We start from the raw sequence: 144,179 nt of genomic DNA on the forward strand, positions 1-144,179 counted from the left end.
GGTTAAAATTACCAGCAGGGTTTGGGCCAGACTATGAAATCTGTTTTTGTAAAAGAAAGGAAATACTTAAATAATGTGAATTTCTAGGGGAAAAAATTAAAAACCTAACAAACTCAATAGACATGACCCTTCTCAGCTGAGCAAAAACAAATCCCTAGTGGGAACAACAGACAAGAAAGAGAAAGAGGGGGGCACCTGGGTGGCTCAGCGGGTTAAGCCTCTGCCTTCGGCTCAGGTCATGATCTCAGGGTCCTGGGATCGAGCCCCGCATGGGGCTCTCTGCTCAGCGGGGAGCCTTCTTCCTCTCTCTCTCTAATTGCCTCTCTGCCTACTTGTGATCTAACTCTCTCTGTCCAATAAATAAATAAAATTAAAAAAAAAAAAAAAAAAAAAAAAAAGAAAGAGAAAGAGGAGCATAAAACCAACAGCGTACCCACCGACGGTCCTTCTAACCAAGTCAGACACTTTGCCATCTCATCTGCTTGTCTTTAGGGAGAAGGACAATCTTCGGGGAAAATTAATATGATATATATAAATCAAGCAAGAAGGCTGTTGACAAGGAGACATTTCCTTTTCAGACTACGTTCAGGAAAGTGAGTTTTGTTAAGGATGCCGCCTGGGTGGTATTTCTGGACACTATGAGCTGACCTTGCATTATTGGAAGCGAACATTGCAATTGGCTTGAAATATTTTTCCCCACTAGTATGCCTCCTTAACCCTTGGTCCAGGTCCCGGCCACACAGGAGGCCAGGATTCACCTGGCTCCCTTCACCTTCACTTTCTCTCCCACTTCCCCTGTCTCCTTCCATGGACAGAAAAGCACTGGACATAAGACAAGACCCTTTGGAGTCTGTTCCTTGAGAGGCCCTGGAACACTCTCTGTGGACGACTGCCCTGCTGTGGGAGGAAATCATAATACATGAAAAGCACAGCTCTGTCCGTGTCCTTGGGGGTGGTGGGTCTCATCTCCTGGGGGGTGAAAGCTATAAAACAGCTTTTGTGTAGGTTTTTTCCATTTCCTGAAGCTCTGGGGGCCAGGCCACCCAAACCGTCCGTGTTGAATATGCAAAGCCAGCCCCGTGCTTTGCTAGCATACCTCTCAGAACAGGTGTCACTCCCTGTAGGCTGGTTGTCTCCGAAACAGTCTGAGGAGGATCATAAAGTTCTGCTGGCAATGAAGTATACAAATAAGGAGAAATGGGCTAAAAGGAAAATATTCAAGAAGAGGGGATGTGTAAAAGATTCCGGGAAGGCACTGGGAAACGGTACAAGTTTTTCCAGAGGGTTGATTTGAATTTTGGAAAAGTCTTCTAAGTGCCCCAGGTTCAGGCAAATCCAAGTTCTGAATGTTTTTAAGGTCTGCCCTATCCATCGTAATACATAAAGGAAAGAGCTAATTATCTTAGTACTGTGCAGCTGCGTGCTGCCTTCAGATTAATAGCGGAGTTCAAAGAGACAAGCAGATGTGTAAGGCAGAAGCAATGTCAGATATGTACTTTGGGGCATTAGGAAATATTTGGTTTGATGAAAGAGTCTTATTCAATAATAATTTTCCATCTCTCAACCATGACGATGGGATTACTATATATTAGTCTGTCAACTAGGTTGCTGTTTTTCATTGTATTTGTTATTTTTCCATTTGGGGTTTATTAGACAGGAAATTGCAGCTTTTTTGAAGCCTGTGTAGGTTTTGTAAATCACAAATGGGGACTCTCAGAAAAATAAATCCAAAATAAGGTGCCTCTGCTATTGTCACCTGCAATTCATTATTCTCCTTTTAGCAGAAGTGAGAGCGACGCTACATGATTCAATTTGCTGAAACCTGTCTCTTAATTTCTTCGCTAACTAGTTGAGGTTTGGACACAAATCTTGAAGACAACATGTATTTGTTGGCTTCTTGTTTAAGCAATCTTTCTAGATGCCTTGGAAGGCTGGCCCAGATATTTTGGGCTTCGAAAAGTCCAGAGCCAAAGACGCAAAACAGCCAGTGTGACTCTGGCAGAGGCCTAGCAAAAATATTCCACTTGGAAATGATTTAGGTAAAACTGTCCACAGCAAACATGATCAGGAGAAAATGCATCAAGACATCAATAGTAATCATTTGTGGGTAAACGAACTGTGGGACTTCATTTTTCTTCAACTTCTCTTTCCTTTTTCTCCTAAATTTTCTACAGTGGGAATAAATGAAATGGTGACTAGTATTGAATTGAGATAAAACTAAATATTTTATAATGTTATAACTGAATGTCAACCCGCCTCTAACAGAATGCCAGCTCCTTTCTAAAGTGAACACGTTAGCTTAGTAAGTGGCTAAAATTTAGAAGTGAATTTTTAAATCCTCTAATCCCCCTTGAAATGTTTATTTATTGATAGAGAACAAGAAAACCCGGGGCCACCTGATCTCCAATATTTGTGGAGTATGAGCTTTCTCTATTTTCATGCTACAATCAATAATACGATTTCTTTATCATACAAGCTGAAACCATGGACCAGAGTTAGTGATTTGTTTTCCTTAATACGAATCAACCGAAGCTCTGTCCTGGCACATTCCAGCTGCCACGTGTAGAGATACCAAATTGGGGGGTAATGAATGATGGTGCAGTTAGAGCTTACATAGTCATCAGGGTAGAGGCAAGGCTGATCCTCCTAGACTCAGTCTGATTCAGATGTTACTATGTAGGGTGAACCCCTGGAGGTTTGAACTGTTGGAAGAAAACAGGAGGGAAGAGCAGCTGGTGAAAACTCCAGTCCAGGAAGCAGTGTCCATCGTCAATAGCAGACGTCAGGGAAAAGGGGACAGGTCTTCTGCGACATTGCACCCAATAGCCCAGGATATCAGCTGTAGATTTCCGGACTTTCTCCCTGGTGCAGAGGATGGTGTGACAGCAGAGATTCAATGCCTGTACCCACCGCCGCTGAATCAATGAGTACTGAAAAGACAATGCATGGGACTTAAGCCACTTGCCATATTTTTGAGCCCCTACTCTATGCCCATCTGTGCGTTCTACGTTTCACATTCCCTATCTCCTTGAGCACTCACAAGTCTGAAATGCTACTACCCAACTTTTCCAGGGTTGCCTGAGGCTCAGGGTGGAGAAATCACTGGTTGAAGGTCACACATCTCAGAAATGGCAGCGTTGGAGTCTGAACCTGGGTCTGCATGATTTCACTGCCAGTGCCCTGTGAGGTTACAAACCTCTGCTTGCTAACATCTGTATCACACAGTCATGTAGATCTCGCTCTTTGCAGCTGTGGAGCCCCTTCACCTGGGTTCTCCCAGCATCACTGAGGTAGATGTAGGAGACAGCCCTTTTATCCTCTACATAACCGGAGGGATGGAGTGCTACACCCAAGGCCATGGGCCTAGAAAATAGTGGAAATGAGGCATGAAGTCAGGATTTCTGCCTTTCTTCTTCTTCTTTTTTTCCCCCATAACACGTTGTTTGCAATTTCTCGTTTCATCAGTGAAATGTCTTTGTGCGGTAGTGAAAGCTATATATTTTCTACCAACTGAACAGGAAGAATAATGAGCCATGCAGAACATAGTCAGGATGTTAATAACCCTGCCAGGACCTGGGATTAACCTCTCTCCCTCTCCAAAGGCACAAAATATGCAAACTCTGATCACTGTAAGAATTAGATTTGCATCTTATCCTAAGTATAGATTTCATTAGTTACTTCATCTATGGATTTCCTGTGGAAATCTTCATCATATATTTTATGAGCAACAAAGCCCTGTAGATGCCTGTGATGAATTCCTCTTTAGGATTAAGAGCAACCATCAGGATGATAGAAGCACTCTTCCATGATGTAGCTGCAATCTATTTTTCTACATGTTTGAACCCAAGTACTTTCGGATTGAATACTTTCTCCTTCAGACTTGCTTTAGAAGAAAAAAATGGAGTAGGGTGGGTTCAAGGTCTACGTTGATCAGTTATTGCCACAATAATGTAGAAGCCAGCCACTCCAAAACAAAGTGGCTTAAGACAACACACTTTTATTCCCATAGCATACTGGCTGTGGTTTGGTTGATCCGGGGTGGACTCAGTTGAGCAGCTCTTCTTTAGGCTGGGGCTTGGCTAGTGTTGGTCCCGGGTCAGTATTGGAGAGTTAGGGTCAGGTCTACACTGTGTAGATTTACTCTGGAGCCAAAGTGGGAGGGGTAGCCAGTCCCTAAGATCAGAAGGCTCTCCAGAAGGCAGTGAGGCTGTGTTTGCCAGGCTAGGTCCTCAAGGATTCCCAAAGGCTTGGGTTCCTTCAGCAAGGTTTTGAGGGATCAAAAGCCAATTAAAATAAAAATGCCTGAAACGGTAAACCTTGCCACCCTTCTGTTGGGCAGGACTGGGGAGCTGGAGGAGGAATAGAACATCCTATAGCCAGTAGATTGCTCCTCTCACCATTCTTAAGTTAAAGCAAGCTTTGGACTATGGGGTGGAATGGCTACATAGCACATGGTTTAAAAAAAAATGTATATATATATATATATATAAATCTCTATAGAGCTAGATATATATGGCACTTTATCCCCCAAATCTATCTATAGATAGATAAATATATAAAATATATATTACTTATTTATAAATTATATAAATTTATATATAAATATAAAGATATGGCTATACCAAACCCAGAGTTGAACTCAGACCTATGACAAATACCACAACAGTGAGAGCCAAGTCAAGGATGACTCTCTCTTTTTTTGCCCTGAAATTTCATTTTGCACAGAGGAAGTCATGAGCATCTGAACCACATATAACAGATAGAAAATATTAATGAATAAAATATTATCAACTTGGAACCCTATTTCCCAACTGATTGGAATGACAGAGACAAAAATGAATCTTAGGGATTTTATTCCATGCTGAAATACTCTGCTGTGATTACGTTTTGTTTTGCATAATGAAAGGACAGCAACCACTCTAGTGGTCTAAGTTTACATTTGCACGATTCGAATATCAGCATCCATAATTTATGACCCACTGATTTACAGAGCTTCATTTACGTAGACAGAAAATGCTCCTCATTAAAAATAAATCCCTAACATGAAAGTTTTATCTTTTCTTCTTCCACATTGAGTTCTTAATAGTCACTGGCTAAATATTGCTGCAATGTCTAATTTTGAATTCTGATACCTTTTAATGTCTTTTTACTAAACTCTAAATACGTATCCTATGTCTGGGAACATTATGACATGAAGCAAAAACCGAAATACAAAATGAAGCTTTCTCAGATGTCTGAAATGAAAACGTGGAAATCCAAATGCCATGGTAAATCTCAATACATTATAATTCAAGTTTGCTCCAGGTTCAAAAATCTTGCTTGCTAGTTTGAGCTGACCTGGTACCAACTCCCCCTCGCACTGTTCACCATCCACCAAACTCCTGGTGTCTGGGTGTTTTGACCCCTTTGGATCTGCAGCTGTGCTCAGACCTCTGTTCCAACTTTGTCCCCCTGAGACAATGTTTCCTTTTGTACTTGGCTAGTTTATCCCTTACATGTATGTATGTAACTCCAGGCTTTGCAACTTTACTCTGGCTTCCAGAGAGATAGAGAGGGACCTGGGTTTCAGGATCCAGGGAATGTCCATGCTTTCCACGAGTGAAGCTCTAGGAGCAGTGACATCTTCATGGAGACTGGCTGAGGAGAGAGCCAATTGTTGTCTTTAATTGTCAGCTTCAATCAGAGCATCTTTATTTCTATCTGTGTTTACATGAGAGTTCCATTTACGATCTCATTTGCAAATGGAGTTCGCCTCTTGAATTCCTTTTGAAAAACACTGCCTTATAACCGGTTCACAAAATAGGAGGCAAGGACAACATTCTCTGATGTGCATCTCATGAAATCTTTGGACAGCTCGTTTTCTAGAACCATCTGTGTGCATTTACCCACAACCTTCCATTTTTAACCCTGACTGTAATCGTCAAAGGGGGTACTCAGAGATCTATATGCCATCACTAAGTCTATGTCTCCCTCGAATCTAATTAATTAATTGCAGGCATTTTGTAGGAGGCAAACTGGTTTGCCTCTTGGCAATTGGGGCAATCACATTTCATCCTGCATTGGTGTCCGTTTGTAGACTCTGTCCTTGTTCTCTGTGTTCTTTTGGTAAAGACTAAGAGAACAACATTGCCTCCAAGGGGCACAGAAATCTCACATGGCAATAGGGAACAATTCTGAAGATGTCTTTTCTTCCTCTTATTTATACTTTCATGAGCCTCTGTATAATTTTAGTAGTCATTTATTTGTACACAATGATGTTATTTGAGGACATGCTTAATCATTACTCTTTAGTATATACTCTGTAAACAGAAAACCCCCTCTGTGTAGCACTCAGAGGAAGCCGTTTTATCCTTGGAGACCTTGAATTCTCAAAGAGCTTTTATGTTGATTAATTCATGTAATATTCACAAACACTTTGGGATGAAAGTAGATACTATTAAGGAGCGGATATGGTTAAACTGAAAAGAATTTGTATTTAAAGACAGAGACTCCAAGAAGCAAGTGTTCTTCCAACCATCAATTGGTTAGTTATCAGCATTGGAGATCAGCTTGGTTCCAACAGCCCCGACTGTGAGGTTGGCCATGGGATTCTTGGCCATTCGTCCATCGACTCGGATTTGTCTTTCCTTCTGCTTTAACTTCCTTACCCTATGACCTCAACTTCATTTCTTTGTCTAATTTCACTCAGGATTCCTATCCTGTTTCCAATTCTAGCAGAGAATAATTTATTTTTAAAAAATCTAAATTAAAAAAAAAACACACACACACAAAAATGTTTTTGTCTTCTTGAGGAAAATTTTAGAGAAATTGGGAGTCATATAAAGTGCCATTTCTTTGCCTAGTTGTCCTTCCCCTGCATTGAAGTTGCCATGACAATCGGTTGACTCTCCAAATCCCCCATGACCTTTTGTCTGCGCTGCAGAGTAAAGTCGGTTCTGTGGTTTAGTTATTAGAGAATATTATTGGTTATTAAGCCCTTACTGCTCACCTTTTGGGCTCAGCTTAAATATCACTTTCCCATAAAGCTTTCCTGGGCTACCCTGCCCAGGTTTGTCACCTGCTAATACACACAGTCACAGTGAAGCACTATAAACTCTTAATCCACATTCTGGCATTTTAATGATCTGTTTCTTCGTTCCTCAATAAACTATAACTTCCAGGAGGGCAGAGGGTGCTTTGGTCACTTCCTGTATCCTCAGACCCAGCCCACAGATACAATAAACATGTAGACAGATGTGAATAAATGCGGGGCAGTATACTCAGCACAGAGGACACCAGGCTCTAGAAGACCTCTGAGGGAGCTCATTGTCTAGTGGGGCACGCAGAACAAATAAATATAAATACAAATAAACAACATTAAAATAAAAAATAACCCAATGTGTAATTCAGTTTTAAAAGTTATCTTTTCAACGAAGTCTATAAGGACTTAAAGGAGTGAGAACTGGGCTTGGGATGGCTAAGCAAGGTTGAATAAACAAAGGTGAGAACCAGAAAAATGGAGTGATTTATTCACCTAAGTGGACAGGGTAGCCTCTTGGCAGGAAAGATGGCGTGAGCGGAGGTGAAGAGCCCATGCATAAGTGATTCTGGAAACATGTCCATGCATTTTCATTTCATTCCTTTGGATACCAATGGCAATGAGGCTCGCTCGCTCTCTTTCTGTTTTTAACCAGATGTAGTAAAAGCAACCTCTGGGAACATATAATGTGACAGTATGCAGAGGTAAAAAGTGTGAAGGAAAAGGGTAAATTTTCATAGTCATCCATGTGACATAATGAGGGTAACAATAACAGCACATATGGAAGGAAAAACTCCCTTCTACCCTCTTAGATTCTGTGACTGGGCTGGAGAATTAAACTGACATAAGATAGGTTGACAGGAGAAAATCATGCAGTCTTCAATATTTTTAGGTGCGTATATGAATCTTCATGAGGAAAATGAAGATCCAAAGAAGCAGGGAGGACTGAGAACTGACATACTTTTCAAACAAAGAATAAATTGTGGGGATTTGATAAGATAAAGGGGCTTGGGCAAGAGCAGTAAATTATGGGCCATTGAATAGGAAATCCATTAATGAACGAATGGGGAACCAATGAAAGGTAAGGTAGTTTCAGCAGGTTGGTTTGTGCAAGTTTATTTTGGCATCAGCTCTGAGTCTCCAGTGATAAGAATATTCTCTCCCTGGTGCAGGGAGGACACACTTCTCATGGGAAATCTCATGACCTGCTTTTAGGTAGAAAAGAGAAGGACGGAAAGCCCTTCTCCCATCTGTGGTTTTTCAAAGGCCTTCCACTCAAAATAATCAGTATGCCAAAGTGAAACCATTTGGGGCTGGCATGTTCTGGAGGGACAGGGACAGGAAGGGACAGGGAAGGGACAGGACCTGATGCCTGACTAGACAGAGAAAGTAGAGGCCAGGGGAAAGGTCTTAGAGGGCTCCCAGATTTTGAAGAGATATGAAGAGTAGTAGGGATATGAGAAAGAAAGGTCAAATACCTGAAGAAGGTCAAATACATTGAGTTTGAAGTGACATCTAGCACACATGTGATCTTGTGGCTCAGTTTGTGCTGAAATTTGGGTCAAAGGACAACTGCATATAAATGTTTTGCTGGCCTGGGGAACTTCTAGAAGAGAGTCTTCCATTGGAGAAAAACAATATTGATGTATAGGCCTTGCTTATAAATTTAAGAGACAAATAAGAAAACTATCCAGTTCTCTCACGGAAACCCAAAAAGTGAGAGTGATCTTCTCTGTGGTTCAAAGTTTGCACACCCCGTCCGTGATGTCCAGTTACAAAAAAATCTGAAATATGAATACAGTTTAATATTCTGACTTTACTAATTACTGTCAACCTGGGAGGTCACAAGCGAAACTTTAGTGAATAAACATGACTCTCATTTAAACTGAACAGATGGCCAAGGCCAGTATTATACAATAAATGCACAGGGTTCATACCCTCATTTACTATAAAAGAAAGGTTACTTACAAGACATGAACTTTTGCAGCATGAACTACTCTGTATGAAAGAAAAGTTGGCTTCGGCTTTGAGAACTGAAGATCTCAGTGTGTGGAAAGTGGGCCAAAATAACAGTGACGCATCAGCACTGTCAAACAGTTCTACAGCTTTTTTCAAGAGTGTAGCCTTCGAGTCATCCGGGTTGAACAGTGTTGTGGTTATTGGGTAGGTTTTTACTTGGATGCGTTGCAGATTCTTCAAGAAATTAACAGATAGTCAGCAACTATGGGGCCAGATCTTAAATGGCTCCAATTTTTATTGCTGAAATGTTGACCCTTCTGTGAATGTGCCAGAAGCAATGATGAGATGGCAGGTCGACACCGGTCTGCCAAGTCCCCCCTCATTAAGCTCCCATCTGATTTTAGCATATTGGCCCCAAACCTTGAAGGCCACCTTCATCCAACACAGGAAGCCCTCCTGACACTTGGCAATGTGTGGTGGGAGCCATGTTGAGAAAGCCAGGAGTCTGACCAGATGGTAGCTCTCTCTTGGACTTCTTCGGAGATTTATTTTCTCTATGAAGCAGAGGGAATCAGGCAAGTCGGCCAAGCACATGGCCTTTTTTGTACTTTCATTATACAAGGAAGCCCTGGCTAGTCTTTTGGCAGTTGAGAATTTGGCAGACTGGCAATCTTGGCAAAGCCACGCGGCTTGCAGACTCAGGAGCCCTTCGGACTACAAAGCAATTCTCACACTTTGCAAAGTTCTTAGATGAGGGAGGGAAAAAAAAGAAGATCTATCACAGGCACCTAAAGGCATTCTGGAACTATGAACAGCTCTGCCAAGATAGAGAGTGAAACAGAATGTATTTAACAAATCTTTCTAGTAGAAAACTTATTTTGAAAGTTTGAAAATGCATAAATGACGAGTGGGCATTCCAGAATGCCATTCGTGTATTGATTCCCACACATTTGTCAGAATCAGCCCAGACTCTGTGGATTTCATGGTGAGGTAGACTCTTTTCTTGTCATTTTATAATGATTATTATTCCCATCTTTTCTTTGAAGGACACTAAATGGTTGCTTTCATTCCTAATCTTTCATTACCTTTTTTTAAAATGGCTTTATTGAGATATAACTTCTATGCCATATAATTCACCCATTTAAAGTGTGCAGTGATGATTTTTATGATATTAAATGATTAATTTCTTTAAATTGTGGTAAGGTATATATAAAACATATTTGCCATTTTGATCATTTTAAAATGTGCTATTCAGTGTCATTAATTACATTCACAATATTATGCAAACATTACTGCTATCGACTCATCCTGAACAAATTCATCACCCCAAACAGAAACTCTGTAGCTATTAAGCATAACTTCCCCTTCCCTTCTCTCACAAACACCTTCATTCTACTTTCTCTAGTCTATGAATCTGCTTATTCTAGATAATTCAGGTAACTGGAATCAGACAATATTTTCCCTTTTCTGTATGGCTTATTTCATTTAGCCTAATGTATTTCAGGTTCATCTATGTTGTAGCATATGCCAGAGCCTCATTCCTTTTATGGCTGAAGAACATTCTGTTATGTTGTATATATGACATTTGTTTACCCATTCATCGAGTGATGGGCACTTGGGGTTTTTCCACCTTTTGGTTATTGTGTTCAATTGATTTTCGTCAACTGAATGACATTTCAAGGGGGAAATTACGTACCCAGATACACTTGGCTATCAGCAGCACATACATTATGAGTCCCTTGCGGTCAATGCTCTAAAAACAGGCATCCCATGACAGGTGTCCCAGTGGCCAGCATCAGTGAAGATTGGTTGGAATGAATTGCATATATATAAAACAGGGGCAGAAACACTGAACCCTTCCCTAACATAAGCTATTTGGAAAAAGGTAATGTGGTTTCCCAAGGCATAAATCATGCCTGACTAATCCAATAGACTTGTTGAGGTGATACATATTTATGTGGAAAAACAGACACTGCAAATCTGGCTTGTTTAAATTTTCAGAATGTCTTAGAGAAAGTTTTACACCAAGGCTATTATATTTTAATTAAATCACCATTCCATTGGAAATAGGAGCAAATTGTTTTGTCATTATAGAAAATTGACATTTAATTTGATGAATATTTATTATGGGCCTAGTTAGGAACTATGGAAAATACAAAGTAAGACGTATTCCCCCAAATCCACAACCCAACAGGAAAAGAAGCACAAAAAATAAAATAAAATGTGTAGAGCATAATGGGTAATACTTCTACAGGAAAAAAGTTAAGGAATGGAATTCCTTAGAAAAATCAGATCTAAGGTCTTATTTTAAATTTATTTTACATAAAATGGTAGAGAATATATATGAGGAAACCCCCAAGCTTACATATGCCAATGAATTCTTCCAGGAAGGAAAACCACAGATGAATTCATGCTTTGTGAATGAACAACAGTGACAAAAATGACTCCAACTGAATACAGTCCAACTGAACATTGCAAAAGCTAATGAACTTTTAATAAATAAAAATCCATCTTAAAAATTGATTTTAATTGGTCAGTTGTGCTCTATCAAATATGACTAAATATGTTTTCCCCACACCAAGATTATTATATTAGACACACACGATTTTTTTTAAAAGTTGGTGATAAAATAATAAGACTATCTGAAAATACGCCAGAAAACATCTGCTGACCTAATCACAATTTTTTAACAGTCATACCTAGTACTGAAATTGAAAGCTTGAAATGTGGAATTAGAGGAGCTATATAATCCTCTTGTCTCATAAGGTCCATTTCAATGAAAATAACAACTTTCTAAGGTAACAAAAATCTCACTACTAAAAGCATGGGAAATGACTTTTTTAAAAAGAAAAACAACCCCTTTACTCACATTTTAGGCTAGACATGAACAATACTGTGTGGTATGAACTATTAAAACATTTTGGTGAAAATATGTTCAAAAATTTTCAAGTGAAAAATCAGAAAAACATCAACATTAATAGAATGATCAGAAACAATTATTTAACTATCAGTGAATATTATTTTTGGTGTTAATGACATACATCTTATCACCAAGTGGTAAAGTCTGAGATATCTAATTGTAGAAATAGTACCATAAAATAATATTAAAAACATCATCAAACTAAAAGAGAATTTAAAATGTGTCAGAATACTAAAAAATGCCAAACATTAAAAGCTCACTATGTATTATAATCATTGATCTAAATTAACCATGGGGCTTATTATGTGCCAAGATCTCCCTTTTTTTTCTGCTCACTAACATGAAATTTAATATATTTGTAATGGGTAAAATAAAATTGACCTGGAAGAGATCCAGAAAAGATAAGAAAATGGTCAGAATGGCGGTGGTGGGTGTCAATGAAGACAAATGAAAAAGTTTAGAATCGTATTGGAAAGGGAAAGATTGAGTGAGGCTATTTTTGATGTTGAAAATTGCAAAAGACAAAGATAGAGGAGAGTAACTGCTAGTTCATCAAATCCTGGGATATTAGAGCAAAGAGGAAATCTCTTCCATCTTTAGTACAGAAAGCTTTAGGTTAATATTAGGGATATAACTCTTCATAGTGCAATGTAAACTAGCACTATAGAGTTTAACATGAAGAGGAAAATAAAATGATTTAAGTAAACTCAAAGTTCATAATAGAAGAGGACCTTTCATAGATCATAGGGTTTTTCTTACCTTTATAGGAGATGCTCATGGAGTCAAACACATTCATCTTCCAGAAACACATCTCTTGGGGTCCATATCTTGGCATGCTGGGTTGGATATGGATGGTAAGCCCAATCCACTCTTCTGATTCTTGTGCTCTTACGTGTAGGCAAGCTCTTAGAGGTGAGACCTGAGTGCGGTCCAAGAAGAAATTAAGTTAAATACATACGCTAAGAGGGCATGCTTTCTCCCTGAGAGTCTGACAATAGATTCTGGGTGACTTTACTGAAAGCTACTAAAATACATCCTCCTTAATCAATAACTTGAGGAGGTGAGGAAATCTGTGCATTTTAGAGAAACAGTGGGGAGAAGCTTCTGAAACCATACAGATTTGGAAAATATTTATATATGTGACATCATCACACTCTCAAAGTTGCTAGGAAAGAAATATTTCCAAGAGTACTTTTTCTCATCCAAGAAAACTACTAATGATTCTTACAATTTATATTTATTTTTAAAGTATCATTGTTACAATCACAACATTTATATAATTCTTTCATCACTTTGCTTCCCTGTGAGATGACGTGGATGGTCCATCTCACCATTTCTAAGTTCTTTGTTCAAAATTAAAGCTAAGTCTGAGGTGAAAACATGTGGCCTCCGTGCATATGGCTGATTTGCAGTGATCTTTCTCTTTGACAAAAACAGAGCTCAGTTCATACATAATTTGGATCAGAATTCACCTGGTTTCATGAAAGTTCCAATAACTGTATCTAAAGCAGGGGAAATAAGCCAGGGCTTTATCAGAACAACAAACAAATTAGATCAGTAAAATGAAGATAATTCTTTACTTTAACAGGAAGTCACCTCTAATCCTAAAATGTTCCAGCTGGAGCTAGAAAAATAAACAGACGACTCCAGTAATTTAGTGGTAAAATAATGGTTGACTTAATTCAATTCAGAAACTATTGCCCTTTATCTGCTTCGGAACAGATGCACTAGGTGCTTCCAATTATGGAACCGGGATCAGAACTTATTCTTCCCTCCAGGAAGAAAATTTGAAAGTAAAATCAATGTCTCTCTTCTCGAGGTGCAACTTTCAACTACTTCTGGAAAAAATGCCCTGGTGAAAAATGCGAAATATGCTTCAGTTGAAGTGCTATATTCGAAAGCACCACTGCAAGATCCATTATTCAATAGCTTAACACCTGGATCACACGGGGACCCTGTCTGCTCACGGGCCAGATACCACAGGGTCCGGAAATCTACAATGACTCAGGAAAACAGCCCCATGTTTTCCCCTATGCACAAACAGCAGCTGGTAAGTAAATGCTGTGTCTCTGGAGAATTCTGAAAAGGAGCTATGGACCTAGGCTGGCTGCATCCATAGGACGTCAAAAATGTTGATGAAAATGAAAATGAAAATTTGAAAATCAAGTCACCAGGATGTTCTCAAAGTAGACCAGATGTCCAGAACTGAGCACCTGTGTGTGACTCGTCAGTCCTTCCTTTCTCATCTGGATGTCCTGGCATTGGACAGACCAACATGTGTCTTAAATTGCACTTGCTTTGAGAATGCTTCTTATGCAAGATCAAACTTTCCTATCTTTTCTTACAAATGATTTGGTTATGTACACCGGCTTGATTTCACTAACAAATTTTGGCTTTCATTAATGCTTTTACCTGCCTGTTTTTAACCCTACATGCAGTCCACCATTTCATTTGCCTGAATTTTTATCTTTTGAAGGAGAAAGCGAATGAGGCTGGGGCTTCTCAAAGTTTAATGTGCAGATATAAACAACTTGAGAATGTTGGGAAAAAGTAGATTCTGATTCAGGAGCAGTTGTGTAAGTCTTAATTAAGCATCTGCACCTCTGACAAGCTCCCAAGACATGCGGGTGCTTGTGGCCTGAGGACCACACTTGGCATGGCAGGCAGAATGAAGTCACTATTGCTTAAGCCATCAAGTGGTGTGTGTTCTGAAGATGTTCTGTGAGTGCCACTGAAATTCTACATTCTTAGTCTGAAAATTGCCATTTTTCCACTCAGGAACTGTTTCTGGGTGAGACTGCCTGGATCATTCAGCATGCAGTCCTTATCTTGAATTCACAAAATCAGATCACACCTTGGAAGGGCTCGTAGGAAACAAGTAAGATCACCCAAATGTAGAGAAATGTCTTGGAGTAAACAAAAATCATTTCTGGCTTCAATAAACATTCCCTATGAAGAGTGAAAGTTGTTTTCTACTTTCAGAAACTTCTCATGAAATAGAAAGACAGTGACTACACTTTTAAAAGGTCAAGAGATTTGCCTTGGGTTTCCATAGCCGAAGGGTTTCATCACTTTTTCTGTGGAGTGTTGAGTTTCTGGGACTTTGAAATGAAATATCTATTGTTGCAGAGATTTTTCTCAAGCATCACTGTTACTTCAGGTAAGTTTCTAGTGGCAAAAGTTTGCCAAGTGCTGTCTCACTGGTTAAGGGACACTGTCACAGTCTAAAGAGGGGTTCAGACAAACCCTTGAGAAGCAAAGACAATGATACAGAATATGATTTATAAGAGAGTGTATTAACAAAGTTGAATTGAAAATATAGTTTAATAAATTAAACAAGTTGCTATGCTAAAGTAAATTATAGATTTCTCAAGACAAGATATATATTCATTTGATATTTTGATCAAATAAGTTTTAAGTAGAAAAATATATAGGAAATATATAGGAAACAGGTAATTGAGGATTAAAGAAATGTAGGTGAACCTCGTCAGGTATAATATGCAAGATTAAAGTAGATTAAATATTGAAAGAAACCTCATATCTTCTCTCCCAAAATTCTATGGATATGACTTCTTTTTTTTTTTTTAAGGTTTTATTTATCCATTTGAGAGAGACAGAGAAAGAGAGAGCATGGGGGGTGTGAAGGGGAAGGGCAGAGGGAGTGGGAGAAGCAGAAGTCCTGCTAAGCAGGGAGTGTACCAGAGATCTCGACCGGAGCCAGACACTTAACAAACTGAGCCAGACACTTAACAAACTGAGCCACCCAAGCGCCCCTGGATATGATTGCTGTTGTATTAAAATTCCAAAATTCTATACTTAGTGACTAGACTACAGAAAGATAGAAATTGATAAGCAAAACTAAAATAGTTGCAAATACATGTTATACTGATTTTATAGAATCTATTCAAAGTTGGAAACAGATGTATCAACCGTAGATATCTGACTGTACTTAAAGTGTTTCAAAAGTAGAAAAACATTAATTCGTATAATTTTATGGTACCATTCTTTTTATTTTATTGAGCTGTTTATTAATTTGCAAGGAAAATAGCATGATGTATTTGTTCCATTCATAATGAACCATATAGGTGAATGGATTCAGTAACTGATAGTGACAAATAATATTCAGTCGTAGAGAAATTTTAAAATAATGGAAAAATATCCGGACCGTCTCTGCTTTAGAGTTAGATTTTTAAAGTTAAAATAAATTGTCTCTGTATCCTGAGAAACTGCTGTCTCAACACAATGATACTGCTAATAGTATTATAGGTAGTGGAGTGATAAGAAAAAAAATATAATTTGGACAATTATAGAAAGGATTAAAGATGGTTGTAGGCATGATGGAATTAATCCCAAAGAGAGTATGACCTGGTTACAAACACACACAATGCCTCGTGGCTTATATCCCCCAGGAGACACTTACTTCTAATTAGATTTGGCAATGATGTACAAAGGAAATACCCTTACCACAATGAATCTTTAACAGGGTGACTTCCGCTATAAAAATTGAAATGATAGTCATATTAGATAACAGGTTATTGGCAATGTTGCCCTCTATACTTGAAGATATATTTCTTCAAAGGTTCACAGAACTTATTTTTGGTTGTTTTGGCCTTGGCTGATGCCTTAACTCAGGAGAGGATTTCCTTTGTGATGGCCAGATTCCATTTAGTGTAAATTTGGGATGCTGCTGAATGCTAGAACTGTTGCAAGGAAGAGGATTTGTTTAACTAATAATGATTTCACTAAGGTTAAAAGAGTTTGCAAAGCTCTATAATGAAATTCAACAAAGCACTGGGAATATTTGCAGAGGACTCTGTATTCAATAGTCACCTTGAAAGAATTGTTTAATCGTTTCAACCAGGTGGCGTTATCAGCTGTCACCGCTCTCCTCCTCATGGCCACTGACTGTGGCAAGCAGGCCTAACCTGATTTAAGTTTGTTTAGGTTAACTGGGCAAGGACTCCTGACTCCTCTGGGTTTCCTATTCTGTAGCCCTTTCTAGAATTGCATCTGTTTTAAAGACAACACCCTAAAAATGACTTTGTTGTGGTCTGATTTCAATATTTGTATCTTAATTGAATAAAGGTATCTGCTTGTTGATTCCATTCTCTTTTCTAACATCCTCTCTTTTCTTCCTCCATTGGCCTCTTTCGTACCCCAGATATCTCTGCCTCTGCTTCCCTTACTTCAGTTTCATAAAATATAAAACATAACAGAAGGCTTTCCCAACATTTTGTCCACATGGAGGGTAGGTGAAGCAAGAAATGCATGTGTGCCCACACACACACAAAGTGGCATGTGACTCTCTAGGAACATATCTCTGTTTCTGTTCTCAAGGCTTTCAATTTTTAGCTGCTAATTAGTTTTAGGTAGTCAGAGATAAATGAATTTCCCTTTGAGGCCCTCCAGGTTACTTATTTATTAATTTTAAAAAGATTCATTGTGTGCTATGTTCCAGACACTGTGCTAGAAACCACAGGCATAGAGGTTGGGACGACACAGTCTTTGCCTTCAAGAGATCCACAGAATAAAAGAGAAAACCAATATTTTCCCCCAAAGGACCTAATGACTAGTATTAAAATACAAAGTGTATAGAACTCTTCATTCATACACTTGTTCATTCACACATGAGCTGTTCATTCATTCATTCATGGATGGTCAACAGGAAGTATAAGTTGTCTGCCCTTGGGAGCTAGATGCTGAGCCAAAACTAACCACATGTGCCTTCATGCCTGGCATGCGTGCACACACACACACACACACACACACACAGGTTGTACAGGTACTGACTTAAAATGAGTTTTGTTTTTAAAGGATGTGTTTGTTTGATTTTGCCATCACACATACACAGCTGGTAAAATTTGTGAATTCTGCTTCCTGCTATGCTGTGAATGGGCCCCTGACATCAGGCTCAATATAAGCCCCCTATTTCCAATTTAAAATACTTTCCTGGTGAATATTTAGTGGTTACCACTCCACTCACACGTGATTATGCACAAGCAGGACACTCTTTGAAAACAAGTCCTGCAGTTTCAACTATTCCTGAGGGGGCTCCAAACCCCTGGATTTAGCAATGTTTATGTAGGCCAATGACCGTGCTCCATAGAGGGATATAGGCAACAGGCAAAGAGCTATCTCTGTATGTGAGAGTTCTCAACAGAAAGTTTAATGGGATGACATTATAAAGGAAATTTGTCAATATTTTATCACATTGATAAACAACTACTTTTGATTCCTGTCCAGTTTACATATTCCTTAGCTATTTAGAATAAATGAATCATTGATAGAGAATGAAGAGTAAGCCTGAAAAGAAGTCATGGTCTCTGTGAGCGAGGTGAGGGTAGCTTTCAAACTCATTTGTAGAACTCTGAAAAGCTCAAGCCTCTTCCAAACGAGTGGTAAATATCTTAGAAAAGGGTATGTGTGCTAATTTTCTGTTACAATGGAGCAATTAAAGAAAAAACAGTTAGAGGCTTATCATGACAGTAGGAGTGAAAGGAAGAGGAAAGTTGAATCACCAGGACCAGAAAATAGAGAGAGACCAAATCAGAATTCCAGCAAGTTATCTTGTGGATAGCAAGAAACTGATTCTACAGTTTATATGGAAGGCATAAGACTTAGAGTAGCCAACACAATACTGAAGAAGACCAAATTATAGGACTGACACTACCTAGTGTCAAGACTTACTATACAGCTACAGTAATCAAGACAGTGAGGTATTGACAAAAGAATAGACAAACAGATCAATGCAACAGATAGAGTGCCCAGAAATAGACTCACACAGATATAGCCAACTGGGTTTTGACACAGGAGCAAAGGCAATTCAATGGAGAAAGGATAGGTTCTTCAACAAATGGTGCTGGAACAACTAGAAATCTAAAAAAGTGAATCTAGATGCAGACTTTATGACCTTCATAAAAATTAACCCCCGATGGATCATAAACATACATGTAAAATGCAAGACTATAAAACTGTTAGAAAACATATGAGAAAACCTAGGTGACCTTGGGTTTAATGATGACTTTTTAGATATAACACCAAAAATAAGATCCATGAAAGAAAAAAATTGATAAGTTGAACTTCATTAGGATTGAACACTCCTGCCCCATGAAAGATACTGTTAAGAGAGTGAGAAGACACACCACAGACTTGGAGAACATATTTGCAAAACACATTTCCAATGAAGACCTTGTATCCAAAATATGCAAAGAGCTCTTGAAAGTCAACAATAGAAAAACAAAAAACCCAATTTAAAATGAGCTAAAGATCTGAGCAAACAGCTTGCCTCAAACATATAGTTGGCAAATAAGCATATGAAATGATGTTCAACATCATATGTCATTAGGGAATTGTGAATTGAGATACTATCATACACCTATTAGAATGGTCAAAATTTAAAACACCAAAAGACCCAAATATTGTGAGAACAGGAGCTCTCATTCATTGTTGATAGGAAAGCAAAATGTCATTGCCACTTTGGAAGACAGCCTGCAGCTGGGAGGAGGCATATAGGAAATCTCCATAATTTCTATTCAATTTTTCTGTAAACCTAAAACTGAAAAATAAAGTGTATTTTTTTTCAAAAAGGGAGAGAGAACAAGACTATTCCTGAAACAAAAATCACATAAAAATACAAAAAGAATGAAAGAAAAAGAATAGAAAAGCCTTCCTTTTAAAAGAAATTGTATGATGGGGGGGCCCCATGGGTGTAGGATGGGTGGCTCAGTGAGTTAAGCCTCTGCCTTCAGCTCAGGTCATGATCTCAGGGTCCTGGGATCAATCCCCACATTGGGCTCTCTGCTCAGCAGGGAGCCTGCTTCCCCTCCCCCCTCCGCCTGCCTCTCTGCCTACTTGGGATCGCTCTCTCTTTCTCTCTGTCAAATAAATAAATAAACAATCTTTGAAAAATTAAATAAAAGAAATTGTAGGACAAGAAACTAAGCACAAAGTAAAATTGTCAATAGAATTAAAGTGTCTTGCAATAGGACTATGATTTATAAATACAGAAACAGAAACAACAAACCTGAGATAAAAAGTTCAGAGGATTCAATCTCACATTACTTTCATAGCCATCAGGAACTCAAAATTACATGTTTATGCTCTATATTCCAAAAATTCATTTGTCTATTTTGGCATACACAGTATTCATATTCAACTATAGGTGATATTATAGTAATTAACAGTCTAGGAGATGGGCCAACCTAATTTAATTAAAGTCTCTCAGAGAATCATTATCATGAATTAATATTTGATGTATTATATACTGCAAAAGTAAAACAACAGAATCCCAATTCCAGGTTATAATGATTCCTGACATCTTCGTGAAATTTGAAGAAATGTTATTTTTCTGCTACATGGCATTTTGGGAAATAAAAAGAGGAAGGGGTGCCTGTGTGGCTCAGTCATTAAACATCTGCCTTCAGCTCAGGTAGTGATCCCAGGGTCCTTGGATCGAGCCCCATATGGGGTTCCCTGCTCGGCGGGAAGCCTGCTTCTCCCTCTCCTACTTCCCCTGCTTGTATTCCCTCTCTCATCGTCTCTTTGTCAAATAAATAAATAAATAATATTTTTTTTAAAAAGGGGAAATGATGTGAATTGCGGATAGTGAAGGAAACCCAATAATGAATAGCTATTTATAGATATTGGCAAATGGCATAGTATTTAAGCAGTCAAATATACCCCTGTGAATGAGTATAACACCACAGAGACAAATTGGGTTGACCCTGAATGCCAAGAAAAACTGTAGTTACTGTTTTGTTTTTGGAAGCTTTCTGGGACATTTGTTACTATAATTTAGGTAGAATTAGGTTTGGGCAATTAAAATCTTTTTATTTTTATTTATTTATTTTTTTTAAAAGATTATATTTATTTGACAGAGAGACACACAGTGAGAGAGGAATACAAGCAGGAGGAGTGGGAGAGGGAGAAGCAGGTTTCTCGCGGAGCAGGGAGTCTGATGGGGGTTTGATCCCAGGACCCTGGGCTTATGACCCAAGCCAAAGACAGACACTTAATGACTGGGCCAGCCAGGCGCCCCTAACATCTCTTTTTAAAGACCTGACCACTGCTTGATTACTATTTATGATGAAGTCTTCTGTGTGTGTGTGAAGATGGATTTTTTTCCTTCAAGAAAAACTCTGGGTGATAGATATTGACTCTCAAGTAAGACTGTAGGATCCAGTTTGCCCTCCATGTTAGGGACCAGAAATACCTCATGTTTTCAAAAGGCAGTAGTAGCTACGAAGTTCAGTAGATGCACCTGACGGCAGCCATTTTACTTCCAGTCTGAGGAGCTTCCCTTCTACCATGACATAGGAAAACAAAATGTCACCATGTTCCTAAGTCTATAGGACACAGACATTCTGTCATAGTTTCACTAAATAATCAATGTCATTTGTAGTGGACATCTTAATCTGCTCATGGCACATGACAGAAAGATAGCCAGCTACCTCTCTAACCTCTTTTATAAGCACAATAATCTCCTCATGATGGCTCCACCCTCATGACCTAGTCACCTCCCAAAGGCCTCACCTCAAAATACCATCACATTGGAGATTAAATTTTAACATATGAATTTCAGGGGGGGGACTCCAACATTCAGTTCTTATTATCTTCTTTACCTGCTCTCTTTCTCTCCCAGTTTTTGAGGAAAAGTATATATATTCCTTTCTTAACTCAGTAAAAATTAGTTGAATACAAAGGAGAACACTAATGAGATGTGCTGTTTCAGTATAGGATTGGCAAACATATTTTGCCAATACCGAGTGTTGGGGGAGATGTTGATGGGATTAAGAGTTGGTACATAACTGTGACAGATGGGGCTAGCTATTGACCAAACTGCTCGGGCTTCCCCAGAACATGTGAGTTTAGCTGGGAGGTGGTTGGCAAACTAGCCACTGACTGCATTTCCAGCCTTTCTAACAGCTGGATGTGGCCTGGAGAAGAGCTTTCACAGCTGAAGTAGAAAGTACCACTTCCAAGACAGATCTCTTAAGAGCCAGATGTGCCTTCTGTACTCTCAGATTCCCTGTCCACTAGCTGGAGGCAGTGGTAGCAGAACCATGCATTGTCGAGAGTCCAGATTTCTGATTTACTGCATGGAGAAGTATGAACCACAGGCTGGGAACAATTGGGATGCACTCTTGTCTTTGAGTCTAATCAGCGTAGCCTCCCAGCCTAAGAGTTACTGTGGAGAACAATGCAACCCAATATAGAAAAACTGAAAGATATATATTATCATCCAGCAATTTCACTTCTTGATATTTCCTGGACAACACTGGTGCCAACCGTGAGATGCTGCCCCCTGCAGCCTTGTTTGTAGCAGCCAAATATTAGGACTACCAACATGTGGGTTGTAATGGGATGAATAAAAGAAAACATAACACTTTCATAGGATGGAATAGCAGACAACAGTTTAAAAAAAAAAATATATATATATACACACACACACACATATATATATTACATTGTGTGTATCTGTAGTTTATTCTTTCTTAATGTGAATTCACTGTATAGGTGTATCCCATTGTTTATCTGTTCATCTGTAAGTGAATGTTTTATCCATTTGGAGATATTATAACTAATGCTGCATATAAATCTTTGTGGAGATGTACGTCTTCATTTCTGTTGGGTAGTGTAGTGGGTTGAATGGTAGCCCCCCCTCCCCAAAAAAGATATGTCATTTAGAACCTGTGAATATGACCATATTAGGGGAAAAGATGTTTGCAGATATAATTCAGGTAAAGATCTTGAGGTAAGATCATCTTGGATTACAAAGGTGGGCCTTAAATCTGATAACTGTGTCCTTCTAAGACAAAGAAGATGAGAAGACAGACAAAAAGGAGAGGACATATGAAGACAGAAACAGAGACTGGAGTTATGCTGCCCACCAGAATGAGGCACCAGAAGCAGGAAAAAGCATAGAAGGATCGTCTCCTAGACTCTAGAGTGGAAGCATTGTCCTACCAACACCTAGATTTTGGAGTTCTGGATTTCAGAATTGTAAAAGAATAAATTTCTATTATTTTAAGCCACAAAGTTTGTAGCAATTAATTATGGCAGCCCCAATAAACTAACGCAGGTAGAGATCTAAGAATGTAGGTCACATAGTAAGTGATCATTTAACCTAAAAAAAATTGCCAAACTATTTTCCAAAGTGACTGTACCATTTTATACTTCCCAGCAGCACTGTAGGAGAGCCTTAATTCCTCCACACCATTGTCAACCCTTGGTATTGTCAGTATTTGTTTTAGCCATGCTAATGGTGCAATATACTGTCTCATTTCCCTGAGGACTAATGATGTTAAATATCTTTTCAAGTGTTTATTTCCTATCTTTGATCAGGGAGAGGGAGAGAAAGAATCCTCAAGCAGACTCCCTGCTGAGCAAGGAGCCTGACTGAGGGCTCCATCCCAAGATCCTGAGATCATGACCTGAGCTGAAATAAGAGTCAACTGCTTAACTGACTGAGCCACATAGACACTTCTGTGATATCTTCCATATATCAATGCACATCAGTTCATAGGTATCAAATTCTGCCAAGATTCCAGAAGGTAACTGATATTCAGTGACATGGAGTGAAAATTTTGAGAGAAGTAGAGATCATTTGGAAAAAAAAAAAATGCATTCTTCACAATCTAAGTACTGAAATCTAGGAATGGCCATAGCCATCCCTATCTTTTGACATTCTACTTTAAATATAAGAGCACCTGAATGTAGCTCATGGTCTTTGATGTATGAAAGATCTGGTTTTATGTTTTTTAAAAGATTCCATTTATTTATTTATTTATTTGATAGAAAGAGTTTGAGTGGGGCAGGGGTGGGAGGGAAGGGCAGTGGGAGAAGGAGACTCCCTGCTGAACAAAGGAGCCTGATGCAGGGCTCAGTCCCAGGACTCTAGGATCATGACCTGAGCTGAAAGCAGATGCTTAACTGACTGAGCCACATGGTGCCCCTGGGTTTACATTTTACTCTGTCAGTTTCTATGACAGACGATATTTTAATCTCACTGAACTTCAGATCCATTACCTTTAAAATGGCAAGCATAATAGCTAGCATATAGGGGATCACTGATCACCTACTTTGTTCTGAATTACTTGGACATAAAAAATTGTAAAAAATATTCTTTATTTATCCATTTGTGTACCCACCATTCATTTATTTAATAAGTAAAAATTGGTTAATGATATGAATACTGATAATACAGTATTATATCTCACAAAGTCTCTGTTCTGCTAAGTCTTACATTTCTGTGGAGAGAGATGGACAAAATGCAAGTTTAAAAAAAACAGGTTCTCATAGGTAGTTTTGTTATGAAGCAAACCAAACAAGATAGTGTCACAGAAAATGAATTGGGCATGGGGAGGAGGCTTTGTGAGAAAGTCTTTTTTGGGGACCATTATGATAAGAAGGAGCAGGTTCAGGAAAATGTGAAGGGAAATTCACCTTAAACAGAATAAACGTAAATTCACAGATGGACTTAGGTGAAGGGAAATTCACCTTAAACAGAATAAACAGTAAATTCACAGATGGACTTATGAAGTATGTTCCAGGAGTAAAAGGAAAGCTTGAAAGGCTAGAGGTTAAGACAAATGTGCCCACAGGATTAAGGCCTCTTAAGGTCTAGGAGAGCTCATACAGTGTCACCTCTACCACACAGAGCAAACAGCTCCCTTGGTAGGAAGGACCTTCAAAATATTGTTGCCATGTTTTCCAAACATTACACTTTGTCCTCTGTCCCAGCTATATTTTTCTGACATACAAATTATGCTGTCTCTCTCAAGAGTTTCATTCCATTACAGTATCCGACTTAATATCAAAGTCCAGAATCTCATTATTTAAATCAGATCCAGAAGTAGATGAGGCCCCTGGGTGCAGATTGGCCAACAAAACTTAACAGGTTTCTCATCTCATTCCTCTCTGTCAAATCCCTCAGTGTTTTCCCATTATCTTGAAAATAAAATCCAAACTTTCTACCATGTCTTCTGCAAGCCTGGCTCCCATCCCATCTCTCTTCTTCTCACTCACTGCGGCAGATACACTGTCAGTCTTCCTCACCACAGAGCCTTTACAATAGCCCCATATGTCTGGAGCGCTGTTCCCCAGTTCTTCCTCTGACCAGCCCCTGGTCACAGCTCAAATGCCAGAGAGGCCATCCCCATTCCTCCCGTCCCCAATACCAGTCATACTGTGTTCAATTGTCCTATTTCCTTTTCTTCACACATTATTTATAACTCTCTGAAATTATTATTTTTGAGCTTTTTATCATCTGTTACTCCTGCTACGAGAAGAATGCAAGTTTGATAAACACATATACCTCTGTCTCTCATTAACTCCTGTCTACCCAAAAGTTAGAGCAGAACTAGGTATGTGCTAAGTATTTAGCAATGCACTATAGAAACAATATTGCTATGCTATTAATGGAATAAAAATTTAAGATCAACCTGACCTTTTCCACAGATAACCTGAGGTTTTCTCAACACTAACTACCCTACATGCATTGATACTATTCTTAGTTTCTCAACTTTATTGAGATGCAAGTCACATTTCATATAATTGATGCATTTAAAATATACAGTTCAATGTTTTGTAGTATTTTTAGAGTTGTACAACCATTGTCACATAGTTGGCACATTCTCATCACCCACAAAAGAAACACTATACATAATAGCAATCACTCCTTATTCTTCTTCTCCTTCCTCTAGACAACCACTGATCTTCTTTCTGTCTCCATAGATGTGACTATTCTGGACATTTCATACAAATGGATTTGTAAGTGTGTTTTCCTGTGACTGGCTCCTTTCACTTAACATGTCTTCATGGTCCATGTCATACCATGTATCAGTACTTTATTTCTTTTAATTGCTGAATACTATTCCATAGCAGGCATAGACCATATTTTGTTTATCCATTCATCAGTTGATGGACGTTTGGGTTGTTCCCAATTTTGGTTATTATGAATAATACTACCATATGTATTTACAACTTTTCGTGTGGTCATATGTTTTCATTGCTTTTGGTTATATTCCTAAAAATGGAATTGTTGAGTCATGTGGTAACTCTATGTTTAACATTTTGAAGAAATGATAAAGTGGTTTTCTGAAGATCCTGCACCATTTTACACAGCAATGTATGAGAGTTTCAATTTCTCCACATCCTTGTCAATGCTTGTTACTGTCTTTTCCATTGTAGCCATACTACTCAGTGTGTAGTGGTAGCTTACTGTGGTTCTGATTTGCATCTTCTTAACGGCTAATAATGTTGAGTATCTTTTCACATGTTTATTAGCCATTTTTGTATATTCTTAGAGCAAATCTCTTCAGATCCTTCACCCATTTTAATTGGATTGTCTTTTTAATTATTGTATTACATGACATTCATATATTTAAGATATAATTTCCTTATTAGATATATTATTTGTCAATGCTTCCTCCCTTTCTGTCGTTTACTTTTTCACCTTCCTATTGGTATACTTTGTAGCACAAAAATCCTTAATTTTGATGAAGTCCATACGTTTTCTTTATTGTAAGAATTTGTCTTTATCATTAAGTTAGATGTGTAACATCTTAATGGACATCAGACCTCTATCATATAATGATCAATAAATAGATGATTTTATTTAGGATGACAATTTTGGTTAACAGTGAAAAATATTTCCCCATATAAATTCACTGTAGGAAAAAATTAGGGGAACAGCTCATATGTAACTATCTGGTATAGTCATTTTTCAGTTACCTTTCTGAGAATTCACTAGAGCAATAACACTTCTCTGGCCATTCTAACTTCTGAAGTAGTTACTGGATTTCTCTATAGAGAAATAGCTTTCCAAAAGAGAACTTTTGGGTTGCTTAAAACATCTTTAAAGCAAAATAATTGAATTATTAAACTTAATTATTAAAGATGTCATAGTATTATGATGTCTGATGGTACAGTGGCTCATTGTCATGTATTCTTGTTCTTTCTAAAAAATCTGCAGATAGAAAAGAAAGTATGCCAGGAATGACTAAGCTTATAACTTAAAAGTATGCCAGGAATAACTAAGCCAGGTACTTTCTAAAGTATTCTACTATGTGGTAAAATAATTCGTAATACTGTTATTCAAGAGAAGTTGGATAACTACAAAGGATCCCCACTTCTGTTTCTGGTCCCTGCAACATAAAAGTCAGTAATTCATTCAATTTATGAAAGAGAATTTTGCTAAATGCCTACTATACACCAAGTATTCTATTAGATATTACAATCACAAATGTGATCTGTTTATCCTCAAGGGTGTTACAGTTTGGGAGGGGTGAGGAAAAAGATGCAAACAAGTAAGTATGACTGACCAGGAAAGAGATTTTATAGGCTACAGAGGGAGGAACAAAAGACAATATTAGCAAATGTTTAGGTGATTTACATAACTTGTTTCATTTCAATACACACTGCAACACTGTAACTCACACATTTCCATCTCTGCTTCACAAATGAGAAATACAAGGCCCAGGAAAGTTAAGGGACCTCATAAAAAGGTCAGAAAAACTAATAAGTAACACAATAGAAACCCAAACCAAGATCCTCTTGATTATAAAACTGTGGTTTTTCTAGTCCCTCAAGTAGCATCCCAGAGACTCATTCTGCTTATTCCTTTAGTCAGGCTAATGATACAGCAGTAAGAAAAGCCCAGACCCAGAACCATCAATCATTCTGTTAGCTCTTTCTCTATTGATTATTAATATACTCTCCATCTCATTCTTCTGCTTCTTCACATCTAGATTTACCCTTATACGCTGTCAGATTATGGCACTGATTAGGAGTATCTACTAACTCTTGAGAATCTTTTTTAAACAAAGTATTTATTTTTTTTAAGATTTTATTTATTTATTGGCCAGGAGGGAGGAGGGAAAGCACAAGCAGGAGGAGTGGCAGGGAGAGGGAGAAACAGGCTCCCCACTGACCAAGGAACCTGACACGGGACTTGATCCCAGGACCCTGGGATCGTGACCTCAGCGAAGGCAGATGTTTAACTCACTGAGCCACCTAGGTGTCCCTAAACAAAGCATTTTAGAGTCCTTATTTTTATCTTACAATGATAAGCCTTGAGGTAAACTGAATCATTTTCAAAATTCTTTATTCACCTCACCGCACCACTTGATACCTTACATGTCCACAACCTTTGCCAGTTGACTTTTCAATACCAACACTAAAGCGAGCAGAGATTAGCCCCTAATTCCACTGACACTGGATTTGGCCATTGAGTTGTTCTGAATGATGGAATATGGGCAAAAGCAACTGTGTGCCAGTATCAAGTGAGGTTGATGAGGCAATGCATGTTATGACATAAGCATGTAGTTATTTCATGAGCATTTGTGATTGCTAGACAAAGAGGTTCCTTAGTAGCTGCTGTATCTTTGGGCTGAATCCTATAACAACACATAAAATAGACCAAAGCCCCATCTGTACTGAGAAGCCAACCCCAACTCAGTTCAACTGAACCCCAACCATTCTGCAAATGCATGAGAAATAAATACTTATGGTTATACCCCATGGAGACTGTTATGGTTGTCCTTTATACCTCAATAGCTAATGGAGACAAACCTCTTCCCTTGCTCACCCAGAATTTAGAATATGAGCACTCCAGATTCATTTCCTCAATTTATAACTCCACTTGAATTCATCAAACTTAACAAGTCAAAAATTGAACACTTTGTTTTTCCCTCTAAGACTATTCTTTCCTTGGTCTCCCCATCATAGTATATAGTGCCATGAGAAACCTAGGAAGTCATTCCTGAAAATTCTTTTTTTTTAAATTTTATTTATTCATTTGACAGAGAGAGATACACTCAGAGAAAGAGAGAATGAGCAGAGGGAGAGGCAGAGGGTAAAGCAGGCTCCCACTGAGCCAGGAGCCCAACATGGGGCTCCATCCCAGGACCCTGGGATCATGACCTGAGCTGGAGGCAGACGTTTAACCATCTGAACCACCCAGATGCCCTTCATTCCTGAAAATTCTATGTTATTGCTCACCACATCAGTAGTTTTTCCAATATTTTTTCTGGAATTCATTCATTTCCCTCTTTGGACCACTACAGTCTCTATTCTGTAGCTGTAGCATCTCTTTTCATCAAAACATAACATAGGAAAAGTGAAAGACAAACCACACACACACATGCACATACACACGTGCATACATATTTGCTGTCAAAGACTGGGATAAGGGGATCCTGGGGGGCTCAGTCAGTTAAATGTCCGCCTTCGGCTTAGGTCATGATCCCAGGGTTCTGGGATCAAGTCCTGCATCAGATTCCTTGGTCAGTGGGGAGTCTACTTCTCCCTCCCCTGCCTGTTGCTCCCCTGCTTGTGCTCTCTCTTTCTGTCAAAAAAATAAACCACATCTTAAAAAAAAAAAAAAAAAAGACTGGTATAAGACTAGAACAGTAGTGTTCAATAGAAATATAATGCAAACCACATATAAAACTTTAAATTTTCTAATAGTCACATCCAAAAATATCAAAAGAAACATGTAAAAATAATGTGAACAATATAATTTACCCCATTGTAACAAAAACATTGTCATTTCAATAATAAATCCATATTAAATTAGTAATGAGATAGTCTATGTTTTTTTCATACTGTTTTAAAATTCAGTCTTTATGTTACACTTAAAAAACATCCCAGTTTGGGCAGACCATATTTCAAATGCTTAAGAGCCACATGACTACTATAGTGGACAGCATAGATCAATAAGGAAAAGAAAAACAGTACAAAGGAAAAATTGAGAGAAAGATGTGAACACAAAAATGAATACATTTAGCCTTCTTTTACTCTGTTTGTGTTCATGGACATAGTACATTTAAAATGACTGTTATGAGACCAGACTGAGACATTGTGAGGATGTGTGGCAGGGGGAGGTGTTCTTTGTCCTCTAAAAGAAATAAAAATGGGGTGATGGAAAATATAGGCTTTGAAGTCAGGCAGATTTAAATTCTGATCAGAAAGCTAATTTTGCCTGTTTGGGCATCTCTAGCTGAAGATTTTAAAAAAATCTTATAGGGACGCCTGGGTGGCTCAGTTGGTTGAACGGCTGCCTTCGGCTCAGGTCATGATCCCAGCGTCCTGGGATCGAGTCCCACATCGGGCTCCTTGCTCAGCAGGGAGCCTGCTTCTCCCTCTGCCTCTGCCTGCCTCTCTGTCTGCCTGTGCTCACTCTCTCTGACAAGTAAATAAATAAATAAAATCTTAAAAAAAAAAATCTTATAATAGATTTTTCTGCTTAGAAAAGAGGAAGCAGTGAACTAGAAATGGCTACAAATCTTAATTTTCCATAGTCACTATTAAACACTGGCCACATTGCCACCAAAGTTTTATGTTTAATATTATTATCTTTTAATGGTTATCGATGATCTTAAAATTCTAATTCCAAGATAATTTTCATTCTGATAGCCAATTCATTCCTCTTAGGGAAAACCATGCTTCTGTATGACAGAATCTCACTATCATCTCAGTATCAACCCCAAAATCAGTGTACGAAAGAAAGAAAAAATCATGGAGGTGTACAAATTTATATATTTTCCTCAAGTCACAAAAGAGAAACTAAGCAACCAAGTTTAACTTCTAGTTCATTGCAGATGGCATCCCCAACAAAGAAATTTTCTTATCTCTTAAGAACATGCACCTTGTTAAGTCCATTATTTTATATATACCTGAGAGTTCTGTCCTTTCAAAAGAACAATTATCGCAGCAATTTTACTAGGCTGCTCTTGAGAGTTCTGAAAAGGTTATCCATTTCATAAATGCATCTATTAGACTTCCTGGAGCTCTTTGTTCGCAGAGCTCCTGATAAGTCTCTTTAGAAAAATAAGAGAATGAGGGAAATAATTATGGAACCCAAAGAATAAAACTTTTGAAAGTATGGAGTGGGAAAGTTACTCATTCTGAGGAAAGATGGAGTTAAATATTTGAGTCCCTACTAGACGGCAGATTCATCCTTGACAGGGAAGAAGTGCTTTGAGAGATCAGGCTAAGTACTTCTCCCTGCCCCCTCAGGAGTCCTCTGGCCCTGACCATAAGATCTGTCATGGATTGATCTGCAGATATGATAAAGCAATAAAAACCACAGCAACATTAAAACAAACAAACAAACAAACAAACAAACTAAAAGCTAATGAGGTAAGGCCACCCTGTTGGGAAATGCAGGAAACAGTTGGTAACAGTGGGAGTGGGGGCCCAATTCCATCAGCATGAACAACTAAGGAAGGAACAATGACAACAGGGCCACATAATGGTGACCAAACAGCAAAACTATGAGTGATGGTGACATGAGAGTAGACCCTGGGTCCAAGCCACCCACAGCCCCAACTGGGAGCATCGGGAGGGATGTCACCATGAAAACCAAGATGGGTCTACATCATCCACCCCAGGGGCATGGTAAACTTTAGCACCAGAAACAGGAGAACTTTGGGTGAACCTCACACATCTCCCTGCCAAGGTCAGGGAAAATTGTTGAGTGATTTCGGAGTTCAGAGAATGCACAGGATGTCTACATGGGAAGACAGAGAAACAAAGGCTACTTTCCTTTCACCAGACCCCCAGCCTCACCCTCTGGTAGCCTGGAGACTGGAGGCTGTAAGTCATTCTGCTCTCACTTATTCTGAGCATTGCACATGTTTTCCAAATTTCAAAAGCTCACTCTCCCATCAGCACTTTTTAAAACCCGCTTACCAATTTTATGGAGTACTTATTTCGTGTGGTTGTGATTTACAATGTGAGAAGTCCCAACCAGTCTCGTTATAAACTAGGAAGATGGTCATACTGAGCTTTGGAAATGCTGTGCCAGTTCTTTGAGCTGTAATATATGTGTCAGGTATTTCAGGGATATTGCATCAGAATCCAAAATTTGAGTTGAAAGAAAAAACAAGCATGTTACTTTAAATGGAGTCTTTTAAAATAATATTTCCCCCATTTTCATTTCATATTTCTCCATCTTCCTCTAGGCAGTTAACAAGTGAAATACCACTTCAGAAGATACACATTTTAAACTACATTGTAGGGGGCATGTAATTTGAATTTAAAGCATCCTAAATTACCTGTCCATTAGCAAAACCCCGATCTTGCACTCCCCGAATTATTTTCTCTAATTGAAAGTACTCAAAGAGCAACCCTTTATAAATATTCAGACTTACTGACTTGAACTAATATAGCTCTATTTGACTGTTCTGTCATGGGAAGAAATTGAAAGTAATAAAGCTAATAACTAAAGGTAATGAACTACCTCCACCTGGATTAATACAGATTAATGGATTAATCCATCTTGATTAATATAGAAAGCCAATCTTACAAAGTTAAGCAAAACAAGCTATTTTTTTCTTCTTGATATCAAAGATATTTAAAATTAAAAACATGTCTTCATGTTTCTCCGCCACTTTCTATTTTGAAAAGTTCTAAACCTATATGAAAATAATATTTTATTAAAAAAATTTTCCTGTCAAAATATATATTTATTTTTCTTTAATTTTTTCTATCAAAACATATATTTATTTATTTTATTTTTAAAAATTTTTTCCTATCAGAACATTTATTTATTTATTTATTTAAACCTGTATGGAAATTGTAAAGATAAACCAATGAACATCTCTATGTCCCTTACCTAGATTCAGACATCACTAACATTTTGTTGCATTGGATTTATTCTCACTCTCCTAAGTTTCATGCCCTCTTTAAGAGTCAGTTGATATCTTGACACTTCATCTCTAAATACTTCAGCCTATATGACCTAAGAACAAAGATATTTTCCTACCAAACCATAACTCAATAATCCCACCCAAAAATTTTTGCATTGATACACTCCTACCTTCTAATACTTAGCCATATTCAAATTTCCCAGTGATGTCCTTTATAACATTTTTAAATCAGGATTTAATAAAGGATTGAACATTGAATTTAGCTGTCATCTCCTCATCTTTTTAAATTTAAAATGGTTGACCAGTTCTTATTCTTGTTTTCTAAACGATACTCGAGAGAATGTGCGGAGATTATGAATAAATAGAGAGGTAAGTAGCTCTAAAGACTAAAGGGATTCTCTTAAACACAGTATGATTTTTTTAATTTTTATTTTTGTTTAAAGATTTTATTTGTTTATTTGAGAGGGAGAGAGCATGAGTGGGGGGAGGGATACAGGGAGAGGGAGAAGCAGACTCCCTGCTGAGTAGAGAGCCTGACAAGGGCTAGATTCTAGGACCCTGAGATCATGGTGTGAGCCAAAGGCAGATGCTTAACCGTCTGAGTCATCCAAGTACCCCCATAGTACATTTTTTAAATAAATGTTTTTTCACTGTTATAAAATTGCTTCTTTCTCTAAAAAATTTAGAAGACACAAACTAGTAGAAGATAGGGAAAAGTCATTACCTTCCTATAGTGAAAAACTGACTGTTTTGTTACATTTCCTTTTAGTCTTTTCTTTGTTGTTCCTTTACCTATGTGTTCATTTCACATCAATTTATGGGAGAAATAACATAATTGAAAATTCTAAATAATCTATCTTAACTTCCACTTAATAGCACATCTAAAGCCAGAATAACACAACCCCAAACACAGAGGGAACAATGGGGTCAAAAGAATCAGGTAATGATTCCAGAAACCAATGTGAAGATTCCTGGGACCCCAAAATGCTATGTGAAATTGTGGCAGTAAATTGACAGAAGAAATCTTTTCATTATATTCTTCTTTAGCATTTTGAGGCAATTTGTAACCAATAAAATTGCAACTTCAATCAAACTAATCTGAATTCTAGAATTTTCCACTCTGACATCTAATTGAAAAAACTGAATTAGATGAGAGAGCATATGATGGACTGAGAGGAGAATTCCCTCAATTGCTTTATTGCACATTACCCTAATTCCTCTAAGAACAGCCTGGAGGGCATTACCAAGATAAAAGTATAGTTTTAAAATGGATTTGAGGGTAATAAAGGGCATCCAAAAAATGATAAAAATTGAGTTGATACAGTGTTGGAACAAATTCAAAACCTTGAGCATTTCACTAGGTTTTTCCCCCTTTATCAGTGTGAATCTACTTTATATTTCCCAAAGGGAAAGTGTACTCAAAACCATTCAGAACACATTTCAAAGGGAATGGGGATATTGTGTTACATAGATGTTGACCTGAAGAGACACCGCAGAGACTGGTGGTATCATCTGATTAAATAAAGTGTCTAAGGGTTTTTTTGGGATTTTTTTTTTTTTATTTCTTTCAGCCAGGAGTCTGTGGAAAAGCAGGCACAGACAACGGAGATTAGAATACTGATAAAGCCTATACATTTATTACCAACTGGCAAGAGTTTTAGATACATGCTTGATGAAAGTAGGACAATTTTTAAATGACTGGGCTTCTCTGAAAGAAAAGAGCAAGAAAGAAAAAATTCAGGAGTACTTCTGGCCTCTTAGAACCACAGATAGAAATGTAAAACTGATACAATTTATTAATTTAGAATCATGTATCATTCCAAACTAAGGACACTGAGCTATGCTTTGAAATTTTCTGGAATAATTTTACATTATCACGCTTTCCATGCTGTTGAAAGAACAATTCATTATTTTATGTATATATGATAAAAATGATTAATTATAGTAATAAATTAAAATAAGAGCTGTTTGTTCTTTGGGAAGGCATGTTATTATTTTTCTTTTTAAAACAGGTATTATAGTTCAAAATAAAGCTTATACTTTTATGATACCATTAAATATAACTGATATTCTTCATTTTTCCTATTATGTTTTATTTGTTTGAAAAAAGGAAATAGCTATTTGTTGATATTAACAAGTTTGGATAGTTCTAACCACCAGATGAAAAAACCAGATACCACGTATTTTATATTTTTGTATTCAGAAAAATTCATTTGTAGCATAATAGTTTAATTTGTACATTTTTAAATGCAAATATAGCTAACATTTTTTACTGTAATCTAGCATAAGAGCCAGAGAACATTTCAAGAAGTAAAGTAACTTCAAACCTTAAGTGCATAAAAACCTTCCATATGAATGTATTACAATCAGAGATTAAATTTTCACCAAGTAATATATATCACTTACACAGTACAAATTCCATAAGTCTTATCTGATTGCCAATGTCAGGAAATAATAAAGCAAGAAATGTATTCTTAGCATGAATTATCTCAACGCACACGCACACACACACACATACACGACTAAGAAATCATCCTTCTTATGTGAATGAAGACAGAAAATAAGTGTGTGTGCTCTTTTCTAATAAGACATTTCATTCAGTTTACATAAAGACTTTCTAAGGCTATTTGCAAATTATTTTCAGTAAAAAAATAAAATGTCCATAGGGGCGCCTGGGTGGCTCAGTGGGTTAAAGCATCTGCCTTCAGCTCGGGTCGTGATCCCAGGGTCCTGGGATCGAACCCCGCATTGGGCTCTCTGCTCAGCGGGGAACCTGCTTCCCTTCCTCTCTCTCTGCCTGCCTCTCTGCCTACTTGTGATCTCTGTCTGTCAAATAAATAAAATCTTAAAAAAATAAAATAAAATAAAATGTCCATTTAATAGGGACCCTCCATTTTTAGTCATGATCAGACAGCTAGATCTTTTAGAATGACACTTCATTCTGAGGATTCATATCTTCTAAAAGAAGTTATTAATACAAAAAGAGAATTTGCAACAGTTAGTACCTCAAGGTGCTAATTGTCAAATTCACATCAAAGGCGTGAACTTTGAAGTCCTTTTACTCTGAGCTGCAAAAGGCAGCAGAGAGTTGATACTAAAGTCTTCATGCTGTATTTGCACTGAAGACATGAAAGAGTTGGGATCTGAAATCCAATGGAACCTACCTTATATTTGACAAATAATCATGGCTGAAATAAGATGTTACGGTGGATAGTGATGGTGGTGGGACATTAGTCAGGGCAATGCTGTGAATGAAATGGTATTAGCAGTTTACATCTGTTCTTCTTTAAATAAAAATTAAAAAAAAAAAAAAAGGTTTGCTGTCCAAAAATGATGATCACTTTGAAAGAACGGAATACAAGATGCTTCTTCCCACCACCCAGGTCAGCAACAGAGGTCACCATTTCAAGTGTAAGTGTGCTGTGGACTCAACCATTTCTCAATTGACTTAGCTGTTTGATTCTCCCAAGCACCTGCAGAGGTCACAAAGGCATTTGGATTTATAGTCCTAAGTCATGGGTTCAAATTTGAATGATGCTACTTCTCATTAGATTGAGGATTTTCTAGCAAGGTTAATTACTTGAGTGTGTTTTAAAGGGTCAAGCACTCCACATATTGTGGCTACCAACTAAGGAAATCACAGAGTCCGAGAATAAAGCAAGGATTCTGTGGAAGTTACTCACTATGGACTGAATGTTGTGTCCCCCCAGAATTCATATCTTGAGACCCTAAATCCTAGTGCAGTAGTATTTGAAGGTGGGCATGAAGTCAGAGCCCTCATGAATGGATTATTGCCTTAATAAAAAGAAACACAGAAAGATGATCTTCTTCTCTGCCATGTGAAGACACAGCAAGAGGCCTGCCAACTATACACCAGGAAGAGAGCCTTCACCAAGAACCCAACCACGTCGATGCACTCATCTTGGGCTTCCAGCTTCCAGAATAAAGAAATCAACATGAGAAACTACTGTCTATTGTCTAAACCACCTAGTCTATGGTATTTTGTTATAGTAGCCCGAACTGACTAATACATTACTTGATTCTCCAGTTCTTACGATTTTGGTGCTATATTTGATTCTTCAGTGGGACAAAGGTTCTACTTGTACCTATTTGTATACCAAGAAAGGCAAGTGATATAATTGTTAGGTATGAAGGATTCAGATTCCCTTAAATCCTGACCAAATCTTCATTGTATTGTTCAAACTGTACCAAGGGAAACTGAAGCCTGCTGTGAAAATTTTTGATACCATTGAATCACTCCTCTTATGTCAAAAAAGTCCAACTCAGGGGATGCAATGTACAGAATGGTGACTATAGTAAATAATATTGTTTTCCATATTTTATGACTTTATATTGTATTGGAAAAACTAGACTTGTGCTCATTATTTGGCAGCATATACAAATACCGAGTCACCATATTGTACACCTGAAACTAACACAATGCTATACCTCAATAATAAAAATAAAGATGAATTCAGTTACTCATTTACAGAAATTTTTTTTTCATTTCTAAATGTACTACAGTGGAATTCCAAATGAAGAATTCAGCCAGAGCCCATAAAATAATTGGGATTTCTCCCTTTCCCTATAGTGGGAAACAACAAATTGGGCAAAAGAAAATGTAATTCAGCATCAAGTATATTCCAACCCCTTCCCCCGAGGACACTCTCAGTATGGCCCTACAATAAAAGGACATTAAAAGTGGCCTGTAGCAAAGCCATTGTTCCAGCTGATCTTTCCATGTTGGCTCACTGCTTGCTCTTTTGCTAAGCAAACATATTTTGACCTTTCTTTGTTTGCTAGGCAGCATGCTAAGCACTTTCATATACATTAGCTCAGTTAATACCTGCAATGATTTGGTGTGGCAAAGATTGTTAATTCCATTTTGACGGTGACTCGCTTAAGGCCGGCAGTAAAATCATTACATGAAGTTCCAAAGCTCATAAGTGGCACAACTGGACGGGAAGCCAGGTCAGCTGATTTCTGGCTCAGTCCACCATCTCCCACCATCTCCACCACTCATTCCTTCAACTGTCACTATCTGGAGAGCAACTCCCTCATAGTAGAGCTGTCTTTGTGTTGTGCACATAGGAGATGCTCATTAAATATCTGCTCAATAAAGAATAATATACTCTATTGCGGTGCTAGGCCTGGGTCAGGTGCTAGGCATGGGTCAGGTGCTTGACATACAGGAGAAAACAAAGCAAAACCCCAATCTTGTAGACTTTCCATTATAGCGAGGGGAGACAGGAAGCTTCTGAGTATATTAGAGGGTGATAAGAACTTGGAACAAAAATAAAGCTGGGCCAAGGGAGACAGGGATAGAAATGTGCTATTGTAAATGAGAGAAAGCCTCTCTAAAATGGTGGCATTAAGTAGAGGCCTGAGTGAAGTGGAAGAATCAGCGAGTCAGATATCTGGGGGAAGAGTAGAGGGAACCGGCAATGCAAAGGCCTGGGGCGGAGTACCGGGCAGAAGAAACAGCAAATGCAAAGGCCCAGAGGCAACTGTGTTTACAGTGTTTGAGGGAAGTTAAGGATACCTGTGTGGTTGGAACACAAAGAGGGAACCAAGAGTGATTAGAAATGATGTTGGAGAGAATTTTGTTTGGCCAATCAGGAGGGATGTGGTAGGCAAGACGAATATTTGGATTTTATTTATTTTTAATTTTTTAAAAGATTTTATTTATTTGAGAGAGAGAGAATGAGAGAGAGAGAGCACGAGAAGGGGAGGGTCAGAGGAAGAAGCAGACTCCCTGCTGAGCAGAGAGCCTGATGTGGGACTCAATCCCAGGACTCCAGGATCATGGCTTGAGCCGAAGGCAGTCACTTAACCAACTGAGCCACCCAGGAACCCCAAATATTTGGATTTTATTCTGAGTGAGATGAGAAGCTTTTAAAGGGGGTGACATAATCTCATTTCAAAAGGATGCCCCTGGTTGCCATGGAGAACTGTGAAGGGCAAGAATGGTAGATGCTGGCATTGGAGCTGGATAAGATCCCGCTGAGCAGTTACTGACTAGCAGTCGTGGCTGACAATGAAGGGGTGAGAAGTGGTCTGATAGTTTAGATCTGGAGACTATTTCTATTTGACCCAGAAAGAGGGTTTATTTTTTTTAAAGATTTTTATTTATTTATTTGACAGACAGAGATCACAAGTAGGCAGAGAGGCAGGCAGAGAGAGAGAGAGAGGAGGAAGCAGGCTCCCCGCTGAGCAGAGAGCCCGATGTGGGGCTCGATCCCAGGACCCTGGGATCATGACCTGAGCCGAAGGCAGAGGCTTTAACCCACTGAGCCACCCAGGCGCCCCCAGAAAGAGTTTAATGGGTCATTTATTTATTGGTTCAGAAATCAGATGATGATTTGTTAGGGGGTGAGGAAAGGGTTGTTTATTTTGGGGGTTGTCCCTGCACAAAACCAGGCTGAAAGAATGAATTCCTTGGTACCCTGGCATCAGGACCACCTGGCTCCATATTAAATAGATGGAAGGTTGCGTTTAAGGGGGGTGGCAAGCCAAATTTATTGAAACCGCACTTGATCTATTGCACAATTTAATTAAGAATTGGATTCTTACTTGAAGAAGTCCGACTTTCCCATAATATCTTGGAGGTGCGGGCGGGGGGTCACCGCATCCTTTGATCTTTAAATGGCTGAGAAGCTTTATCATTAAGAGAACGCTCTATGGCAGGCGATTTTATTATTAATACACAGATTCAGTGCCTTACTTCTCAAGTAATTATCTAAATCAATACAAAATGTGCTGTAACATTGTTTTATTTTCCAGATGCCAGATGCGTGAGTGTGTTTCTGCCCTCCTGAAGCCCAGTGCAACCAGCTTTGATAGCCAGGACAGCTTTCAGGGAGGTTGCTTTTGAAAAAGAGAAGGAGTTTTCCCTAGGTTTCCATTTCAAGAAAATTAAGTTGAATTGGATTTTCAGGTAGCATTAATTGATGTAACAGAGAACAGGAACCCGATGATTTGAGTCAAGTTCCTCTTTTGAAAGAAAGACTTCAAAGGGAGAAAGTCTCCAGGTCTAAAATGTCAGCTTCTTATTGCTATTTCCACAGCAATTCTTAACAACAAAAACAAAAAGAAGAGAAAAAGAAAAGGAAACAATATGATCCATCATTTCCCTGAAGACAGGGTATTTTAAACTTTCAGAAGCCCCAGAGACAGCTAATATATAGCAAAAGCACATTTAGGAGATAGAAATACTGAGCAATGTAGGAAAAACCTTTTTGTTTCACTTTTTTCGCCAATCAAAATTTTTGTTAGTATTTCTGATGATGCATAGAAAAATATTTATTAGTAGGCTAACTGGATAAATAAAAGGCTTTTAATATGGGCCATGATATAGGGGTGTGTGGGTGTCTCAGTCAGTTACATTTCTGCTTTCAGCTCAGGTGCTGCTCCCAGGGGTTCTGGGATTGGGTCCGGCACTGGGCTCCCCGCTCTGCCTGGAGCCTGCTTCTCCCTCCAACACCCGCCACCAGCCTGTGCTCACTCTCTCTCTCTTTCTCAAATAAATAAATGAAAGCTTAAAAAAAGGGGGGGCAATGATGTATTAGGGTCAACGATGAGATTTTCTATATTGTAAAAAAGATGGGTGTTGTTGATTTCATTTTGAAAAATGTTTGTGCGTTAAGGTGCACACATGTGTATCTAGAAGAGTGTTTATCTCCTATGAAGAATCTCTTGTCTGGAGGCATACTGAACACTGGCCTGAAAGTCCAAAGATGAAAAGAGAAGGAGATAGTGGGGAGGGTTGATCCCTAGGGCCTGTGTTCTCAGCGATAATGCTCCTGAGTGGGTGAAAATTGACTCTTGGGGGCAAGAAAATGTTAGATACTTCAGTGTCTTGCGAGCTTCTTTGGAAGGCGGAACAAAGTTTCCCCTACCCCGGACACCATCCCATCACAGAAGTCCATGCCCTGTAACTGTGAATGTGTCATGTCATATGGTGAAGGGGTATTAAAGTTGTACATAAGATTACGGTTGCTAATTAGCTGACCTCGAAATGGGGAGATAATCCTGGACTATCTGGATGAGGCCAGTGTAATCATGAGAGTCCTTAAATGCTGAAGAGGAAGATGTGGCTATAGAAGAAAAGTACAGGGAGATGCAATGTTTGTTTTAAAGATGGAGGAAGGGGACCCCAAGCAAAACATTGCTGGAATGGTCTCAAAACGCTGTAACAGATTCACCCTTAGATTTCCATAGAAGAATGCAGTCCCACCACCTCTGTTATTTTCACACAACAAGGCCCAAGTCAGACCTCTAATTCTTATAGAGTAGTATGATAATAAATCTGCGTTTAAGCTGCTGAATTTGTGCTTATTTGTTATAGCAACATTGCAAAACTAATACACCCTTCCAAGGGTCATGTATATGAGCTATAATAAATTTGTAGTATTAAATGTCATTCATGGGAACTTAGGAGAAAAAAAAATCTGGCTCCTTACAGAGGCAATAATGAAAAAAACAAAACAGACAAACAAAAAACAGAAAACCATGAGAACAATGACCTGGCAGGTCTCATGCAGGCTTTTCTGCTCATTTATAAGCACCCCTCATTTATAAGGGGTGGGGGGCAAAAATCAATTGTTAGAAGAAGTAAATTTATAGCCCTTAATCTGTTGCTTATTCCTAAATATGAGCAGCCAAGAAAATATTCCACAGGGAAAATATTTAGGGAAACAATTTAGTTTCTATGAACTAAAAGGATTAAAAGCACTGATAATGGAATGACACCTATATAATTACATCCACATATCTGGATGGAAGAAAACACATCAGAGTTTGTAAGCCAAAATGTTAATAGATTGGTCATTCTCTTTCTGTGTTGTCGTTTGTTAGTTATAACTTTCCTGCACGAATTATAGATAGGAGATTTTTCTTATAGAACTAATAGCTGGTACTTGGATGGTAACCAAAATTTCATAGCAAATATTTTTTTTAAAAATCCAATTTGGGTCAAGTCCCTATCATAGAAAGAAGGACACAAGTTATAAAATGAGTTTATTTTACCTTATATGTTGTCATTACTAAACTGATGTTGCAAATGTAACTATGATGTTGGAACTCTGTTCTTAAGATAGATTCCAGAAAATAAAAATAGTGAGAATTTTTTTCTTTACTTCTCAGAAAAAAATGTATGTGATTACTTGAACTCCTTCACTTCATGTTTGATTTTGCAACATAATTTTAGGGAGGGTAAAGTTTGCAAGGAAATATTTAAAGGCTTCATCAGTTTTCCCAAGAGTTTGGCCTAATCCTTGTATAATCAAATTACTCCTTTTTGAAATAATGATTTTGTGGTCATCTTTGTGTCTTTTTTTCCTCTTCCTCAATTTAATTGGTGAGTTGTGCCAGATTCTTATTTGTCAATGATTTGGCATGTAGCTGAAGTAGTTTGCCAGTATTTTTCATCAAATTCATAAATCCTATAGTTATTTAACAGGATTTCCAGTTTCATTTTGCAATCTATATATTTTTACTAGTTGGATGGTTAAATATTCGACATGGAGGAAATTTTCAGTGACTTCCGTTTTATAACTGTTTAGCTCATTAATTAATAATACTTTGATGACTTTTATTTTTCTATGTAGCTTAATGACCACAGATAATAAGACCATTCTGGGGGAACCTGGGTGGCCCAGTGGGTTAAAGCCTCTGCCTTCGGCTCAGGTCATGATCCCAGGGTCCTGGGATCGAGCCCCGCATATGGCTCTCTGCTCAGCAGGGAGCCTGCTTCCCCCTCTCTCTGCCTGCCTCTATGCCTACTTGTGATCTCTCTCTCTGTCAAATAAATAAATAAAATCTTAAAAAAAAAAAAAGACCATTCTGTGTATGAAGAATTTTGTAATATTTTATCCCACACACACGAACACATGCACTCTCTCACCTAAACTCTGTATTAACTTTTATTTTCAAGTATACAGGCTTGGGATTTTTGAGAAATCTACAACCATAACTTTCAAGAAAGAGCTCAGTGCAATTTTGCCAGCACAAATCACATAGCTCATAGGTGTTAAATGAGAATGCTTTCTATTTAGGTAGATTTAGCAGCAACAAAAAATGGGGCCACATGTAGGGCAGTTTTCATGGTTTCAGCATAGAGTGTCTGTACACATCCTAATGGACAAGATAAATATATATTTACGACACCAACAAACCATGCATTTATCCAACCAGCAGAGACTCTTTTGGCCTACATTCTGGGGACACAGAACTTACAACCCAGCGGGCTAATGACATAGTCTTTATTACTGAGGTTTTCTCAAGATTCTTGTTAATTGATTTTCTTTTTGAAAACCTTAAAAAATGAGGGTCTGCTCTAGAGAACGGAGGGTTTCAAACACCATGCAGTCACCTTCTGCCACCGAACAGAATTCCTCCTTCCTTCTAGACAAGTGTCTTGCTCCTGAGTTTCATGCCTTTCTGCAGCAGTAAGGCTTCTCTCAATTTTGACATTCCCAAGAGCCACTTTTCCAACCTTGGTGTAAACTGTCTCAAAGCAAAGAATGTTAGGATTGAAACTTATCTGTTCATCATCAGGCCAGCAACCTCATTTGGTGGGTAAGGAAATAAAGCCCCGGTGTGTTTGAGAGCTGCAGTCTTTGGCCCCACTGGGGGTACCATTGACAATGCATCTTTTTTTTTTTTTAATTTATTTATTTGTTAGAGAGAGAGCGAGCAAGCACAGGCAGACAGAGTGGCAGGCAGAGGCAGAGGGAGAAGCAGGCTCCCCGCCGAGCAAGGAGCCCGATGTGGGACTCGATCCCAGGACGCTGGGATCATGACCTGAGCCGAAGGCAGCTGCTTAACCAACTGAGCCACCCAGGCATCCCGACAATGCATCTTATCAGACATAAATATGTCCACAGAAAATGCCTCAGAGAAAGGATCCTGTCAAGATGTGGCTTTTCTGAACAACTCTTAGACAAGACTTGGCAAATTTCCAATAACTGGGGTACTCACACTGGTTGGGGCAGGGAGCAGAGCTCTGGGGGAAGAGTTGAAAAAGAAAAGTGTCTGGGGGCAACAAACAACTCTGCGTTCACCTAGCCCTTATGTGTAGGCCCTCAAAGATATCATGGCATAAATGCCCAGAAATAAAATGTTGTTGGAAGGTTGAACATTGTTGACTTCAACAAGCAGAAATGACTATCCTGGGCTGAGCTCTTCCAGGTAGAAGATCAGAGTGACCCCAGATTTGGTCAGAGTCACAAATCCCATCAGAACATGTGCTGCATTAGCCACCTACCTCTCTCATTGGACATTTGCTCAAAGACCAGGCCTTCTTGATCTGTGGGATCTATTCTGAACAAAACTGCAGTCTCCCATCATAACATGTGTCTCCACAGCACCTCTCATCCCCTCCTGCACCGGGTGACTGTGGCTCATCCTCCCCCCCAAAACTCAGTTCTATGTTTCCCTCCCCCATTCTCTTTCGTATTTACTATTCTCCTTAGGAGACACATTTCAAGAGTCGAATCCTTCCAGAAAATTCTTTGACATATCCCACAATGTTTTTCATTATCACTCTACTCTTCTCTCTCTGATTTTGGAGAAATATTTTTGGATGATAGATAGAAAGAGCGAGCCTTTCTTATTTCTTTTATATTCTCCATCCTCAGTTTGTACATTCTGTTTCAACACACACTCTTTGAATGATTGTGATCTGCTCTGGCCCTGAATAAGCCTCTGATGTGTTATCAAGCTCCTTTCTTGCCGACAGTGCACTGGGCTTATTACTTAAAGCCCATGTCTATGTAGATGCTAGTCTCTTGTAACTCCAAATCTCTGCTTCGGTTCAGGCATCCCTTTCCTTGTTCCTGGATTTCCTGACATCCTGGTATTTCCTGGACATTAGATTAACTCACTGGCCCCCGTGGTGGGTCCTGACCTGCCCTGCCTTGGCCTGCTAACACCCAGCCTGGGGATGAAGGCACATCTGGGCCTGATTGCTGAGCCTGAGCTCCCTCGTTCAAGCTGATTGCCATTGGGATGATGTTTCAGAATGATGGTCAGTGAAAACAAAGAAGCTTGTCTAACTCTGCTGGCTGACCCTCACCTGGCCTGAATTTAATTTATGCTTCATTTCCAGAGACTGGAAATCATGTTTCTTTATCATCTTTAAACCTTGGATATCTGCTACACTCTCTCTCACAGGGGATCGATTCTGGATTTATTTTTCTGGACACTGAAAACCTCTAGTCCCTAAAGCAAACTGAAAAAATTTTTTTTCTCTGTTCTCAAAGATCACTTTAAAACCTATCTTCTATATTTTTATCTGAACTCTGTCACCTACACACACATACACATGCACACACTCCACTTTCTCTTTTACCAACCAAACCACCATTACTGCTAAATAGTTCCTAAAACAGAGTCTAGGAACTCACCAGTTCCCTTGAGCCACCTAAGTGGTTTTGATTTTCTTTCCCTGAATCCTGGGCTCCTTCCACAATAGTCAGGGAGAGAAGAGAGCAGAAAATTGTGAAGTTTTTATTGTGTGCTTCACATGGTCTGGGCCAAGTGCACTGCACACATGATCTCATCAGTACACAGAGTACTCTGAGAAGAAGGTGTGGTCAAGTCTATTTGATAAGGTACAATTCAGAGGCTCAGAGAGCTGGAGTGACTGGCCCAGGTCACACAGCCAGTGAGACACACATCCAAGACTTGGGGGGATCTGAACCCCCAGAGCCAAGAGCAGGGTTACTCCCCACAAGGAGCAGGAGCCATTGGTTGTATGAGCTCACCTTCTCTCATAGAATGGCACATGGAGGAAAACCACCTATTCAAGACAAGGCCACCTTTGACAAAAACTTGGGAAGTGACTGAATAAAATGCTCACCAGTGTAAATACCTGGCTGTCAGTAGGTTGAACATTATCACAGAAAAGGATCATGTCATGTTCTTCTCTCTGTGGTACTTTAAAGAAGTTCTTCTTTTCCTGTGTTTATGTTTAATCTCACGGAGTCAGTCACTCCCTTGTGGGAAGTTAAGCTGATGGTAGGGAAGCTGAACGCACCACCAATATTTCCAGTCATGATACCAATACAAAGACAAGTCTTACCTTCTAAGAGGATTAAAATAAATGCCATGTCTGCCTCTGTCCAGGTAGCAAGGCTGGTGTGGAAAATCTTTTTACCTGTGAGGGAGACTGAAAATGACCCACTTAGTGACTTGTCCCCAGCTCTACAGACTGGCATGAAGCAGAAGGAGAAGCTGCTTCCTGCTGAAGAGATGTGGGATTATACTGTAGAATCTTAATCATGTATCATGGCTATAGTGGTCTTTGCCCTTGACTGATTCTTAAGAGCTCTGGGACATTGGATGGTTAACTTAACCCTCCCAAGATCTGCACTCCTTCAGCACTAACACAGGGAGTCTGGTACTTATTTTCCTTCTGGGCAAATGGCTGACTTACCTCAAAGGAATGAAACATGAATGATTATTTTCTTTATTTTTTCCCTCTCATTTCCCTCTCATTTCTGGTCAACACTAATGGTATTAGTAGATAGACAAAATGAACCAAATACAACAGACACAGAATGCCACCAAATCAACATAATAATAAGTTTGACAAAGTTCACATTAATAAGACTTTAGAGAGACATGCCCGCCCATACACAGAAGGTGGGAATGTATGCTTTCAGAAGGACGATTTGGTGTTATGCCTTAAAATTAAAAATTCACTTACATTTTGACGCTGCACTTTTATAATTTTATCTTATGTGGTGTGTCTGTGTGTGTATGCACATACATGTTCTAAATGTCCAACAACAGGGGACTAAGTTTTAAAATGTACAACATTCAAGTAATGGATATTATACAGCTATATTTTTGTTGTTATATGGCTGTTTTTATTTATTTTATTTTTTAAAGAGGCTCCACACCCAATGTGGATGTTGAACTCGTGACCCTGAGATTGAGAGTTGCATGCTCTCCTGACTAAGCCAGCCAGGCACTCCTACACAGCTATTTTTAAGAGATGGATTGATGTGAATTGGTATCAAAAATAGATTAAATGTAAAAAGCCAGGTGTTCAGTGTACCATGTAATATTGGCCCCTTAACTATAGAATATACACATATACACATGTATACACACATATATACACATGTACATTTTACACATGTACATATTTATGTGCAAAAAATGTGAAGGTAATACGCAATATAGCTACAATCTTCCCTGACCTGGTGCCTTCCAAGTCCTGGCATTTCAAATGGACTAGAAATACTAATTACCCTTACAGGCTGACTAAGGCCAACAATAGTCAAATAATGTAGAGATTCAGGGATCCCCAACATGAAACTTTATAGAGCTTCACTTATTTAGAAATTATGTAATACTCATATTAAGAAAGTCATAGTGCTAATTCCCATAGCCCTAATTCTTATAGCTTCCCCCTAGTCCTTGATCCCTGGGTCAGTTGATGGCATACCAGACAGTGTTAGCTGTAGACTAAATTTGCCTAAATGGAAAAACAATTTGTTTAGAAGATGCCTCAGGTTGCCACATGAAGCGTGGGAACCCTCTTGACCAGCGAGGAAGCAGTGTAATTGCTTCTCGCCTTCATTTTTCCATCAGAGCTAAGCTTAGCTTATAGAGAGTAAGGACAAAATTTATTAATATTTTCTAACTTTTTATTTGACTTCTCAATGGGAGAGAAGAAATATTGTACCTAATCCTGGCGTTTATTACCCTACAATTGTTTATGGCTTTTGCTACACTAAATTTCAGCAGTTGAAATGTATCTCAATATACTTTAAAGATGACTTGACTCAGGTGACAGCTTATTTAAGTTTTACTCCTGAATTGGCTTCTCTGATAGTGGAAAAATACTATTATTTAAATATGTCTCCTTATTTTGATTACAGTTTGATGGACTGAACATGGATTGGTCTAGCTTATTTGCAAGAGCTGTGGGGTATATATTTCATTCCTCTCTTGATTTTAAAAGCATCTCTGGATTATTTTGGGGGGCATCACGTATATTTATTCATATACACAAGAAAGTTTAAAATATGTTAAAATCATGAATAGGGAGATACAAATTAAAGTGACAATAAAGTATTACTTCACACCTACTGGAAGAGATATAACTCAAAAGACAAAGAATTGGCAAGGGTATGGAGAACTGGAACCTTCATTTATTGCGGGTGGGACTGTAAATGGTGCAGTCACTTTTGGAAAATAGTTTAGCAGTTTATTAATGTGCTAAACATAGATTCTGACCATAAGACACAGTAATTCCACTCCAAGCTGCACACCCAAGAGAAATGAAAACATATGTCCACACAAAAACTTGTGCATGAATGTTCATAGCAGCATTTCTCAGAATAGCTAAAAGGGAAAAAAAAGTCTAAACTTCAATCAACTGGTGAGTGGCTAAACATAACATTGCACATCTTTACAATGGAATCCTGTTCACCAATCAAAAGGAAGGAAGTACTGATGCCTGAGGCAAAATGGATGGATTATGGAATATTATGCCAAGTGAATGGAGTCATTCACAGAAGACCACATACTGTATGAACACATTAATACGAAATGTCTAAAAAAGATGAATGTGTAGAGGCAGAAAACAGAATAGTTGTTTCCCCTGGGGAATGTGGCTGGGGAAAGGCGCACAAATGGGCAGTAACTGCTAATTAGTACATTATTTCTTTTCTTTTCCTTTTCCTTTTCTTTCTCTTTCTTTCTTTCTTTCTTTCTCTTTCTTATCTATTTGAGAGAGGGAGAGAGAGAGAGAAAGAGAGAGAGAGAGAATCTCAAGCAGACTCTGTACTGAGCCTGGCACCTGATGCAAGGGTCAATCTCCTGACCCTGAGATCATGACCCCAGCCAAAACCAAGGGTTAGACACTTAACCAACTGAGCCACTCAGATGCCTGGTACATGGTTTCTTTTTGGGGTGAGAAAAATATTATAACTTAGATTGTGGTGGTGACTGAGTAAGTCTATAAACTAACTAAAAACCATTGAATTATACCTGTTAAACACATAAATTTTATGAAATGTAAATAATACCACAATAAGACTGTTTTAAAATATGGTGAGGGTACTAATGTGCAAAGGACACCAGCAAGATGTCAAGACCATGATCATTAGGGAGGTCTGGACTAGGTATGTAACTGAAGGGCTTTGTGCATAAAACTTTATGTATAAAGCCTTTAACAGGACATGAGTATAGAGGAATATGTAACCTTTAGCTAGGAAATATTTATTTCATTGCTGAGTTTTCTTTGAAATTATTTATTGAGGTGAGAATGATGTTGGAATGCTTACCTTGAAAGCCGACTACTTCAACTTATTTTTCCCTCAGAACAAGTCAAGTTGTTTCCTTCTTTTTAAAAACAACCATAAGTAAATGGAAATCTTTGACATACTGTACAACACAGTTTTTTTTTCAAACACTGCAGGAAATGTTTTAGATTTTATTCTTTGTGGAATTCACGAACAAACAAGAAACGTAATAAGAAAAACCTGTTTAGTCCTACCCACTCTCTCAAGCTTCCTCTGAAAGCCTCTTAAGATAGAGCAAATCTGATTTTCTTTTTATCTACCAAGGGCAATGGGCCTTATTACCAAATGTCAATGTAATAAAGCAGAATAGATCAGCACACTCAACTATTGTCATCACGAATTCCTTACTAAAAGTTCTGGTTTTATGAATGATTACAGAACACTAGAATGCAGGTGGACAAGGCAGGGTAGGGTTGAACCTTTGTCTTAATCACTGTAATGGCAGATACAGTGCTTTGGAAGGCTTTGCATCTAATGAGTCATTTTGAATCCAAAGCAGCATTAATTATCAATTCAATTAAATATGCAAAGAGCATCAGCCCACAGATAGCAGTTGGACACTGATAACCTTATCATATTTTTTATCAGATTTATTGAGGTACTATTTATCTATCGTAAAATTCATTAAGTTTGAGGGTACAATGCCAAGATTTTTTAGTAAATTTATAGAGCTGTCCAATCACCACCACAATCCAGTCTTCTCTAAAGAGAAGATGTTTAGAATCTGAAAAGCTGCCTATACTGAGTTCTGGATATACTGAGTTCAAGAACTTCTTAAAGAAATTTTTTAAATTATCTATGTTAAAAAAATGTTATACCTTTTAAATATAGGTTCCATACTTACTATAAAATCGAGGGTCATTGTTATTGCTATTCCAGGGATATTACCAGCAATAATGGTGAGCTATTTGGTGCTATCTACATTTATTTCTGAAAATAAAAATCTCTGATGCATGAATTCTTAAAACACTTTAAAAAATTGAGGTGTTTGGATTCTGCCTTGAAAACAACTGAGGAAAGAGTAGCATCTCGAAGAATTTGAGGGACTTGGCTGCTTCTAATACTACATCTTCCTTTAAGGAAAACGAAAAACAGATTCATAGATGTAATCAAGCAAATCTGCTGGCCAGAATGGTAATTATTTCCATAAAATGATAATAAAGGAAACCGTGATAAAGAAAAAAACAAAGTTTCTGGTTTTCTCAATCTGTATTGACTGGGTGTGGAATGGAATGTGTGTTTCTCCCACATTCCCTGGTTACCTGCTTCATTAAACAAAAAAGCCTATCTAATTTTCCACTCCCACCCCCAGCTGCCCTGCAGAGCAAAAATGTATCCAATCTAAAAATAGCAACATAGGGTCCCGACAACAAACATTGAAGTCAGCCACAAATACAGTGCCTTGGAGCACAAACTGTGTAACTGGTAATGATGGAAAGATTTGGGGCCACCAAGGCATCTGTCAAGATCATTTCATTTCAAGCACGTCTATGGAGACCAAGAGAATTCCAAAGTTGTGGTAATTTTCCAGGTAACTCCAGATAATTACTTAAGTAATGAAAGAGATTAGCTCTAAATTATTCTGTACATCATCCAACACTGACCAGATTATCAGGATAATAGCATAATGTTAACTGCATGTTGTCTGAGTAGATACAGTTTTATTCACTCATTCATTTATTCATTTAGTTAACATATGACTACATTTTTATATGAGCTGGAGCTTTGCCTCCCAGAATTTGGGTAGAGTGGAGCTTTTCATTTGATCCAACATGTGAAGACCACAGAAAGACTTTCTTTCGAACAACTTATTCCTATAATAGCCCACACTTAATATTTGTAAATGTACAATTACCTTCAAGCAGAGAGAATTCACTGAGCTTACGCTACAGCATAGCTACAATGAATAGCCAAATAAGTCTATTGACTAATCCAAATCTAACACATTTTCTCTACTACCATTTTTCAACAAAAGACATATAATTGTTTCAGTCAATTTCAAGCAGCCTTAACTTTTGGAATAGTCACACTTTGTAATTTTCAGGTTCTCACAGACATGAGATTTACTCCAGGAAGTTGGGAAGAAAAAGCCTTTGGTTCTCTTTTAACTTTTTCTGGACTTGATAAGTGAAAATGAGAAGAGCAAGTTCTGCTTGAAGGAACATAAGGAGTCACTTAAAGGAGGTGCTGAAGCGCGCCTGGCCCTGTCTCTTGCCCAACATGTGTACCTTTATAGCAAAACTGCTTTTTCCTGGTGAAAAGGCACCTGGCCAGGAACTATTTAGGCACAGTTAGGGCTACAAGGTCAATGCGTAAAAGCCTCGTGAACCAAAATCAGAGACATATGCCTCTGGGTGACTGATAGGGACACAGCCAGTATCTCTCACATAAGTCTCAGTGAATCGGGAGGAAAAACAGTTCATATTGAAATTTATGTGCAGTCAGAGAAAGGAAAATGCATGCAAATGTACCACCCATGGTCATGGAGTAAGTCAGGATGTAGACTAAGTTGATCAGTCCTCAACTTACTATTTAAACTGTTAAATTCTGGGCATCTGGGTGGCTCAGTTGGTTAAGTGTCTGCCTTTGGCTCAGGTCATGATCCCAGGGTCCTGGGATTGAACCCCGGGTCGGGCTCCCTGTTCAGCGGGGAATCTGTTTCTCCCTGTACCTCTGCCTCTCTCTCTATCACTCATGAATAAATAAAATCTTTATTAAAAAAATAAATAAAAATAAACTACCAAAGTCTACTGTCTGTATGGAAAGGCTCACACCGAGTTTCTGGGGAAACGTCTTCTTTTCTAGATGGTGTTCTTTGTAGTTTTATAGATATTTAAAAATCATGTTGCAGTATCTTTTATTGGGTTCGATGATATTTTTGTAACTTATTCATAGGCCTGTATCTGAAAATACTTTGTGGATTTGGAGGCCATCAATGAAAACATTTATATTCTTTTTTTTTAAGATTTTATTTATTTATTGGACAGACAGAGATCACAAGTAGGCAAAGAGGCAGGCAGAGAGAGAGGAGGAAGCAGGCTCCCTGCTGAGCAGAGACACCCCCCCCCCCAATGTGGGCTCAATCCCAGGATCCTGGGATCATGACCTGAGCCAAAGGCAGAGGCTTTAACCCAGGGAGCCACCTAGGCGCCCCAAACATTTATATTCTTAATAATAAACAGTAAGAGGATTGTTTTAATATACCACTGTTTTAGGTTTTACTGTAATACATGTTGACAAGAGACAATGCACGTACTAACATTTTTAGAAATCCATTCATTTTTTGGTCCAAAGGTGCATGGAGAAAGCAAACAAAGTACAGTTCCCAATTAAACATCCCTCATTAATCAGTGTAACATGCTAAAATTAAAGTTCAATCCTTGCTACTCCAGATCCATCACACTACTGAAATTCAATGAAAATCAGAACAGTTGATAAGAAAAAAACCCCTACTTTGATTCCTAAGCAGCCTGCATTCTTCCATAAAGCCATATGCTCCACATGGGAAGCATCAGCCCTAGCATGGCATTTGGACATCATCTAGTGAGACATGTTCCATCTGTATGTTAGAAGCATTTATCCTGTCTCCTGTCTACACTCCCAGTCTCACCTCTCCATCCCAAAGCCCACTCAACCCTGGAAAAAACCTTTCAAGGTAATGCACATTTCTGGAAGCCACTCTAATTAGCAGCAATTCAGGACTGAAAACATCCACACATTGTCTACTCTCTCCCACCCAGCCCCCATATATGGGCTACTGAAATGCCTGCTGTGAAATTTTTCAGACCAAATATTAGAGGTCAGCCAACTCCATTTGTAACCCACCGATAAGAAGCAAGTTTCCACGTTTCTCTCTGCATTCCTATGGATTCACTAAATAATAGAAAAAGAAATCCAGGGTACAAAAGGATCACAATGCCTATGGAAGTTCATTGTCAAGTTACTGTCTGGAGCATTCAAGTTGCCTATTGCTAAGGTCACAGTAGTGAGACCAAGACTTGCAAGGAAAAGTATTCTAAAAAGAAGATATCAGGGATTTTTTGCTTAAAATGTACTGGCCTCACACAGACAGCTTTCTTGCCTTTCTTTCTTTCTTTCTTTCTTTCTTTCTTTCTTTCTTTCTATAACTGTCATTGCAAAGATGCCACCATGTTTGCGGAATACAATCAATTGCTCTAAAAGCTTGCTGAATTAAAGTACAATGATGAAATGCACCAAATATATCCTCTTTAGCCATGGACTACTGTGCATGTTCAAAACAGCTCAAATTTAACAGGAGCAAGTCAAGACTTCGGGTGAAACTCCTCTGAGTTTCAAAACTCAGAAACAGAAGCAAAATCAGAAGCAGAAGCTACTAGTTTCTTTAATAGCAACCACAGTTAATTGTAGCTGAAAAATTAAGGATGAGAAATTTAAAAGACATGGATACTTATCCAAGACTAATGTTCTTGTGATTCTGGTTTACAAATTTTTGCCTTTTCATTTTGTGACTAGCAGCCTAGAAAACTTCCCTTTCCCTGGAGAAGAAAATAGAGTTGTTTGTCAATGCCAAGGATATGTGATGCTATGATGCTAAGACATTTACATCCTTATTCAATCTCAACCACTTGATTGAGATGCAGTGTCTTCCCAATGGATATAAAGTCATTATGCAAAACTGAGGAGTTAAACATTTAGGAATTTCAAAACATAATGCAGATCCATAAAGGAATGTTCCAAAAATTGTGATCAACATTAGGATGTAATTGCTTATGGCCAATGGCCAAATATTAAAACTGATTAATTCATAGGTTTTGATGACAAGATCTAATAGAGGGGAATTATTGTATAATTAGCACTAATATTTTCCATGTGACAACTTATTTTTATAACTTGAAATAGAAAACTCTTACTAGAGTAATGTAAAGATGTAAGATCAATGGGGATAAGGGAATACTTGGGAATTTTTTGAGGTCATGACAACTATAGAAGACTGCTAAAATTTGTTTCATTAATATTCTTTTTTTAAAGATTTTATTTATTTATTTGACAAACAGAGATCACAAGTAGGCAGAGAGGCAGGCAGAGAGAGAGAGAGGAGGAAGCAGGCTCCCTGCTGAGCACAGAGCCCGATGCAGGGCTAAATCCCAGGACCCTGGGATCATGACCTGAGCCGAAGGCAGAGGCTTTAAACCACTGAGCCATGCAGGCGCCCCCGTTTCATTAATATTCTTCATGTGGCAACACCAAACGAAAGAAGTGCAGACATAAAATGGTACCATTTTGAAAAACTTCAGATAGGAGTGGGACTGAGCATTGTAAGATAACTGTCCAATATGCTCAGTTAGCCTGATACAGCGCTTCACTATAAGAGATTGTAATATGAGAACTATTTGACATTGCATATAGAAAATCACATGGCAAAGATCCAATGTAAGTCTGCTCCTCCTAATTTTATCTTATAGTGGGTATTTTATAATCTTTGTCTCAGTGATTATGATCTCACTGCCTTTATAGCCTTATGCTTTTTTGTACCACTAGAACATCTATAAGAACTTAGATCATAACTGTGCAAAAGGTAGACTATCCATGTTTGTGCATAGAACACTTTAGTAACTAGGAAAAGTCACAGAAAAAGGGCAGAATGTTATTTCAGCAAATTTGGCTTATGCTCATACATTTCCTTCTCTTTCTCTTAACAGAAACGAATGATTCTATAACTTATAGGAAACCTGAATGAAGCACCCAGTTCATTTCCAGCTTGATAGGAGGGAGAAGAATTGACAATATATGATAATAAACAGACTCAAAAAACATTCTCATATATTTACTACACAAATATATAAAATGGAGAGAGTAAGAAAAAGTCTGTATATTCTTGTTTTAAAGAAGGATACAGTGATATAAATTTTGAAGCCTTCTTTCTAGAAATATGACTTAAGCAAGAATGATGTGAAGTAAATATTAGGTGATTGAGTATAGTTTTTTAAGTTTTGGAATGTCCTCTTGATTGTGAATGTCCAAGGGTTTTGTTTGTTTGTTATTTTGTTTTGGTTTGTTTTGTTTTACTCTAGGGCAATGGGTTCTTACTAACATCTTAGTATGATTCCATGACTCCTTTAAATTCCTTTTTTCCTGCAGCATCCAAAACAAAGACTCATAACTGAGACCCCCACAAAGGCTGGCAGGAAAATAGCCCAAAACTAAGCTGCGGAAACTAATGTGAGAAATGTCTCATTCGAATGAGATTTTCCAAGTGACACAACACCAGAAGAATTCCACTGGACTGTCTGAAATAAGAAATGTGTTTTGTGGAATATAGCTGTCAGAGCACAAACAAGATGTCTCAAGAAAACAGTTTTATTCATGTTAGGAGAAAAATTATCCTCTTTGCTTGACTCCATGTGTGGGATATTTCTGAGAGTGATCAAGTTCTAATAGTAAGACTCATTAACTCAAAAGACATCCTGACATGTAGAATTTCATTGCTTTAGAAAAGAGAAAGAATTCAAAGAAAACCTATGACTTACCACCTGTTACTTTCTTTTAACTCATGACGCTCTTTCCTATCTTCTTGTCTCATGTATTTTAACTCTTTTTCATAAACTTCCTTATCCTGTGGCTTCTAAATAATTCATGGTATTGCTTTTGGTGAATCTTCTCCTTTTAGTAATAGTGACTTAATGCTTCACTGACTTAAACATATTTGCATAGTTCCACAAAGAGGTGATTAGCTATTGTATGAGTATAAAAATCCAGCAACCCACAAGAGAGGAATTTGAAAGCACAAACAGAACACAAAGAGTGTAGCCTTCCAACCATCTTCTTGAAGTTGAGTGAGGATTAGAAACTGAGGCCTCTTGAGGCACCTGGTTGGCTTAGTTGTTTAAGCATCCAACTCTTGATTTTGGTTCAGGTCATGATCTCAGGGCCATGAGATCAAATCCAACATCAGGCTCCACAATCAGCACCAATCTGCTTGCGATTCTCTCTCTCACTCTCCCTCTGCCTCTCTCCCTTCTAAAATAAATAAATCTTTAATAAAAAAGAAACTGAGTCCTCTTTAAGAAGTCATATGTACACTGACCTATTCCTGTGTGATTGTATCTCATACTTACTTGGTATCCTTCACCATGCTAACATGAAGAAGACTTCCAGTCATTTGTCAAATGTTATTTAGTCATTGACTATATATAAATTGTCCAAGTTCCTACTGGGCTAAAGGCATATTTTTAAAGATGATGGAGTTCTCAACTGATATTATTTATAAAAATATTATCTATAATGTATATGGTGGTCATAAAGCTAATTATTTAATTTTCACGGGATTGCTATAAAATAGGTATCATGATAGTCATCATTTTACAGAAAAAGATGTTGAAGTTGAGAAACGGTAAAAAATTTTCCCTAGAACAAGTTAACAAGTAACAAAGCCAGAATTTGAAATAAATCTACTTGGTTTCTTAACTATAATAAATCCCGCCACCACAAGAATCTTAGTCCACAATGTTGTACATGCATACACTTTACTTTAGATTGTATAGGGTTGAACTGTATTACTACTACCAAAATTATCCATTCAGGCTGTTATTCTGGAAAAAAAAAAAAACTAGAAAAAACATTTGAACAAGTAATAACTGAAAAATTACCAAATTTTGTGAAAACTACAAACACAGAGATCTGGGAAGCTCAAGGAACCCTAAGTACAAGAAAACTATGGCAAGGTGTATCATAATGAAATTGCTCAAAATCAGTGATGAAGACAGAATCTTAAGAGCAGCCAAGGAAAATGCACACACTACATACAGAGAAACTAAGATAAGGATGATAGATTTCTCGTTGGAAATAAAGCAGGTGAGAAGAAATGGAGCAAAATCTTTAAAGAAACAAAAGATAAAAAAAATTATCAGCCTAGAATTCTATTCCAAGTGAAATGTCTTTCATAAACAAAGGTGAAATTAAGACTTTATCAGACATACAAGATCTGAAAGAATTCATCACCAGCACCACAAGAGAATTTAAAGGAAGTCCTATAGAAGAAAATGATACTAGACGGCTCTATGGATTTACACATGGAAACAAAAAGCACTAGAAATGTTAGCTACATGGGAAAAATTTTTCATAATGTTCAAGTTGCTTTAAAATAAAATTGGCTATATAAAACAAAAATAATAGTACATTTCTTAGAAGTGGGTTTTTACATATAGAGAAGTAAAATATATAACAGCACAAAGACTGAAGACGTTAAAATAAAAGTATATTCTTGTAAGTTTCTTATAATAAAGGTAAAGTTGCAAAATATCACTTTGCAGAACTCTGATAAATTAAACATATATACTATAACCTTAAAGCAACAACTAACATAACAAAGTAACAGTTTTAACTAATAAGCTAAAGAGAAATAGAATGCAATCACAAAAATATCCCTCAAAACCTCAATCCAAAAGAGGGAAGAAAAGAAAGAGGGAATGAAGAAGAAATGGAACAAATTAAAAACAAAAAACAAAAAAGCAGATGGAAATCTAACCACGTCAATAATCACTTTAAAAAGTAAATGATGTGAACATCTCAATTAAAGGGCAAGGATTGGAAAACACATACATGCTGTATACAAAAAATGGACTTTAAATATAAAGAATCAACAAAGTAAAAGAATAGACTGGAAAAAGATAAAGCATGCTAATACTATTCAAAAGAAAACTGGATTGACTACATTAATAACAAAGTAGAATTAGAGCAAACAATATTACCAAAGATAAAGACAGCCACTGTATAATGATAAAGAAGTCAAATAACCAGAAGATATTTCTATACTTAATGTTTATGTACCTAGTAATAGGATCTCTAAATACATAAAGCAAAATGTAATAGGATTGCAAGGAAAAATAGCCAAATCCATAATTATAGTCAGGGATGTCAGTATTCATTTCTCAAAATTGAGACAGCAAGGATGTTTTTAAAACTTTGCCCAAAGAAAACTCCAGGGTCTGGTGGCTTCACTAGACTTCATTGCCTATTGAGAGAATACTTGGAGGAAACTGATATTTTCCATTCCACCAAACTTTTAGTGAAGAAATCTTATTAATTCTATATAATTTTTTCCAGAAAATTGTGGAAGAGGAAATAATTTCCAATTAACTCTATGAGGTCAGTCCTACCCTGATACAAAATTAGATAAAGACATTACAAAAAAGAGAGAAACCAGGGCAGCTGGCTGGCTCAGTCAGTAGAGCATGGGACGCTTGACTTCCCCATAATGAGTTTGAGCCCCATGTTAGGTGTACAGATTATTATTTTTTTTAAGGTTTATTTATTTATTTATTTGACAGAGAGAGATCACAGTAGACAGAGAGGCAGGCAGAGAGAGAAGGAGAGAGGGAAGCAGGCTCCCTGCTGTGCAGAGAGCCCGATGCGGAACTCGATCCCAGGACCCTGAGATCATGACCTGAGCTGAAGGCAGCAGCTTAACCCACTAAGCCACCCAGGCGTCCCAGGTGTACAGATTATTTAAAAATAAAATCTTACAAACAAAAAAGACAAAAACCATAAAAAAGTGCTTTCCTTGAATACCTATGTAAACATTCTTAACAACATGTTAAAAAGTAAATCAAATTCAATATACAAAAAAGATAATATCTCATAACTAGTGGGGTTTATCCCAGGAATGCAAAGTTGATTAAACATGTGAAGGTCAACCAATGTAATTCACCATAAGAACAAACTAAAAAAGAAAACTCACATGATTGTTTCAATAGTTGTAGCTTTTGACAAAATCCAACATTAATTCTGATAAAAACTCTCAGGCAGCTAAGAACAGAAGGAAACTTTCTAACTCTGATAAAGGACATCTCTGAAAAACTTTTAGCTAACAGCATACTTAATGGTGAAATATGAAATGCATTCTTCTTCAGATTAAAAAGAAAACAAGAACGTCTGCTATCACCACTCCTTTTCAACATTATAATGGAGATGCTGGTCAGTGCAGTAAGATAAGAATAAAAAAATAAAAGACATTTGGATGGGAAAGGAAGAAGCAAAACTCAGTTAACAAGAGACATGATCATATATGTAGAAAATCCTTTGGAATTTACAAAAAAAAAAGTTACTAGAGCTAATAAGTGAGTTTAAAAATTTCAGGAAAGAATTACTATACAAAAATCAGTTGTATTCCTATATGTTACAATGAACAATCAGAAATGTAAAAACAATTTACAATTACATCAAAAAATATTAAATACTTAGTGATAAATCTCACAAAAGTTATGCAAAACCCATACACTTACAATTATAAAGAAGAGCTAACAAAAAGTTTTTTTGAAATCCAGATAGTGACATAGAATCTTCATTGATCAGAAGGCTCAGTATTATACAAATCTCTGTTGTTTGATGTATAGAATCAATGCAATCCAATGAAAATCCAAGTTGGGATTTTTCTAGAAATTTGCAGGCTTCTAGACTGCCATACACACTCCTCAAAAAGAAAAAACTTCATAGAAGAGGAACTAAGTTAAAGGTTTAAACTACATGACTGCAAGATTTATCATAAAGCTGTTTTAATAAAAACTGCAATATTAGTGTCAAGATAAATGAAAAAATCAAGGAAAAACCAGAAAACCCAGAAATACATCCACACACACAAGAAACTGATTTTTTTTTTTAAGATTTTATTTATTTGCCAGAGAGAGAGAGAGAGTACACACAAGCAGGCAGAGAGGCAGGCAGAGGCAGCGAGAGAAGCAGGCTCCCTGCCCAGCAAGGAGCCCAATGCGGGACTCGATCCCAGGACCCTGGGATCATGACCTGAGCCGAAGGCAGCAGCTTAACCAACTGAGACACCCAGGCATTCCCTGATTTTTTTTTTTTTTTTACAGAATCGTAAATACAACATCATTTTTAAAAATGGTGGTAGAAAAAAATGGATATTCAAATGTAAAATAATGAATTTCAATCCATATCCCATACCATATACAAAAATTAGCTCAGGTAGATCATAGAGTGAACATAAAATCTAAAGATATAAAGCTCCTAGAAGAAAACATAGGAGAGAATTCTGTGACCAGAAATTAGACAAAAATTACGCTTGGGGTGAGCACAGTGTATCATATAAAATTACCGAATTGCTATGCTGTACACCTAAAACCTATGTAACATTGTGTGCCAACAACACTCAAATTTAAAAAAAAAAAATTCAGTAAGTAAATACAATTCTAGGGAACCTGGTGACAGAAAGCAAATCAGTGGAGAAGGCATAGGGGGAAGGGACTCCAGTCTGGCAAGAGGATAGGTACTTTGGGGATGAGGTATATTTGCTCTCTTACTATGGTGATGGTTGATACATAGGCAAAACTTAACAAAAAGGAACTTCAAGTATGTGCAGTTTCTTTTCTGTTGATTCTGCTTCACCAAGGTTTTTTTTTGCTTTTTTCTTTTTTAAGTCTTGACTAGAAGCTGGGATCTTGGAAATCACCTCCAGTGGTAGCAGACGTGTTTGGTTCTGTGTTGGTGCCATATGAAGTGGTGAAGGGAACTGGCTTACGTTCTGGATCTACCATTTCTAGCTGTGCAAGCTTGAGTCAATGATTTAGTCACTCGGTGCCTCAGAGTCCTCATCTATAAAATCCGGGCAATAACAACACCCATCTCATAAGGCCGCTGCAAGGACTGAGTTAATACATGTATCTATTAAAACAGTGTCTGCCATAGAGTAAATGTCCAAAGATTATCAGTAATTCTAGTGATGGCAGCAATGAGGATGATTTTGACAATGTTTTTTTCGCTAGGTTCGCTGTACGTGGCTTTTCAGTTATTTTTTTGTCACCTTAGGGTTCTTTGTCTGAACCATAAGAATAAAATGGAATGATGAATTGCCAAATTTATAAACAATCATTAAAGTCTATGCAGGTATGCTGGGCTTTGACACTCATAATTGCTAATAAATTATGCCAGAGGTCTTGCAATATTCTCTGCCACACTGAAATCCAGTGATTTGCTAAAATGATTAATGCTCATTGCCTATTGAGAGAATACTTGGAGGAAACTCTGATATTTTCCATTTTTGTAGAAATGAGGAAAGTGCCAACAATCCATCACCTGTACTAGAAGAAATCATCTCGGAGACGTGGTGACAATAGAATGATCTGACATGCCCATTCTCACCTATGTGGTCAGGCTTAGGTTCCACATGCGCATTCACGGGACGCCTGCCTGCAGTAGACATTGAGGATGCCCAGAAGTTATTGCTTCCCACATGGACAAAACCTCTGATTCTGGCCATAGCAGGAAGATAGTAGTATTGTTTAACTCAGAAATGAAAGGGCAGAAGGGTAGAAGAAAGTTCTCCATAAATTCTTTCTGGAATCAGGCAGGGCATAAATAAATAGTAAAATCATCCACTGCTGTGAGCCAGGAAGCATTGTGAGGATAATCTTTTTTCTCACTGTGGTTATTTTTCTTTTGACTTTCCACTTAGATTTTCACATGTGTATCCTAGAAAGAATAGGAGTGTGATTTGTTATATAGTTCTGAGATGAAAGAAGATTCTGGCTTGGGAGCTGCTTAGCCCTTCCATCCACTGTTCTCCCAACCACACAGAGGATTTCCAGTGAGGGGCTCTGTTTGCTATAAAAAGAAAGTCGTGTACTAGTTTAGCACAGGAAACGTACACTGACTATAATCTGCGGGTCACATCTCCAATGCATGCTCAGTTTACAGATGGCTGCATGGTCCCTTGGTAGATAAATTTGATCTAGATTTCATAAGAGAGCCCAGAAGTCATTTCACAGAAGCAAAACACTTGAGAATCCAATCCAGCCTGGGTTATAAACTTTCCTCTTAAGGAGACATCAGAGGTTCAGAATGAAGAGGGTAAAAACTATCACAGCTTTGAGACTTCACAACTGCTGAAGGAGGGACCCTGGTGGACCAAGACGACTGGGCAACTCTATATCCTTTTACCAGTGAAAGTACTATTTTAAATAGATTCTTTCAAAGAAAGGAAGTCTGTGGTGTACTGCAGGGTCCCTTGGCCTCCCGTTTTTACTTTGTGCTCTTAAAATGCCTCTGCTGTGTGGAATGTAAAATCAGAGGCGGTGAGTTAGGCATGGGTCAGGTGTAATGAAGCCCCGTGTCACCTGCATTATTTGCACCTACTTCCTGACATTACAAACAGTCTGGCGTTCACCAGAGTCCCAGCATTACTGTCATTAGCAGCAATAAAGCTAATAGAGCACATCGTTATTGCTAATAAACAAAGGTGAGTCCACCCTTTATTCATTAAATAAGGAAATATTTTTTAAATGAAGTAGAACCAATGCAATCATTGCTTTCACACCATTCATTCAACAACACGGAGATTGAATCTTTCAGGGTTTTCAACCTCTGTGACCTTCCTTCACAGTTAGCTTGCTCATCCAACACTAGCACATCCCACCATGTAGGCACGGCAGCAGATCATTCTGTACTTCAAGGTCCCTGGAATGGTTTTATGTGCCTGATGCATGGAAATGGTGTTGCTTCTGTTGTGTTTAAAGCAGCATCTTCAGGACTTTCATCTAACCAGTTTTCACCCTATAGCCAACACAGCTCAACAGAGTGGCTTTACGAAAAGGCAGTGTGTAGCAATCGCTTCACTAGGTAGCAAATATGAATGTCTGAGCATGCGTTCTTGATTATCCACGTAATGACACGGGCATAGAAACTTCAAAGATACATGCGCTCCTCTCTCTTGGGTTCTCCACAGAGCTTAAACTTAAAATTCATCATACATCGGAGCTCCTGCAGCCTGAGATCTACAAGTCTGATTTCTAAATGAAACATATTCTGACACTCGAGTGCCATTCAAAGCCTTGGACTTTTTTACCCTGAGGAATTTTATCTTGGAAGAAATGGGGCAGTGGAATATTGATGAGGCATAAAAAGGTACCTTCATAGAAATGAGTTTCCTTCTGAGCTACTGCAGAGGCACATCAAAAGGAAAGGCCAGGTACCTGTCATGGACATGGTCAACTTTGAACCATGACTCTTTTAGAGTGGCTGGTACCAGATAGTAACTGTAGAGTTAGATAAAAATTTTCACTCATTCCATGTAGAATTTTATATTATCAAAATAAAAGTGGCCACTGAGAAAAGTTTTCCTTTGCTTTTCTTGAATGAAAAATCATCTACGATACTTTTTCAGAAGTAACTTTTAGAAAAACAGCAAAGTGGAAGAAATAGAAAAATAATCACCCATAATTTTATTATCCAAAGGAAATCACTGATGACATTTAGGTATATTTTTTCTAGTCTTTCTCCTATGAATTTTTAAAAGGTTAAGATTATACAGCATACACAATTTTGTGTCATGCTTTCTTGCACCTAACATTATATCATGAGTTTTCTAATATATTTTTAAAAATCCTTCAAAAAGACTCCATGTTATGCCATAAATGGATGCATCAAAATTAATTAATTATATTCCTATTGTTGGACATTTAGATTATTTATAATTTCAATTATTAATAACCTTAATAAATATCTTTAGCTATAAAACCATGGCTTTCTCAAATTCTTTGACATACAGATTTGTAAAATTTTAATTATTGGATTAAAGTTATAATCTTTAAAGCTCTTCATACAATTTATCAAATTGCCTTTCAAAACATTACACCTACAGTTAAAACTCTCTCAAGCTGGGTATGACAGTAAACATTTCACTTTCTATCCTTTAGATCAGATTATCTCATATTTAAAACTGTTTGATAATCTGATGAGTGAAAAGAATATCCACCCAAAAGGTTTTATCTGTTCTCTGAAAACTGCTCTGTAGATACAAAGCCATTCAGTGGAAATTCCAACAGAGTTTTTCATGGCACTTGAGAAACATGTTATTAAACATAAGCGGAAGAGTAAAGAGCAAAGAAGAGCCTAAATATTTAGAACAAGGATAACAAAGAGGAAACTCTTTTTATTAGAAATCAGCACTTGTTTTGAAGCTCAAATAATTAAGACAATATGGCAGTAGTGCAGTTAGACAAATTTACCAATATAAGAGGCAACATAAAATTGACTCATGAATATATGGAAATATGATTCATGATAGGGATACAGGACAGAATAGTCAGAAAATGAGAACTTTTTCAATAAATGGTGCTAGATAAATAACTACACATATTTTTGAAATAAAATAAGATCCTATGTCTTCCCAAGCACAAAAATCAATTCCAAATGGATCTGGATTTAAGTGACAAATATAAAACTTTGAAATATTTAGATTTGTTGGAAGATATCTTGTTGACTTGAGGGAGGGCAACGTTTTTTAGACAAGACTCAAAAAACACCAGCTTGATATAAGACACTCATGAAGAAAGAATGATAAATTTAAATTAAGATTAAGATCTTCTGTTCAACAAGTTCTAATCATGTTACTTTTGAGCTAGTGGTTTAACTTCTCTGTACCTTAGTTTGCTGATCTATACAATGGGATCCAGTGAGATGTCTTCCATTGGACTCTTCTGATAATTAAGAGTTAATTCATGTAATACATTCAGAACAATTACCTGAGAGTAAGTGCCCAATAATTACTAGCTCATTATTATTGTCATATGGAATGCTTATTAGTTTTGTGTAGTTCAATCAAATTATCTTTATTATTTTTTTATTAACTTTAAGTTGTCCGCATCTAGTCCCCAGTGAGACATGAGACATTCATGAAAAATTATGCTTAACTTTTGTATACAGGTTATTAGTAATATATTTCACTTTTTAATGACATAAAAGTTTTTTTTGGTGGTTTAGTGTCTGCTCTAAAAGGTGGACCTAAATATTTAATTAATTGCCCAGGCATTATTTGTTACATAATCCCTTACTATATCTATATTATATAACAAACATTGTCTCTTATTTTTATATTATTTCCACATTAATTACTCTCTCTTAGCTCTGAATGAACTACTTGAAGGTGAGTACTTTTGACAATATCATCAGGAGAACTTCTTATATATCTTACATCATTTTTGTATGTATGAATCATCATTTTAATTTTTGTGGCTACCTCTTTTTCTAAGCATTATTTCCAAAACCCACTAAATAAAGGTTCAGAAGTGATCTGTCTGGTCATGTGATTATGAAACTGATTTCAATCCATATTAGTCACTCATAAGCAAACCTGAGTCAGGTTTGAGTCTCTATTACAAAAGACCGATGTAAAATACATACTTGACAAGTGCAATCTGCACATTTTCTCCAAAAGACATCTTATTACTTTGCACACACACATACACACACACACACAAAGGTTACATGATTGCTAGACATTGTTTGTGAGATTTAAAATCATAACATAAATCCCAAATCATGAATATATAAAACTTTTAATACATGGTGCTGTCTTGGAGCTCTGTTCGCTCCCAGACCCAAACAGACTGTTATTTCCTTTTTTTGCAATAAGTTATGCAGAACAACGGCAGGGTACCTAAAATAAATATGCTTGGATGTGCTACTTTCTTAGACATTTATTACAAGGTACAGTTTATAGTCTGAAGACTTTCAAGAAGTTTTTTGAGATAGATGAGAACAAACATAAAAATCTCTATGTTGTAAAAACCATATAGCTGAGATTAAAAAAAAAAAATAGGGCAATACATAGATCAGCCAAAATCTTTGGATGGTCTGATTAACAAGCTAACATGTCTGGGAAACATAAAGGAGTGGATTTAGTCTGGATAAGCTGAGCAATGTGTGTGTGATAGGAGAAAAATATTCAAAAGCATTAACCCAACCAGTCAGCCTAGTTCAGTGACTTCTATTTCTCCCCCATTTTTATTAGGTGTGGGTACATCTTGCCTCTGGGAAGTTCCTAATCCATTATGAGCATCCAAATAAAATGAACACCTAAAAAATAATGTCACTTACCTGGACTTCATGCAAAAAGTCTCCCTGTTGCAGGGGACTCAAAATATAATCATTGCATGGTTTAGTAAAAATTGCACGGAATACGATTTAGGAAATTTGGTGTATGGTTCAGTCTCTGTTTCTAAATCCCCTTACTTTAGCCACATTATATTTCTTTGACTTCATTATCCTCATGCTTAAAATCAAAGGTGCTAACCAGCTGCTATCAACCTTACAGGGTTATTCAATGTGTAAAGTGTCTGGATTAGTAAATCCTTGAGAAAAATACTAGGTATTGTTACTTCCACCGCTGAAATGGAGGATTCTACTAATCAGAGCACTGTGGCCATTTTCAGCCACCCTCTGCAATTTAGTTTGCCCCAAAAGAATGATCCTTTGTTTTAAGTCATTTGTGACCCCTGCCAACCCTTAGAAATCAGGGTGGCTTTGGAGCTCCTCAACATGGATATGTCCCACAATAAAACCCTCTTGCCTAATCCACACCTTGAGATACATTCTAGGGCAAGGTGAGGAAAACGGACCCTAACATCTCCAAGATCCATTTTTACATTCAGTAGTTTTCTAGGAAAATCCTACCCATAATACCTCACTGTACCCTCTATTCATATTACCCCCATTCTGGGATTAAAACCAAACAGCTCAAAATTTTAGAAAGCTCCTCCAGGCCCATGAATGCATTGTTTCAAATCTATGTTTTAAACTCTTTCATTGGGTAAGAAAATGCAAATTCTTGAGAAACCTGATAGAAATTAATGTGAGCTAAAAGGAAGTCAGACAGTAAGATTTCCCCTAATGATTCTCAAATTGAGGGCTCGTTTATTACATGAAGTCAGTATGGGGAGATGCTTATGTTCCATAGTCTGAGAGAAATAGGGATCTATATGTAAGACGAGAGAAAGAATGTCTTAGGTGAGTAGTCAGTATCAATGGGGACTCTTAAAATCTAACTTCAGTTTGGTGGTTTAATTAATCCTGAGGTCTGGCAATTTTGACAACCTGGCGAATTATGAAATATATGTCAAGGGGCGCCTGGGTGGCTCAGTGGGTTAAAGCCTCTGCCTTTGGCTCAGGTCATGATCCCAGGGTCCTGGGATCGAGCCCCACATCAGACTCTCTGCTAGGTGGGGAGCCTGCTTCCTCCTCTCTCTCTGCCTGCCTCTCTGCCTACTTGTGATCTCTGTCAAATAAAAAAACAAAATCTTAAAAAAAAAATAAAGAAATATATGTCAAATACCAGTGCCGGAGCTGGAAACAAGACCAAGTCTGAGATTTATGGCTAGAAAATAATGGGACAGTGAGGGCAAAGGACATTTCCTGGAAGAATAAAGAAACAGAAGGAGAACTCCGGACTTACTCCTAATGAGGGCATTTAAGACGGCAGGTGTAAATAGATGTATTCTCCCTTGAATTCCCCATGGCTTCCACTGTTCATTAAAATATTCCATTAGCTCATCTCAGGCAAAGAAGGGGAAAAAACCTAGGGAAAGCTGGTCTTCAAGCAATGGGGCTTTATAAATGTTGAAGAAGCACTTATAAACTCCATAGTCTAGAAGCCAATATAACTTCCAGAGCCTCTTAAGGGTGTACCTGAGGCACTCTTCTGCTAAGCAAGAGGAGGTTTCTTGTCAGTGATGGAGTGGATCAAGGGAGCAAGCTGACTCACCAGGCCACTGACTGCTGCTCAGCACTGGGAAAAAAAAGACCCACAAAATTAGAAGCACTCGAAAATGTCGTCAATAAAGGAAATGCTACGTAAGGGATTAGCAGTCTCTTTTTTCAGCCTTAGAGCACCTCAGAAGTCCTGACCCTTTTATACATAAAATTGCTGTTAGTGGAGTTTGAATTCCATGAGATTTTTAAACATGTGGAGATTTTAGAACTCGTGGAATATTGACAAATACACACTCTCTTGCACTTAGTATTTATTTGTTTTTCTTTTGTTTTGTTTGTTTTGATTTTCTTATAAAAGCATATAGGTCCTTTGCAAAAGTTTGGAAAATGCAACTATGGAGAAGAATGAAATAAAAATGATCTAGAATCTTCAAGACCCAGTGAAAGGCTCAGTTAATGCAGTATGCATGGTCTCAATGGTGGGAAATATTGAAGTCGTCCAATAAGAGTATGTCTAAATAAATGGATTGTTTTTTAGGAATATAGCTGTTTTCTAATGGTGGAGAAAGGGACCAGAATTTATTATTTTAATAAAAAATATGGACATTTTTATTAAAATAAAGGTCTCCTACCATTTGTGGGAAAATTTATATTCATAAGTATTCATAAATAAAAATATGTGACTAAAAATATACCTCTGATACCAGAAAAGGATTTGCTTTCTTAGCTATCTATTTTTACAATGTTCTGTGAGGTTTTTTCTTTTTTGTTCTTTAGTTTTGGGGGGTTTTTTTGTTTTTCTTTTTTATCTAGTTTAGTTTCTGTGGAGTTTAGTGGACATAATCTGTTACTAAGATACAAGATTTATTCCAATTTCCTTATTCCTTCTACCACCACCAAAATTACACAATGCCATCTGTTAGCAGAACTATTGCAGTGATTTTTTAATCTGGCCAGTATAAAGATTAGAGACCCATCGTTCTTAAGCCTGATACATGACCTTTTGATAAAATACCAACCTTTTGTGAAAAATACAACCCCAACTAATAATCAAATATAGAAGTGCATCCAAATGAGCTTCAACTGGATGAATTATCTTTAATCTTTGTCTTTGTACCAATTAGAAGCCAGTAGGGAAAAAAAAACTTTCTATTGTAGAAATAGTCACAAATTTTCATTGGGATATTTCTTTAGACTTACTGAGGAGAGGGAATGTGGGCAGGACAGAAAAGGAAGAACAAAAGGAAAAGAGACAGTAGTCATACCCTCTGAGAGGCCAGTGAGGAACCAGTAGCATTGTCTTGGGAGACTTGTCAGTTTTGCAGGGTAAGCTTAAAATAGAATTTTTTAATTGTTGAAGGGGTACCTTTTACCGGCCCATAGGTACAGATCTGCATATCCACGTGTTCCCGTGTGCTCGCACAGCCCTCACACCTGGGTCAGCTCAGACTCCAGTTGTGGTTCTACCACTATGAATTGTTTCCACCCTCAGAATGCCTCTGACACAAAATGTGTGGTGTTTTTCCACACCAACAATCAATTCCCCAAATGTCCAGGCGCCATCTGGCTATCCCATGATTTCATTCAATTCTGACCCTAACTACCCTCTGCTTTAGCATCAGATCCCTCAGGTTAAGGGGCTCAGTCCCACTGGACTGCCCCTCCAGTTTTCCAAGTCTGTACCTCCTGAACTGCTGAGTGATGGCTATAAGGTCGGAGATTCCCATGACTATTTCCTCAGGTTTGAGAATTTGCTAGAATTCTCACAGAACTCAGGAAAGGAGTTTGCTATTACTGGTTTATTAGAAAGGCACAACTCAAGAACAATCAAATAGAGATGCATAAGGCAAGGTATGGGCGAGGGGCATGGAGAGCCCTTTCTGTCTCTGGATGCATCACTTTCCCAGCACCTAGATGTGCTCCCAACCTGGAAGCAACCTGAACCCCATCATTTATGAGTTTTTATAGCAATTCTTTTATGTAGGCATTGTTGATTAAATCATTGGCATTGATGATTTACTCAATCTCTAGATCCTCTCTCCTCTCTGCAGGGCAAATGTCAGACTGACAGTTCTAACTTTAATCATATCTTGATCTTTCTGGTAACCACCAGCCCCCATCCTGAAGCTAATCAGAGGCCAACCAAAACTCACTTCATTAACATAAATCCCAGTATCCTTGAAAGGAGTTTATATTAAATAACAAAAGACTTTCTTCTTATACTGATCACTTGGAAATTCCAAAGGTTTTGGAAGCTCTATGCCAGAAATCTAGGACAAAGACCAAAGAATTTCTTATTATATCACAATATCACAGATTCTGTTAGAAAAAGCACAAGGCACAGGCCATGAGCTGGGAAGAGAGCCTGGAAGATTGGATTTGGGCACAAAAGAAGCTAGAGAGGCCCATATTCACTGGAAGGCACAAACATCCCAATGACTGGACTGGGTTTCAGGGCTTTCTAGGTGGTTCAGGGGCTTGGAGGGGGTCACTGGTCTGGGGAGATGGGTGGTATCATTAGCTCCCTGAATGCCAGGCTAGGGCAATGTGCACTGTGGTTCTTGCTCAGAGGAACTGGCTGGAATGTAAGCTGGAAGGTAAACTCCACTAGGGTAGAGATCTGCTTATTTTTCACTGAAGTGTTATTCCAACACACATGACGCATATACTCAATGTTTGGTGAATGAATGACTGTCCTAAACTAAACTCAAAGGACACCAATTACAGAAGTCAAAATTTGAATGTTAAAAATTAATATTAATTTACATTATCATATTATGAAAAAAAGAATATATTCATTATGGAAAGGTAGAAAATAAAGATAACTAAAAAGATTTAAAAAGAAATCCATACCAGTAATCCAACTACAACTATGCAATCACAGCCACTATGGAATCTTAATATATATGTATATTGTATTAACACTTTTTCTGTGAGTGTGGAGATACATTTTTTAAATTAACTATTATTAACTAAATTAATTATTTGCTTCAGGGGCACAGGTCTGTGAATCATCAATCTTATACAATTCACAGTACTCACCATAGCACATACCTCCTTCAATGTCCATATCCAGCCACCCTATCCCCCCCCCCGTCACGTCTCACAACCCTCAGTTTTTTTTCCTGAGATTAAGAGTCTCTTGTGGGTTGTCTCCCTCCCAATCCCTTCTTTTTCATTTTTTTCCCTCCCTACCCCCATAACCCCCTGCCCTGCCTCTCAAATTCCTCATGTCAGAGAGATCATATGATAATTGTCTTTGTCTGATTGATTTATTTTGCTTAGCATAATACCCTCTAGTTCAATCCATGTTGTTGCAAATGGCAAGATTTCAGGGTTTTTTGATGGCTGCGGAGTTTTCCATTGTATATATAGATAGATATACCACATCTTCTTTATCCATCCATCAACAGATGAATGGATAAAAAAGATGTGGTAAAGAAAGGACCCAAATTAATAAAAACATGAATGATAGAGGAGAGATCACAACCAACACCAAAGAAATACAAACAATTATAAGAACATATTATAAGCAACTATACAGAAACAAATTTGACAATCTGGAAGAAATGGATTCCTTGAGACATATAAACTGCCAAAACTGAACCAGGAAGAAATAGAAAACCTGAACAGACCCATAACCAGTAAGGAGATTAAAGCAATCATAAAAATCTCCCAACAAACAAGGGCCCAGGGCCAGACGGCTTCCCAGGGGGAATTCTATCAAACATTTAAAGAAGAATTAATACTTATTCTCCTGAAACTGTTCCAAAAAACAAAAATGGAAGGAAAACTTCCAAACTTATTTTATGAGGCCAGCATTACCTTGATCCCAAAACCAGACAAAGACCCCATCCAAAAGGAGAATTACAGACCAATACCCCTGATGAACATGGATGCAAAAATTCTCACCAAAATACTAGCCAATAGGATTCAACAGTACGTTCAAACAATTACTCACCACAACCAAGTGGGATTTATTCTTGGGCTACAAGAATAGTTCAACACCCTCAAATCAATCAATGTGATACAATACATTAATAAAAGAAAGAACAAGAACCATATGATAATATCAATAGATGCTGAAAAAGCATTTGACAAAGTACAGCATCCTTTTAATTTTTCAATGGGGAAAAACTGAGAGCTTTTCCCCTAAGCTCAGGAATATAGCAGGGCTGTCCACTATCACCACTGCTATTTAACATGTATTAGAAGTCCTAGCCTCAGCAATCAGACAACAAAAAGAAAAGGCATACAAATCAGCAAAGAAGAAGCCAAACTCTCACTCTTTACAGATGATATGATACTTTATGTGGAAAACCCAAAAGACTCCATTCCAAAACTCCTAGAGGTCTTATAGGAATTCAGTAAAGTGTCAGGATATAAAATCAAAGCACAGAAATCAGTTGCAATTCTATATATCAACAGCAAGACAGAAGAAAGAGAAATTAAGGAGTCGATCCCATTTATAACTGCATCCAAAACCACAAGATACCTAGGAATAAACCTAACCAAAGAGGCAAAGAATCTGTGCTCAGAGAACTATAAAGTACTCATGAAAGAAATTGAGGAAGACACAAAGAAATGGAAAAACATTCCATGCTCATGGATTGGAAGAACGAATATTGTGAAAATGTCTATACTACCTAAAGCAATCTACACATTTAATGCAATCCTTATCAAATGCCACCAGTGATTTTCAAAGAAATGGAACAAATAATCCTAAAATTTGCATGAAACCAGAAAAGACCCTGAAGAGCCAGAGGAACGTTGAAAAATAAAACCAAAGGTGGCAGCATCACAATTCTAGACTTCAAGCTCTATCACAAAACTGTAATCATCAAGACAGTATGGTACTAGCACAAAAGCAGACGCATAGATCAATGGAACAGAATAGAGAGCCCAGAAATAGACCCTCAACCCTATGGCCAACTAATCTTCGACAAAGCTGGAAAGAATGTCCAACGGAAAAAGGTCAGTCTCTTCAACAAATGGTGTTGGTAAAATTGGACAGCCACATGCAGAAGAATGAAACTGGACCATTTACTTACACCACACACAAAAATAGACTCAAAATGGATGAAGGACCTCAATGTGGGAAAGGAATCCATCAAAATCCTTGAGGAGAACACAGGCAGCAACCTCTTCGACTTCAGCCACAGCAACTTCTACCTAGAAACATTGCCAAAGGCAAGGGAAGCAAGGGTAAAAATGAACTATTGGGACTTCGTAAAGATCAAAAGCTTTTGCACAGCAAAGGAAACAGTCAACAAAACCAAAAGACAACTGGCAGAATGGGAGTAGATATTTGCAAATGACATATCAGATAAAGGGCTAATATCCAAAATCTATAAAGAACTTATCAAACTCAACACCCAAAGAATAGATAATCCAATCAAGAAATGGGCAGAAGACATGAACAGACATTTCTGCAAAGAAGACATCAAATGGTCAATAGACACATGAAAAAGTGCTCCACATCCCTTGGCATCAGGGAAACATAAATCAAAACCACAGTGAGATACCACCTCACACCAGTCAGAACGGCTAAAGTTAATAAGTCAGGAAACAACAGATGTTGGCGAGGACGCAGAGAGAGGGGAACCCTCCCAAACTGTTCGTGGTAATGGAAGCTGATGCAGCCACTCTTGAAAACAGTATGGAGGTTCCTCAAAAAGTTGAAAATAGAGCAACCCTATGACCCAGCAATCACACTACTGGGTATTTATCCTAAAGATACAAATGTAGTGATCTGAAGGGGCACATGCACCCGAATGTTTATAGCAGCAATGTCTGCAATAGCCAAACTATGGATATATATTTTTTAAATAAAAATGTGTTATACTGTGTACTATAAGGTGATTATTTTACTTGAAAATATATCAATCATCTTGAGCTTACCATGTGAAAATAACATTTATAGTTTGCATACTTATTTAAGGATAAATAAGATTTTATTTGGGGCATATATCAAAAAGTGTATAGCTCATTCCCTTTTGTCACATATATATAGTGACAGAAGCACTACAGTAAAATCGTTATGGAAAAAAATATTTTCATGGGTTAGTTATTTCCTTAAATACATTCTTTGTGTGTGTGTGTGTGTGTGTTTTTAAGATTTTACTTATTTATTGGACAGACAGAGATCACAAGTAGGCAGAGAGGCAGGCAGAGAGAGAGGAGGAAGCAGGCTCCCCACTGAGCAGAGAGCCTGATGTGGGGCTCAATCCCAGGACCCTGCAAGCCGAAGGCAGAGGCTTTAACCCACTGAGCCACCCAGGATCCCCTTCCTTAAATACATTCTTAATAGCAATTTAGCAGTATCTAGAAAAATGGACTATGTGTTTCCTGTGCATTAACGATTTCACGGCCAGGTACATTTCTAGATAAACTCTTTTTAAGTATACACAAGTAAACCTAACACTAACTAATGCTGAGTGAGGCACCACTGTTGTGCTCTACATGTAGATCTTTTAATAATCATAGCAACCCAAGAGACCGATGGGTCTTATTGTAGATGAGTTGCTACAATACCAAGCAACTTGCTAAAGTCATGGGGCAGAGTCAGAATCTAACCCAGACAGGGTGACTCCAGAGCCCTTGCTCTGAACCTCTAGTCTGGACTGCCGGGAATGGTATGGCCACTGGTACTAAATGATGTCTGCCTGCCAAATTTCATATGTTGATATCCAAACCCCGGACACCTCACAATGTGACCATATTCGGAGATAGTCTTTGAAGAGGGAATTAAAGTTAAATGATCTTATATGGATAGGCAAAATCCAGTATCATTGGTGTCCAATTTTTTTTTTTTTTTAGGATTTTATTTATTTGAGAGGAGAAAGAGAGAGAGACCATAAGCTGGGGGAAGGGGCAGAGTGAGAGGGAGAAGCAGATTCCCTGCAGAGCAGCTAGCCTGATGCCAGACTTGATCCCAGGACCCTGAGATCATGACCTGAGCCTAAAGTAGACATTTAACTAACTGAGCCACCCAGACACCCCTCACTGGTGTCCTTATAAGAACAAAAAGATACCAGGGACACACATGCACAGAGAAGAGGCCACATGAGGACATGGAGAGAAGGCAGCTATCTGCACGGAGAGAGACCTCAGAAGAAACTCAACCTGCTGAGGCTTCGATCTTGGACTTCCAGTCTCTAGAACTGGGAGAAAGTGAATTTTCTTTTTTTAAGCCATCTAGCTATGGCATTGTGCTTTGGTAACCTTAGCAAACCAATATAGATACTTTTAAAGAGACACATAGTCACATTATTAGTAATGATGAACTATTAGAAACAAACTCAGGGCACCTAGCTAGCTTTGTGGTAGAACACACGACTCTTGAACTTAAGGTCATAAATTGAAGCCCCATGTTGGGTGTAGAGATTACTTAAAAATAAAATAAAACAAACTATTAGAAACAAGCTCAATAACCATCTCGAGAAAAAGGAATAAATAAAATGTGGTATATTGATAACAATGAAATCCTGAAAGGATGTTAAGTAGAACGAGCTTCATCATTAGGCATTAATCGGGATAGAACTCAAAAGCCATGTTAAATGGAAAAAAGGGTAAAGAATGATATATGAAAGTATGAAATCCATTTGTGTGAAAGTAAAATATGTGCAAAAACAGCAGGTGTGTAATTTGATATAAACATGATTTGGTTTTTCCCTATTGTGTGAAGTTGTCTCTGGCTATACAGAAATGCATCGAGGCTAGGGGACAAATGGGAGTTTGAGCTTATCTGGCACATGAAAAGTAATATAGGAACACATGAAAAGTAATATAAAAAGGTCTTTAAACATATGTAAAATGTTAATATTTGTCATTCTGGGCAGTGGTTATATGAGCATTCATTGATTATTCTTAGAGCTTCTGTGTACTTTTTATTTCTCAAAATCAAGACAGTCTTAGAAAGAGAAAAAGAATATTCAACTGGTGTTAAATAACAATAGTCCAAAAATTTCTGAGAAGACATCAAACTACAGGTTTTGTTTGTTTACCTGTTTTGTTTTTTAAGTAAGCCAGATGTGATTTAAACAAATGTATACGATAGTGTTCTGGGAAATAGAACTTCAGGAACACTCTGGTCACCAAGATTTTTCATTCTGTTTTTCCTCTATTGTTTATTATCCTATAATTAATACTGACCTTGTTTGAGAAGCACTTTTGTCCTGGACAGATTTCAGGAGGCATGGAATTTTGCCAGGATATCGCATTTGCCAAGTAAGTAGAAAATGGGGAAAGCCATGATGAAATAAAACATTTATTTTCTTATGAGTTAGCCCATGATTTAGGGTAAGTATTAAACAGAGGCTATTTCTTCATATCAAGGTTCTCTGCACACACACACTCACACTCACACTCACACTCACCCAATAAGTAAGAGAAGCACAACAGTCTGGAATTCACCATCTCTAATAACACCACTTACGAGCAATATAAATTTCCCTTAATTGGAAAAAAAAAATTTCTCAAGCCACACATGGCTGAGATCAGTATATTCTAAGATCTTCCCCCAATGAGAAAAATTGTTTTTTCCCTTGTGATTTAGCAGAAAGTATGTGAACTCGGGAGTAAGTTAGAAATTGCTTTAAACTCTATTGCTGGAACTCCTTAACTAGATGACCTGTGGTCAGTTACCTCATCCCTTTTCACCTCTAAAACACAGAAGTAGTTATTAGTATAATTCAGATAAAAGCCATGTAAGGTAGTGGTTAGGAGTGCAAATCCCCAAGCAGACACCAGGTTTGAAATGTGGCTGACAGCTTGCTGGCTGGCTGATGTTGGGATATCACTCATCATCTCTGTTCTGGACTTTCTCTAGTCTATAGGAAGAGGATGATGATAGTACCCAGGTCAAAGGTTTTTGGAGTAGTCAATGGGTTTATATCCATAAGGTGTTCAGAATCATGCCTGATGCATTCTTAGCCTTCACTATGTGTTTGCTATTGTGATTGTTACACCACAGGGATTATAGAATTAGAAATAATACCCAAACAATATGCAGCACTTAATAGAGATTTTATAAGCAATGGCTCTTCAGCCCCAACAAAGCCCCAAATTGGATTTGACAATTTGAGAAAGACAGAAAGTTGTCTGTAAAATTAATAAAAACAGTCATGCATCAAAATGGTCTTGACAAATACTATCTCCCACGCTGTTAAGTATGCACACATCTTTTAATCAGGCTTTTCCAGACGTGTGGCATTAACTCTTCATGTCCCCAAAGTTGCTTTTATGACATGGAAATGACATAAGTCTCTGTCAGAAGAGATGCAAAACCTCCAAAGGGGAATGTAATAATCCGAGCCGTCCATGTTCAGCCCTTCTGGGCATTAGGCTCGAGGTGTTGGGAGCTGCTGAAAGCCGATGAGTCTCTTTGAGAAGTAGTCATTTACAATGCCCCTGTGGCCTGGCTGAGCTACGTAGCTTTCAGCAGCCCCTAATTATCTCCTGGAAGTAGTCTGAGCTCTGGGATAACCAGACTTATTGAGAACACACAAAGAGGTGAGGGCACTAATTACCCACAAAGGGCATTTTGGCTTCTTGTTGGCGTGGCTGAAATGCACGCCAGACCTCCCCTGGCATTCACCCCTGTGCCCTGCAGATCCAAAATTCTATCCCCAGATTTAAATGCATGGATCAATGGGAGATTAAGAGAAATCCAGACAGAAACACAGTTGGCAATTTCAGCTTGAGATGAAAATGAATTTATCTTCTTGCACTCCAACCAGTGGTATACACACATTCTGCTAGTGACCTAAGACTGACACAGTTGAAATTTTGAAGCCAACTATTATTACATAAGGAGAACAGCAAAGTGGTTCAAACATAGACCCAATAGCCAAACTGTCTTAATCTGAATCTCTTCATTGGAGTCCCCGGCTGCATGAGAAGGGATGACTTATACAACTTTTTCCTTGTTCAGTTTGCTTATCATCAACACAAGGGCGGTAAGAGTAGCTTGCGCATGAGATTGTCATCAATCTTCATGAGTTATGACAAACAAAACACTTAAAATACTGACCGATGTGTAGTAAATTCTATGTGTGTGTCCGTTTTGTTCCTACTGCGTAAACACTGAGAACATAAACAGGGCTTTGGTTGCTGATACACTTGCACACACTTTTTTTTTAATGGATAGGAACATTTATTTTTTCTAACTTGAAATTGTTATTGGTAAAATATCCCAAGGGTGATGATAATTGAGTTGCACAGTTTTCAGATCTGTGCTGCCCAATATGGTAGCCCCCAGCCAAAGTGGCCGTTGAGGGCTTGAAATGCGGCTAGTCTGGCCTAAGATAGGCTGTTAGTGTATACACACAGTCTCTCAAACACTCAGTACAAACAAAGATTGTGAACATGTCATTGATAATTTTTATAGATTACATGCTTACATGATAACACCTTGGATATATTATGTCCCGTGTACTATCAAAATTAATTTCACCTGTTTTTTTTTTTTATTTAGCTACTAGAAAATTTAAGTCACATATGTGGGTTACATGATGTTTTTTTAGACAGCTGCTTCAGAACCAGAACAGGGAGCCTGTGGAAACAACACATGCAAGCAGATCCTGACCCAGGACCCAGAAATCCCGTGTGCACTCTGCCTCCCCACTGTTGGGGATCTTGCTCTCTCACACCAGACGGCTGGGGCAAGTCCACAATCTTTCAGTGTCTACCTCCTCATCTGTAAACTAGAGATGGTTATAACCATATATACCTCCCTAGGGTGTTCTTGACTATTAGGTGATTTGATACACATAATACTCTTAGAACAGTGCTGGGGGAGGAATAATTGCTCCATAAATATTAACTATAACCCTTCCTATGGAGCCAACACATGAAGGGTATGAGAGGAGATGCAGGAGAGACAATGATAGTTTTTGGAGAAAAAGAAAATCAATACAAAAGGCCATTTTACATATAAAATAACTGTGACTGGGGGAGGTATTTATCCTTGACCATACAACTTTCTAGGGACTGAGCCAGGGGCAGAACTCAGGTACCATGACTTCTGTCCTCACAGTCTTTCCATTGTATCATTATGCTTTACATCCCCACCACAGATCCTACCTTCTTCACCCACTCTGAACCTGGATTGGCAAAGGGAAAAGTGAGGAATCTCCATGTTCTTCCAAAATTTTGGATGAAAGCTCCAGCACCACTCTGCTGAGGTCTGCCTCTGTAAGAGGATTAGGATCGTCCCAAGAAATATTTCATCCAATGTCCCCAGTCCTCTCTGTGAAGCCAAAATTGAAATACACGAAGACTGTGATACAAAATATCTCACCATTGTGTAGGCCTGGAGCCTCTTTGCTGTTCCTCACACATTCCAACAGCCTCCTTCCTTGGACTCTGGCATTGGTCAGCCTCTTTTACTTCTCCTTCCTTAGCCAGACTTGTGACTCATTCCTTAGCTCTTTCAAGTCTTTGTTCAAATACAACCTTTTCTATAAGGACTTCCCTGACTTGTATTTAAATTCCTCCCTTGCTTAATTTCCGCCCCCCCCCATACCTATGATCTGTTACTCTTCTCGAAACTTACTAAATTATTTGTTTTATTGTATGTCCCCCTGCCCTAGAATGTGAGATCATTTCTAGTGCCTAGAATAGAGGTTGGCACATATAGATTATTAATAAACATTAGTTGAATAAACACAGAATTGATGACTAAATGTTAAAAGCGTATGTCCCCCAAATGTTTCCTCTTAGATGGGGAATTCTAGCTTGATGGTTGAGAGTCAGATCTCTGGAAACTGATCAGAGTTTGAATCTTGGTTTAGTCATTGACTGGCAATGGGACCCTGAGAAAGACAATTCACCTCTGATCTTTTCTTCTCCCATCTGTAAATAAAGAATCCACCTTCCAGAGTGAATTAGGGAGAGTAAATGACATATTGCATATAAAGCATGCCAGCAAACAAATCAGGCACGAATTAGGCTGATAAATTATAGTAGTCTTTTTCCAAGAATTTTCGCTTCTTAACATTACAGGGTAAAGCTATAGGAAGGGAGCAGCCTCTCTGTTTCCACAGCAATGTATGATCTGTAAACCCCTGGAGGCAAGTATGAGTAACTCATGTTACTCTAGCATAGAACGAATTCAGAAAATCATATCGTTCTGGGTTCTGAAATGTTCGTTTTCAAAAAACAGACAGATTGATTTATAAGACACTCGAAGTCTCTTTCCATTTTAAGGTATATCAAGTTCCCATCTCTCAGCCACTAAGATTTAAGATTGGCCCAGACAGATGAGCTGCTGCTGTTGTTGAACACGCAGTGTAGAAATTATATAATTGCTTTTTAATTTTTTCCCCAGAGTCTCCCAAATTAAAAAGAAGGCTTCACAGACTCTAGTTTCTAGTCCAGCATGGAGTCCTCTGTCCTGTCCCCACAACAGGAAAAAAACTGGACAAACTAAAGAGCAACAGCTCTTCTTAGATCTATTAGAGAATCAAAGTCACAGGGTAAACCACTGCCCCCAACATGGGCAAGATGGACAGACAGATACAGGAAATCTCAATGTAATGAAGCAGAAACTACCAGTGGAAACAGCACTAGGGTGAGAACAATGGAAATAACCTCAGGGCTGAGACTTGAAATCTCTAGAGAAACTCAAAGAAAACAGGAGAGACAAAAACAAGGCCACCAGAGGAAGTGTTAGCCTCTGATACCCACCACTTCAGCAAGCAATACATGGAGAGGCTAACTCCTTGCCTCAGATAAATATAAATATAAAACCTCAGACCAAATACCGGTTTACCTCAGTACCAATGTCCAGCTTTCAACAAAACAGATGACAATATGTATTCAAAGAAAAGACACAGGTTGAAGAGATAGAGCAAGCATCAGAACTAGACTTGGATATGGCGGAGGTGATGGAATTATCAGACCAAAATTCACAACTGTCCTTAAAATGCTAAGGACTCTAACAGAGAAAGTGGACAACAGGCAAGATAAGGTGGGTAATGTAACGAAGAGATGAAATTTCTAAGAATCAGGAGGAAATGCTAGACATCAAAGAAAACCATAACAGGAATGAAGAATGTCCTGAATGGGCTCACCAGTAGCCCAGACACTACTGAGGCAAGAGCTGGTGAAACTGAGGAACAATGAGGCTTCCTTAAAGAGACTATACTTACCCTAAAAGGAATAAATGCCCAAGTCCAACATGGAAATTTGAAGATCATATCTGAGGAAAGATGCCTGGCATTCCATCATTTGATCGAACATGAAGCACACTCTGGGATGATTGCTAATTGAATTCAGTGGACTTTAATACCATATACTTGGGTTTTATGCAGTAAGCCTTGTCAAAATGGAATATTTATGACAAATATTTAACAACAAACATATAGTGTTTGCTCTTTGATGAAATTACGTTTGTTAGTTGGTGAAATCATTTAAAGAGCAATGCATTTGTTGGAATGTTCTCATTAAGGTATCATTCTGTTTTTATTTATTTTGGGTAAAACACCTGTCTTTACCCTCCCCTCTTTATTTCATTGTACATATGTTTGTGCTCCTAAGAAAGCCACTTCTGGTAAACCTGCAACATACAACTTCTGGCCTTATAACTTATAATTAAACACAATTTACCCTGTTGGAATCTAATTCAAACTACCTACACCATCTTTCTTTCCAGTCTTTGTACTAGTCATATGTTGTCAACTAATTTGCTACTGCATTTCCTTACTTTCAATTCATCTTGGAAAGATTCTCCTGGGAAACTGGCCTCACAGATAAGACACTGGTTACTAGGTAAGCTCTAAATAAATATTTGCAAATAATTTGGGCTAAAGTAACAGGATTTCCTCATGGGACTCCCAAAGAAAAAGATGCCAGACAAGTTTAATATCTTGAAAATATATAAATATATTTAGGAAGCAGGTAAAAATGCTTCTGAGGCAGGCTCCACAAACTGCCTGGAATGAGAGAAATTTGAACCAGGGTCTTATTCAAGTATTTGTAACATATGGTATTATTACTATTGATATTTAAACACAACACAAATACTTCTTGATTATTTGTTAAGTTTCTCCAGTTTGGGTCTCCCTGAAATTTGACTTCTTAACCCCCAGGAAATGATACAATGCTGAAATTTTATGAAGTTTTGCTGACTTTATATGTGTTTTTTCTAATTTGTTTCTAGGGAGTATTTGCTAGCCATTGTAGGTTACAGCCTGGCATTACATGCATCTCTGCCTTGTTTTTAAAAATAAATAGGTGGGTATTTTACTGGTGTGCTTAGTTAGGCAAACACTATATATGGAATATTCAACATCTCCCTACTTGAAAACCCCCAAAAGAGCCTCCATGTACTAGGCCAGTCTCTTGGTCAAACATTGTCTCCCACTGTATTCTTTAAAAAAAAAAAATTATTTATTTATTTGCAAGAAAGGAGAGAGAGAGAGAGAGAGAGAGAGAGAATGAGTTGGGGTGAGGAGGGGCAGATGGAGAGGAAGAAGCAGACTCTACACAAGAAGGGACTCCGATGTGGGCCTCGATCCCAGGACCCCTGGGATCATGACTTGAGCAGAAGACAGATGTTTAACCAACTGAGTTAACCTGCTGCCCCACTGTTTTCTTTGCATCCCTGTAAAAAAGTGCTACAGCCCTATGAGACTCATCACTATTCCCTGAACATTCAGGATCTGAGCATTCACCTTTGAAACTCCCACGACACAGACCCAAATATTTGGACAAAGAAGGTGCTTAATAAACATTTGCAGTATTAAATTGGAGAAGAGGAAACACATTTGACTCTCCCAAGGTGGGTGGTACTGCGACTGCTCTTCCAGTCATCCTTTTTCTGACTGTAGCACACACACTTTCTACTAGAAACTGACCTGCTCCCATTGCACTCGATACGGCTATCATTTCAAACGCTCTCTTCCCTCCTGGCCAAGGTGTGAATACCTGACCCCAAATAGGTCAGTCACACTGTCCTGGGGAGATATTCGTCTGAGCCAAGTGACACAGAGTTTTAACATAACCTGTCTAACTGCCCATTCCCATTCCAATCCAGTCACACTGACTTCTGAGCCTCCTCAAGTTCAGACCCTTCTATTGTCCATCTCTCTAACTAGAATGTTCTGCCCCAAGACACTCTGTGGTGTCCTGCTCATCTTGTTCCAGGCTTTGCTTACATCACCTCTTCAGGGAGAACCTTCCAGATGGTGCCATCCAAAACAGCTCCCTGTCTCTGCCTTGTCATTCTCAATCCTCTTTCTTTATTTTTGTTCATTGTTGTTCTCACTACATGAAATTTCTATATAGGTTTATTGGTTTACTTGTTCTCTCTCTCTCTCTCTATCATGTGGGAGAGGACAGATACCTTCTGTCTTATTTATTGAAGAAACTGTCTAGCACATAGTTAATAAAAAATATATTTATTGAATGCATGAATAAATAAGCAAGCTAAATCTCATGGAGTTGCCCTGGTTCCTATGTTCTCCTGAATCTAATTGGTTGTTCATATTTTCCTTTATTTTTCCAATACATCTTTCTTCTTTTTCTTTCCTATTATTTTGTTATGTTTAAGATAAAGAACTCAAGTTTCTGATGCTGACAGCTGAAAACCCAACTGACAGAGTTCAAATGCAAAAGCACTTTTAACTTAGGTCCTAGAAAAAAGCATCTGGCAGCATTTTGGGCACACGAGTAGCAGACAGTTTGTATGAGTTCTCCATCCCTTTCTTTTCCTACTCTCTTCTAGCTAACCTCAGGGATAGCTTAGAGGAAACTAGAAAAATCTATTAGATAGTGCCCCAGCACACAGTAGGTGCTCAGTACATCTGAGTTGAATATTCTGTGTGCACTGAAAAAGACTCCCCAATGACTTCACCTGCCTTTAAAAGCATAGTCCCTTGTTTCAGAGTTGGGACATGGCAGGAGGCTGGGGGATGTCATCCCTACACTGGCATTTGGGATACAGGCAAGAAAACTCCTTTTATTAAGGAGGCAAACGAACTTTCTCGTATAGTCTGTTTGCCTCACGAAAGACCATAAACTCTAAATATCTGTGTGTGACAGGTATCTCTGAGCCAGTCACTGTAAGTGGAATCAAAGATGTGAGAGAAGAAATCAATCCAAATGTGAGAAGTGACCAGAGCCAAGCAGATCTTTGCCGGTCACACAGACATCCATCAGCAGGGTGAGAAGCAACCCCGGAGAGCTTGCTACATGCAAAGCATGCGCCTGGGAACCTGGCAGAATCGTAAGAGTGTGCACCTCCAGGAGCTTCCTGGACTGGAGTTGATACAGTCAAGTCATCAACTCATTGTATGTCAAAGTAATTGATTTTGTTTTAACAGGAGCATATTCTGTGATGAGAGAGCAGTACCAACTCACTCACGAAAGCTCATCCATGCATTCATGCGTTCTTTGAGTCAATACTAACGCCCACATACTAAACCTCACATTCTGGGCTAGATCCTGTGGGTGCAAATCATTCATTCCTGTGGAGACAGACCAAAGTCTGTCCAAAGGAGTCCAAAGGAGGGGATGATTCCATCTATGAAAATTCAGAGAAGGTTGCATATAATAGTAGCGAATTTTTACTGCCCCCTTACCACATACCAGACCCTCCCCTATGCCCTTCTTGGGCACTAGCTTGGTTATTAAGCATCTTATTATTATATCTTCCTGTTAAAGATGATGATACTATTTTCCTGAAGAAATTTAGGGACATTTACACTTAAAAATTATACTTGACAGCTTTTGAAAGATTTTCATATGTTAAGAACTGTTTCAAGTGCTTTATGTGTTCCAGAATGTTTACTAAAAAGACTATCCCTATTTTTACACACAGAAAGCTGAAGACCAGAGAATTTTTAGTCATTAAGAAGTGAAAGAAAGATTTGAGCCCAGAAACTCATGGCTGTTAACCATTATCTCTTACTCCTCTGCCATGATTTAAGACATTTGAGGTATTAAATTTGAGAAGAGAAACCATCGAGGAAGGCATTTGCCGCACAGAAAAAAGAGGGGGCATCCCCAAGCAGAGGAAAGATGTACTAGTCTCCTAGGGTGGCCATATATAATACATTGCCACGAAGTTGGTGGCTTAAAACAATGGTCATTCATTTTCTCACAGTTCTGGAGGACAGAAATCTAAAATCAATGTGTCTGCAGGGTTGGTGCCTTCTGGAGGCTGTGAGAGAGAATGCATTCATTGTCTCTCTACTGGTATCTGATGGTTACTGGGAATCCTTTGCATTCCTTGGTTTGTACATGCATTACTCCAATCTCTGTCTCCATCTTCACGTGCCTCCCCCTTTCTGTTTATCTCTGTGTTTTCTGTCTCTTATAGAACACCTGCCTGTGCATTTAGGGCCAACCTTAATCCAAGAAGGCCTTAAGGTCCTTAGTTTAATTACATCTGTAAAGACCCTTATTCCAAAGAAGTTGGCATTCTAAGATTCCAGGTGACTTTGGGGACCACAGTGGAGAGGATGTATGTCCCAAAGGGCAGATGGCATGGAGCCTTGAAGTACATAGCCCAGTCAGTGGAGGTGAGATGTCCATCTAGCTGAGAGGCTCAGTAGTGCTATGGTGAAGGTGGAGATGACACTGGGAGGCAGTGATGTTGGTTCCAGACTGGGAAGAGTCTTGGCATTCTCGTCCATACAACAGGGAGTTAGAGAATTTTAAGAAAAGAAGTGACATGATCAGACTCCTTGGGAAGTTTGTGACCCTGGAAATAAAAAGGAAAATGGAGTGAAATGGAGAGGAAACTAATGGCATGAGCAACAAGAGAACTGGACAAGTCCTGAACAGGGGCCAGCCATGGCTTCCTGGGTTGTTCTGTTGGAAAGAAATGGGCAAAACCCTCGGGCTCAAAAGGGTATCATTTGAGCAGAGTATTGACTTCTACATCTACTTACAAATGCTCAATCTTGTTTTCCTTAGGCCTGCAACATAGTCTAACTATATGTAGAAGATAAATAAAACTCTTTTTGACTTTAAATTTATGGGCAAATGTTAACCCAGTGACTGAAATTATGTCTACTTTACTGTGACAGATTAAACATCGAATAAGGATATTAATAGCAAATAGATTAAACAATTAATATCAATTAATGAAATAAGTTGATGATTCCTGAGTCACCATCTTATATTAAGTATTCCAAATACAGGTCTATGTCTTCTGATTAGCTGCTTATACAAACACATAATCAACAAGGGCTCATAAAATGATTGCACCGCTCCCTCCCATAACTAGTGTAAACGCCTAGCATTTGCCAGCTGCATAATGAAACTTCCAATTGCATTCAAATTATTACATTTGAATCCTTAAAATTTCATGTTGTCAAAAAACAGCAACATTTTCAAAGGGAAATGAATATGGTATAAATATATACTCACTTTTAGAAAAATGTACAGCATTTCATTTCCATAATAATCACGAGTTCTCTTCTTGAGAGTCAAATTTCAAGTTAAGAAGGGTATTTCTGTTCACTTGGAGATTTTTGCAGACCAGAACAAGGGTGGTTTCAATTTGGGGCAAATGCTTTAAATTATTCTCAGAGAAATGCTCTTTAAATTTCATTTCTAAGAAACATGCTTTCTTATTAAAAGAATTTTAATGTGTTCTTGCTCATTTATAACAGATCACACTTCTTTTAGAACATTAATTGCCTATGTTTTATTTCATTATTTTTGCTTCATTTAGCTGCCTTAATAACTTAAGAACAGTTATGCAAAAATATTCATAATTGCTTTTATTTTCGAAAGTTTCCACCCAGCTTCAGTGCTGTATCAGAAGAAAAAATATGAAACCTGCCATGTCTTCATTATAAATTGTAACTTTGGCAAATATATATATAGATATGTGTATATTCCTATTTAGTTTTTCTTTTTTTGGAGCATCTTTAACTTTTCTCTTTGGATTATAATATTGTCTTCGTTTTAATTCTCAATCGTTTCATGTTAGTTTCTCTAATCAGGTTTCATTTAGATGTAGATTAATAATAAATTTTTCATGAGGCTTCTATAAGATGCTTACAAAATCCATCAGCTTTGCTTTTTGATGTGAAGTTAAGAAATGATGGTTGATTTACAACAGATGTTTCTGTTTCTTTTGGAAAACCTGAACTGCCCGTAATTGAGGGATGCATGTACTGGAAAACTATAAAGAAAAGAAAGGAATAGTAGCTCCAAAGTTCAGGTCAGTGTTAACTTTAGGAGTATGGGGGATGGGATGGGAGAAGCTTTGAGAGAGAGCACATGGGGGCTTCTAGGGGATTCCTACTGTTCTAGCTCAAGCTAGAAGGGAAACATAAGAGATACATATTTCATTCTCTCTTTTTTTAAGATTTTGTTTATTTATTTAAGAGAGAGCGCACACGTGCAAAAGAGTAGGAGCAAGGGCAGAGGAAGAGGCAGAGGGAGAAGCAAGCTCCCCACTGAGCAAGGAGCCCAGTGTGGGGCTCAATCCCAGGACCCCGGGATCATGACCTGAGCCAAAGGCAGATGTTTAACTGACTGAGCCACCCGGGGGTTCCATATGTGTTTCATTCTTAATCTTGGGAGCGTATATGGTCACCTTGTTCAACAATGCACTCAAGAGTTGAGTAAATATAACTTTTAATATCTTCCTATAACTCTAATATTCTCAATCCACTTAAAACTTAAATGTGCCCTCCCAAATAAAAATGAAGAACAGCAGGCTTTCAAATTGGACAAATTTTATCCCTATGGAAATGCAATCTAAAAAATCATTATTACAACAAAATTATAGCACAACTCCATAAAATATGGACAATCCAAAAATCTGAGGGAAATACAAGTTAGGTTTTGGTTTGCCCATTTCCCCCCCAATTTTGTTCCTGTTAGTTGTTTTTGACTAAAACAATCTTTTCTAAAACATAGAGCCCAGAAAATTAGCATGAAGGATGTGAATAGGCTTTACATACAAAAGGATTTTGTTTTCAGACAACTGTGGGAAATGCTTATTTAAATAAATGTTTATGTAAATATTTATTTAAACAGGTTTTATTACCAGAGGATATTTCAGATTCTTAACATGCTCCGTAGGTTTTAAATCTCTAAGGGTGAGGCTGGGGAAAATGTTGGTTATTGTATAGGATTCCTACATTTGCTTTCCTAGACTATTTTACTGGAGCAGTATTGCACAAAACACATTTTGGGCCACACTGGCCTGGAGGATGAAAAGTCATATTGATGTAGCCAACAGTCTTACTCCGATCTGACAATGACTAAACCCTGTTTCCTTGTATGTGTTCATCTATGCTTACCAGGATTGGTTGTCTTTTTCCAGTTCCATTTAGGCACAAATTATCATCATAAATGAACAATTTTTAAAAAGTCTAGTTCCCTTCTCCCCTGATATAGGATGATTCTATCACATCCTTTACAATCAGACCACTGGGGCAGAAAATTGAAACTCTGGTTGAATCTGGATGAAAATGGAGGGACGGGAGAGCCCAGGAGCCTCACTCAACCATTTTGAAGTCAAATGCTTCACGATCATCACCACTCAAAACCTCCTGCCGAGGTCCTATTTTTCCAGGTCATGTGATCTCTGTGAACTTATTTTCTTCATTCTCCCCACTCATGGTTTTCCATGAATAGGTGTACTTTTCTCTCTAAGCTCTCCGGGACAAAAATTCCAGACCTTAACAGTCTCTTCTGTACTCATTCATTGTTGAGACTAGAAGCAATTATGTTCTGGCTACTATCGTGAATGTGATAATGTTGGCAATGACTGAAAATTGTGACGTGTCAAAACTTGCAGTATCTTGCGTATGCCTGATGTCAAAGAACTCCTCCCTTTTATTTCAAATTGGAAGAGTTCTTGGTTAAACATCAACGATCATTGCTCAATTCATGAATTATACCTGATATATTCCCATGAAAGGTGTGGTAAATGGGCAAATATAAATTGGATGTTATCTATCTCATAAGTCCGTTTTTCCTCTCCAGTATGGGTAGACATGGTTGTATATAGACAGCATGTGCTCACAGGCAAGCAGACTTCAAGAGTTTCAAACAAGAATAGATTCATGAAGAGGTATTGTTTACATGCTAAGAGCATCTAATAACCAGAATTTTTGCTCTGATTATTAACTGGGGACTAGACTTGAATAATCCTAATGATATCTAATGGAGTCCTTTTATTTCCGCCTTTACAGAGACAATAAACTGAGATTGCTTGAATATATTCTGTGAAGAACAGCGTATCTTTTAACTAGCAGCCAATTTAAGCATGGATATGTAAATATATTCACATATATTCATACATACATACATATAAACACATACAAACTATATATATAGTGTAGGTGTGGGCAAGTGTATTTACAGAGAGAGAGAGATACTTTGTCAATCATGCTCAATTCGTTTTCACTACATGATTGGGGGAAAATTTTAGCTAGTAGTTGAGGAAATAAGTTAGTTATCATTCATATCCTGTTTTCATTTGTCCTTTTCTTCTGTTACATTTCACTCCTTTGTCCATCATTCTATTACCTCCTTGACATCTGCCGTATAGACCACTTATATACGATCTCACAAGTCAACAAATACATACAATTGAAATATTTCTGAAGCATAAATTTAAAGAAAGCGCCCACTTAGCTAATGAGTGAACTTATCCAACTGTTCAGCAACTGCTGTCTTCCCCAGGGTTTTGTTCTTGGTGCTTTGTTTCAAAGGCAGGGAGTGACACTCAACATGCTTTACAGCATTTAATGAATTATGAGCTACAGTCATATATACGTCTTTGGGAATATACTTCCTGTTGCACTAACTATGAATTATCCATCTCTGAATCTACAAATCTATGAATATTTTAAAATTCACCATAGAGTATTCCACATAGAGAAGATCCTTCTTGTATTTTAACATTTTCTCCATGGGCAACAGCCTAGAATTTTATGGTTGTGCCATTTGAAACCCAATAGAGTAGGGTAGGCAGACAGGAGTTATGTTGTGACTGGGGATCATTTGCCCTTCCTATAGAAATCTCAGATAGAATGAAAGCAAAAATACAGTTTCCTTCCCTTTCCCATCTAGAAACTCTTGCTTCCTGGGCTCAGAAGAACACTATGATCAAGTCAAGCAAAAGTAAGGTTAAGAGCTGGTCTACTCTCCATCTTATTAGATCTCACCTCCCTTGGGGGATGTACAGTATGTTGTTTATAAAACAGTTTCAAAAGAGGAAATGTAAAAATAATAGACATTAATAAAATCCATGTCTTTCCTGGCAGCTGATATGATATGGCGGTGTGATACAGCAGTTGACAGCCATTATATGAAATAAGTATCTTCATGGACAAGAGTTGAGGTGGAAAAACAGAAAGGTGGAATTAGGATGGAACTTTCCTTCTGCTCTTTGGCCCATAACAAAATAATGGTAATAGTACTGAGTGCCTCTGTGTGTTTGGCCCTGAACCTGGTGCCTTACCTGTGTGTAGACAGGGCCAAACAGAGGCACAAATTCATGGGGATGCTTCTGCTGTTATTTTATTGATGATTATACTGAGGAAGCCGAGGCTCACAGGGATAAAATAAATTGCCAAAGATGGAACCAGAATTGGGGACCAGACCCGGCCTCTAATCACTCCGTCCTATTGCTTCCTTCCCTGCTGTTTCTCATTCCCCCATGGTGAGGGCAGAAACAAACAAGCAGGACAACAACTCTGAGATGGTGACACAGTTTGGAGAAAACACCATCAATCCTCAAAGAACATGACCGGAAACACTAAATAGGGAAAGTTTACACCAAAGGGAAAAACTAATGTCTAACTTTCATTGGGTGTCCTTTTCAGCTGCATTTCCTAAAGTAGGAAACCTAGCGCTTAGGTCAGACTCAATCCTTCCAAGATGAGGTTTCCTTACACTAATTTAATCGTGAGACTTTCATGTTATTGTTAATGTTGTCAACTGATGGAATAACCAGGACAGGATTGCCTGAACTTGTATTTTGTTGTTGTTGTTGTTGTTTTTTCATAAATATGGATATTTCAGAGGAAATTATAAAACTTGAGTAAAAGTCACCCTTTTATTCATCCTTCATCTCCATGGTTTCATCTTAGTGAGCATATTGTGAATGATGCCATTTTTCTGTTCAAATCCTTTCAAATATTCATTCTAACCCACCAGATTAAACTCAAACTCACTGTACTAGCATAGCTGATGTGTCTCTCCAGACTAAAGGAAGTCTGCCTGACCCACACATAAAATGAAGTCAATACTCATGCATGGAGAAAGCATCTTAGAAGTTCCTCATGACTATTTTTTTTTTCAACTTCTATTAGCAAGGTCTCCAAAACTTTCAAAAATACAGTTTGAGATCGTGCATTCTAATTAATATTATCTTTCTAGACTTTCTATCATCTGCTTAAAGTTATCTTTATGATGTTCTCTTCATCAACATGGACACAGTGAGTTCTCTACATGATCCCTTGGACAGTATATCGTTTGAAACTTTACTCATGCTACTTGCTCTGTTTGAAACTTCCACCCTCCTTTTTTTTTTTAAATAGAATTTGTACCCATCTACAGAGGATATTACCATGTGTGCTATTTCCTTAACATTTTTGGAACCAATTCTCTGATTGAGACAGGCACACATTACGAATTCTGCTCCCTGAGATAGAAACTACTGGAATCTCTAAGATTCTCTCCTGACAGGAAAAGATCTCACAGGTCTTTTCTGTGGTGGGACCTACATTCTGCCACCCAACTTTGATGGCGATGGATACAGCATGAGCCATTAGGTGAGCTTGGCACCCTCTCTCCAGTGCTGCGGTGGTGAAGCCCATAGGGTCCTCAGTGACTGGGGGGGTCTGTCAGAAAAGAGGCAGAGATGGCATCTCTAGGGAATGTGGTTTAAACCTTAAGCTAAGCCCTGAAGGATGAGAATGAGGGAAGCCTGGGAAGAGCCCGCAGAAGAGAATCCCAGGCTTCTGAAAGAGCAAATGTTCAAGGATAAGCTCTCAGCTAGAGAAAAAAGAGGAGACCTTGAAATCACCCCTGGGAAAACCACAGTGATGATTACAGGCCCATAAATATGAGTCATAGACAAAGGATAGTGACCAGCTAGCCTTCATCTGCCTCACAGAGAAGGAGGAAATTAGAAAATAAAGGATTTCCTCTGGAATAACTTCTCTGTTCCAGTGAAGTTTCAGAAGCATTTTAGGACTTTCTTTTTCTCTCTGCCAACCATCATCCAAGGGTGCCCTCTGTCCAACCAACCTGATCCTGGGCCCAGGCTGATCACACACGGCAGGTCTAGATTTCTGAAAAGCTTCCGGTTCACTAAACGGGATCCCTTGTAGATCGACCTTCTGAAAGTGCAGATCACATTAGCAGTATCTGAAGACTCAGGCAAGCTACACCATTTCAGGCCCCAAATAAGTGAAGTCCTGGGGTGGAGAACGGGCCTGTGCCTGAGCTAGCATACCCAGAATGGATCTGTCCTATTTCACTCATTTGAACTGGATAAACGCAAAGACATAGAGATGGCCAACAGACACATGAAAATATACTTATTCATAAACCAGGGAAATACAAATCAAAACTACAATGAGATATCACCTCACACTGGTCAGAATGGCTAGTGTCAAAAAGACAGGAAATAATGTGTTGGCAAGGATGGGAAGAAAAAGGAACACTCGTGCCCTGCTGGTGGGAATGTAAATTGGTTCAACTACTGTGGAGCTTAAAAACAGAAATGCCACATGATCTAGTAATCACATCCCCAGGTATTACCCAAAGAAATGAAAAAACTAAATTGAAAAGATATATATGCCCCTATGTTTATTGCAACATCATTTACAATAGCCAAGATATAGAAACAACCTAAGTGTCCATCAATGGACAGATGGCTAGGGAAGAATTGATAAACACATATGGAATATTACGAAGCCATATTAAAGGATGAGATCATGCCATTTGTGATAACATGAATGGACTCTGAGGTAAGTTAGACTGAGCTAGACAAATACCTTATGATTACTTTCATATGTGGAATCTAAAAAATTTTATAGGTGAAGAATTTGAGGCTGAATAATATAGCCGGTAAGTGCTGCAACCAGGAGTTTCATTCTTTTCTTACTCCAGGACCTGTGCTCCTAACCACTTGTTATACTGGCTCTATCAGTCAGAATTGTGTTTAGCCCCAATGAATATATTTTCTAGCTGACTTGGTAAAACAGATAGGATTTTCTTTTCCTCCTAACAAAAAAGCTAGGTAGGTTATTTTTTAAAATGCTTCTTCAGATCTCTGCACACTTATTTCATGAGTGTCAGTCACCTCATGGTCACAAGGTGGTTGCTTATGCTCTAGCCAGGGAGCTTGCATCCTAGTCCAGAAGAAACATGCAAGTGAAGAGGCAGCAGACTGTACTTGTATCTTATGATGAGAACTGTGTAAGGGGGCCATCCAAAGATTCAAAAGAGGCTAGAAAAGCGGGTGTTTGTCCTATTTCCATCTTTAGAGCATAAGCAGATGATGGAGGAACAATGAAGTCTTTGAGATATAGCTAAGGTTAAGTAGAGTTTCCTACAAAATGTGATCTAACAGAGAGGCGTTAAGCCCCGTGGAATAGGGTTGTGGAGAAAGGAGCTTGTTTGGGGTTTTAAAAAGCAAAACCAAAAATTGCCTCAGAAGCCCAAAAATTGGGCTTCTGAATTAGTTGAGTCTTAAAGGTACAGCAGAGTCACAGACCATGTGGAGTCAAAAGTTTAACATCAGGCAGTTTCTCTGTTTCTGATCTGTTCTCTGGGAAGGGTGTGTCTTTTTTCCTTTGGTCTGGGGCACTGACTGCTTGTCATCATGTAATTTTCTATATCTTCCAGTTCAGGGTTCAGTAAATCCTCATTTGCTAAACCTAGGGTTCACCGGGAACAAGACAAAAGAGGACTGGAAACAGACAATAGATTAGTCAAACTACAGCCAGATCAACTCCTTCAGAACCAAGCCCTCAAACTTTGATTTTCATGTGAATCATCTGGGAAGGCACATGTTTAAAACCCAGATCGGGGAGGAACCCCTGGGAGGCTCAGTTGGTTAAGCATTTGCTTTTGGCTCAGGTCATGATCTTGGGGTCCTGAGATCGATCCCCAGGTCTGGTTCCCTGCTCAGTGGGGAGTCTGCTTCTCATTCTGCCTCTCACCCCATTTGTGCTCTCTCTCTCTCTCTCAAATACATAAAATCTTTAAAAAAAAAAAAAAGCAAACACAGATTGGGTCAGTAACTATAGGTTTAGACTGGGATTCTGCATTTCTAACAAGCTACTAGGTGATGCCAATGGTAAAGGGATAACATGCATAGCATGGTTTGAGCATGACAGCTCCTTTCCTTTCCCCAGCCCAGCAAAGCCAGTAACAAATACTGTTTTTGCTCCTATGACCAAGAAATTATTTTATTTAAACTAAATTCTCATTAGTGTGTTATAGCATTTCAACAGTCTGTGTATAAAAGATAATCACCATATACTCTGTTACAGGGACGATGCCCACTGCCCTTGCTTGTTGAGAGATTTCCAGCCTTTCATTCGGTCCTAACAGGTGCCTAGCTTTCCTTTTATGCCACCACTGTCCTCTAGGTGTCGCCCTTTATTCCAAGCCACCAAGGAGTCTCTCCCAGGCCGTTTATTGTTTTCCCAGCTTTATTGAGATATGACAAATAAAACTGTAAGATATTAAAAATGTAAGTGTAATGATTTGATATATGTATATTTTGTGAAAAGGATTCATCCCACTGAGTTAATTAACACAAGCAAGAGTTTGCCCACATACCTTGAGTCAGAGGGATTTGGGGAAAACCTTTAGAGACCTCCATTCTAAAATCAGGGAGGAAAAATAACATATAATGAGAACAAAGAGAATAAGCTAGAAAATGGTGTGAAATTTTACCCTGTCTTCAGGCAAATAAGTGGGACTTCCATAGTTTCACAGATGCCAGCAGGAGAGGTGGGACTCCTGGGTCAGAGATGAAGGTCATTTTCATTCCCAGCATCATAGGTAGTGTGAGCTTCATGTTCACACTGGTTCCGTTTGTCCCCCAAGTTTTGTGGAAGTAATGAGACAGCCTCAGGTGTACGCTGTGCCTACAGTACATCTGAGGAGCCCTAAGATTAGGAAACCCCCAAACTTATAAATAGGGTATATAAGCAAACCTGCTCAGCCTTTGCTCTAGAGGGAGACATGACTTAATTATACCAGTCATGAAACAAATCCGCCCTCCGACCCAGAGGGAGACATTATCTCTAGCTTCTCAGGCCGCTTGTTACACAACAGCCTTCAAAAGAAAACCCGGATCGGGGCGCCTGGGTGGCTCAGAGGGTTAAGCCTCTGCCTTCGGCTCAGGTCATGATCTCAGGGTCCTGGGATCGAGCCCCACATCGGGCTCTCTGCTCAGCAGGGAGCTTGCTTCTCCCCCTCTCTCTGCCTGCCTCTCTGCCTACTTGTGATCTCTCTCTCTGTGTCAAATAAATAAATAAAATCTTTAAAAAAAAAAAAAAAAAAAAAAGAAAACCCGGAGCAAATGCCATCGCTGATATGCAAATGCCATGGAGAATTGTCACCACTCCCAACACAGGCAGACAGAAAAAGGTGGAAGGGAGAGACAGATGGATTATGGCAAAGAAATGGAAATAAGATTCATACAGGACACCTCCTTAGATTGTCATGTTACTGACTTTATTAGCCATATTAGTAATGTGTCTCCCTTCCTCTGAATTATCAGTGGGTTTTATACTTGTTTGCAAAGTTCTCTGGGACTCTCCTTTGGAGGGGGAGGGCTCAAGGAAAAGGGGGAGGATACTGGCGATATTTTCCACAGCGCTGGTTCCATTACTGTGGTACTGAATAAAAACATTAAAGTCTTCAACTTATCATCGCCTTCAATAATCAGCAGCTGAAAACTCGGTTCTTATCATTTAAGAAGCATTCCCTTAGTAATAAAAATCTCTTGGCGGCAGTTTCTCTTAATGAAGAGTATAGGAGGATACCCTCCCCAATGAGAGACAATGGTCTTGGCAGGAGCAAATCAGCATTCTCCCTAAGTTCCACACCCTGGCAGCAAAATGAAACTCCCCAATAAAAGCACATTTGCCCTACCTCTGCCCTCCACCCTCCTGCTGAACTGTTTTAGCTCTCAGTGATGTCTGATGATTCTCCTAATAGTACAAGACTCCCCTAAATGTTTCTCACATATAAAGGAATCTAAAAATCCTCCAAACTCCAAATCAAGAGCTATTATTTTGGTTTTCTCCTTCTTCAGGGCTGTTGGCTCCCGAGGTTGTAACAGCAGCTGACCCAGTGGAAATTAGGTGTACAGGGATACGGGCAGAGGCTACCGAATCAATTTCACATTATGGTACTAGAGGCAAGAGGGTGAGGGCTTGAGTCATTCGAGTGGTAAATCCTTGAGTGTTCTTAAAGCTGCCAATCACCAACTAAACTTGGCCAATCATCTGGAGAGCTTGAAAAGAAACTGATACTATATTGCCTTGAAAACTACTATAACAAGAAAAAGGTTAAATTATAGTAGATAGAAGACACAGTGGGTATAAGTACCTTTAGAGCTATGATTTTTCATCACAACTCATAGGCTTTATATTATTTCTCAAGTCTACAACAGCCAACAGCAAGTTAACCACCTTGTTTGATATGCATATTTGTGTATGTGCTAGGAATGATGGGAAGAGAAATACAAAGAGCTGTTTTGATCTGTTAAAGAAAAACATAGTTTAATTTGTATTATTTGAAGAGAGTTTAAAATGGTATCCGGATTCCTCCAATATGTATCTTCTTCAAAAAAATAAAAATTTTTACAAACTGGGATGTGACTAATAATCAAGCTCTGTGAGTTGGAACTCAAGTCACTTTTTTTTTTTTCAAATAGAAAAGCTAGTTTTACTCAAACATATCTGGTTCAATTAAAATTCCCATAGCGATTTGAAATTTTAAAACTACACAAATTAACTAAGCCTTTAGTGTCAGTCTTAATTATCAGAAAATTATGAAGAGTGAAAAAATCTTTCTGCACATACTATGTGATCTGCTAATCCTAGCTTTGGCTGTATGAAAAAAGTAGACAAAACCCAGGAATAGATACTATTTTTAATAAAAATAACAACTGGTCCCAATATTTTAAACTATAACTGGTTGGTAAAGGAGAGGCCAAAGTAGCATAAACTCATATTTCTTTCCTGTCCCTTAGAAAACTATTTAAGGGGGCACATGGGTAGCTCAGTCAGTTAAGCATCCAACTCTTGATTTCAGCTTTGGTCATGATCTCAGGGTCATGAGATCAAGCCCGGAGTCTGACTTCAAGCTGGGCATGGAACCTGCTAAAGATTCTCTTTCTCCCTCTCCCTTTGCTCCTCCCTGCCCACCCCACGAGCCTGTACGTGCTCAGATGCACTCTCAGTCAATTGGACCATTCAATTGTCTAAGTCTCAGGTTTTCTAACTGTTAATAATAGTGTTAATAATATTATTAATCGGTTTTTATAATGTGTTGGACACTATTCAAAGGACTTTGTATGGGTTAACTCAATCACTGTAATAACTCCATAGAGTAGTTACTATAATTTAGAACTACTCTTGTTACCATTCCAATTTCTTACATGAGGAAACAGAGACCAAAAGACATTAGTAGGTAACCTGTCTGAGGCCCCAGCCCTAGCATGTGGAAGTGCAGAGCTTTGAACCCAAGTGGACCCCTCTTGGGCCCTGGCTTGTGGTGGCTTTTTTGGGTCCTCTGCCAAGATATTTTTCTAGGTTATGAGAAAATGCCAGTCAGGCATATAGACCAGTGTTTGGCACATAGTAAGTACATAAAACCCCTATCTCTTACTGTCATCTACACAAAACTCTTATGGTTGATCTAGTCTCCACTATAAATGAGTTTACTAAGTATTACATATTTGGTGAATACATGTGTCTCTAGCTATTAGATAGATGTCTCCCAATTTTCCCCCAGAGAAAGTTCCATGTTTCTCTTACTGGTAACAACATTCTCTCCATCATCCAAACTTGATTTGTAAAAGCTGTCTATATACATAACAACAAAACCAATATTCATGTACATGCCCATGGACAAGCACAAAGGGGCACCTGGGTGGCTCAGTGGGTTAAAGCCTCTGCCTTCGGCTCAGGTCATGATCCCAGAGTCCTGGGATCGAGCCCCGCATCGGGCTCTCTGCTCAGCAGGGAGCCTGCTTCCCCCTCTCTCCCTGCCTACTTGTGATCTCTGTCTGTCAAATAAATAAATAAATAAAATCTTAAAAACAAAAACAAAAACAAAGCACAAGACCAGGAACTTTGAATGCTCCCTTCCCCCACATACCCCTCCATGGCTGCACCCTTGGAGTAAGATTGCTGGGTTGTAGGATGTGCTCCTTGGAGCTGAGGTATTAAAATATTGAAATCATCCTTGACCATCTCTACACCACTCAAAGATGATCATTCACAAAGTTTTTCCTTCCTCTTCACTTTTCTTCATTGAAAAATCTCACTGCCTGTATTAGTTTTCTGTTGCTGCTGTAACAGATTACCATCGATTTAGTGGCCTAATAAAACAACGCAAATTTATTCCCGGACAATTCTGACAGTTCAGAAATCTGAAATTGGTTTCCCTGGGCTAACACAAAGGTGTCAATAGAGCTGGTTCTTCCTGGAGACTCTGTGGGGAGACTCCATTTTCATGTCTTTTTCTGGCTTCTTGTGGCTATCTGTATTCCTTGTTTGTAGTCCCTTCCTCCATATTCTGATCTCTGTTTCCATTGTCGTGTTACCTTCTCCTGACCTTTCCTGTCTGCCTCATATAAGGACCACTGTGATTCCATCAGGCCTCCCTATAATCCAGGATGCTCCCACTCATCTCAAGACCCTCAACTTAATCTCATCTGTAAAGTCTCTTGTGTCATATAATGTAACATTCACAGGGTCCAAAGACTAGAACCTGGACATATTTGAGGGGTCATTCTTCAGCTTAGCTCACTCCCATCCTTTTACTTATATTTTTAAATCACTGCTAGGGTCCTAGGCCAGATCATTATCCCATAGTACTAATATATCATAATCACCTCCTAACTGGCCTGTCTGCTCAGAGGTATCGAGAAATAGACATATCCCCTAGGCGTCAATTTGGGGGGGGGGGTGCTAAAAGATGCCAGAGAATGTTTTTATTCCAATTTCATAGTGAGTTACTAACTTTGGATTAGTTGTACATGGAATATATCAAAGTGTTCCTCTGTTTTCCTTATGTATTTATTCATTCCTAAGCAAATATCAGCCCCAGATAGTGACAGAAGTCTTAAATGCATTACATTGCCTGTGGACCCCATTTATCCTCACAGTGTCAGTATACTTGCTTCAGCTGCTCTCCTCTATTAAAATCCTCCACTGCAATACCAAATCCACCCTTTTAAAATATAGGACACTGGCTTATTAAAAACTCTAATAAAAAAGAACAGGATAGTCAATGACTCCCAATTGCCTGCAGTCATGATTCTTAAACTTATTAAAGTGGAAGAGTATCTGGGGTCACGCTGTTCCAGGAATGTCATAAATGAAAACAATAAGGACTTGGCCCCACATGGATGTGGGGTTAAATTCTGCCACTCCATTTAGTAGCTATGTCCCTTTGGGCAGGACACATGTCCTCTCTGAGCCATTGCCCCCTAATCTGGAGCATTTATTGAGAGCATAACGTGTGATATTATGGGTAAAGTATTTAGCACAGCACTTGGCATTTGGTATGGGCTCAAAATTTTAAGTCCTTCCCTTTCCCCCAGTGAAATAACATACTCTTTACCAAAAACCATGAAATCATCATTCAAACTTACGTAAATGTCTGTAGCAGTCTATGTGACTATGTAATACAAAATATAAACTATGAGGACAAGTTCTCAAGAAATATAAAGCTGCTAAACTAAACCCAATGAGCTAATTCAGCATTTGGGGTAAATAATCCTTTGCTCTCTTTTCATACGTTGACATTGACAAACTTTTGCTAGTCGAGCAGTAGCAGTGGGTGCCAAATGTTTAAAGGAAATATTTTGGATGGAAAAATTGCAAAACAAAAACAAAAAACTGGGGGGGGGATCTCTACTTATTAATTCAATTTTTAACAATTTGAAAGTCTAACATTGTTTGATGTAATCTCAGAATATCTCAGTACAATTCACAAAATAAAAATATTCTTTGGAAGAACCTCTCAGATAAAATCCTCTCAGATAAAATCCAAATTGCTTATCCTGACCTTCCATATGCCCTCCGTTTGGTTCCAACTTGTCTTTTCAAAGTTTTCTCCCTGGAAACCCTCTGTCTTAGATTAGTCTGAAGGCCCCTGGCTAATTGCCTTTCTGCCTATCATTCTGCCTACTTCTCCCTTGTTTCCATGCCAAGGTGACAAACTCAAATGCCACAGCTCCAGTTCATGAGAAAATGAAGACCCAGAGTGAGCAGGTCTTACAAATTTTTAAGAGAAGCCAGAACTCTGGAAATGTGCTGTAAAATCTTCCAATATTTACAGCTAAATTAAAAATGTTTCAAAGCTAGATGAGCCAAAGCAAACAAGCTTACAGGCTAGATTGTGTCCTTGGCACATGAGTAAGGTGTAGCCCAAGTGTCCCTCCCTGTGGTGAGTGTCTGGGGAGATTTCATCTCCCTGTGAGCTAGTCTACTTCTGCATCCGTCCCCTTGCATTTTCAACCCTTCTTCCTCTCTTTAACACTTATTTATGGGCTGATCTGAACTGCTGTATAATTTTTATTTAAGTTCTTAGAGGACAATGATCATCTGTCCAAAAGGATTTTTGCCTTCTATTGCTTTTCTCAACTCAGGGCATGCTTTTTGGTGAGCCATTTTTCCAAGTTCTACTGACATAATGATCATCATCTATTTAGCTGATAAATTCTTTTTCTGTTGTGTTTTTTTACTTCCCCACACTCTTTGCTGCTCAGCAGGAAACCAGCTAAAATTTTGCCATCTTTATCCCAATTCACAGAACACACAGTTAACAAATACAGATGAAAATATGTGAATTTAGACTCAAGGTTACTCTACCAAGTCAGACTGATGCATTCTTCCCCCACAGATGGGACCTAGAGAAAAGACTGGCAGGTGGAACTGTATGGGAAACTTTTTCTGAGTCACTTGTTTATAAGCTGCCTTTACCATCTTAGTTGGAGTATTAACACTTCCTGTTATACTAGGAAAAAAAATCTATATTCAATTATTATATCAAAAAGTCCTAAATGAAACCCATATTATTTATGCGCCATGATGATGCATTGTTTGGATTTCATGTACCATTGCTGGCTTCCATTTGGGTGGGAATTAGAGAAATGTCTATGTGTCAAGACAAAAAATTATTTCTACCTTGATTCCTGCCCTTCCTTCCTTAGCCAAGTCCAGCGAATCCTTCAAGTCTTTGTTATGTCAGTGCTTATTGGCTCCTGGGGCTTTTGTCCATAGTTCAAGCCTGTCCAAGTCATGATGAAGCCAAGTGCATCTGCTTTTATAACAACTGTGGTGGGCTCTCTTGGCAAGGCAGAGCCAGAGAGCTTAAGCTTCAAACAGAGTCCTACTTGCTTGGGGGTCTAATTCACTTCTGAAGCCTCTGTTGGCTCACCTGTAAAATGACGGCAGTAATGCTCAGCTAAGGGAGGCACTGTGAGAATTCAGAGGCTTACAGAGATAGCAGGCATGAAATAAATAGTAGCTGTCATCTGTTTTTCCTTCCTCCACCCCTCCTCTCTACCCTTCTGAAAAGTCTACAGAGTATGGCTACTCTTCTAGACTGATGTGGAATCTGGAGGAAGCCATTTTTAATTGGCTCCATATCCCATTTATAATTTCTCTCCATGGAACAACTCCAAATATTGTTAGATACTTCTTTCATCTACTTATTCACTCAACAGATATTTGCTTCTCCTTTGAGTCATTTGTAGACTGAATACATGAGAGCAATGGTATAAATTGAGGCTATTACACTTACCACATAGGTTAATTACATTTAGTGCACTGAAACATAATTTACTCATTAGAGTGATGATGTTAGAATAAGCTTATGTTTTTCTTGAAATTGGCAAACTTTAAACTTAGGAAGGAAGAATAAATGGAAGAAGTTTTATGTAGCCTAATTTAACCAGGAGCTAACTATGAGCCAGCACTGTAGTCACTGAAAAAGGAAGACAAAATTTTACTAAGAGGTGAATTATAGTACATAATCATATAGTATTTTACCTTAAGATGGACAGTTATGAAGTCTTAGCATCCATTCATTCAAAAATGAATCGTAGGCATTGAGCACCTTCGATGAACTAAAACACTTGGGAAACATCTTTAATTAGTAATTCTAATATTGTGTCCAGCATAAGCAGTGACTCCTCAAGAGAAAAGAGGGTCCTAGGGACATCTGGTCTTACCAGGAAAAATGATAGGAGAAAATGAAAGGATTTTATAGTTTAGTCTTGAAAAGAGAAGGCTATGGCATAAATAGTAATTGACTTCAAATATAAAAGATCTCAATTAGAAAGGCAATGAAAGATTTTTGATTACTACTGTCAGATGTAAATCATAAAACTGACCAAAAGACAGAGAGATTCTGGATGACACAAAGGAAGATCTTTTGGTGAGGTGCTTAAGCACAAGAAGTTCTGAGGAAAGTTCCATATTTTTCTGTCCAGGAGGTCTCTGAGGAGAAAACCATCAATCACTGTCAGAGAGACTTTTTCAACATTGATCCACATTGAAAGTACGTGACATATAATTATAAGATTGAAAGAAAGCTTCAAAGAATCTTCTTATATGGTCCCTCCCAGACAAATGGCTCAAAAGATTACTGAAAATAGCTCTTCACCCATTACTTTGAAATCTTCAGAGAGATAGTTTACTCCCTGCCCACTGATAATACATCATACTGTCTGTCTTTCTTTAAGTGCTCCTTGATGTATACCCTAAATTACTAGCCGGAAGGATACAATGGACCTAAACAGTTCTGGGTTCTCACCTATTAGTGAATGCCCGAAGTGTTAAAAACCAAATTGGAGATCCCTTTTTCAAGTCTGATTGAGCTGAGTGATTTCCCATTCCCAGCATACCAGTGGTAAAGATCATTTATGCCAGAAAAATAAATCCCTTCCTTCAGTTAATTAGAGTCACTTCTAATTTCTTTTATTGGAAAAAGACTTGTCTAATTAAAGGTTATACAGATTCTCATGTATGAGATGCATAGGCCAGGAGAGATGAATGAGCTGTAATTAAAAATTAGGACGAGTCCACTGGTGAGTTACAGTTACAGCTGGAGCTTCGTCTGTAGCTCCAACAATCACATAATTCATCATTCAAACTGGAACACTTCTGAGAGTGAATGGTTGAGGAGCTATTCATTATTATAGTAGGACAATAGGCATAAACTGGAACGGTCCCAAAGAAGCTTAGATGTATGGTCACCCAACCAATAACAGAATTTTACACACAATAAAAATGATGGTAGGACCTCTTTAAATTACACTAACAAGATGAACTTCTCTGCTTCATGATTTATACACACCTCGTATACTTATTTTGAAAATTTGTTGCTATAAAATCAGGAACAATAACAATGGCCAAGGATAAATTTGTTCTTACATCTATTACCAGAGAAAATGGTCATTGACCAGAACACTTCTCTTAAATTTTTCTTTACGCTCAAGGAAGTAGTGTTAAAAAAAGAAAGATGGTAATTGCACTGCCAAGGTTTGTGAATTATTACTTCTGTGAACTCATCTCCCATCAGAAGATTGTGATTCTTAGCCTAACACAAACAGCAAACATTGCATTCTTCTACCTACACCACAACATTTCGTACCAGAAAGCTCTGAAAGAGTAAAATAGCCCTCATCTTATCAGATGACATATTTCCATTGCTTATTCACAAAGCAAATTTTCTGGATGACCCTGACCCAGGATCCTTAAAAATAGTTCTCCTTCCAGATCAACATAGCTTTATTTCCAATGTACATTAGATATAATGGACAAGAAACAGGAAGCAGAGTTCAGCTGGGGTGATGGACAAGTGGGCAGAAGCTGGCTGTGCACACTGACCAAGGGGGAGTCCCCCAGGGCAGGAGGCCACAAATAGAGAGGAGTCCACACTCTCCTGAAAGCTTTTTCCTCCATGAACCTCACCAGGGGTTCACAGGAAAGATTGGGAGAGATCTAGGGAAGTCTGCAGAATGGGGGTAAGGGGTGTCGTGGGATCTAAGAAGTAGAAAGTGCCACATGAAAAAAGTGAGGAAATTGCTTGCAGAGGATCAGAGAAATGCACAGAGACCTTTCCATTCCAGATGAAAAAGGCCCACTGTGCCTTGGAGACCATTAGACACCACAGTACTCCTTATTGCTCAAGTGACTACGGGATAGGTCTCTTAAAATGAACCAAAACTCTCCCAACTCAAACTGTTCCCCTAATGATTTTGATACATGCAGAATTTGAAACTATTCTCATTATTTCTTGATCCTGTAGCAATATCCGCAGCCACCTAAATGTGTTTCCAGCCCATAATGGGACAAAGTGGATTATAAATTCATTCCTCTAGTTAAACCATGAGAACAAAAGTAAGTGCAGACCCTACTGTTGTCATCATCATCATTACGGAATCTGGCAACTTTCCTCTCTTCTCTTGACTTCCTATTTTCCATTTAGACCCAAAGTGACATATCAGAGAGAGCAGAGGAAGCTGCCAGTGAGCCTTGGTGAGCAGGGTTCCAGAAAGAATACTTTCCTGTGGTATCTTTTCTTACACTAACCTTGGCCCAGATAATGACTGAAGTGTTCATTCATCAAAACAAAATTATACTATCAAAGAAAAATACAATTATTTTGCCTTTTAATTAGAAGGACTTGGATTTTATAACCAGGGAAATAGCTTCAGGAGTTAAATATCTCCCAAGATAATAAAGAACTAAGATTAAGGCAATTTTAAGTAATTGTGTATATGATAAAATGGATGAAAATGTTCAGAGACTTGCATAATGTGTGCACCATTTTCTACAGTTTGCAGGCTGGAGTAAATTTTTACTAATTAATCTGGTAAGCTATTATTCAAAGAAACAAAACCTGATTATAATAATTATTATCCATTTATTATGCAAAAATCTTCAAATTGCCTAAGTGAAGAACCTTATTCAGGTAGTTAATAGTCGCTCATTTCATATTGCTGGTGCAGATTTCCCACTGGAGACGTATATGAGCTTCTTGGTAGATACTGCAGGATGATAATGACCAAATGGGTTCATCTGGGCCCTTTTGGAATTTACAGGGATGTAATTTATCCTCTGAATTGGCTGAACATGGGATGGAATTATGATGATCCCAAACAGGAAAAAATGGAGAGTATTTTGTTTATAGGTCCCTCAACTGTTATTCAATTTAAGGTGCATTGTATTTGGTATTTAAATAGATTAACTGACAGCTGTAAGAAACTGCTTATGTAATATTTTAGAAGGTAATGGATATTTAAAAACAAGCAGATCCTAAAGGACATACAGCAGAGAAAGAAGAGAACATTTCCACATCCTCTTTTCCAATTATTTCTTTTTCTTCTTCCTTGAAACACAGGCCCAAGGGAACTAGCCTCTCCTTTATCCTGACTAGTTCTACAGCTAAACAGACATCCTAACGAAAGGAAGATGTCATCCCCAATACACTTTACAGAACGAACAATGTACTTCCCGGTGACCACATTATGTACTGCCATAATCTCAACCGACTTGGTGCATTTGAGCCTGGAAGCCACAGGAATCGATGTCGTAGAGCAGTGGGGGGTAAATGAAATAATTGTCCACCAGTTGTTTTATTAAAGATTGGGCAGCTGGAAGAGTCTCGAGCAAATGTATCTACAGCGCCTGGGGACTGCCGAAGGGGGAAGTTACAAACTCTAACTTAAAGGAACACTCTTAGAGGGATACATTTCTTTCTTGACCAAAGCATCAATAAATATTTTGCTTTCCTATAACACGCAGGCCCCTGGGGAAAGCAGAAGCAAATAAAAATTCTCTGCAAATAATAAAATCCAAAGTGAGGTCAACACTTCCATCCTCACCAGGTTATTCCAGTTTGGACTCTCCTCGTTTTAATCATGGATAATTTTACCAAAAGCACAGCAGTCCTGCTAGTTCATGGAAGATGAATTCTGTGTTTCGTCATTTGGTGATGGCATACTCTGGTGCTGGAGTGATTTGGAGGCTAATGTCACTTCTCTGTTATTACTTGTTGTTAGAGGAAAAATATTGCCATGTGTTCTTTATAATTTGTAAGTTTGAAGAGGAAAAATGACAAGTCAACACTTTAAAAGGGTTTCCCATGAATAGTGATTGACAAACAAGAATTAAGATGAATGAATCATAATTACACCCTGCTGGGGGGGTGGGGAAGGGGAGGGGGAGTGGCGCTTCTTGTCCATGGTTAATGTATGCACAACTCCCTCAACCCATCATAGTGGAATAATGCAGTAATCATCAAATATGTACTGTGCTGATGCGCCCACGTAACCCAATGGTTTCAGATCTTTGGCGAGGATCCTAGAATTGCCCTTCGCGTAACATTTTCATTGTATTGGCCTCAAGCAACAAGTAGCAGGAAGCACAAGTGAAATTGCCCAGACCATCACCTGTCATCCCCAAGGCCTGAACTCAAAGATGAAGCCAGGTCTTGGATCTCCCTTCTGTCCTCGCTCCCTCAACCGCAGAGTAGTTAGTCTGCCAGAAGTGAGGCACTGTAGTATGCTGGTAAAGAGTATGAACTCTGGCCAGACTGCCTGGGTTCATTACTAACTCTGCTACTAGGTAGCTGCGTGATTTCCAACAATGCTTTAACTACTCTTGGACTCAGTTTCCCCATGTGACAGTAGAAATAATAATCATTCTTGCCTCATGAGGTTGTTGAGAGGATTAAATGAATGAGTATGTCAGGATGGTAACAGATATCTTTATAAGAATTTATTAAAACAAATGGATAAAAGCCCAATGTGAAGACCCTGGGCCTACAATATCCCATTTCAGGATATTGTATTGTATTGTATTGTATTACAATATATTATACAGAACTGGGCCAGATTCAGAGAGTATTCAAATCAGTCTAAGTTACAGAGCTAGACTTAGTCACACTTTTTAAAGATATTTCTAGAGAGTCTAAAAGTCATCTAGTGCTTTGAGATTCCCTAACCAAGAATCCTGTGTTCTGAGTTGGTACCCTCTTGACACATAGATACTCTGACATCTGCTGTCCTAGGGTTTGCAGAATTTCCATACATAACATTGAATTTCAGGGACCTAACTGCAATGATATGAATATGGTGGTGCCTTATTCAAAACCTCCTTGAAGACAGAAAGTGTGTAATAATGGAAAAAAAAACATGAATTTAGAATCAAAATAGAACTGGGATATGGCCCATCCCCTACTAGAAGTGTGATATTTGTCTCAGTTTGCTTACTTGTGAAACAAAGGGATTGGATTAAACCTGTAAATCACAGCCTAAAATTTCCTGATTTTGAAGGGTTATCTAAAGAAGTATTCTGTGAGCTATTTTCAACATTTCAAATAGCCTGGTGGAAAACCTGTACTCACTTAAGATAACACTGTGGGGGCTTATGGAAACATTAAGTTTTATTGTTTGGTTGGTTTCCTCTTTTTTGCCCTATTGGCATGAATTTTATCACTTTGATGCAGTGACACTGCTTGTCTTGTGCTGATGAGAAGTTCTGAGTAGCAATATAAATGTCATTGGTAGTAAAGGATGGAAAACAATTTAAAGATTACTAAAACAAATGGATTGTTTTTAGACAAAAATCTTTCAAAATATGGAACCAAAAGGAGAAAGGAAAATAATAAAAAGAATCCTTGCTGGTAGAGAGGTTAACATTCTGAAAACTCTGTAAGGTGCCTCTTTGCTTCAGAACTCCATGATTATATGACTAACAATCTAGAACGCAGAGAATAAAACAAAATGAATTTAGTTTGGATGAGATAACAATACATACTCTAATAAAGAAAGATAATATGAAGTAAAGGCTAGTGAGAAACACACACAAGAAATTATAAAACACAAAGAAGATTCATTTTCTTCTAGAGAGAGAAACTTAAGATGTCATAATAATAAATTAGGACATTGCCTTTCAAGGGATAACATATAAAAATTATCATAAAGTATTATCATGACAAAAACTATTAATATACACTAGGAGCTATATACCAAGAAGAATCCATCCACTAGAAAAATAAATAAGAACCCATTTCTCAGGGAAGGTTCTCAGGGTCCATGGGTCCTGACTTTTCTGTCCTGGATTCAGATCATCCATGGTGGGGAGGTTGGAGATGAAAACATTGATAAGGATGAAAGAATGGGGTGAAATATACAAAACTTGGTTAAGAGGGGAAAAATCCAATCCTGATTTTCTACACTATGAAGCAGTACTAATATCTGTTCCTAAACACAACAAAACAGAGGAGACTCCAGTAAAAGAAGAGAATGTTCAAAATGGCAATGACACATTCTAGGGGCTAGAACAATCTGTGAGAGGGATTATTGAAAGTGAGATATGGCCAGCAGCAGTAATGGGCTGAGTTTTCCAAGTAAAAATATGTTTCATATAATTGTTATGGTTAATGGACCGAATATATAAAAGGGATAGTCATAATATAGGGAAAAGAGTGTCAGTCTAGGAGTCAGACTCTTGGCACATTTTCATTAACGGGTTAGATGATGTGGCATGAAAAGCAGCTTTAGTCATACTTTTCAGCAAACATTTATTGATCCCTGCTTATGTATGTAGTGGGCAGTATTGGCGCCTGTCCAACTTCTTTATTGGTAAAGTAGCGGGATGATGGACTACATGACTCCTAACTGACTTCCAACTCTAAGAATCTTTGTCTCAAATGTCAGTTGATACAGTACTTTCTTATCTTCTATATCTCAGAACAGAATAGCAGTAGAGTCTGATGAATTTACCGACAGGATCTCCAACTGTAGATCCTAACTGTATACAAAGAAAGTTGTCGAAGAGAAATAAACATATAACACAACTATTAAGATGATTTAGTTACATGATAGGAGATATCTCTTGGAAGAGGACCAGCTGAAGAATTTATCTTGAGAGTGTAGAATGCAGATATTAAAAATTTCTTAAATCACATCTATGTGGTTTTAAAATGATCAGTGATTGTAATTTGTAGTAACATGAAATATTCCACATATGCTTAAAATATCAACTTGAAATTAATTTATCTTAATGGGGAAATATTTTATTATTTTATTTTATTTTATATTTATTTTATTTGGTGGGGGAGGGACAATGAGATAGTGAGAGAGAGAATGTTAAGCAGGTTCCATGCCCAGAGCTGAGCCCAGTGCAGGGCTCAATCTCAGAATCCTGAGATCATGACCTGAGCTGAAATCCAGAGTCAGATGTTTAACCCACTGAGCCACCTAGGTATCCAGAAATATTTCATTATTTTAAATAATTGCCTTTAGAAAATATTACATTATTTTGTAAGTTATTTTCTTTAGTGCCAATACCATACATATATAATGGACTTTCTTGTTGGTGAGGTTAGAACAAGTCAACACACAGAAGTGGACTCTATGTCCAAGAACCTGGGCTCTATTTTTGAGTCCAGCGTGTGGTCTTAAAAACCATCCTCTAAGTACCTGTTCTCCCAATTGATAAAAATGAGGACACTGGACTAAATGGAGCCAGAATTTTGAAGGGAGACTATTCAAATCCCATCTAATTAGTCAGTCCAGCTTCAAGTCCAGGATTTGCAGGTAATGCTTAGTTCTTTGAATCAGGTCTGGAAGTGACTATCTGTCATCTGGTGACCTACGTCCAAAATGGCAAGCTATCTGCCTCTACTTCCCCCTGCTCCCCAGCACAAGTCAACACTCAGTAGTGCCTTTGGGCCAGGAGGTCAGTGACAAACACTCTCATTTTACAAATGAGGGCAAAACTGGGAGCAGTCTCTGGCATATAGCAAAGAGGGAATCCTGCCAGCCAGCCAGTGTGAGTTGGCCTTGTGGTAGCAGTAGAAGTTTCTTCATCGGACTCCCATCCCTGTTTTCTGAAAGGAGCTCATTCATCCAGTGCTTTCTGTGGCTCTGGCCTGCCCTCTGGGGGCATCTCCCTGGTCCTTTATCCACAAAATTGGGATTTGGGAGCAGGCCCCAACAGAGGACACATAACTTTCTGCTGGTGCAAGTTGGAGATGTCAGGGGTGTTCCAAACACAATTTCTAGCCCAGACTTCTCATTCCTTCTCAATATAGCTTTCTATATTTCTATATACTAGATTTTTTCACCTCTTTTTGAGTAGAAGCATTCCAGAATTTCTTCCTAGAGGTAATATTCCTGATTTTTTTTTCCACTGTGCCTCTGACCCCATGCTTCTGGCAACTTGATGACACCTGCTTATGGGTCGTCTGAAATAATGGGTGGAAAGACATCTGATGTTTGCGGAATGCTGAGTCAAGTTCACCTGTGATGTCTTACTGGACTCTGTCACTCACTAAGGCTTTTACTAATTGTGATTCTTCTGTTTGCAACACATGACTCCAAATTTGCTATTAGGGGGAAAGAGAGTAAATTAATTGATTAGGAGTTTTGAAGGCCAGGTACACATCACTTCTCACATTTCATAGACTAGAGCTCGATAACATGAAAGGAGACAGAAATGGAGTCTAGCTCAGGATTGCACAGTAATGATACAAATAATTCTGTTTCTGCGCTATCCAGGATGGTAGACGTCTATCTCCTATAGCTACGGAGCACTTGAAATCTGGCTAAGACAACTAAGGAATGGATTTGTAAATTTTATTTAGTTGCTAGTAATTTAAATTTAAATAGCCACATGCTAGCCACCACCACCATATTGGCTTGTGCTGGTTCTTATTTTCGCCAGAAGAAGAAATGAGTTTGGTGAGCAGTGAGCCGGGCTCTGCCCCAGCTGTGGGCACTCCCACCTGGGCAAGCAAGTCAGGCTAACACATTTCTGGGTGCCCTTCAGGTACATTCCCTATACTGTCTTGCACACTCTGTTCATACGCAAACCAGAAGTCATCCTCACCCTCTTTATCCAGGCTTAGCAGTACAAATGGAGAAAAATATGATACTTGTATTCACAGTAGATTGTTTTAAAAACCATATATGAGGAAATTTTCCCGTTCTATACATAGAAATGGGATTGCAGATAAGAAAAGGGACCTTAGGTGGTCACACAAATTTCTGGTTTTGCCTTTTCCCCTGTTTCATGAATAAGGAACATGTTAATCTTTCCATTTTCAATTCTGAATGAGCTACAGATAGGCTTCAATCAGTTGAAGCTTTTTTTAAATCTACAATATTTTGTGTGGGAGAATGTCATGGGAAGGTTACTGGGGCAGTGAAGTGTGCTAGCTATTCTCTAAAGAAAAGTAAATCCTCGTTGATCGAAATGCAAAGCCTCCATAGCCAAGTGTGTAACAATAATTTGGGATAAGGAATTAACTGCAGAAATAAATTTTTAGAATTTTCAACTGCTTCCCTAGAGAAAAATGCACTTCTATTTTATTAGTTATATTTTCTTTCTAAAAAAATGAAATACACATCTTAATAAAACTAGACATCTTTTCAATTCGGGTTTTAGTTGTTTTTGATTTTCTACTTTTTTCCCAAATCTATGCTGTCCTTTCATACAGAATTCAGAATCATATATGTCTTTTTGACAAAGAGAGTTATGCACTTGAAAGAAACAGAGAGCATGTATCTTGTGTGTTCGTAGTAGCATAAGGTGAGTAGGATGGAAGCCCCGTAGAGCAAATAAAGAAACATGAAAAACATTGAATATAGCAGTTCAAGCAAGACACACATACTCCGCTCCCTCATTAAAGTTTAGGACGCAATGCTTTAGTATCCCATTAATACTTTAGTTAGAAATATTTTTGCTCAGTAAAACATAATGACATGAATGATTGTCTTCAGTTGCCGCATTATCTTTTCCAGAATAGCCAGAGGCAACACTTTGGAAACGCCAAGAACTAGAGCTAGTTCTAACCCAAATCGCTTAGTGAAATGGCGACTTCCTTTCCTCAACTCCCCACCCCTTCGATTTTTTTAGTACCTTTGTGTTCTCCTACTTTAAGCTAATGAAAACTCATTCACTTTAAAGTGGGGGTGTGCTCATTTTGGGACGCCTGGGTGGCTCAGTTGGTTGGGCCGCTGCCTTCGGCTCAGGTCATGATCCCGGGGTCCTGGGATCGAGTCCCGCATTGGGTTCCTTGCTTGGCAGGGAGCCTGCTTCTCTCACTGCCTCTGCCTGCCTCTCTGCCTGCTTGTGTGTACTCTCTCTCTCCCTCTCTCTGGCAAATAAATAAAATCTTTAAAAAAAAAAATTTAAAGTGGGGGTTTGCTCATTTTATAATCATTTGAGAGCATCGGAACCTGTTTGTGTTTCTGGTCGCTCAACTGTCTCTGTATAAAGTGAAATTCTTCTCTGATGAAGGAATTCTTTGAAAGACTTTTAGTGGTGGTCTTCAGGGGCTGCTAAAACCATCCCAAATAAAACTAACCACCTGCACATGTGGGCCCACGGCCTGTCCTGGGCAAGAAGGTCAAAGACTCTTAGTAGATGCTTCAAGACAGAGGACAGCATCCCTATTTCCAATCTCTTTCAGTGAACATTCCCTAAAGGCTCAGAGAGAAAAAGGCCTGAATCAACTCATGGTCGTTATTACTAACTTAAAACTAAAGTGTTTGGATTTTTTAAAAAGATTTTATTTATTGAGGCACCTGGGTGGCTCAGTTCTTAAGCGTCTGCCTTCAGCTCAGGTCATGATCCTGGGGTCCTGGGATCAAGCCCCTCCCCCCCAGCATCGGGCTCCTTGCTCAACCAGAAGACTGCTTCTCCCTCCCCCATTCTCCCTGCTTGTGTTCCCTCTTGCTGTCTCTCTTTGTCAAATAAATAAATAAATAAAATCTTCCCCCTAAAAATTATTTATTTATTTAACAAAGAAAGAGAGTACAAGCAGGGGAGAGCAGGCAGAGAGAGAAGCAGGCTCCCCATCCACCGAGCAGGGACGCCAACACAGGTCTCCATCCCAGGACTTAGGGGATCATCACCTGAACCAAAGGCAGACATTTAACCTACTGAGCCACCCAGGCGCCCCTTGTGCATGTGGATTTTTTTATTTTTTCCTCTAGCGATAAACTCACAGAAAGCTAAAACATGACTGCTTCTTTTCCTCCTAAACCTCATCTCCTAACCCTCTATGATTTTCAAATAAGTCTTGCACTTCCTTCCTCAGACTCTCTCTGTACTGGGGTCAGAAGACCTGGGTGGCTCAGTTGTTAAGCATCCGCCTTCAGCTCAGGTCATGACCCAAGGTTCTAGGATCAAGCAGGGCATCAAGCTCCTTGCTCAGTGGGGAGTCTACTTCTCCTTCTCCTTCTGCCCGCACCCACCCCCTTGTTTGTGCTCTCACTCTCTCTGTGAAATGAATAAATAAGATCTAAAAAAAAAAAAGAAGAAGAAGAAGAAGAAGAAGAAGAAAACAACGATTTTGCTTTACAACTGATTTCCCCCCCAGAAGCTTCTTCAAGGTTTTCATCAAATGAATCCTCATGCCATTATCCTGTAGTGAATGAGGACAGGGAAGACCCAAGGGCTTGTTTTAAAGACCAATTGTCTTTCAAGGTTATTTGTAAAATCACTTTTTTTTCCCTCTTAGGTTACCTGAAACTGCCAGACAAATCTGCTGCCATTCAGAATAGTTTCTAAAAAGGGAAAATCACTTTGTTATGTAATAATTTTAGTTATTTTAGTAATTTAGTTAGTTTGAATGGCACTCATTCATTCAATTTGCGTATTCATTCAGTTTTCACGCTCTCTTTCCAACCCCTGCATGCACCTGCGTGCACATGCGTGTGCACACACACACACATGCACACATCAATGCCTGGCACAGATGGTAATCACAGGCTCAGACCACAAGAAACTTAAAAATTGTTACTTGACCCTCAGCTTCACCCCTAAGATGCTACTGATGGGTTTTTTCCCCCAAGTTTCAGGAAGAATAGATCACCCTTTCTTAGATGAGGGTTGTCATACAATTTGTGATCCAAATACAGACAGTTTTGAAAGTGAACAGGGGTACTATTAATCGGTTATGCCTGGACCATAGATTCTCTTTTCTGAGACACCTCTTTACCCTACAGGACCCCCAGTTTGTACCTCTTCCACCCCTAGAACATTTTACTGGCTCTGCTGGTTTGTGCTATTCTCCCTCTTCCAGACTGCAAGCCTCTTAGGTCTTAGCTTATAACCCTCCTCTCTTCTAGCTGACGGTGGCACAAGATGGCAGGTATGACCTGTGTTGGTGGAGAGGATGGCACGCATCCTGTGTCAGCCGAGAAGCCAAGCTTCCTATACAAAATGCATGGCAGCCTAAGCCCCCGGAACAGGGTAAGTAAGAACCATTCTGAAGGCCCAGAATCCAAACGATTTTGTCTATGAGACAATCTAGCACTGTGCTTTAAGGTGAACTATCGTAAGAAGAAGAAAACCAAAGTTATATTCAAATCTAAGCATAAAAACTCATAATGATGTTCCCAAATTGAATTCATACACCAAATTATGATACCAAAACCTCAGCATGACAATTTTTACTACAATCTGTTTTCCTTCTATCCGCACTACTGCATAAATCAAATTGGGGTCATACTAACAATAATCTAGGAGGAGAAGTCAAAGAAGGACTTTGACTTGTCACTCATCTCAGTCTTGGGAACCTCCCTATCTGGTAGGCTTTTGGAGAGTTTGCCTTAAACAGTGGCTGTTCTGTTTTTCTGAGCCCACCTAATGAAGAGAAAAGCAGGGCTCCTATGAGTCGATCTCCATGAGAACTCTGGGCTAAAAGAGGCTGAAACAAAGGATTTTGTACACAGGAAAGATCTATGCCCCTTTTTCTACCATCTTGTGCAGTGTGCAACAAAGCAGCATGGCCAAATGGTGTCTCACAGAGCCTCTAGAATGCAGCTCCCTGTGTCTAGGAGTTCAGATCCTTCCTGAGGAGTGATCCAGGAGTTCAGATACATGGATATTAAGATGTCAGCTTGATGACTAATAAAAGCCAGCCTGAATTGTATAGACTTATCCACTGTGATGGTCCTGCTGGTCTGCCATGGCTCCCATTAAACTCGGGGTGGTGGGGGGCAGGTCCCTAAACAGAACAAGAGTGGAAGGGGCTGAGTCAACCATGGCTGAGTTCATTTCCCAATGTCAGGTAAACTCACCTAGAGAGAAATAGGGTATGAGGCAAGGAGACTTTCACTAACACTGTCCTCCACATAGAAACTTAAGGCAAAAGGGAAAGTGGCCCCAGCCACCCATCTTCCTGAGGACTCCAATATCGACCCTTGGAATCAGCGTGGGAACATGTACTCCTATTTTGGTTTCCCTTCCAAGAAAACGCCCAAGACCTTTTAAGGCCACAGTCCACATCTGCTTGAGAGCAAAGCCCTTATGCCACATCATTATGTTATACTGCTTCCCTGGAGTCCCTTGCATGTTTTAAGTTTTCAATAAATGTTTACTAAAATCAAAATAATTATTCTCACTGCCATTATTCTCACAGTTGTAAGTCAGTCTGCATTACTAGATACTAAAATCGATCTTAAATCTATTCAAACAGGATAACCCAAGAAACTCGCCACATCCTTCCTGGAATATATTTCAAAACAAAAGTTGATGTGGAAATGTCTTCAGCTCACATTCTGTGCAAAGCAAGAATGCTAGGGAATCCTCTTTCATCAATCATGGTAGTAGGTAGAGTCTGGAATCTGAGCGCTGTAAAAGCTGGTGGGTATTTTGGAGAGGTAATATTAACGAGTCAAATATTCAAGCAAGTTGTTTTTTTTTGTTTTTTTTGTTTGTTTGTTTGTTTTAGTAAAACTATACTGTATGAAGAAGTCTGCACTTCATATGATTGCTTATTTGTCTGGACATTTTTTAAAACTGGTAGCAGATTTACAACATGTTTTAACAGGATCCCAAGAAGTCACAGTAAGGTATGAAGTTAAAGTAACCAGTAATGCTAGAAAAGCCGGTCCTTAAATCTAGAGCTCAGCTGCATCTCTCAGAATGCAACCAGCTAAAGGTTGTTGAGGGTAAAATTCAACTGGCTTACATAATGGTAAGAACTTTATTGTTGTTTCATATAAAAAAGAAGTTTAAAAAAAAAAAAAAAAGTATAGCGGTAAAGGCCCTTGGAGGGTTGGTTAATTCAGCAGCTCAACACGGCCACCAGGGACCCTGATCTTTCCACCTTTGTCTTCTGCCATCCTCACTGCATTGGCTTTTCTCTTCAGGCTTGTCACCTCCTGGTCACAATATGGCTACAATAGCTCCAGGCATCACATCTTGATTCATGTTCAAAGAATATAAGAAAAAAAGCCCCTTTATTGGATCCCTGCTAGGAATGAGAAAACTAGTTTTTGCTTCAGCAGCACGTATACTAAAACTAGGATGAAACAGAGAAGCATGGGCCCTGAGCAAGAATGACATGCAAATTCATGAAGCATTCTATACTAAGAAAAAAGAAGAAGAATTAGAAAGACTCTTCATGAGGGCTCCCAGACACTTCCCTCATGCCTCATTGACCAGATTTCTGTTGCCTGACTTTTCATAAACCAACCACTGGGAAGAATAATGGACTTCCCATGAGTGACTATAGTCATTCTCTAGAACCAAGGAGAGACCCAGCACCCTTCAAGGGTCTTTTGGTTAGTAAATACATTTATAAAAATTCCAATTGTTCTATCTGTGTACTAAGTCACACATTTCTGTTTCTGAGAGTGGTAGGATGGTAGTTTTTCTCTGTCTGTATGCTCATGTTAGGCAGGCCTGATGAAAACCTTTTATAACTTTGACAAAGTGACCATAATTCTGATTGCCCTGGGCTTTGATGTTTCAATGTCTTCAAAAATGCCTCGGTATTTCCTAAGATGAACCAATAGGCTGATTTTTACTGAGCTTCTTTTAAAAAGCATACAGTTTTGGGGTGCCTGAGTGCTGCTGTCAGTTAAGCAAATGACTCTTGATTTTGGCTCAGGTCGTGATCTTGGGTCATGAGATTCAGCCCTGTGTTGATTCTACGTTCAGTGCAGAGTCTACTTGAGATTCTCGCTCTCTCTCTCTCTGCCCCTCCTGCTTATGCTCTCTCTCTCTCTCTAAAACAAATAAATCAATCTTTAAAAAAATTTTTTTAAAAACCAGTTTTGGAAAGCCAATATTCAATTTTCTTTTGCTCATTCATTCGGTCATCAGTCTCTTAGGCCTATTATTTGCCAAGCACTATCTGAGGAGCTGGTTATAGGCAGGTACAAAGCCTGTTTCCAGTTTAATGAGGGTAATTCAGACAGGCATACGAGGCGTTGACAGAGAATTTGCGAAGTGTCCACAAGACCTAAGAACACAAGTCTTTAATGGCCCTTAGGAGACAGCAATGAATTCCAGCTTACAGAAAAGAGGCTTCACGGTGAAGCTGATACTAGAGAGGACTCTCGAAGAATGAGTAGGTGAAAGGACACTTCAGGCAGAGGTAAAACCTGATACAAAACCATTGAGTCATTGTGCAAAAAGACAGTGAGGGTGTGACATGTTTGGGGATTGGTGAGGGCTTCCTGGACCTGGGGTAGTAAGAGTTCAGTGGTGGGCAAGGCAGGAGAGATCAGTACATCTGGAAGGGAACTTGAACCTTTCTCAATGGAGGGCTATCCTTCTTCACTCTGGGATACACTGTTATCTCAATAATTATTTCATTCATCTGGAAACATATCTAGCAAACATTTCTTGTGGGTCTAGCACAAAAAAAAAAATAATAAAAAAAATAAAAGCTATAAATGTCATCTCAAAAAATTTCACCTTATCAGAAAATTTTTTATGACTTTAATTTATCCCTCTCCTCTGTCTTCTGTTCAACCTACAAACATTTTAGAGTTTCCATCATTAAAAAATATATATATGTGTGTATATATATATAAAATCTTTCTCTTCATCCTACTCCTTCTCAAGCTAACATTCTGTCCAACTTTTTCCCTCACTGAAGTCCCTGAGACACTGCTGGAGACCTGTCTCCACAGCCTCATGGCTCACTAACTTCTCAGCCTCTCACAAGATTTTCTACTCTCACTCTCTGTCAAAACTTACCAAGGGTGACCTCAAAATTATTATTTTCAGTTCTCATCCCACTTGATCTTTCCCTGATTTTTGACACTGCAATTCAACCCTTCATTGAAACTCTTGAGTTCGAAGCACTCTCTCCTCTTTTCTTCTCAGACATTCATAATCTTCTCCCTCTTGGCTCACCTCTCAAATACCGATGTTCCCTTCTCAGTTGCCTTTCGTCTTTTTTCTCATCTTGCTCTCCAGTTTCCTCACAGGTGATTGTGTCTGCAATCACAGCTTCAACTAGTGTCGAAGTTCATGGTTCCCAGATCTGTCCCCCCAGAACTGACTACATCCCAGCTTAGGGCCCCCTACTGCCAACTGAGCCAACTGATTCCTAACTAAGCACCCTGGAGCTCTCCCATTAAAACAGATCTGAGCTTGAGCTCGGCATCTACCTTACATGCTCTTTCTTCTTTCCTGTATTCAGTCTCCATCAATAGCACGAGGTGGATTAAGAACTCTAACTGTATACAGAAGGATGGATGGCTTGATTTGTAAAAACTGTGGATCAGATTAGATCATAAAATAGAGTTAAAATGTCAGAGAAGGTCATGTTGCAATTCTTTGAATTTAATATTATATTTCATATCTACACTCAAGATACTGGACTTGAGAGGGTTCACGCAGGTCTTTTCAAATTTCAGAATGCATAAAAATCACCTGGAGGGTTTTGTTAAAACAGATTCCCGAGTCCCATCCCTGAGATTCTAATTTTTGGGGTCTGGTGTGGAGTGTAAGAATTTGCATTTCTAATGAGCTCCTGGTGATGCCCATCCATGGACTCTGCTTTGAATAGCCCTGCCCCAAAGGACATCAACTTTGACTCAGCATGTATTATCCAGCCTAAGACTTGTCATGAGGGTGCTGCTTGCCAAGATCTTAGTCTTGGTGGAGAGAAACATTTAAGTGCTGTGGCTACAGTGTAAGTCTCAGTGGAAGCCCTGCCTGGATTTTCATCCTCACTCTCTTACTTACCAATTGTGTGACACTGGGATGTTACTTAACTTCTCTCTTATTCACTTTTCTTAAGGGTGTGACAAAGATGACCATAATCCAGGTTCCCTGGGATTGTTAGGAGGGTTGAGTTAATTCTTGTGAAGTTCTCTGTCTGGTAGTGGTCCATAGCAAGCTCTCACAAGATGTTTATTTTTGATGGTAGTAGTAGTTTGGATGGAGAAGAATGGTAAGAAGTTAAGCCAACAGATAGGCTAGCTCTGGCTCTAAAGTCTACAAGTCATATCATACTCTACTGCTAGCCCCCAGGAATTCCCCCATATTTCATGGTTATTTGGCACCTCTCTCACTGCCATTGTCTCCATCACAAGAATATCTTCATTTTTGGAAATTCCAGTGTTCTCAAATATGATCCTTCTGACACCAGGCTTCTCTGTTCCAGAAGTTCCTCTCTGCCAGCGATCGGGTCCTCCACCTTGCCTCTGCTCCTCATTCTCATGGCCATACCCTAGAACATCATCAGTAATCTGCATTCTTCCCTCATCTCAATTTCACACATCCCACCATGACTAACACTCGCTCACATCTCCCCGGCTCATTCCCTCTGGTGCCTTAACTCTGCCAGTTCTGCAACTTCCGAGGGCTTCCGAGGGCTTTCCTACCCTCCTATCACCTTCCATTCTCCCTCATTCTCCTGATACCACCTCTCATCTTACTCAGGTTAAGTTCCCCAATCACTCATCATAATCACTCCTTTCCTTGCATACTCTATCATTCCCCACCCCCTCCATGCCACAATCATACAGCCGAATGTGGTGGTGGCACAGCCCATAGTCACATCATCAGACTTTACTTCGTGTCCATCAGCTTCACTGGAACCCCAGTGCTGTCCAGTAGCCCTTCTAGACTGCTTCATCCACCCACCGTGCCATTCTCCCAGAGTACTCTTCCTTTTCTTCCTGTTTCTTGATGTCACAGTTCTCACTGTAGCTGAGGCCACTTTGGTGCCCTGTGCATATTCCTCAGGCCTGACCTCAGCTGCTGGAATCTACATTCTTTTGCCCGATGGCTTTCTTCAATCGAAAGGCTGCTCTACCCAGGTACAGGGCAAGCTGAAATGCTGAGGAAGGAGCAAGCTCTGAGTACACCTCCTTGCCTACCACCGTGACCCAAACCACCTGGATTACTGCAGTGCTCTCTAGCCAACTTTATTCCCCTACCATCTAGTCTCAGCAGAACAGCGAGAGAAATGGATGTAATGACTTAGGTCAGAATACATCTTTTCCCTCCTCAGTGTTATGAAATGGCTCACCATCCCACTCAAAATTAAAGTCTAAGTTGGGAACACTACTAACCACTTCTGGTTCAGCATTATCCAATTTGAATAGATTTTTGCTCAAATAAACTCTCAAAATTAGGGGGGAAAATAGTCTAAGTCTTCACAACCACTGGCAGTATGACCTGAACTCCCATTGTGACTAGACCTGCACCTTCACTCTGCTTCAGCCACACAGACCTTTCCTGGTGATCTTTCAACACACCAAGCATGCTCCTGCCTTAGAGTTTTGCACTGGGCGTTTCTTCTGCTGGAAGCCATACCCAGAATCAGTGAAGTCCCTCAGTTCTTTCAAGTTTTGCTCAAATGTCCCCTCAATGAGGCCTACACTGACTGTCCTATTGAAAGCTGCAAGCTCCCACGAGCTCCTTGACATTGCCCCTCACTGGCATCCTACTCAACTTTTCTTTCTTATCACAGCATGTATTGTCTTCTACTACACTGTAAAAATTACTTCTTGGGGCACCTGGGTGGTGTAGTCAGTTAAGCATCCAACTTCTTAGCTTGCGATCTCAGGGTGGTGGGAGCTCCAAGTCGGGCTCCACACTCTGGGCTCATCACAGAATCTGCTTGAGATTCTCTCCCCCTCCCTCTGCCCCTCCCACTCATGTTCTCTCTCAACTAAATAAATCTTTAAAAAAAAAAAAATTACTTCTTTGTCATAGATCTCCAGTCACCAAAGGGCAAAATCGTCGTTTTGTCTACTGATAAATTTCTAGGGACCACACAGTGCCTAGTATATACTAGGTGTTTAATAAATATACTTAATAATAGGGTCAGGTCAGGCTGTAAAGAGTCTTACACACTCTGCTCCTACATAAGTCCAATTTTACCCTTTAGGCAGTTAAAGGGTATCACAGGCTCTTGAGTGGGCCAATGACAAGTCGGCAGGGTATGTGGGAGGCCAATTCTGCTGCATTGTGGAGAATGATGGTAAAGGGGCATACTAAGATCAGTGAGTCCCTACTGTGAGTCAGACACTGTCGCTAGTGCCCATTATACAATGGTGAGCAAAACTGGCCCAGTCTTCGTGAAGCCTGCATGGGGGTGTGTGGCTGGGAAGGGATGGGGGCCACAGAATTCCACAAATATGTGCAGGCCTACCCTGGAAATATTGTGGGCCAGTTCCAGCCCACTGCAATAAGATGAGTATCTCAACAAAGGAAGTCAAATGAATGTTTTGGATTCCCAGTGCATATAAAAGTTACATTTACACTATAGTCTATTAAGTGTATAATGGAGTTACATCTACAAAAACAATGTATGTACCTTAATTTAAAAATCCGTTAGCGCTAAAAACTGCTAACCATCAACTGAGCTTTCCGTGAGTTGCAATCACTGATCACAGATCAAATATAAAAATAGTGAAAACGTTTGAAAGATTTCTAGAATTAGCAAAAGGTGACACCCAGACGTAACGGAACAAATGCCACTGGAAAGTGGCTCTCCTAGTCTTGCTCCACACCACAAACCATCAGTTTGTAAAATGGTGCACTAACTGTGAACATCAAACTCACTCGAAGGCTCTCAGCTCGGACCAGACTTTCCTCAGATCTGTTTCCGGTCCCAACTCAGTTCTGGGCCCAAGCAGAGGCTCCCAAATATATCAGCCAAGGTAGAGAATGTAAAGTGGGCTTCTGTTTATTTTTCATGTCAGTTTTCTGAGTTCATGTGGTCCCCAACCGATTGTGATGCTACACGGGGACAGATCTCCTGATTCTCTTTGCAGCTTTTCTTTACGTTACAAGAAATTCCCCAGACACACGGACCACACTGGAGTCGCCAATAACAGCAGATCAAAGCTGCTTCCTCCAAAAATGCAGAAAGTGCATGCCATCCCCACTGGCCTCCAGTCCAGTGCTTTCTGTTGTAGCCTAAACTCTACCAGAACTAGGAAGCCTTGAGCCTTGGTCTCTAACATTCTCCTCACTGCTATTCCCTCAACATTCTGCACAGAGCTGAGAGCCCGGGAGCGTCCCCGTATGGATTCAGCTAGGTCAGCAGCCCCAGCAGAGAATTGCAAAAAGCCTCAAATGAAGCTCTTGACACCAAAGCTTTGCTGAATTCTCCGGCAGAGTAAATTCTGTCACCACCTTACAGTTTGATCAATGCACAGGGTGTGTGTCTGCTTCCAATCCGGAAATCAATGATCAAAATAGGAACTTCATATTGGGATGATGCTTTTTTTTCCCGTAGAGGAGTTTTAGACATACATATCTGAAAAAGGGCCACCAGAATACTTTTTGTTGTTGCATAGACCTTTTTTGTCATTCTAACCAGCTGATTCTTACTTCTAAGGTGTTATTGATTGAAAGAAGTGAAGTTCTCAGAGAAGAGTGTAAGGTGTTATTTTTTCCCCCTAGAGAGGGTTCACATGCAAGGTGGATTTTTTTTTTTAAGATTTTATTTATATTTGGCAGAGAGAGACACAGTGAGAGAGGGAACACAAGCAGAGGGAGTGGGAGAGGGAGAAGCAGGCTTCCAGTGGAGTGGGGAGCCTCATTCAGGGCTCCCTCCCAGGACCCTGGGATCATGACCTGAGCTGAAGGCAGATGCTTAATGACTAAGCCACCCAGGCATCCCACAAGGTAGATTTTTCTAGGCACCAACAAAAGATGGGTGCAAAGTGTTGTGTGGTCTGATGGATCTGGGTTTCATTTTACTTTTGCAAATTGCTGATTGACGAATTTTAGAGGAGTTACTTCAACACTGAGTCCCTTCATCTATAAAATGGGTTTATAAGCCCAGACTTGGTGGGTTGTAGTTAAGATAAAAGGTGATACATATATGACACGTCTGGCATGGTGCTTGAGTCAGTATGACTCACACATGACTTTGTCAATATATTTTAAGCACAGCTGAACTGGCATTTTGCTGGGACCCACACTGCAATGGCACCAAATGCATGAATTTTAAAGATTCCAGAATATGAAACCAGTCTGCTAAATTCTTGGTTTGCCTGATCATAACCCCAGGATTTAAGTATTTTAATTATTGTGGTATTTATTTACATATTCATATATTCATTCATTTCCTTAAAGAGATATGCTACTTCAGAAATTGAGATACAACACATTGCTAGGAGGTTTTCCTACAGTACGGCAAGCTCCTTGAGGACAGTGTCTCATCCATCAGCACTGCAAGGCACAAGGCAGTGTCTGTCCTCCAGGAGGCACTCAGTACATATGGGAAGGTCCCTGTGACATGCTCTGAAGAACAACGCTATTCTCAGCACCAACTTCTAAGGGAGATTATCAGTCTGATGATATACAAAGGTACTTGAAGCTCATTTATGCTCATGTATGTTGAACCAATGAAGACAAACCCATGTGAAACCACGGGAGAAACCTCACTTACATGGCTGGAGGACAGAACATCAAGAGAGACTGATCTGTTCCTTATCAGAGTCCCCACCCTGATTCCCATTGGTAGGGATTGATTAGCTTAAGAGATTCTCACACTTTTTTTTTTTTTCATTTCTGAATGGGAATTTTAGAATGCATTTTTACAAAAAAAGACATAGGGAGGCGAAAAAGAACGTGAAAAAAATTCTCCACACCATTAGTCATCATGGAAATATAAATTAAAGCATGATGAGTTACTACTGCACAGCTACAAGAATGTCTAAAATTAAAAAGACCGTGGCCTCATCAACTGTTGGTGAGGTTGTGGAGGGACTAGAACTCTTGTACTTCCCTGGCAGGGATATAAAGAGGTACAGCCACTCTGGAAAGAGTCTGGCAGTTTCTTAAGAAGTTAAACATATAGAGGCACCTGGGTGGTTCAGTCAGTTAAGCACCTGACTCTTGATTTTGGCTCAGGTTATGATCTCAGGGTCATAGAATCCAGGCCCTGCACTGGGCTTCATGCTCAGTGGGGAGTCTGCTTGAGATCGTCTCTCCCTCTGCCCTGCCCTACCCCTTGCACACTCTCCCTCTCTCTCTAAAATAAATAAATAAATCTTAAAAAAAAAAAAAGTTAAACATGTAACTACCTCGTGATCCAGTCCTTTTAACTTTAGGTATTTACCCAAGAGGAAGAAAAGCCTGTGTTTCTAGAAATACTTAGATGTTCATAACAGCTTTGTTTCTAATAGCTGAAAACTGGGAAACCCCCAATGTCCATCACCAAACAAACGAATAAACAAACTGCAATACATCATATAATAAAAAGGAGAAAATCCTTGATACACACAATATGCATTAATCTCAAAATAATTATGTTCAATGAAAGAAGTCAGATCTCCCTGTCCCTCAGAAAAGCACATAGTGCATGATTCCATTTATATAAAATTCTAGAAAATGCAAACTAATCTAAATGATAGAAAACAGATTAGCTTCCTGGGTAGTGAGGGTAGTAGGCAGAGAGCATGAAGAAACAAAAGAGCATGAAGAAACTTTTAGGAGTGATAAAGACATTGATTATCTTGACTGTGGATATGGTTTTAAGGGTATAAACATATGTCAAAATATTTGCAGGTTATTTGATTCCAGTTACACCTCAATAATGAGAAAAAATAAATTCAAGATATATATGTGCCACTTCTATATTTGGTGCTTAAATTTAAGAAAATAAAGTAATGAATGACATAGTGCAAAAATAGCAAAATAAGAAGTCAAATCCTATGTGTTACAAAACACAACTGGCTCACATAATGGGAAACAGAGCCATGTCTTCTTTTGCAGCATTTTCCTGCAACCCACACAAATGGGGGTAATTAAACAGGATTAGCAACATTTTATTTAAAGAAAGAGCAAATCCTAAAAACAGCAAAATGCAAAAAATTAGCTATCAGGTGCCCCCTATTGCACTAATAAGGGTTGATATGAGTCATTGCTTGAGATCTAAGAATCCTCAGATCTAAGAATCCTTCTCAGGCGATTCAAGCCCTATACCTCACAAACTGCAAGTGTCTGACCCATTTAATGTCACAAGGGACTGGTTGGCAATGAAGAATGGAGCTGGGGATGGGAGCTGGACTTTGGTGTAGCTCCTCCCACTGCCTCCTGCAGAGGACACTGGAGAAAGATTGAGTCAGTGACTCACACATTTTGACAGCAGGTCTGCTGGTTAAGAAAGAGATTGGAAGTGAACCTCATTATGCCCAGGAATGTCTCCTCTTACTCATGTACCCTATCACCTCTTTCCCCATCGAGAGAAATGAATCCTGCACCTGACCTGGGGAGGAAGCTAAAAACGGGAATAGGAGTCTCTGGGCAATCCTGGTGCTCAGCATCGGGGGGGGGGGGGGGGGGGGGGCAACTCCTTAAGTTTCCAGAGGAGAGATCAATCTGGAAGGACCAGCAAAAGAATTTCAAGATTAGAGTCCCTTAGAAAAGAAGGTTAACAGGACTTGGCTGGAGAATCAACCCAGTTCTCTAATCAACCCAGTTCTAGGGAAAAAATGGAAATACTGTCAGAACCAAGTCAAAAGCATAGTCAGAAGAAACTAAAAAATTTCTTTTTTCTCATTATTGAGGTTTAAGTGGCATCAAATAACCTGCAAATATTTAAACTGCACAACTTAATACATTATGTATATATGTGTGTGTGATATATTATGTTGCATTATATTATACGATTATATATAAAGTCCAGAAGGATGCAACTGTATGCTTCCTTTTTTCTGGAAGGAGATCTGACATGACACGGGCCGTTGGGAAGCAGAGGACTCTATACCTCTACACTCCTAATGGAGAGCTACACCTCATTTCTTGCCTTTGACTCTCAGGGAAGAAATTCAAGAGACAGACCTTTTATATTTCCATAGTTGTACGGGGGAAATGTAAGTGGGGATGAAGAATTATTTTATGAGAATATTTGTAGAGCCCAGATTTGCCCAGGAGGACGTGGCTAATTTTCTTTTTCTTTTTAAATCAGAACGGATCTATACTGGGATTTTTACCTCTTCAGTTGCGGTTTTGGTTAATTTTGTTTATATGAATGTAGAAAGACAAAAACCTGAAAAGACCCAACAGATATCTTCAAATTTTAAAAATATAGTGTATCCCTTTCTGGGCTCAAAACACATTTTAATGTCATAACAGGCTCTAATGAGGACAGAATCCATTAGTTAAATAAATAAACAATTAGATCGGTAGTAAAAATGCCAACACAGGTAAACTTACTCTGAGGCAGATGGTAGCCGATTCTTGGAAACAAGATAGAGTGAAATTATTGCTATAGCCCTGGAACTAACAAAATTCAGGACAAATTTGGAGCAATTCAGTAGCTTCATTATGTCATAATGCTTCATATTCCTAATTAGAACCCTTTCCATTTCCCACAGAAGGAAAACAAAGTTCTTTCTCTCTGAAATGGTCTCCATTTAGGATTCATTAGTTTATAAGCTAAAAATGAATGTTCTGAGTTGCTCTGGTGAAAGCTGAAGTTCATCAGCTGCTTTTTATTTGCTTAAACGAGTTTCTTGCCAATCGTTTTTTAAATTTTAAAAATGAATGTTAATTTTAAAAATGTATTTTTACAGGATTGCTCGGAACAATACATTCAGATTTTGTTTTAAAAGTTTACCCAACAGACTCTAATTGCTTGAAGTTCATTCCAGGAAATCAAAATGTGCTGCGATTTAAGGAAAATTAACCTTTGTTAATGGGCTATTATCCAAACACAATGGTGGTTTATTTTCAAAGCTCACACTTGCTTTGATTGGGGTTTTCTCATTGATACCAGATTCCTGAGTCCTCCAGCAGTCCTTATGATTCACACAGATATAAAGCAGATGGAAGCGATTTGCCCGAAAGAAAGTTGAATAGGATTAATTTATATATTTAGGCTCTTGTTCTCAAAATAATTATATGCCATTTGGATACTTTTACATAGTTTATAGAAATGGAGGAAAAAAACCCAGCTATCTAGTCAAGGTTGAAAAAAAAATTTTTTTTTAAAAATGCTGTTTGGACCATGTGGTAGCGGAATAGTAGGCCCCCAAGACGTCTGTGTTCTAATCCCTGGAACCTGTGAATGTGTTCGGTTCCACTGTAAAAGGGAATTAAGGTTACAGATGGAATTAAAATTGCTGATCTACTAACCTTGAGATGGGGGGGTATTATCCTGGTGGGTTCAGTGTCATCCCAAGTGTCCTTGTGAAAAAGGAAGGCAAAAGAATCAGAAATTTGAAGATGCTATGCTGCTGGGTTTGAAACCGGAGGAAAAGGCCATAGCCATGGGGTACAGGAAGCTTCTAGAAGCTGGAAAAAGTAAGGTAGTAAGTTCTTCTCTAGAGTCATCAGAAAGAATCCAATCCTGTTGACCCCTTGATTTTAGCTCATTGAGACCCAATTCAGACTTTGCCCTCCAGAACTGTAAGATACTAAGTTTGAGTAATTTTAAGCTACTAAATGTGTAAAAATAGGTTACAGGAGCAATAGAGAACAATACAGGTAATGTCAGGTGGCATCTTGAGATACGCTCCAGAGCCTGCTCCCATCATGAATTCAAACCCTCATCCCGTATTCAGTAACCATATTTTGAGCATCTGTCATGAGCCAGGAACACTGCCCCTGTCTTCCAAGAAGCTTGCTGCCAGTATGGAAAACAGACTCAGAAACACATAAACACAACAAATGAAACAAATACTTTACAAATCACAGCAAACAAGCTTTTAAGGCACAAGTACCCATGTAACCAGCTGGGCTTCCCAAATCTAAAACAAACTATTTTGTCTCTTGGTCCACAATTCATCTGAAGAGTGAGAACAATACATGTCACCAAATATAGCTTCAGGAATAAAGACAGTGCTCTTGAACCACGTACTCGGTTATTGCCAATTACATCCTCCCATCTGACAAGGAGCTGACACAGAGACTTCCTAGGAGACCTCACAGCTGAACAAGAGTCTTCCAGGCTCTTCGTCCGTGCTCTGCGGCACGGTTTCCATGGGTTAACAGGGAATCAGCGAATCCCTGTCATAGGCAATTTTAACTGGAGGCGAATCTGTCAAGTAAGCTAGTTTTACCCCACGTGTTTGTCCTCTGCAAAAAACTTCTTCCTAATCTTACTTCCCAGTTACCCAGAAATTCTCTTTGACCCTTAGTCCCTCCCCTAGTTCCACCATGGCGGTGAAGAAAAGTTAGTTGAAAGGAGTTAACAGGCAGCCATATTGACGTGATATATTACACCTTCCCAGAATAGTAAAGGTGACAATCCAGGTTCCACGTGGTAACAGGTAAGTACAGATAAAATACCAAACACTGTGATCCAGGAGAAAGGGAAACACTCAGGACACATTTTATGTGGTTTGATCAGGCCACATAGACAATCTGTTCAGGAAGTTCGGACCCCAGACAGTCCAGCTCTATCTAGAGGAAAAGATTCCACCACAGAACAAGCATCATTTGGGGTTATCTCAGTGAAAACCAAATGTTACACATTTTGAACAGGAAAAAATAATGATAAGCTAATAGTCATCACAATTTGAAACAGATAACTGGGGGGGAGCGGGGCGGGGGGAGAAATTGAAGGTGTTACCGGAAAATAACTAAGGACTAAGGCTGTGTCCTAGGAGAATTAACTCGGTGATAATATGAGCAATTTGAAGCAATAAGTACAGTCTTAGAACATCCAAGCCTTGGGGCTGACTTTAGAAGAATTATCTTCAATATCTATTAATAAAATTTCATCTCTTTTTTTTTGCCACAGAAATTATGCTTATCAGATTACTCTCAACTATCATTATTAATATACTTAAAATATGGTATTTTATAATTATACTAATGGACCTGAGAATTTTTAACATGTTTTTCCCTTCTCAGTCGTGCAGTAACCTTAGAAATAATTTCCCATGAGAAAGGCAAAGATTTGCTTTTCATAGAACTGAATAAATAACTTACTACATAATTCACTTAATGCTGGTTAATTGTATACATTATTCAATCACCGATGCTTTGGTAGAGATATTGACTTTTTCTGATAGAAGTTTTCCTAGTAAAATAAATGGAAATAATAAAAATTACATCGTGATATTATATCAACAGAGAGAACTAATGGTTTGAAACAGAAAACCTTCACTCAAGATTATGTAGTTGCCAACATCAAGAGTTCTCTTGTTCATCTTTAAGTCCAAACGCTAATATAGGAATATGATTGATGATTGGGTGTAATTCTCCTACTTTGAGAGAAGAATTAAATGAAACTCATACCACTTCTCAATTGTTCTGAGCTAGCCTTCAGAAGTCCTGAGCAACAACTGTCATCATGAAAAATTTGTCAAGGGAAAAGTCATTCAAAGGGAAAAGAAGTCACATAGGCTTGGGGGTGGGGAGAAGGTAGTCACATAGGCTTCTACATGGGGTGGGGAGAGAATGGTCAAGGTTAGAAAGCAAACAAATTTTGCTAGACAAATAAGAAATATGATCGTGAAGGAACTGACCTTTTAAACATATTTTGTTCCTCAGTTTTTGCCCCAAATGTCTCAGATCTTAACTGTGACAGAAGAGTCAAGTGGCAAAATCTTTAAGAAAGGGGGAAGATATAAGATGGTCATTATACATTATACATTATGCACATTTTTTTCCACCCCTGCTATGAAAAGAAGAGTAAACAGCATTAAACACAAGGGTCAAACACTTAGAAATTATAGATAAATGGAAAACACCAAGACTCAGTATGAAGAGAATAAAGCAACACAGTTTCCCTCTCCACTATCCAATGATGGCTCATGCAGAAAACAAACAAACAAACAAAAAACGTATGAATCATCTGCCAAAAATTCAGGAAGGCTTTGAGATCTTCCCACTTGACACTGCCAAAAACAGAACCCAAAGATGTGGTCATATGGTTAGGAGTAAACTATTCAATTCACTAAAGATTGTATTGCAGCTTGTTACAAACTGATGGAATAAGTCAAAGACTGACCTTGCATAGTGGTTCTCCCAAAGCTGGGCCCTGTTGGGACCCTGGCCCAGAGTTTCTGATTCAGTAAGTCTGGAGTAGGACCTGAGGATCTACATTTCTATGAAGTTCCCAGACAACTCTGCTGGTCTGGTGACCACATTCTGAAAATGACCAACCTAGAGGATCGATGTGGAAACTGGCATATATGGGTATCTTTTATCTTTATCAAATAACTCTTTTTGTGGTTGTAGATGATCAATAATGTATCATGCCAAGATGCCTCTCCCTTTCAAAAATTATTTCCTGGGGGTGTGGGGGGATGGGTGAGCCAGTTGATGGGCAGTAAGGAGGGCACATATTGCATGGAGCACTGGGTGTTATACACAAATAATGAATCATCAAAAACTAATGATGCACTGTATAGTGACTAATATAACATAATAATTTAAAAAAGAATAAAAATTATTTCCTAACTTATTTCCTCCAGTTTTAAATATGCATCTCCCTTCTGCCTATAATAAACCTCATTAACACCTCCAATTCCTCACACCTCTCTTTATCCACAAATTTTGCAATTTTCCCTAAAAAGAGGCAGAAGAGATTTTCCTTACTCCTCAGTTCTGGGCTGGGCTTGTGACTCGCTGTGGCCATGAAATGAGGCAGAGGTGACAGGGTGTCATGTGCCAGACTAGGCCTCAGGAGATCTTGCATTGTCCTGCTTACAGCATCGTGGGAAAGACAAACCTGAGCTGCATAAATTCTCATAGATAGTTGTTTAAGCCATTGAATTGTATGGTAGTTTGTTACACAGTATGTAGAATATATAACACATGATTGCTAGACACTAAGCCTGCTGCTTTTTACCACTAAACTAAATTAATTGATCAATAAATAAAAATTAGTATTTATTTGATCCTAGCCTATGCTACTGGCATCTGAGGCAGAAAACATTTCAATAATTCAATTTCATGCCTGTCCTGTCTCAGGGGACCATGGGGCTCATGATTTTATAAAAATTTAGGAAATAAACTGTTTGTACAACTATTACTCCAAGATCTGAAATCTAGTCACATTGACTTGTAGGATATAAAAATCCTCCAAATCATAGGCTTTGATAAAAATGGACATAAATCTTTCTTTTTTTTAAAGATTTTATTTATTTATTTGTCAGAAAGAGAGAGAGAGAGCAAGAGAGCGAACACAGGAAGGCAGAGTGGGAGGCAGAGGTAGAAGCAGGCTCCCTGCCAAGCAAGGAGCCTGATATGGGACTCGATCCCAGGACGCTGGGATCATGACCTGAGCCAAAGGCAGCCGCTTAACCAACTGAGCCACCCAGGCGTTCTGATAAAAATGGAAATAAATCTTTTAATACTTGGACATACTTTAAAAGTTTGCTACTCTCATTTAAACATTAAAAATTTCTTTATCGCTGATACAGCAGTTACATTGCTCAGGATCTTGTAATCTGAATGTAGAAAGTGTAAAAAAAAATAAAATAGGTAAATGACATTACATTTGATGGAAAAGAGGATTACATTATTAATTTTGATAATGAAATTTCCAAGGACTGCTTTCTCACAAAGTTACACAGCTCGTATTACTTTGCTTTCAATGAATACACAGGAGCTCATTGTATAGTGACTTTTCATCAATAGCTCATTTTAAATTTTTTAAAAATCAATTTTCTTCCTTCAAGACAAAAGATTTATATAGTAAAAGTGTTGAGGCAGCCCATCTTCTACCAGTGTAATTAAGAGTCCAAAAGAAGCACTTAAGGAATCAAAGAAAATTTATTTGAAAAGTACCAGAGAGAAAATTTCTCTCCATGTTGAGGCTACTGATATAAATTGAAAACAACAGCTTTTCATCAGAGACTAAAAAATATATACATTATTAATATCCAATAATATGTAAACCATTCAAGTGATTTTTCTAAAATTCATTTCTGAAGAATTGAATCAAACTCATCTGCTTCAGTCCTCATTTACATTTAACTTTATAAAGCTTTCCATTCTTGCTCCAGGATCTAGATATTGCTATTTAATAGAGGCCAAAATAACTTCTTATTTATGTCTTTTCTTAAGTTCTTCTGATAGATTTTTCAATGGGCCTGTATTTTTTTGCAGTGAAAACAAATTACCATAACCATGCCTCACATTTCCTGTTCCCTATCACATCCATCATACTGAAGGCAGCAGCATTTTCCTTGGCTCACCTTGGCCAAGTCCTCTGGGGGTCAAGGGTCTGCCTCTCCACAAGGACATCTAGGAGACAGTGTTGTCAACAGTCAACACTGGTAGTTATTAGATTTATTTATCCATCCATTCATGTGACAAGTACTTATTGAGGACAGTTATGTGCCAGGCACCATTTTAGGGTTTGGGGATAGAGCAGCGACCAAATCCAGCTCCCTGCTTTCTTCAACAGACAAAATATGTGTACGGTAAATATATCAGGAAAGAATAAGTGCTGCAGGAAAAAAAGCAAAATAAGGGAAATAGATATTTTGCCCATGAAGGACTCAAAAAATTTCAGAATATGTTTGCTATGAGAATATGAGAATTCTCCTCATGTCATTTAAAATGGGATGCTAACAACTTAGAATGTACAAACAGAGCAGATTTTGCTAATTGAGTAAATGCCAAAGAGGAAAAAAAAATGTTCCCAGGATACAAAAATATCCAAAACCTCTTCCACCGACATCTAGTTTTCCAGTGTCACTGATTCTATCAACTGAAGTTAGACCCAAATATTTCAAGGCATTTCAGAAACAAGAGGCAGAGTAACAACTTATGGCTCCTATGCAGACACAGATGTGAGGCAACAATGGGAGTTTTTGAAACTGAGAATTGTTGGCTGGGTTTCATTACTCTTATCTTCTCCTCCTTTGACATCTTTTTATATTGAAGAAAAGCCTTCTGAACAAAAAAAAAAGGGGGCGGGGGGGGGAGAAAAAGAAAATGATTTTCCCAGTGACTCTTACACTAAAACTAAAAGAAACTAGGATGAAATGAAGCCTGTGCTCCAGGTCCTTGTTCTAAGATAAAGCTTAAACACTGAAACACTTTAAACGGAAGACCAAGATTAGCACAGAGTCCTCCCAAGAAGGGGTAGCTGGTAAAGCCTTCCTATTCATCAAAAAGCAACTCCAAATGTCCTTGATCTACACAAGACCTGGTCACTGGACTATAAAGCATATTAGCCCATAAGGCAAGCACAAAAGAGCTATGAGGCATAAGAAGGCATTCCATGGGCAAGTCGGCTTCCCTGATCAGTTTCTACTGAGTTTCTACCCCGTTTCTACATGGCCCCTGAGTGCAGCAGCTGTTACCCCTAGCTCCCTTTGCCCTGGAAAGTAGTCAAGCACCAGAAAGCAAGACTGCCACTTTATAAACTTGAGAACATCATTTTAAATTGTCAGTATGTTATTGGGATAATAATGGTATTTACTTTACGGGGTTATTAAAAGCATAAAAGGAGCCCCTATTTGTAAAGTGCTTAAAATAGTGGCTGGTGCATGGTAAGTGGTATCGTGCTTGCTAAATAATGTAAGTAGATAAGTGAAATCAATCTGTAGTAATCACCTTCTTTCTTTGGAAATTAAATGAAACATGATTCCTCCCTGTGGATATCTTGTAGGATATCTTCACATCACTACAGCGCTGGTTTTTTTTTTCTTTTTTTATTATTAATTATTTTTATTAACATATAATATATTATTTGCCCCAGGGGTACAGGTATGTGAATCGTCAGGCTTACACACTTCACAGCACTCACCATAGCACACACCCTCCCTAATGTCCATAACACAACCATCCTCTCCATACTCCCCTCCCCACAGCAACCCTCAGTTTGTTTCATGAGATTAAGAGTCTCTGGTGGTTTGTTTCCCTCCTGATCCTGTCTTGTTTCATTTTTTCCTTCCCTGTCCCCAAACCCCCACTCAGCCTCTCAAATTCCTCATATCAGGGAGATCATATGATAATTGTCTTTCTCTGATTGACTTATTTCGCTCAGTATAATACCCTCTATTTCCATCCATATCATTGCATATGGCAAGATTTCATTTCTTTTAATGGCTGCATAGTATTCCATTATACCACAGCTTCTTTATCCATTCATCACTATAGCTCTGTTTAATTAACATATCTACATATACTTGGCTCTCATTTTGAACTAATGCCTTAGTTGCCAAAATGGAATCCATGTACTTTAGTAGGTCCACAAGACAATCTACTGAGTTGGGTGCAAAAAAAGTATTAGCACTTCTCTTGTTTTATTTTTATCTAAAAGTAAGATAAAAATTAGGCTTTTCTCATATATGTTATACAAATTGACAGAATATCAAAGTATAAATTTTAAATAAATATGTATTTATTGGGGACACACACAAAAGTGCTTTACTGATGAAACCTTCTGAGGGTAAAGATCATTTGCATGTTCTCCCTTGTTTCAGGTCCATTGGAAGAATAAATGTAGCCATTTTACTTAAAAAAGCACAAAATATGGTACAAACTTTCCTGATGTGGACTTCATGAATCCCTGGAGGATCTGTGGATGGAATTCAGGAGCGGGAGTCCTTGAAATCACATTTAAAAGTTCTATATGGCTGTGTATTTATGCATTTTATCAGGCTTTAATATGATTTTCAAAAAGCCTGTGACTCCCCCAAAATTAGTGAGAGAAACTTTTCAAAGTTCTGAAAGTCTACTTAAAGGCATGTATTTAAGTATCTCTTTTTGAGGGGCGCCTGGGTGACTCAGTGGGTTAAAGCCTCTGCCTTCGGCTCAGGTCATGATCCCAGAGTCCTGGGATCGAGTCCTGCATCGGGTTCTCTGCTCAGCGGGGAGCCTGCTTCCTCCTCTCTCTCTCTGCCTGCTTCTCTGCCTACTTGTGATCTCTGTCTGGCAAATAAATAAATAAAATCTTTAAAAATAAATAAATAAATATCTCTTTTTGAGATGTCTGAGTGCCTCAGTCAATTACATGTCTGACCTCAGCTCAGGTCCTGATCTCAGGGCACTGGGATTGAGCCCGGCATGGAGATCCCTGCTCAGCGAGGAGACTGATTCTCCCTCTGTTTCTCCCACTGCTTTTTCCTCTGCCCTCTCCCTGTTCATGCTTTCTCTCTCTGTGTCTCAAATAGATAAGTAAAATCCTAAAAAACAAACAAATAAAAAACCTCCTTTAATTTAATTGGAGAGTGAATTGTTTCTAAAGCATTAAAGTACTCCAGAAAAGTGATTTCAGCATCATAGCTGTATAAGACATCTTCCTTTTTTCTCCCTTTTGTAACAACTAATTAGATATTCATCCTCAGACAAGAGTGCCTCTGTGGGAGTTGTGGAATTCAGCACCACAGCTAGGGGACCTGGGAGGAGGCTCACCCACCGTTACATCCTGTAACAGATGGTCAGACCCTGGTCAAGGCTGCAAAACCAACTGAGCCAGTGAGCCTGCCCTGCCAGGCTTATTCCCTCTGCCACAGTCAAGAGAAACCTGAAGAGTGCTGACTTGGGCAGATAGCCAAGAAGTCCAGCCTTCCTGAGGAGAGATTTCAGTATGCCATTGGAAGAAATAATCATAATCATAATCATAATCATTTGATGCAGTAGAAAGGGTAGAAAGAATTTTGTGAGGTACCCACCCCTACCTCCCAACCTTCCCACTGAAGATGACACAGAATGCACCTGAACAATCTGGAGGCAAGGTCTCCTACAGGAAAAAAGAGTGGTGAGAGAGTATCTGGCTACCCCATCTGTGCAGGAAGCAGTGGAAGAAAGCCATTGCTCTCCAGCAGCACCCAGAGTACTACGGTGGGACTGCTTTGAATTGGGGGGACAGGGAATATGGGTAAAGAAACAGATAAGAATATGAAGGGAATAAAAGGGATTAAGTTGGTGCTGACTACAGTCAGGATACCAGTGGGAAGCCTGCCCAGAAGCTTGTGGGAGAACCTCACCCAAGGATCTCCCGACCAGATCTGCAGGCATCCCCAAAGCCCTGAGTGATAAATCCACACTTTCCCCTACTCTGCAGCCAGCTCTTTGTGCATACTGAGTGCAGTGGTGATAGCCTGTACAGTAAACTAAGTGCTATCAGAAAACCAGGTGAGAAACAGTAGGCAAAGAAGTAACCACAAACTTGAAATATGGTGCCACCTTCTGGAAAACAAAAGAGAGGTTTTCAGCAGCCAACCTACTGAGTTGTAAGGACCAGAGAAGACATTTAACCTTAAGAATTCTGCCAAACAATGATGGAGAGGAGAAGGGAGTTGAGGGAAATTGGAAGGGGAGATGAACCATGAGAGACTATGGACTCTGAAAAACAATCTGAGGGTTTTGAAGGGGCGGGGGGTGGGAGGTTGGGGGAGCCAGGTGGTGGGTATTTTGGAGGGCACATATTGCATGGAGCACTGGGTGTGGTGCATAAACAATGAATTCTGTTATGCTGAAAAGAAATAAATTTTTAAAAAAAGAAAAAAAAAGAATTCTGCCAAGCAAGGAAACATGACTAGTGAGCAGATGTATCCATACAAGGTCAGAGAAAACTCCAGATATGACAGAACTGGTGAACAGTATACCCCAGCTGAGGGCAAGTGGTACAAATTTGAGGAGGTGTCTCCTGCTTCAAATGGGAAAGCAGCAACGCAGCACTATAAGGAACAGGAAGAATCAGGAAAACCTGTCAATACCAAAAGATAACAATAATCCTCCAATAAGTGAGTCCAAAGAAACAGAATTTTGTGATGTAGCTGATAAAGAATTCAACAGAGCTGTTCTGAGGAAATTCAATGAGCTACAAGAAAACTCAGAAAGACAATTCAGTGAAATCAAGAAAAACTTTATGAACAAAATGAGAATCTTTAAAAAGAGATTGAAATGATTAAAAAAAAACAAAATGAAATTCTGGAGCTGAATTAAAGGAATTAAATGAAAAATGCAACAGAGAGCATCAACAGCAGAGGAGATTAAATGGAAGACAGATAGTGATCTGGAGGACAAGAACTTTTAAATAAATTAGGAACAAAGAAGAAAGAATGAAAAAGAGCAAAGAAGGTTACATGAGCTATGAGATTCCTTCAAGCATACAAGTATTAGAATAATCAGGATTCCAGAAGAAGAGAAAAAAAAAGAAGGCAGAAAGTTCATATAAATAACGGCTGAGAACATCCCATAACCAGGGAACTTGGACATCTAAGTTTACAGAGCTAATAGATCACCCTACTATCTCAATAAAAAGGACCGCCTCCAAGACACATCATAGTGAATCTGTGAAAAATCAAAGACAAAGAAAGAATCCTAAAAGGAGCCAGAAGAAAAAAGATTGTAGCTTTGGAAGGAATTCCATTTGGCTATCAGCAGAAACCCTACAAGCCGGAAGAGCATGGAATGGCCTATGTGAGGGCTGAAAGAAAAAAAATTGTCAGAAAACAAATCTCTATTCAGTAAAGCTATTCTTCAGATAGGAAGGAGAAATGAAAACTCTCCTAGGGAAAAAAAAAAAAAAAGCTAAGAGTTTAAAATCACTAGACTCACCCTACAAGAAATGATGAAAGGAGTTTTTCAAGCTGAAATAAAAGGACACCCCTCAGTGACATGAAAACATAAGAAAGTATACAACACATTGGTGAAGGCGAATATACAGTCGGATTTAGAAAACTCTAATTCTGTCATAGGATAGTATGTTAACTACTTAACTATACATACTACTAAAAATAACTATGACAACTATACTTTGTTAATGCATACGCAATATAAAAAGAAGTAACTTGTGATCTCAGAAACATAAAATATGGTGGGAGGAGTAAAAGGGTAGAGTTTCTGTATGTAATTGAAATTGTTACCAGCTTAAAATACAATTATATCTATAAGATGGTTTGTGTAAGCTTCATAGTTACCACAAAGCAAAGTCTAGAGCGGATTCAGAAAAGATAAAGATGGAGGAAACTGAGCATACCGTCACAGAAAATCACCCATTTATAAAGGTAGGCAGACATAAAGGGGAAAAGAAACAATCGAAATATAAGCAACCAGAAATACAAGCAAAAATAAGATGGCATTAGTAAGTCCTTACGTACCAATTGTTACTTTTAATGTAAATGGATTAGATCCACCAATCAAAAGGCAAAGTAACTAGATGGATTAAAATAAACAAAAACAATAAGATGCAACTACATATTGCCTAAAATAGACTCATTTCAGTTTTAAGGACATGCATAGGCTTGAAGTGAAGGGATAGAAAAAGATATTCCATGCCAGTGGAAACCAGAAGAAAGTAGGGTAGCTACACTTTTATCAGAAAAAAATAGACTTTAAGCCAAAAATGGCACAGGACACAAAGAAGGTCATTATATAATGATAAGGGGGTCAATTCATAAAGAAAATATAACAGTCATAAAAACGTATGCAGCCAACGTCAGAGCGCGTAAATATCAAACAAATACTAATAGATCTTAAGGCAGAAGTAGACAATAATACAGTAATAAGGGAACATCAATATGCCTCTTTCAACAACGGAGAGATCACACAGACAGAAAACCAACAAAGAAACTTGAACTTCAACCATAGATTAGACCAAATGGACCTGACATTTATCCAACAGCAGCAGAATATACATTTATCCCAAGTGCACATGGAATATTCCTCAGGATAGATCATGTGATAGGACACACACACACAAAAAAATGTCTTAGCAAATTTAAAAAGATTGAAATCATACCAAATATCTTTTCCAAACACAATGGTATGAAACTAGAAATTGACAAGAGGAAAGCCAGAAAGACACTGGCTTTAACATTATAGGAATGTGAAAACTAAACAACACAATCCTGAACAACTAATGGGTCAAAGATACCAAAACAGGGGTGGGATGAAGAAGGGGGGGGGGGAAGATACCGAAAGGGAAATAAAGAAATGTCTTAAAGCAAATGAAAATAGAAACACAAAATACCGAAATCTGTGGGTCACTGCAAAAGTAGTTCTAGGAGGAATGGTTATAGCAATAAATGTGGATTAAGAAAGCAAAACAATCTCAAATAAACAACCTGAATGAACACCTCAAGGAACTAAAAAAATAACAGGCTAAGTTTGATGTTAGCAGAGGAAGAAAATAAAGAGTGGAAGTAAATGAACTAGAGACCAGAAAAACAATAGAAAAAGGTCAACAAAATTAAAATTTGCTTTTTACAAAAAAGATAAACCAAATTGACAAAACTTTAGCTAGATTACAAAAGAGACAAGACTCTAGCTAAATGAGAAATGAGTGAGGAGACATTACAACTTTTACTACAGAAATATGTAGGATCATAAGACTTTAAACTCTAAACAATTATATGCCAACAAATTGGATAACATAAAAGAAATGGATAAGTTCCTAAAACATGGAATCTACCAAGACAGAATCAAGAAGAAATAGAAACTCTGAACAGACCAATAATGAGTAAGGAGATTGAATCATTGATCAAAAACCTCCCAAACACGGAAAAGTCCAGGCAGATGGCTTCATTGGTGAATTCTACCAAACATTTAAAGAGGAATTAATACTGATATTTCTCAAACTTTTCCAAAAAAATCAAAGAGGAGGAAACACTTCCCGTCTCATTTTATGAGGCAAGCACTATCCAGATACTAAAGCCAGATAAGGACACTGTAAGAATGGAAAATTACAAGTGAATACCCCTGATAAAAGTAGATGTAAAAATCCTCAACAACATATCCGTTGAATCCAAAACACATTAAAAGGATTATACACCACAATCAAGTTGGATTCAGGAAGCAAGGATGGTTCCTTATATAATTATAAAAATCATATAATCCTCTTAATAGATACATAAAAAACATTTGACAAAAGGCAACATTCTTTTATGAGAAAACCCTTCAGCAAATCGGGTATCGAAGGAAAATATGTCAATATAATAAGGGCCACATAAAAGAAACACACAACTAACATCATATTCAATGGTGAAAGATTGGAAACTTTTCCTCTAAGTTCCAGAACAAGACAAGGGTACCCATCTAACTACTCTTATTTCATGTAGTACTAGAAGTCCTAGCTAGAGCAATTAGATAAGAAAATGAAATAAAATTCATCCAAATCAAAAAAGAAGAAGTAAAATTGTCATTATTTGCAGATTATGCAATTTTACGCATAGATAATCCTAAAGCCTCCACCCAAAACCTCAGTTCTCTAATGGGACCAAGAAAAGTGATTGATTTTTCTGATTGCTCAGCTTCTTTCTTATTGCAAGGATGGGAGTGAGAGCTTCTAAGTAAGCTCTTCACTTGTGGAAGCTGAAACTGGACATCAAACCTGTGTTTTGCAACCCCCACTAACCTGAAAAAATCCTACTCTCAAAACATCCTCAGATGTGCATTGCCTGCTCTCACTGCCTCCCTTGCAGCCTTACCAGGCACAGCTCCATCCCGGGATCATGCTACCATGGAATGGCAAACGAACGTACCTAGAGAGGTTGTATGTTCTGCTCAGCCCCAACTATCCTGAAAAGAACTCTTCTACACAGAGTTAAACCCTAGTCCGTGGGCAGAACTGTCCTGTGTATGCACCACAATGGGGAGGACAAATGAGTCCTTCTGCCTTTCAACTTAATTTTCAGTCGCAAAACCCAACATGCTTACTGCTATCATAATTCTTGAGGTTCCCTCACTTTAAACCCCTACACAGACCAGCAGTTCTAATATATTTGGAGTTTAGATTTTTAGTAACATGGTTTTGAAGTCTGTGAGACAGAACTCTCCCGGTAGAACAAAAAAAAAAAAAAATTAAAATAACATCAAAGATGTTTTAAACTGCCAGGGTCCAAGAAATGAGTGTTTTAGAAAGTATTAAACTAAGATCTTGGGCATCAAGGTAACCATAATTTTGTCAGATGCAACGAGGAATAATTAAATATAAAGAACCTTAATAGAACCTAAATAAGAGGTAAAAGAACTAAAAAAAAAAAATATTGAAACATACACAAGATTGAATTAATTAAACGAATAACCCAGAAAGTAACAGTCATAAGAATTCAGAGGAAAGGTTTATTGCTTCAATCTGGACATGATCAGTAATACTAAACCATCTTTCCAGTGTTCTTCCAAGTCTGACCGCGAGCTTCTAGAAGAGTAACCAAGAATGTAAGCAAGAGCATTCCAATGGGTAAAGGTGAGAAGTAACCCAGTTTTATTATTCTTTATGTCCTCAAAGAACTTCAGACAAACTGGATATGTCAGTTCCATAATTGAGTCCAGGTCTATGTATATCGGGAGAGTCAGATGTGTGATGGAAACATCCATTCCATTCAGGCCCAGACAGCCGGTGACAGGGGCACTACATTTTGTTCCCTGACTGTTGGCCAGCCACATAACTCATTATAGAATTCAGAAGCCTTGTGGTTTTATCTATAAAGTTGGGCCTGTGTTGGAGGTGTTCACAGCTCTTAGAAATTCATTTTCATTTGTATGCTAGGTAAATTGATTCGGGGAACTGCTTGGCAGAATGTTATAGAAATCTTAGGCTATCTTACTACTGGAGAAATGTCACCACACCGAAGTCTTTGATGAGACCCAGAGCTTTTGCTTTATTACTTAATTTTTTAAATTAAATGTCCATAAATTTTTACTGCTAGCATTATTGCAAGGTTGTGTTTGTCCCTTTATATATATATATGAATAATTCTGGCTCTGACTTTGGGGAAGATCTCATTATCTTTATCCCTATGTAAAAGTTGAGATTTGAATTGGTGGTAGGCCATGGGAAATTTTATTGCTTCGCTATCTCAAGATCCAGCCCAAATGTCACTCCACCTTCAAAATGCCCTGACTTATGACTCCATGAGTACTTTGCATATCCACCTATTGAATCACACCTACTTTTTACATACTCACCTATTGAATCACACCTACTTCACTGTAACTGGTCTATAGGAGTAAATGCCCAAATTCCCTGTTAGACCATGAACACCTTGAGGATGGTCCTGACCTACTGCACCTCCAGGCCTAGCACTGTATCTCAGAAAAGGAAGCACTCAGTCAATGTTAAATGAATACTCTTGAATGTGTTACTTCTGATTATTTATTTAAATTGACCACACAGGTAGGTAGTCCTCCCACATCTTGACCACACACACGACTGCCGTTAGCACAGAAATGGGAGAAGCAGGGCCGGGAATGGGCTAGCTGAGGCTGGCCAGCAGTAGGGGGTGGCGTGGGTGGACTGAAACTCATTCCATGAAGTCACACTAGGGGCAGGAAGAGCCAGAGCAATTATTTCTGGGCAGTACGTCCACATTTGATTTTATAGTTCCTTTCCTAATCTTTGTATTTTCCACATTTTCCATAGGGACCATCTTTCATTTTTATGATTGAACAAGGACCAGAAACCTGCGTATTTTCATATAAAATAAAATAAAATTTCTAAGGAACACGCCTTATCATATGGTAACCACTCTAAAGTCCTGCCCGCCTCTATCGTATCTTTTCTGTCATCTTAAACTTTTGTAGGTGCATAACTAAAATAAGAATGCAACTTTTCAAGGTGACTATTTTGAGTGGGTAATATACATTCATTATATGTTAAGAAAATTGTTACAATATTTTATAATCACACGGTCTTGAAAAAAATTTGGAGATGCGCCCCAACACATTTAAAACAGTAAAAGAGTAATGCAAAATAGCATTTAATTTAAAGTATGATTTTGATTGTCGATGGCAGAATTCATTGAAGAAATTAAGATCTCAGGACAGTCCTAGAAAAATTTCCTCTTTTGGGGCTTCATGGCATCACTGTAGTTGTCCAACGAGATGATCGTGTTCTCTGTCAAAGAATGTGCACGTGTATTCTTCATCAGCATGCAACTATTAAGCTTGTGTTATGAGAAAGGAGGGAATTATTTTAACTCCATCATTTCCCTGGAAGACTGCCATTTTAGTTCCTTGCCAAAATCAAGGGAGACTACTTATCTGAGCTAGGGATGGTTTTGAGATGGAAATTTCAGCTACAAGACTCTGAGAGTTAAAGTGCCCCCCCAACACCCCTTTATTCTTTACCCAAGGCAATGCTATGCAATACACAATTATTGCTCAGACTACTTCCTAGACCGTGACCAAAGTCGTCTTCTTTCCAAAAGCCTGAATAGTAGAACATTTGAGCTGGCATGGCTTGCTTGTCTTGGGGAGCAAACCCACTGGGGGTTCTCCGAATTCTTTAGTCAAAAGGTGGGAGAACAACCAGATGATTACCAAAACAGAGGCCTCTTGTATGACTTTCCTGGGACAGAAAGATTGGTTATGGGGAATAGTCGATCATAACTACATTGTTTCCATGGGCAACACCCTTCAACCACAGCAATACAAACAACCCTGGATAGAAGGATTTTCTGCAGGAATTTTGTAACTATTACAGGTTTCACTGGTTGCAATACATATATGGCCATATTCTAGGAATGATGCCCCTCGGTATAAATGATAGGCAAGAGTCACTATTTGCTGATGGTATTCGTTTCCACTAAGAAGGAGAAAGAAATCTTCTGCAGAGTATTGGAGAGATTCAAGCCTGTGGAGGGGAATTTCCCTGTGGGTTTCAGATTCCCAGAACATCCCCATGGAGAAAGACTTTAAAGGCATGTCAGTAGCAATTTACATGGATTGGTCATTTTTCAGTTCCTGTATTCTTAGTCTTTCTCAGAGTCCTGTGATTTCCACACTGTCCCCATCTACCTGTCTGTGTAACGTCGGCTAGTCTCACAAACATACTATCATTTCCTTCAGGGAATAAAAATCTACTAACCCACTGACTTTTGCATCATTCTTCACAACTTTAAGATCTTCCCTTCTTTAAAATTGAGGAATATTTCCCTTACCTCTCTTTTTCAATTTAATTCCCTTAACAGACGTAAATACAGATACATAATAATCTAAATATTATCAAAAGGGGAAATTATGCCTTCAAAACTTTATCCCACAGTGACATAAAGCAAGGAAAGGGTAAGGGAAAGTGAGCATATTCTGGATTGAGGAGGTGGAGAAAAGATTCAGCTTAGATGAGCCAATTAAGAAGAATCTGGATAAATGGGTAAGATCTGTAATCAAGAAGCAAAAATTATTGTATAAATGTTTCTTGTGACAGGTTGAACTCCTATGCCACAAAGCAGCTACCCCAATATGAATTAGGTCCAAATATAGTTTCACTTTTTTTTTTAAAGATTTATTTATTTATTTATTTGACAGAGAGAGAGATCACAAGTAGGCAGAGAGGCAGACAGAGAGAGAGAGAGGGAAGCAGACTCCCCGCTGAGCAGAGAGCCTGATGTGGGGCTCAATCCCAGGACTCTGGGATCATGACCTGAGCTGAAGGCAGAGGCTTTAACCCACTGAGCCACCCAGGCGCCCCTATAGTTTCACTTTTGAGAAGGCAAACGTATACAGGTCTTTGAAAAATAGCAA

This window comes from Martes martes, assembly GCF_963455335.1.
Source record: "Martes martes genome assembly, chromosome: 8".
NCBI classification, from domain to species: domain Eukaryota; kingdom Metazoa; phylum Chordata; class Mammalia; order Carnivora; family Mustelidae; genus Martes; species Martes martes.